The 144,179-nt window shown below is 39.9% G+C and overlaps 4 protein-coding genes and 1 long non-coding RNA gene across 30 annotated transcripts in view; 2 read left to right on the forward strand and 3 right to left on the reverse strand.

Annotated features, from left to right (window-relative positions):
- Positions 1-6,420: 6,420 nt before the first annotated feature.
- CFL2 (cofilin 2) lies at positions 6,421-12,080 on the reverse strand. Its single transcript, XM_021542674.3, has 4 exons — positions 11,967-12,080; positions 10,229-10,536; positions 10,056-10,132; positions 6,421-9,964 (listed from the first exon to the last, which is right to left on the reverse strand). Exons 1-4 carry the CDS (start codon positions 11,967-11,969, stop codon positions 9,852-9,854), a joined length of 501 nt encoding a protein of 166 aa, XP_021398349.1. The 5' UTR covers positions 11,970-12,080; the 3' UTR covers positions 6,421-9,851.
- Positions 12,081-23,639: 11,559 nt separating this feature from the next.
- On the reverse strand, positions 23,640-87,032 carry BAZ1A (bromodomain adjacent to zinc finger domain 1A). 7 transcript variants are annotated; one of them, XM_085580479.1, is made up of 28 exons: positions 86,908-87,032; positions 85,525-85,674; positions 78,340-78,618; positions 67,370-67,513; positions 60,839-60,940; positions 58,890-58,977; positions 57,240-57,374; positions 56,631-56,733; positions 54,499-54,665; positions 53,624-53,719; positions 51,109-51,247; positions 50,522-50,668; positions 48,045-48,140; positions 47,692-47,916; positions 46,878-47,043; positions 46,492-46,605; positions 45,731-45,855; positions 43,532-44,140; positions 40,800-40,963; positions 40,485-40,639; positions 37,826-37,974; positions 33,107-33,187; positions 30,478-30,725; positions 30,155-30,378; positions 28,472-28,941; positions 27,333-27,475; positions 25,180-25,267; positions 23,640-24,648 (listed from the first exon to the last, which is right to left on the reverse strand). In XM_085580479.1, exons 2-28 carry the CDS (start codon positions 85,635-85,637, stop codon positions 24,458-24,460), a joined length of 4,761 nt encoding a protein of 1,586 aa, XP_085436605.1. In that variant the 5' UTR covers positions 85,638-85,674; positions 86,908-87,032; the 3' UTR covers positions 23,640-24,457. The 7 variants fall into 7 exon arrangements, with proteins under 7 accessions (XP_085436605.1, XP_021398352.3, XP_085436601.1 ...); XM_021542677.4 differs by lacking the exon at positions 33,107-33,187 and having other exon boundaries at positions 86,908-87,031; XM_085580475.1 differs by lacking the exons at positions 33,107-33,187; positions 86,908-87,032 and adding an exon at positions 86,352-86,445.
- Positions 87,033-95,172: 8,140 nt separating this feature from the next.
- Positions 95,173-138,977, forward strand: LOC146767356 (uncharacterized). Of its 6 annotated transcripts, XR_014955681.1 has the most exons (6): positions 95,173-96,274; positions 98,406-103,294; positions 104,587-104,690; positions 114,795-114,927; positions 129,317-129,427; positions 129,753-138,977. It is a non-coding gene; the product is annotated as an uncharacterized LOC146767356 (long non-coding RNA). The 6 variants fall into 6 exon arrangements; XR_014955682.1 differs by lacking the exon at positions 114,795-114,927 and having other exon boundaries at positions 95,572-96,274; XR_014955683.1 differs by lacking the exons at positions 129,317-129,427; positions 129,753-138,977 and adding an exon at positions 116,012-116,148 and having other exon boundaries at positions 95,572-96,274.
- Positions 104,766-139,330, reverse strand: LOC110477190 (uncharacterized). 5 transcript variants are annotated; one of them, XM_085580482.1, is made up of 9 exons: positions 139,220-139,330; positions 128,597-128,718; positions 127,378-127,516; positions 126,428-126,549; positions 124,610-124,720; positions 121,255-121,361; positions 119,803-119,893; positions 118,527-118,662; positions 104,766-106,113 (listed from the first exon to the last, which is right to left on the reverse strand). In XM_085580482.1, the coding sequence occupies exons 1-8, from the start codon at positions 139,314-139,316 to the stop codon at positions 118,546-118,548; spliced, it is 906 nt and encodes a 301-aa protein (XP_085436608.1). In that variant the 5' UTR covers positions 139,317-139,330; the 3' UTR covers positions 104,766-106,113; positions 118,527-118,545. The 5 variants fall into 5 exon arrangements, with proteins under 5 accessions (XP_085436608.1, XP_085436607.1, XP_085436606.1 ...); XM_085580481.1 differs by having other exon boundaries at positions 104,766-117,953; XM_085580480.1 differs by having other exon boundaries at positions 104,766-117,971; positions 118,523-118,662.
- Positions 139,331-139,674: 344 nt separating this feature from the next.
- SRP54 (signal recognition particle 54) overlaps positions 139,675-144,179 on the forward strand; it is a 14,935-nt gene continuing 10,430 nt past the window's right edge. For 4 of the 11 annotated variants that reach the window (XM_021542685.3, XM_085580490.1, XM_085580487.1 and 1 more), the window contains exons 1-2: positions 139,675-139,803; positions 143,152-143,260. In XM_021542685.3, the coding sequence (XP_021398360.1) occupies positions 143,183-143,260 (78 nt within the window). In that variant the 5' untranslated portion in view covers positions 139,675-139,803; positions 143,152-143,182. Of the gene's footprint in view, positions 140,224-142,117; positions 142,218-143,151; positions 143,261-144,179 lie in introns of all 11 variants that reach the window. The other 7 variants (XM_085580484.1, XM_085580489.1, XM_085580488.1 and 4 more) reach the window with 5 other exon arrangements.

Raw genomic sequence — 144,179 nt, forward strand, 5'->3', positions numbered from 1 at the left:
AAGATCTCCCCTGAGCCTCCTTTTCCCCAGGGTGAGCAACCTCAGCTCCCTCAGCAGCTCCTCACCAGACCTGTGCTCCAGAGCCTCCAGCAGCTCCATGGCCCTTCCCTGGACGCGCTCCAGCCCCTCAATGGACACGGAGTTGAGCTCCCCCACGGACACCCTGCACACCAGATGCTGACCAAGGCAATTCCCAGAAACATCTGAAACATTTCAGGCAGCGTGCCTCCCTAAACGAGCAAGAACTTTTCCAAAGCAAGTGAGAAGTGTAGATTTACAAATTCACTGCCCGATGGGCAGGTAAAAGCACCAGAAATGAGAGGGGGCATTCAGCCCATTCTGCAGGAATCCCCCTCTTATCCCACGCGTGTCATTAGTGTGCCTTCATCAGGCTGTCAAATAGCACCCTCAGATGGCTCTACTTCATATATCTCTTCATCAGATTTTTTTTTTTAATTTTCTTTTCAAAATCAGGAAAAGGACATACATCCTTAATGCAATGCTGTCAATTTCTAGTACTTCTGACTGCAGAGAAAAGCCCAAGGAGATGAATGAATAAGCCTAATACGAGGTTCCAAACAAGGAAGCAGATGAAAATACTTAAAAGGTATTGTATTAACATAATTTCTGATTATACAAAAGGTTACTTCAAGATTTATTTAATCCTTTTTAACATGAAATACTGTAATATGACCTCTAATTCTTGTAGCAGTTTTCTATGCATTTTATAATACTGAGATTTTCTTGATTTTACTAGGAACCAGTGCATTTGGCAATGAACCAGGGAGCTGTGCAATTAACTTCGAGCTTCTGTGCTGATACACAGTTTATTTCACACTAATTCTACAGCTTCAGTTTTCAATATATCATAAAGTCATGCATCTGTAGCATTTCCTCACACTGTAAGTACTTAACCACTTTCATGGAAGCTAACTGCTGAAATCAGATGCTTTAATGATTGCAAAAAAAAGGAGAGTTCATGATTCTGGCACTGAGGACAGCATAAAATAACCCAATATGGCAATTTCCCATCTAAATGCTGGAGTCTGGATTTCTGAGTTAAACCTTGTGGACGGAATGGAACTGTTCAAACATCTCAAGAGATTATTTCAAACTGTTTGACACTTTGGTAATATTCGATAGTCAGGTTTACTATTTGAATAATTTATTTCTTCATAAGAATTCACATTTTTATTAAAAGAAAATAGTAAATAGAACAAAAGAGGTTTGGTTTGTGGGGATTTTTTTCTTGTTTGCTCTCTGTTTATGATGAAGACTAAAGGACACTTCTAATATGAAGGAATAGGACCAGAGGAAAATCAGAATAGCAGGGAGCTAAAAGGTAATGAAAGGAAGTGAAACTGAGGTAAGTGAAGTAAATAAGAGGATTAGAGGAAGCAGGTGAGCAATATCTCAGGGATAAAGCTTTGGATGAAGGGGGAAATGCTTTGGAGGAAATAGGACACAGAAAATCACAGGGAGGGACAGGCTTGGGTTTGTCATTTTCATCTTCAGAAACACAAACACAGCAGGACACTTACACCTGTTCAAAGGGAACTAAATGTTACTGTCTATGAAAATGACAAATTCTAATCTGAGAATATTTTTTATTCCCTTTGCATACACCATGACTTGTAACTTCACTACCATAAACTGAATTTGAAGTCAGTGATAACAGATACTATGTCACCATAACAGCCTTTCTGTGCGTTCTTTCATACCTGTTTAACAGATGGAAAATCAAGCCTTATAACATTATAGGAATTCCCAAAAACAATTAAGGGAAGTGGTTGCTTCTGTAGCCTTCCCTTTAATTTTCAGACCCATAAAAGATGTATTTCTTCAGAAATACATTTCCACTAGTTTGAAATAATCTTTTAAAAGACACAACAGATGCTTGTGAAAACATCAAAATATTGATCACAGGTAGAAATATTCTATATTTATCTGGAGAGCTCCAAGTTTATAATAATAGAAAATTATCTTGGACTAATACCACAAAGTAGCTAGAATATTTATGTCTCGCTGATGCAATGTTGATGAGATGGTGCATGATTATTTCAGGATTAAGCACTACAGTAATAATCTCATTCCCACTGAGTTCTCCTAAATACTCTCAGCAAACCCATTTGTCCCTCTTCCTTGACTGAATCCCATCTCTGTAGAAAGAAATAGCTCCATAAAACTGGGTCAAGCACACAGTTTACTATTTCCTACAGAAACAGTATATGTCATATACCTAATACCTTCTTCCTTTGATAACAATTTTATCCAGTCCATATTAGGCTGAAACATGATGTAGTGTGGGGAAAGTGAGAATATCAAAACCAAAAAACTAACAAAAAGAAAAGAACAGATCCTAATGGGTAACTTCAGGAATAAAAAGTAAAGTGCTAGCAGAGGAAAATATAAGCTTTAAAAAGTTATCAATTTTTTTCTCTCAAAATATGCCCTTTTGTAATTAAAAGGTTTTTTTCTCACAGCTCAAAAAACATGTGCATGCTCACATTAATACTGTAAAATGTGACTTAGAAAAATCCTATATTCTTGTCCATTAACCACTGGATGTGATCCAAACACTATTTTAAGAAGAAACTGAGAGGATCTGTATTTGCACACAATGTAAGATGCTGATGTGAAGAGAAATAACTCTTCTCCCATTTCCATAGTTTGCTGTTACAGCAGAAAAACTGGTCATTAACACCTCTGCTAAAAAAAAAAAATAAATTAAAAAACCAACCAAACAAAAAACCCCAAAAATGTAAAATCTTAAAATCTTACCCTCACTGTCTTCCATATAAGATAGCTGTTAAATTAACAATATATTCTGAATTACTATTAGTGTTGAATATATATTTATGTGTCATTATTACTTTGTGCACAAAATAACAGCAGATAAACACAGAGACAGCCACATGCTTCTTGAATCTGTTGTACACAAAGCAATTACTAGAAGTATCTCAACTTTGTATTTTCTCTTACCACAATTCTTTTCTGGAGTTTTCCAAGACCGTGCACAATTCATTTGACAAGATCACATTTTGTACCTGCAGGTACAAATAGCTGCAAACAGGTACAAATAGCTGAATACAATTATGGTGCCACATGTAATTGCAGTGCTGTGTTTTGGCCTTATGCTGCACAGTGGAATGAGACACATTCTTTTCTCCCTTCTGGTAATCAGGAAAAATGAAATTCATTGCTGAGATCCTTGACTGTGTTATCCTAAGTTGTAATTGCAGTCTGTCCATTCTATTCAGAAATAGAAAGTGAAATACTTTAAATATTGACACCACAGTGACCTCAACATCTTCCAGGAGAGGAAATGCATCCAGCTATGCAAGAAAGCAAAGCAAACTGCTCTGATATGAATGCTCCAACACTTCTTCCATCTTATCACAAAGATCTACGCCAGGTGCTCAGTCAGGAACTCCCTGGAAGACCACCTAACTTTAAGAAAGTTGTCATTGTTCTTGCAAAACTGAGCTCAATAAAATAAATAAATAAAATTGATTTATATTATTCCTAATTTTGATGATGACTACTTTTAAATGTTCCTCAAGCTGTGTTGTGAGATTACTTTGGCAGTGCTGAACACTAGGCAGTTAAAATTGTAATGGAGTTGAAGCGAGTGAATTAAAATAATGAGATCAAAACAACTGCCAGAATTATCAAAAGGTTATATATCTAAATATAGCTTGTCCTGAAGATACTTCTAACCAGTGCATCTGTCGAACTAAATCGATAAAACTGGCTAGAATCAAAGCCAGGTGTTTTGTCAGGACAGGTAAAAAGAAAAAATTAAAAAGCTGTTATCACACCCAGCTTGCAAAGTCTTTATCTGAGCAAAATTAAAACATTATTTCCTGTTTCCACAAATTTTCTGTGTTGGGCTATTCCACACAAACCTGAATGAGCTGACCTTTCATCAGAATAACCCAACAGTCAGAGATGGCACGCAGGGCCAAACATGTTCAGTGGCCACGCAGGCTAATACCATGCATTTGTTTCCTATGGGTGTTCTACAAGATGCCTTTCTACTTTAGTCACACAGAATAAATATTGTTTAGGAATTCTGGTTACTTGGAAGGAGAGTTCTGGGAACTGAATTCGAAGTGTGGATGCAGAGAAATAATGCAGCACTACAAAAGGAAATTGTCAAGCAGACAAATAAAAACCATCAGGTGACAGATTCTGCATCAGTATATTCAGTAAAGAGCTAAAATTACGCCACTGCTGCTTAAAAGAATTTATGCAGGCAATGAATCCTGTGGACTGGGAAGTGTTTAATCTTTAAGTCATGCTTAAATAACAGGGCTAAGATTCAAAAATATGACCATGAATTATATTTGTCACTTGCAGTCACCTAATGAAGAACTACACCTGTTCATCGTCAGTATCCATGTAATAGCATAATTATTGTATTTGGTATAATCAAAACCCACACGTTTTTAAAGGATTGTTCAAATGCAGCTTAGGTACATCTCTCCATGTGACATGGCTAACCAAGAGCACTGTTGTAGCAGGGCTTCACTTTTGTAGGAGTAAACCACATTTCACTGATAAAGAGCTGTGTTCACATTTCATTGCATGAAAGCATTGAGACAGTTGAGACTGTGGAATCAGTATGTTCAGGGAGAGCAAAAGATAACATGAACCCAGTCATTACAGCTGCAACCTCCTACTGAAATTAAAAGGAAACAAATCCTCTGCTGTAACACTTTCTCCCCCACCAGATATACAGGTCTCTGAAATTCAAACTGCTACCTCTAAACCTCATCTGCTTCTCTGTGCCTTGTTTGCTGCAAGCACATTCCATTTTCTGTGGAAACAGCCAAAATGGAAGAAAAGCTTAGCTCTCACATCAGCTTTAATAGAAGGTCACAGATGAAAGCAGTGCTGCCACTACAAGGAAGCAGACACAAATAAGCCTCTCTAAATGGTTCTCAAAATCACATCTCTTTTTTCAAGCCAATGTACACCCTGCAGCTGTGCTCACCAGAGATTAACTGATGCTTTTAACTTTCTGCATAATAGAAAAGGTTTCGAGGAGCACAATATTACAGCGGTTAGTTTTTGTAAACCAAACTCCAACAATCACAAACAAGAGAGGGGAAAAATAGATACTGAAAGGTACAAGTGGAGATTGTCTGTAAACCTTTACAGAAGATACTGGGCAGATGGTAGGGATTTGCAGTGACACAGCTGTTTTTAAAAATAAAGAGGCGGAAGAGGAGAGGCATGATTACACATACGTTTCTAAGCCTGTATGCACAAGAGTAAAAATTAGGCAAGCAGTGGGAATTTGAAGTTTGTATATTATTTTATAGTCCAAATTGACATTCAGAAATTTCTAAAAATAATCACAGCACCTTCAAGTTTCTTTTCCAATCATTAGTTTTCTAAATAACTATGAAGCAAAGCTGACAACAGAGTTATTAAAAAAACAATTACAGAATCTTAAGCATATCAAAATTACTTTCAGTACCTCCAATTAGCACATTTTTTTCTCTAAGCTTTAAAAGACAATTCTATGAAATCACTAAACGAACATAAATTATGTCACCTGTTTGAGCTTCCTATGAATAGATTTAATTTTTACTGCTGTATTTATTTTTCAGAGGTTACTAGTAGAATGCACAAGAGTAAGATGTATGGGGATTATTGCAGATTCAACAGCATGGGAGGTCAGGCAGAAAAATATCCAAATTCAATAGGGTCAAGCACTGGATATTAATTTCAACAAAATAGAAAAATTTTAAACTACACAATAATTTTTATTTAAAACCTTCAGAGACCTTTCATTCTTTTTTTAATGCACATTCATATGTATGTTCCCCGGAGTCATAGAGAATGCTTATGTTAGAGGAACAGCAAAGGGTTTTTTAGTGCACATTGTTAAAGTCTGCCTTCTCCAGAGAATCCAGTGAAGCTGTTTCTTCACAGCTTTGTTTACAAAATTAACTCTTCCAGATCCAAGAAATCTTGTATTAACAAGAGAGATGCCACTGATACCAAAACAATATTTTGATCTTTCTTCATGAAGCCAGTTTTTTCACACTACACCAGTTAACTTCCTTCCCTGTATTAGAAATGACTCGCCAGTGTAAACATACTTTTTTACATTTGCTATATAAAAGCCATCTATTTTTCTGAACACACTGAGCTGGTGTCCAACAAAAGAAAAAGGTTATCTAGAACCAACCCACTAAAAATGTCTTTATATCCATCTCCAGAGCCACCGGTGCTGGCTTTTGCTACAGTTGGATATTGACCTGAATGGGCAGCGGATAAAACCTGTTACAAAAAATCCAGGTATTCCACAACTTCTTTCACAGTACCTGGGCTACTCCCAGTCCAAAGACAACAAAGTGATTAGCATAGGTGCTGTCTAGCACACAAACAAACTCAACAACTGAAGACATTTAAATTAATTTTATTTATACCAGGTTTTCAAAATCAGAAATATTTCAAAGAAGTTCAATAGACAGGTGCTACATTGATGATCTTTGATCCACCATTAGTGCCGTGTTTTCACTCTACAATCATTAACTCACCACCAGAAACTAAAAGGGACTTACAGAAGTTTATAAAAAATAGGCAGACATGAAAATTTGGTTTATACTGGAATTGGCATAAAAGAGTAAAGCTTATCAAATTGTGGCAGTTGCTGTATTCCACCACATTGTTCTGAGGGAATGGTAGAGAAGGAAAAGTCTTCCACTTAGCAAAACACTTTGGGTTTAACGGAGCATACTCAAACTCCACTTCATGATCTGACTAGGAGTGCTTTTTACACTCAAGTCCATATAAATTTAAGCTTTGCATTTCTAAAATCGCCACAAGCATAAACCTCACACACTCTCATCTTGGATTGATTTCCCTTTTCAGAGAAATCAAACCAATCTATCTATACCTCTTCCAGGATTTACCAAATCAAACAAAACTGCTGGTTTGAAATTTTTTGGAAGAAAAATGCCATTTCTGCACAAGCTACTCTCATGAAAAATTTATTTAACATTTCTTTATCAATAAAATAACTGAAGCCAAGATATCCAAAAGTCACATCTACACAGATACACAGAAGATACTCGAGAGGATTCTCCTCCACTCCTCGATCACAATGAGGCCCTCATCATTTTGCATAATGACAGAAAACAACAGCTGACAAACCATTTTGGAACAGATGCCAGCTGTCTCTCATTTGTTTTATAATTCAAACAGTAACAGTTCTGTAGCACTTTATTGGTTTTTGTTTTTTTGTTTTTGTTTTTTTTAAAAGCAAGCCATCTGAACTGGACCTCACATCAGTCAGTCATTCATTCATTTCAAGAACAAACTGAAGGCAGGCTGACCCTTTTGGATCCAAAATTTTAATTTGGTAGGAATCTTACATAAAGACAGTTTGTGCTTCAATTTCATAGCTAGTTGGACTGAGTGAATATATACCTAAGCAAGTTTAAAAAAAAAAAAAAAGGAACTTACAATATTCAACTAAGAAGCCACAGACATTTTTCCGGACTGCAGCAGAGACAAACAATAAATTTAAACACAATACTCCTTAAAAAAAGTTTACTGTCTAAAATGAAAATTCAAATGGTTTATTAAAATTTAATATTCTCCATTTGGCTTTTTCTAAAGAAACAATTTATTCCTTGTGAAAAATCAGTTAAAAGATAATTTCATTTTACTGTACTGAACTCAAGTTAAACATAAAGCACAAATATCTTTACATTAAACTGGGCTTTGCATACAACATGTATGATCAGAAATAGACTATTTTGAGGAATAAAAAGTTGTGGGCTTTTTTTCATCTAGACAACATGCATACCATCAGTTACTTCGCAATCTTAAAAGGTACCTGAAAGGAGAGTTTTGTAGAACAAAACCAAGACTCATTAATACACTTAGTAAGTCAGTGGTCATCATGCCTTTTTACTTAAATTCTAGTAAAGTTTAGTCTACATAGAACAGCAAACACAATGAAGTGTGCAGGTCATAGGGATAGCCAGAAGCCTGAAATAAAGTCTTAAAGTTCTACAGGACAAGAGAGCCTAAACACAGTACCATTAGGTTGCTTAAACTATTGGGGGGGGAAAAAAAAAGAGAGAAAGTATTTGGATTAGTATCTGCTTCCTTGTTGAAAATGGACTGAACATGAAGAGCCTGCATTTAAAAGCTCCACAGTTCTACTCTACCACTTTTTAAAATAAGGTAATGATAAAAGAGCATTCCTTCTAGCAGCATGTACAGTTCAGCTGCCAGTGGCTGCCTAACAGCGCTCCTTTATGCATACCAGGAGAATCATGTCCAGTTTTGCCATTTGTGGATAACGATGACAAGATACAAAAGCATGTGTTTGCCATAAATAGCTCTGGCTAACGGAGGATTGCTCACACAGAGCAGATCAAATTCTCTATAAGGAGAGCATAATTTGGCTCCCAGCCAAAACACGTCCCCTATGCAAGCCTCAGTAGTGGCAAACACTTTCCAGTTCTATTTACATAGAAGCTAACAAGGAGAACAGTTCATTTAGGCTAATTCTTGTACTGAGTCGGTCTAACTATAACACTCAAGAAACAAAAATTATTTCCCCGCTTCATACTCTGCATATAACTGTCATTACACATCATCTTGCCTGAAAAAATAGCAAGCTGTAAAAACTCGTGCAAGGTTTTACTCTGGCATGTAGAACTTTAAGAACATTCAGGTACAAAACACACTGCATGGTTAATTACTTCGTATTTTTAACTTTCTGACACAAGTGTTTCATGGGACTAATGGTATCCAGTAGTGGTAGCTTCTTTACTTTACGGTAAACTAGGAGCAGGTCCTTTATTGAACGGCCAGAACAGAGCCACAAAGTATTGTAAAGCAGTGCCTAAATCAGTATTAAAAACTTGCATTATTCAAGATGAGATTAACGATTGTTTACCTTTACAATACTTTCCACAGAAGTTATTTGAAATATGCTTAAACACTTAAAAACTGTATTTTCCAATGAAAACAAGGCAACGTTCTGTAATAAGCCACAAGTTTTATTGCAACGTGGCCAGTTTTTGATCTCAAAGAACAATGTTCCATTTAAGGCTCTTTTTAATACAGAAATTGCCACCATGACTGATGTTTTACAAAACTTTAGTGTTTCAAGACTCATATGGTAAACAGATAACTTCTACTCCTGTTCAGTAGTGTACATTCAATGGAAAACGAAAGGCATCGTAACAGCTACTTCATTTATAAAGATATGCATGTAACAGGAATGAAACTGAGGTACTACAATAATTTGATGACACAGTTACAGCAACTTAATTGGCATTCCTTGGGGGGGGGGGCGGGTCAAACATATTACAAAAAAGTGCTTTAAATGCATAGTGTTGTGTGCTGCCATGTCACAAAAATAGGCTTGTCAAGGCAGGTGAGGTGTATGAATGCACAAGAGCCTCATGGAACTGCAATCAAGTGCAACTGTAAGTAATACTGTAGAGAGTCTACCATCCGACCAGTGGACAATACTTTCAAGGCATTCAATTAGCTTACCCTTTGCTGTCTGCTAGACTATTTACATTAACTATCACATTCATTGAACATATTGCAAGGAATGCCTGCAACATCAGTTTTGGCCAAGAGGATGACGTGAAAGCATTCCTTGAATCCTACATAAAGCTACCAGGATTAAACAGTCTAATGACAATCACTGGTAGACTGCTTAACAATGACATCTCCTTCAGGGCAGTGGGGAAGGGACTTATTTTTGTAGGAGGGGAGGGGAGGGGAGACTAATACTATTCCAATTGAACGAGCTGCAGAAATGGAAGCTCCTTAGATCCAGATGGCACTTGTCTGTCTTTTTATAAGGGTTTTCCTTCAAGTGAAACTACCACGTTGCCTCCCAATTTCTCTCCAAGTGTTGAACGGTCCTTAATATCATCCAAACCATTTACTTGCCACTCATGTTTAATACCTGCAAGACAGATGGACAGCAATGTACTTGTGAGAACCTCAACATCTAAACGGCACAGTGGTTAACGAGAAAAACATTTTTAGGTCCATACCTGTAAATTTCTTTTTAATGGCATCTTTAGAGCTTGCGTAGATCATCTTGCTTTTTAAAGGTGCACTTTCAGGAGCCCTTTAAAGGAAAAAGCCAACAACAAAACAGTTACTAAGTCATCCAGTGGTAGCTCCAGAATATTCAAACTTAACAGCAAGCTTTGCTTTCACACACCAGAATATAAATACCAGATCTTCTTTCTTAGATTCCTTTGTCTCGTATGTGGCATCATACAAAGCGTATCGGCAATCATTCAAAGGTAGCAACTTCACAAAGGCTGTATAGGGGTCCTCCACAGTATCACCAATGTCACCAACTAATATCTGCTTTGCCTCCTCTACAATTATTTGTTTTTTGTCATCACTTAAGCAGAAGAGAACAGCTTTCTTTCTTTTCTTAATCTCTTCTGGGGTTGAAGATTTCCTTACTTTCATGTCATTAAAAACCTTTATGACTTCATCATTCACTGTTACTCCAGAAGCCTGTAAAATGAGATCAAAGGAATAATTTAAACAGCAAAAATTAACACTCACTAGAAAAATATGATAGCCCACAGTGCTAGATAAAGAAGTCTGCCTGCCCCCGTAAGAATAAAAATACTATACTCAACCTGAACACACTATGAATATAGTAATATTTGTAGGACTGGAGCAGAGGATATAAAGGAGGCGTGAATTCAGTAGTTCCTCGTTGTAGTTCCTTCAGTAGTTCCCAGAACTCAGCATTTTCAGCTGCAGTTCTGGATAGCAGTTTCATACAACTAGTCACACAACTGTACCACTCAAGCAGTTTTACTTTACCTTATCATGCTTTTGGCTTATTTGGGGGGAGGGGAAGAGGGAGCGATGAGGGGGTAGGAACGGAACATAGGAGAGCAGTTTGTAATTTTCGGTTGGGATAGGAGGGGGTGGGGTTTTGGTGGGTAGATTTTTGTTGGCTTTTTTTTTCAGTAGAGCAAACACTACAGAAGCAGCTCACATCCAGCACTGTCATGACTCTCATTTTGTTGAGTGAGGTAAGGCTGTAGAAGCAGCAGAAATGTTTTCTGCATTGTGTCAGCTTCAACACCGCGCCTTAAGAACTCCCGAATTTTACTTCATATTGCTGCGGGAGTATTGTTTGACTGCTCTTGGTTCATATAAAAATACCGATTACAACTGCACAGCTCCCCATATAACTCGCAAGTCACGCAAAATAAGAGCCTAAACCAGCAAGGAAACAAAACACCGGCAGGGCAAACGGGGAGCTCCAGGCAAAATGAAAATAATTTAGCAAACCCCGCTGCGAGTGAGCAAGCGGGCTCAGCCCATCTGCAGCGCCCTCGCTGCCGCTCCGCAGCCGCATCTGCCGAGGCAGGCGCTGCCCGCGCAGGCTGCCCGGGAGGGAAGGCAGGTGCGCGGCTCCCCCCGCCTTTGTCCCCGGGGCGCGCCGGCCCCTCCGCCGCTTTGTTCGCGGGGACGGAGGGAGCCCCGCCGCGCCGCGCCCTCCGTCCCTGCGCCGCCGCCCCCGCCCGGCCCCGGCGCTCCCGCACGGCCGCTCCCGGGCCCGGCAGCGGCGGCTCCGGGAGGAGTGCGGCGGCCTCTGGCGCGCCCACCGCCCCTCGCCGCCCCGCCGGTGCTCGCGCGGCCGGGCGGTGCCGCAGGGAGCGCTGCGCCGCCCGGCCCCGGCCCCGGCCCCGGCCCCGGCCCCGGCCCCGGCCCCGGCCCCGGCCCCGGCCCCGGCCCCGCCGCCCGCAGCTGCCCCGCGGCCGCTCCCGCGTCCCCTTCCCCCCGCACCCGGCTAAAATTAGACTAAAATGGCCGCCGGAGGCCGCGGGGCCGCGCCGGGCCGGGCCTGCTCCGCTCGGCCTCGCTCGGCTCCGCCGAGCCGCGCCAGCCGCCCGCGCCGCCCGTCCGCGCCGCGCCGCCCTTACCATGGCGCCGGGTCCCGGGGCGGCGGCGGCTGCCTGCGGTGCGGGGCTGCTGCACGCAGAGAGCGCTGCGCTGCGCTAGGGGCGAGGCGGGCGGGGACTCGGCCGGGCGGGGATGAGCCGCAGCGGCCGGGGAGGGCCGGTCACATGGGCCGCGCCGCCACCACGTGCCGCCGCCGGCCGCGCTGCGCCGGCCCCCGCGGTGCGGCCCGCCGGCGGCGCGGCTCCGCGCCCGCCCGGCACAGGCAGCGGCGGGGCCGCACCGCGGGTGCCTGGCCCGGGCCCCGCAGCCGCGGGCGGCCCCTTCAGCGGGCCCCGGCGGCGGCCGGCCGGCTGCTGAGGGGGCGATGCGGCCGCTCCGCTGGGCTCGGAGCACCGGCGTCAGGCGGGGCACGATGGCGGCGCGGCGGCTCCGAGCCGGCCGCCGCTGTCCGCCCTGCCCCGCTCCGCCCGCGCTGCCGCCCGGCGAGGCGCTTTCCTTTCTGCCGCTCCAAGGCTGTCATTCGCGGTGCGCGGCCCGGCGCTGTCACGGTGCCGCTGCCGTGTGCCACGCCGCTTGTCCCCGCTCCAAGGGATCTGTGCTGCGGCCCGGGCTGTGCAGGGAAAGGCCCTGGGCACAAAGCGGCCTGGCACAAGGACTGCTCTTTCCGCGGGCTTGGCAGAGCTGCTCAGACAGTGGGGCGGGACACAGCACGTAGGGCGGAAGGTGCATTAAAAGACGAGAAAATGACTTGCAGGAAAACAAGGAAGGACAGCTCTCCCGACAGTGTTTTGCTGTTGCATACTGAGCTGTACAGGGCTTCAAGCACAGGACAACAAACACAGAGCATTCTATCTCTAGCCCATTCAAGTGGACAAGAGGATTCTCAGTCCTATGTGACTGCACCCTGAACTGGTGTGTCTGAAAACCAAGAAATCCTAAACATTGAGGACCTCAAGGAGCTCTGTCTATGAGTCTCCAGCCTGCGTTGTGACCGGCCAGCTCTTTCTCCCCCAGACACTTGAACTGCAACCAGTATGGTGGTAGAAACCAACAAGCCAGTGTTTGTCAGCATGTGTATATGTGTATTAGATTTCCCTATGTGTTTTAGATACATGTATATTCATACTGCATTGTATGAGGGATGCGTTGACATTTCTCCCCTCCGGCTCCGTTCTCCATTACTATACATTACCGTGTTGCTAGCTGAGACACTATGTTTCCAGTATCCTTTTTGAGTTACACCCGTCCCTCTGGGTATATCCTGCCCTCTGGATGCAGAATTCAAGGCTGATTTGCATCATCAATATTCAAAATTTGATCCATCAGCCTTTAAATTGCTAATCCAGAGCTATATTTACCTCTCAGCTCCTTACAGCCACATATTCAGGACTTCCTGCTGCCACTGAGCTTTGTTCAACTCAAGTCTTTTTTTTTTCCAGATGATGGCCACTCACTTTTACTGCTTGTGCAAGTGCCAGCAATGTGGGACTCAGGAAGGAGTACCATAATTGTATATTTGGCAAGCAGATGTAGCTGTGCCCATGTGCAGTACATCCTCTGGTGCTGCTGGCCACAGTTGCTGCCATGGGCTCAGCAAACTTCTTCTAACATGTGCACGAGACCAGGAATCTCCTGTGTGTGAGTGCCCTAATCTCATGCCCTTGCAGAGCACCTTCAGCCACCCACGTGGAGTCTCTGCACTGCATATCCCAGGCTCCTAAAATGAAAGATGTGGAATTACCAGCTCCAGAGCTGCATGGCTGGATAGGTGCTCCAGTAATGACAATGGCAAAACTGTGCATGATTCACCCTCTGTTTTTAACACCATGGAAACTGAATAATGAATCAGAAGTGCTTGCTACTCTCTTCATCTCACAAGGTGCATACTTGAGGGACCCAGGCACTAAGGGCTGCTGCTGCTGCACATCACTGACTGATACTTGGCAGTCATCAGAGTACAGAAGCAGCACAGGCTGAAGGAGGAGTATTTTATGACTTTACAGAAGTCTCTGACACAGAAATGAGTTTACTAGAATTTGAGAGCATTTCTTAGAGGTGAAAACAGGTCACAGAAAAACAGAAAGGGGCTTCTCATTTTCAAGGAAATTAATTTTGTACTCCTGGTAACTGCAGCGATCAGAGAAGGAATTTGTGACAGAGCACAGTGGTGAACTTTGGAGGCCACAGAAATGGCCACTACCCAGACAAAAGCAGTAATGACCAAGCAAATCTTATTGCTGAGGCACACTCAGACAAAGCTGGTTCCTCACTTTGGCATCTCACTGTGCTCGGGAAGCATCGGGTTTCACTACCCCTGTGCCACAAGACCTGCATCCCACCAGGCACCACCGAAATAGCCCAATGATTCAGAGAGCCCAGCAGCAGCAGCACTAAAAGCTTTGTGAATGATACCCTCTGTGGAGCACATGCCTCTGAGGAAGCCCTCCAAGGCTCCCTTCACCCTCTGTGGATGGAAGCAATGACTCACTGTGAAGCAGGAGGCACTCTTTGTTTGGATTCAGCTCCTGGGCGCTCATTACTGAGAAATTATTATAATCGACTAAGCTGCCTTATGCATTGAAGCTCTTTGGTATCACAGTCCTTCCTCGCTGTGTATCCTATTTGCTTTTCTGTCATCCTCGCTGAGCACAGTGTTACCGCTTCAGCCTCATTTCCCATGGAAGCAAAGCCTCTGCTTGGCCTCCTCAGGCATCCCCTCTCTCACTTAGGCTAGTCCTTGTCTCAGCGACTTTTTAACTTGTTAGCTTGAGTTAAATCTGATGGAAGAATAGAGGTCACAAAAGTAATTAAGATCCTTAATCAAGTAATTAAATTTTATAAAATAATCCATTTGAAATAGGAGAAAGTGGGGCTATTTGTCTACCAGTCCAATTCAGGAACCTGTTGGTTTCTGCTAGGGGATATTGGAATTGGAGCTCTTATGGTAGAGCCAGATTACCTTCAAGAGGAAAGAGAGAGAAAAGAGAGAAAGAAAAGGCAGAGAAACTTGCATAGATGCACACTGAAATAGCAGAGAGTCTTAATACCATTCAGTTAAAAAAATCAACCTGTCAAGGGAGAGAAATCCATAAGAAATTGCATCTGATGAGATCTCTTGCTCAGAATACTTCTTTTTCCCCTTTGCTGTCCTGCAAAATACCAAGTTTCCCTCTAACAATTCTGTATTTTCAGTGGGAGCACAAAGAAAGCTGGACAAAGTCTCACTTCTGGTAATGTAAGAGAGTATTAAAGAAAAGCTGTGAAGTGCTAACATTGAGGTTTGCTCTCTCCTTACATTGCAGATACATTCCTCAAAAAAACAAACAAACAAACAAACAAACAAAAACCACACCACCAAAAGCAACCAACCAACCAAACAAACAAACAAAAAAAACCCACAAGCAAAAAGCCAACAATAAATATATTTGACTCTAAAGATGTGGATCCTAGCACAATTTTGCTGCAAGTTAGGAAGACTTGCTGCCTCCGTGTGAGCCGATTCCAGGAGCCTGAAGCGAGGGGCAGCGTGCTAGTGTGAGGCACGGATCCCCAGCCAGCCCCGTAAATACGGGCGGCTCCAGACTCCAGTCTCCCTTTTCCACGGGGCACTTCAGCTGGTTTAAGGCGCCTCGTCCAGCGGCGCGGTGCCGCAGTCCCTGCGCGGCTCCGAGCTCTCGGCGCACTGGGGCAGGGCAGGAGCCGGCGGCGCCCGCTGGCTCTGCCCGCGGCGGGGCCGGGCGAGCCCGGCCCCTTCCTTGCGTCACCTTCGCCGGGAGCCGCGGCCGCCCGTGCCAGGACATTCCTGCGTGAGTCACGGCCCGGCTGCTGCCGCCACCGCGGCCCCGGCCTGCCAGCTGCTGCCGCAGGGCTGGGAGCGCTGCCTGCCTTCCGCCGCCTTGCCCAGGCACCGCCGGGGCTCCGGGAGCCTTCCCCTCCGCCCCGCTGGCTGCGGCGAGGGATGCGCTGGAGGCGGCGTGCGCGGTCCCGGGCGGCGGTGCCGGCCTGAGCGCTGTGGTGATGCACTTGGGTTAAGCAGCTTCTTCCCCGGCCAGGTGGGGAAGGTCCTTTTCAGCCCGTACAGGGACACGGCTGAGGAAAAGCTCCTTCCCCCCCCCGCCCACCGCTTGCAAAGCTCGTCAGCCATCCGCGTTCCCTGGACGAGCTGACCTGGTGGCCGTATGCCAGAAGAGCAGGCAGAAGGAGGCAGCAGGGAGCGGCACCAGCATTAAGCCCAGCAGGGATGCTCGAGGAGCAGCAGGCACGTGTTTTTCGGGGCAGGGTGTAATTCCCCCTCTCCCGCCGTGCTGGTAACTCACACGTGTCACTGAATCACAACGCCGGGCAGCCGAGGGCCTGTCACTGGACAGCAAAAGAGAGATTTAATTAAAATGTTATGTCTTGTAATGACATCATGTTAGGGATGGTATTTAAACAGAGCAAAAAAAGGAAATAAATTTTTTTCCTGTGAGAGAAACATGAAAAATAATGGCAGAACAAAACAAAAAAATTCCCCTACAGTTAAAAATACAGGGAAACTTCCCTCGGTCTTATTAATAAAAACAGATAAAAATTACCTTTACATAATTAGCACATATTCGACTCTTACAAGGTTTTACACATTTGTAGCACTAGAAGAAATAGCTACAGTTTATTCTGATAGCCTTTGTAATTCCCATATGCCCTACAAAATGTCTCCAATTACTGCAATGTCCTTTTGCTATGCGCACACATAAACAGCACTCAGCAATTTTTACACTTTCCCCATGTCTTACAAAATTAGTGATAGTCCATATGCTGGCAGTCTTCAAGTTTCTATCCTCAAGCTTAGAAAGTCAAATTCTGCTGCCTCTTATGCTAGGATTTTAGTAGACTTACCACAACATGGAAGCAGAAGTTTCTGTTTCTTTTTAAAATCAGAACAGAGATAAAAGTGTGGTTTCTTTCCTTATTCTGTGTTGTGGCTCAACAGTTGGTTCTTTGCTCACAATATTATATTAATTATATTCTATTATTACATATTATATTATATTTAGTAGCTAAATATAATGGATCTTACAAAAAGGAGTAAGGACAACAGTAGGGTTACAGAAGTGCACATCTACAATTCTCTTAGCAGCGAGTTCATCTTGTTTATGTTTCTGAAAACCTGTTGAGCTACAGAGCAGCGACTCCTCTCAGCAGACAAGCATGACAGCCAGAAAGGGTCATTTCTTTAACAGCCTCAGCCTGGTTTGCAGGACAACTGCCAAAAGTTAGGGTACAGCCAGCCATCTCAGCAGATGGCACAGTTTAAACTGGTGCACCTCCAGGAAAAGGTGGCGATGGTTTCCAAAAGCTCTTTTCCTTTAGGATATGTGTGTGCAGACCTTTGAGCTGCAGGGGCTGGCTGACACATAATGTGTATAATGATTCAACTTTGTTATGTTCTTTTCTACAGAAAAGTCCCCCCAAGATAGCCAGGGTTCCTGGTGGGACAAGGAATCCTTATTTTTCTGTGCATGGACCACTGCAAACCAGTACTGTACACAGCTTGTACAGATATTTCAGGCATTAATCCCAAGTTTTCCAGGCTTAGCCTTTTCTTGCTGGGGTTATGTCATCACGTTGGAATAAGGTCCTTGGAAAATGGACTGTCTCTAATCATGATCAGCACTTCTATGGTAGTGCAGGTCTGACTTAAGGAGATATCCTTTAAATGCAGAAAAGAATCACCAGTAAAGGATCAAATACTCTCCAGGAGACAGACAAAGCCATGACTAAAGTGCAAAGATGGCAGAGATTAATTCATATGGCTTGTTTAGATTGGAAGTTGTAGAAGTCTGACAAAAAGGAGGACAGACACTTTCGGTTCTGGAGTTTTAATACTCTTAAAATTGCTCCAGACAGATTGCAGACTTTGTTTGCAGCATTGCATCTGAACGAAAGGAAATTCTGTTTGATGAAGGTTGACCCCAAGGATTGGTTCTAAGAAACCTCTTAAAAGCAGCAACTGTGGAAACTAAAGATGCACCGTCTAAACTTATTCAAGCATTTCAAAGCCCCCTCACAAGATGTGGTGCTTTAGAAAGTTGATAGTGCCTTTTAAAACAATTAAGTTGTTCTTTTTCAGATAGCAATCTAAAAATAAAACTTTAGCTAACCCTAACATGCTAAATACATGAGTTGAGATCACTTTCTGTTGATTGAGGATGGGCTTTAGGATGACTGAGGCCCAGGAATATTTATAACTATTGCTGGATAGTGAGGCCTGTCGGTCAGTGCAGAAGTGTCCTCTGGTGACAGCAGTGCTCATGAGCTGTGCCAGGACTGCAGAGCCCAGCATGTGACTGGTGGTGGGATCTGCACAGGAATGCTCATGAAAAGCAACTATGAAGCCCCATGCTAACAAGAGTCAAATGCAGAACTACCATCCAAACCCCAAACATTTTAGCATCCTGGCTCCCATTTCTGCCACTTTGAACACAGAATTCACAGCAGCTGAGCCACAGCATTGCCTATCTCTTCAAAGACCTTTCCTCTCCGAGCTAATTTTATCTACAGGGTGCTCAAAGGAGAAAAATTGGAAAGCACGTAGATTATAACACACATTCTTATAGGACTGTTAACCTAGGAACTATCAATACAATAAATCCGAAATATATTGGTAAAACAAGGCTAGCAAATTGACAAAGCTGAAGTTGAACTGTGTGCAATCCTAGCAGAGCAAGGTAATCCTTGTAGAGGATTCCTTCTAACCTCGTTACAGGGAAATCGTGGGACAAGCATGCCATTTTCAGTCCCTCCACATGGCATGGTTAAACCAGGTAGCACAAGCATCAGAATAACTCCAGACCACAATGCTGTGACGCACTGCTGGTGCAGCAGCTCTATGTTAGTCATATAAAGACCCTTTATTTTATGGTTCTTTGAAATCAATCTAAGGAAGAGACTAACAACAGCAGAGAAGACAGAAGTGAAAGCTGATCTTCCATGGCCATTGGCCAGCCTTTTGGAGAGTATGCTGTCATGTAACATCCTTGTAGGAAACTTGGCCCAACCAAACATTTCTCTCATCAAAAGCGAGTGACCTGAACAGCTGGATAAACATTGTGAGCAAGCAGGGAGGTGCTGGCAGAATGCTGGGGCTTGCTGCCTTCTCCCCCCTCTGGCAAAGGCTGCAGGACATCGTGTGGGCTGAGCACCTCCAGCCTGGCTGGCCGCTGTGTACCCAGAGCCACTCGCAGGGCAGCTGCTGACACAGCCCTGTCTTTGAAGACCCTGAAAACACTTTTTTTCCCTTCTTTCACCTCTAAAAAAAACCTTAAAGATTAATTTTAAATACATTCTTTTAGGTGCAACTCAATCTCAGCAGTTTTCCAGGAAAGAAGCACTACAAATCCAGGCAACTGATGTATTATGGTGACAGTGCACTTTTTGGAAAACACATGCAGTCTGTGGCTTTCTGCCCCAAGAACATTTCAGGTGTACCTTGTATTGATGTGCATTTTAATGCACTCCAAAATGCCTTCCATTACCTGAAGGAAGCCTACAAGAAAACTGGACAGAGTCTTTTTACAAGGGCATGGAGTGACAGGACAAGGGAGAATGGTTTCCCACTACCAGAGAGCAGGTTTAGATTACGTAAGAGGAAGAAATTCTTCACTGTGAGGTTAGCTAGGTACTGGAACACGTTGTCCAGAAAAGTTGTGGCAGTGTTCCTGGCAGTGTTCAAGGCCATGTTGGATGGATCTCTGAGCATCCTGGTCTAACAGAAGGTGTCCCTGCCCATGGCAGCAGGATTGGAACAAGATGATTTTTTCAAGTCCCTTCTAACCCAAGTCATTCTCTAAGTTCTAGGATTCATGAATGATAACTATTGGTTTAATAGTCAGTGACTTAGAGCAGTTAAAAATCCCAAACTTTGCCTAAGTATATACACATACATCTACAAATACACAAACATATTTTAGGGATGGCGCTATGTCAGCATCCGGATTGGGAAACAAGGTAATCAGTTGACTTACCTGTCTTTATAATTATGATTTGCAGCACAAGTTATTTTACCTTTTGCATCAGTCTTCATCCAGACATCAACTTCAAACCTGAGTGCCCTAAAATGGGAAGCTTTCTTATTGGTGGCAATTGAAGATTCTCTGAGGAGTTTTTACACAGGCCTAATACATATACACAACTGAGCACTTCAAAGGCAAGGTTTTAATAGCACTGCCTAAGGAAGCACCGAATTAAGGGAAGTGGGTAGCTGATGAAGGGCAGGAGGAAGAATACATCACTTGGTAGCAGGCTGAGAAATCTCAGAACATCCCCTTGCAGCAAGGGGATAAAAGGACTTTGTAAAGCACCAGGAGCAGCTCTGCAGAACTAGACTACGTCACTATTGTGAAGATCAAGGTACTTTAGCAGTGCAAGAGAAAGATCTCACAGAGTTACAGCCAAATGCTGTACAAAAAACTTCTTGCAGTCATCTGGACACTGGCAACTTCTTTAGAGTGAGAAGGCTCTTGGAGGGCAGAAATAATCCTTAGAAATAGCCCTTGCTAGCCTCAAGAAGCGTTACCTAGAACCACTGTGATCAGTTACAACAGAGATCACCAACAGGCAACATGACCAGTGGTAGATATTATTTATTGAATACAAACAGATGAAACTTGGAAGAGTCAAGATTGCTGCAGGGTAAGGGTTAACTCAGTGGTTACATCAATGATTCATAAACCACAAGTGTAATCTCCTAAATCCTAAAGTACCAGATTACCAGTGCAGCACAAACATGGTGCTGGGTAGGACTCCAGCATGGGCAGCTGTCCCCAGAGACCTGTGCCCTGCACATGTCCATGGACAGCTCTTCACTTCTGCACTGTGACAGATGCAAGGACAGCTGGCTGTGGGGCAGCTGGTGACTGCAGTGAGTGGGGCTGTTCAGGGTCTGCCTCCCTATAACTATATATTCGCAGTAGTTTTCAGCTGCTATGTACTGGTTTCTAATGTCCATATTTGCTAAGATTATGCAAGATCATATTTTTTTATTGTTAATACTAATGATTAAGTGCTCAGTGCTAAGTGCTTAAAACCTCATCCCTCCAGAAAAGAGCCATCCACTAGTGGGTGCTGGGGCACTGGCCCCAGCTCAAACCCCTCACAAAGAATAGTGCTAGCTCACATCTGTCATGTGGGCTGCCAGACCAAAGCAACACAAGCTTTCTAGCATTGTTACAGGCTTCTAGAAATCAGACTTCCTTCCAGCAGGAAGGAATCTGACACTGGATATGCCAGTCAAGGTGATCACCTGCCTCCTAATACAGGTGAAGGCACTTGGTACAACAAGTTCTAACTACACTGGTGTTGACACCTAAACATGAACAGCCAGTATCAGCTTGACTACAACCACCACAGAAGGCTTCAGCCAGCATTTGAAGTAGTCTTCTCCTTGTGACCTCATGCTGCTTGGGTAGGAAGGGCTGCTTCTAGTACCAGCAGTCACTGTAGGGATTGGTCTTCTGCATCTTTGTGGCCTGTGGAGGCCAGGAGGTGAGCAAATTGTCTTTGAGGAAATATGGGTGCTTCCTGGACAAGAGAATCCTTTGGGCTGGGAACCCAAAGGGACTGGTCCCATGGCTATTGAAGTTACGTACAAAAAAACATGAGAAGAAATTGCCTAGGGCAGCTCTGACATGAATGAAAGCGGCAGAATTTGCACATCAGGAAAAGCAGCTAGTGTTGCAGTATCTGGATACATGCCAGGGCTAAGATCTATGGGAGCAACCAAGAAGGCAAGACTTTCACTGTTGCATCTTGTTAAAAAGCTTAGAGGACAGATGCTACACTTGAAGCTCAATGAAGCCTACTGCCTGTTCTCTGTAAGAGCCTGGTACAACCTCATTAGTCTGAATCCAAAATGAAGCTGTTCACTGTATCTATTTTCACACCTTCGTGAAAAACCTTTGCTTGGAGCCCCTGACAGATACTGTACAGATCTTACTATGATGGTAACATCAGGTGGGATGGCTGATCATGGTAACACACTTTCAGGGGAAAAAGATGGATGAGGAGCATTAATATTTCAACCCCTAGGACAAGGATGGAGATAGAATTAACTCCTTTTCCCAAAGGCTGTAAGAAAGATATCCTAACATAGCTCAGAAAAAGCATCAGTGAAGTTTGAAAAAGCTTCAAAGAAAGTACCAGATCAGGCAGTCTGCTCTAAGGAACTTGGTTCATGCTCCATGAGCACCACTAAAGCCAAGGACAATCATATCTGAACTGCACATAGAGCAGACAGGAGTATTTTAAGCAGTTGTCCAAAGCAGAATAGTAGCTCCTGCATTTCACCTTCACTGTATGTAAGTGAGGCCTCAGGCTTAAAAACTTGAAGGGAAATCTGTAACTTTACTGAGCACAAGCATACAAACACAACTGTCATAAGCAGAGATTTGGGTTGGACTGTTCTCATTCGCTCTATCCAAACCCAGAATTAAAGCTGCGTTGTTGAGGGGATGCTATTGAAGGAAATAATCCTGGAAAAAGAGTGATAGGAATGGACAGCTGGGAGTAGGTTTGGGACAGAAATTATTTAAATTACATCTGCCACAGATAGACTTATTCAGCTCACTGTGCCCCCTCCTCAAAATGCATTCACATTCAAGTCAATGGGGATTATTCACATGAACAAGCACAACTGTTTGTGCAACCTACTGGTCAGGACTTCCACAGCCTCTCGGGACTGGACAGATGCAGGGGTATCAAGTACAACTTATACCCTGCAACCAAGTCTTCTGCTGCTCATATTCCTTGCAGAATTTAGCATTCTTTAGTGGGAGCATTTCTTTTCTGGGAACAGAAAACATCTCATAAATCTAGACAGACGTCAGCTCTGAACTGACAGCTTTCTGTGGAAAGCTTCCACAGAAACTTTTAAGTATTAGCAAACATTTCTGAACAACATGCCTCCCGCTTTTTGCTCTTATGATTTAAAAAAAATGATTTAAAGAAAACCCCAGCCTACAACTGCAACACTTTGAACTGATCAGTCTCCTCTCCACTGCCATCCATTCCTTAAACTCAAGAGAATGCCCATTCTCACCACCTCTAAGGCAAGGTAAGCACTACAGCAGCCAAGGAATGTCCACAATTACATATCAAGTAATTGTTAGGAGCATATTCAGGTTTTAACCCTTTAAATTAGCTGTTAAACATAAACACAGCATAAACACGGGGAAAAGATGCTGCAGCAGCAAGCCTCATGTTTCAGTTTTTCCTACCACTCCCTTCTATCCCCAAACTTGCACTCCATACTTTTTTCTCGGAGTATGGCATATCTACAAGAAGGCAGGATTGATTTAAACCTATTAACTCAAACTGAGCTTAATAAATTTAAATTAATAAATATTGAAAATAAAACTATCAAGCATACTAAGGATACTTTAAAGAAGCTGCTGGTCAACTGAACAAATCTGTGAGGCTTTACACATTAGGGATCCAAATTAAAGATCCATACAACTCACACTACTCACGTTACGCCGCACATACTGATGGACACTCGCATCCCTCAGAGACCAGGTATCACAGTGCTGCAGCTGCGCCGGGTGCTGGCTGGGGTACTCATACTGGAACCACATTCTGCTGTGTTGCCTCCAGCAAATTGTCCTCATAAGTTAACGGGAAGGTGGTGTAACAACTCAAGAGGAAGTCCAAGCTCAAGGTACTTTGAAAAAATGTGTCATTTTATTTGTACACTTCCGAAGTTGAATGTAGAAATTTAAGAGTACAGTCCTGCAAATTTACTCATCGCTAGAAGAACTGCCAGGGACACAAAAGGTATTTATTGATTGATTATCAAGTCAGAGGGGAATAAACAAACAAACAAACAAAACCCCACCCTCAAAAATTTAAAAAGTTATGGGACTTTTTTTTTTGCCCCAAGTACAAATTTTATAAATACAAAACAAATTCACAAATTACTTTGAATGCTAAATAAATATCTACTTAATAAACTCAGACCGAATACCTCCAGCCAGCACTGGTACAGTACTTGAAAAGATATGCAGTTGTACTCATTAGTGTTGAGAAGATATGCTCAAACAAGTTTTAACAACACACACAGTTTCTTCAACTGTGCTACAGCAGAAGATTTTCTCTGAGTTGATAAAGCCCTCAATACCACAGCTTCTACAAAATCTAGAGAATGAAACAACATTATTTTGTGCAGGAAAAAACAAAGTACTTCTGGAAGTTATCAGGACACATGAATGTATTAAAAATGTACAAAACCTCTGTAAACCAGTACTGTATCCAGTACATCTATCAAAATTATTAGACACTGAATAAAACTGTAGCAAAGGTAATCTTTCCTACATTCTCCTGAGTGCTTAATATTATATTGAGAATATAGTGCAGGCCACACTTCAAGGTGGTTAAACAGTTGTTATTGCTTTAAATAGACATGACGACTGCGTAATTTAACAATCCATTTTAATTAATGTAATAAATTCCCTCAAAAAAATCCTTTGGAAGGCAGAGGTTAGATTCGTGACTTCTTCGCCGCAGGAGCGGTGTGGTCCACATTACCAGATGTGATTGGAAGTCCAAGCTTTTGAGCCTGAATGTGGAAGAAAGCTTGAAGTCTAGTTCCAGCTTTTGCTTCACTTGTGTTACGAGGGTTGTATTCAAAGCAGTTCGAAAACATCAGCTCAATATCTTCAATGAATTCAGCTAGGGAATAAAATAAATTAATTTAGCAGGTTTCAAGTCAGACAGCAGTCTGACAAACCAGTATGACACCAATAAATTAGTACAGTGATCCTATGCAGAGCTGCAACACAAAAATGTCTTTATGGGTATCGAGTTTCTATCACTGTGTATTGGTGCTGTTCCGTGTCAACATTCTTCAGTTTCTCTGATTATCAATACAGAAAATACAAATCAGAGACAAGAACAACAGTACCTTTTCTAATTATTCCATCAGTGTCACTCATTGATATTAAAGGCTTGAGAATTGCCAGAAGTTTTGTAGCTGCCGATTTCTTATCTATTCATCATGAATGTTAGTAGCAAAAGGAACTATGTTCAACAGATTTTATTTTAAAAATTTTACTAACAGCTCCTTTAAAAAACCCCAAACACACCACAAAACCCCAAAGCAAACACAATTTCAATTTTCTAATTATCCAACACAGTTCTATTTTGGGACAAGCATTAAAAGTGAGATGGTACAATATAACCCTTTCAATAAATAATACTTACATGCTAACTTATATTCACATTTATTCACTTTTTCACGGATTATATTTAAGGCAATAGGTTTTTTGATTATATCATAGTAGTCTGGTACCTAAAAAAGCCAAAAATCCAAACAAAAAGATTAATGGACAAAAAAATGGAAGCTTAAATTCTGTCTATGTAAAACATTAAAGCAAATAATGTATCAGCAAAAAGCATTTATGTTCGGCTTTTAAAGAAACAAAGGAGTCCTACACAACTACCTTCATTCCCTGAACTGAACACTAGTTTTCAGGCAGTGCTTTTTTTTTCCCCCCATCATTCAAGCAGCAGATTACAACAAACATTAGCCAGCAATTTAATAAATAAATCTACTCCTAAATGCCCTGTGAACAACTGTAAGAAAATTGCATGAGCAGATAAGCATTATGGTGTCCCAGCTATTCCCATCTGTCAATTACAAAAACTATTTTCAATATTTTTAAATTTTTATTTTCCTGTAATATATTACAATGTTAAAAGCTCTTTAATCATGAGTAATAACCATTTTGACTTCACCATTATTCATTCCGAATTCAGAGATTCCATTTACTTGTGTTGAAGAGCAGCAAGCAGGAGACTGTACACAAGTACCAGAGATAAACCACCACTCCAGAACAACATCCATGGGATCAAGGGTCAAGGGAGGAAAGGACTGCCTAACCTGTAAATGTACTCATCATTTGGATCCAGTTTTGAATCCCAGTAAGCACCAAGTCTAGGGTGACTGTCTCACAAAGAGGGGTGGGAGAAGCAAAAGAAGAGGTATCTGATCCAAACATGACTTCCCCTCCTCCAAGGATAGATACCCACATGCACTATCATGTCTGTTTTAAAACCAAGTTTTTGGTTATGGCCTGTAATTTTACTCTAGATCAAGTGCAACCTGGAAATGAACCTAAAGGAAGAATTAGGAGAGAAACAATTAAATTGACATATTTTTCATTCCTTTCCCATTAGGAGTGCTTGTTTATATAATTACTAAAAAGAAAAGTCTTTTTCCAGCTTGCTGTGCACTGCTCATTCAATGTATTCTTTACATTGTCTTAAAAGCAGTTGAAAGTTTAAACCAAAATATCTATCATGATGAAGGAAAGCTGGGTCAGGTATGGATTTCTCCTTCCATCTACATAGAAACTATCCCTTAGTGATTGATTCAGGCAAACCAGAATGCACTGAATTCTAGCAGTTTAATCTCAGCATCAAAATGAAGTTGAATTCTCCATCCTTCCTTGCATTCACCAGATTCTTGCCCATCCCCACATAATTTTAATACTCTAGTAGGCAGTCACCAATCTCCATTTCATTCAAAATTCCTCTCCTCCTCTACACTTACTTTGTTCATTCACATGTGTACATCATTCTCTTTGTCCAGACAGATTAATCCTTCCAACTATTTGTGACTCTGAACTCAGTGTTTCAGGTCTTCATTAAACACTTATCATTGCTAATTTTAGCAGAGCTCTGAAACAGCAAACTCTAGATCCTCACGAATGCTCATGCAGAGTTGCCCCAGAGGACTTGGAAAGAACAGGCACTTTGGCAGGGTCAGATAGCTCCAGAAGTGCCTTACAATGGACAAGCCAGTGCAGCCTGCAGAAAGCAGCTTTGGGAAGTTCTGTTGTAGTAAAAACCGCTGGAGCAGCACTTACTTTGGGTACCCACATTATCATCCCGTATTTTGAAATTTAAACAACAGGGAAATGAATGAAGCTACAGAATAATCTTCTTACTGCATTATAGTTAAGATCAGCGTGAAGTTGTTTCTATCTTATTACTTATTGCTGGTTTCTTCTCAGGTCTTTGCATAAATTAAATATTAATTCAACTAATTAATTAATAACCACACGTTTACCTTTAGCAGTCGGGTGCTCTACTTATTTGGTTGGGTTTTTTCAAACCAAAGCATTTCACATTTTAAAAGGCACAGTGAAAAGTGTATTTAAAATTTTGCAAATACTACATCAATTGTAAAAGTTATTTCTGGCACCAAATATGTGAGCTGAAATGGAAGAGTCCTCCTGAATCCCACTGCTTGGCTCTATCCCGCTGTTTGTACCATGCTGTAAATTCCCAAGGTTTACCAGCAGCAAGCAGAACTCAGCCATTAGTGTTCCCTCTACAGCTCTGTCAGTTACCTGGATTTTGGAAACCAGTTTCATGAAAGGCCAGCTGTCATCATGCCGCACCAGTTCCACTATGAGCTGTTCAAAAGCTGAGAGTTCATGGACTCCGCCCTGACGTCCTGAACTTCTCCTGTTCAATACTGGAGGAGATGATTCTGGAAAAAAAGACAACCCAACACCCCACCAGATAAAAATTAAAGCCTGGCAAGTAAAAAAAAAATTAAACACCATTATTTTGGGGTACTAAAACTTTTGGCCTGAAGTATTAACTATACTCCAGTCTTGTAATTTACTACTCAAGTGTCTCTCTTGTCATACAAAATGCTAAGTACCAGGCCTTAGCTGGGTGCCTCCTCCATTGTATTAATTTTGGACATGATTTTTTTCACTGATTTCAATCTTAAAACAATTTGTTAAACACTTGAAAAAAAGCCCTGTTAGAGAAAAAACAGAATAAGCTGCCTGCGCCTAACTTTTACTTTCACAAAACCTCTATTCAGACTGGTTTTATCTGCTTTCAAGAGTAGTCAGCAGGGTGGTTAAAGGAAAAGCTCAGAAATTCTGAATAGTGACAGACAGAAATGGTGAAGAATACAAGGCTGCTACACTGGAGTGCAAGCTCTTTTACACTCTTCAGTATCACACTGGGTCCTTTTTGTTTTTAAAAGGTATTGTATCTTTCCAAGTATTTTCTTACCATCAAAGTATTACCTTAACAAGCAAGGACACTGTTAGCCCTATATACCAGGCAGACAACATTTTTCTTCTGGTAGCAGTTTCTTGTTCTGTGTGTATATTCCCAATTTTGCTACCTTTCCTCTATCTGTGTTCTTCACTGTTTAATTCTTTAATAAAATAAAATCATAAAAGCTACAAGTAAACATTTACATGGGTTAAGGCACTTCCAAATTTTCTATCCACATATTATAGAGCATATTGTGTGCAAATATGAAATTTCAAATATAGATACAATAAATCTCAGATGGCTGAAAATTTTAAGGTTCACTTCTGTCACTATGAAAGAAAAACTGTCTCACTGGAAGGGGCAAAACTGCCTTCAACCACTACTTATAGTCTCCGTGCTCTAATACACAAATATTTTAGCAAGGAGCAGAATGTCGATTTCACTGTGATAAACGTATTTCTCTAACCTGTAGATTGTCGTTTTCTGCCTCTTCTCTTGGGTTCAGCAACAGGAAGAGAAAGCTTTGAAGCAGAAACTGGAAATTTCCTAAGTTGTTCACCAGGGTCTGCAGTATCAACAATTCTAAACCCAAGGGAGTTGGAAGGATTGTTCCCCAGTGTTTTATCAGCGCTCTTTCTTCCTCTTCGTCTTCTTCGAGGACCAAGTAACTCTACAAAAACATCTGCTTGTAATGAACTTTGGCTCTGACGAGTGGTCCGGCTATTAAGTCTTAAAGTGGGCTTTGTCACTGCTGAAGAGGCTGATTTCATGTTTCTTAAACCCCTTCTGGTAATTTTTGATGAAGATTCAATTTGCTGGCTCCGAGAAGCATATCTTGCCTGACGTTGGCTGTTCTGACTTGAGAACGGATTGTTGAGCTTGGCTGCTCTCATTTTCAATGGAAACTTGACCTGAGATCTTCCTTGCTTAGATGGGCTACAAAGTGAACAGTTATGTTTATTTATTCCAAAATTCCATTCGTCTCTTTTCCCTCAGTTTTCTAATTCAGCATTTAAAAACCCCAGCCATTCAAGACTGAACTGGTAAGCAGCTGCCTTGCAACCCAATGCAGTCAGTCACCCATAATTACTGTTATCTTAAATACTCCTCTGGGGTCTCTCAATTAAATATTATGTGGAGTACATACCTTAAATAAATGCTCAGAATTCTGATCACCTTTGCAGTTTATGCAATAGAAATACATTCACTGGATTTCTGAACATTATTATCAGCTACATAAATAAAATGCAGTTGTACAATGCTACTTATAAGAATTATGCTCTGGTATTTATAACTAATACTCAAGACTCCCCCTTCCTATACAGGGGAGAGACAAGATCCCAGAGATAAATTTGTTTCCTGAGGACAAGCACATTCTCTCCAACTACCAAATCTCAACTTTCAGAGCTGCAAATAACCCTGCTTTAGTCAATTCAAAAGACTGTACAAAAAAGAGAAGAAAAATACTCTGAGACCAGAAAAGTTTCCTTCAATTTTTATGTTGCTGGCATGCATATCAAATCACATTCTTATTGAGCTTATCACTTTGTATTATTTAGTTGATTGTGTAGTGTGTTTTGATTGGTTGTTTTTCAAGGAGGTTTTCCTGGATTGTTTGTTTGGGTTTTGCTTTGGTGGTGTTATGGTTTTGGGGGGCTTTTTCAGTGGGTACGAGTGGTTTGGTTTGTTTGTTGGCCTTTTTTAAACAGCTACTGCATTAGTCCTCAAGCCTTCCCAATGTCACGTGGCCTCTGATGGATTGCTTTCTCTAATGTTCTAATACTGCATGCATCCAGTCCTCCAAAATTCAAAAGTGGACAAAAATAACTCCCAGTTTTCTCCAGAAAACTTTTACTCTTCGGAACTCTCTTCATTTCACATTCAAAAAGTAGTTGTACAGCACTGCACCTCTGATGGCCTTCTCTCACCCATACATTCAAAGCTGGAATTTTTATCCTGAAAAGTGCGCCCAAGTCCAGTAGCCCTAGCTTTTGTTAGTATTAAATCTTTTGGTAAGAGCCAAATTCACAACACGCTGCCATTTTTCTAAAAATAAACGTCTTTTTCAAACTAGAGTTTCAAGATACATGCTTATGTGAACAATTACTCCAAATAATGATCAAGGTGATATTTTAAGAAGTCTATTTACCTTATCTCTTCCTCCTCTTGAGATTCATCCTCCTCATCTTGCTCTTCTTCATAATGCTCCTCTTCACTTTGTCCCAATTCATCATAGTTTGCCTCTTCTTCCCCTTCTAGTTGTTCAGCAGTCTCTTCATCACTTTCCACAGAAGGTCTCTGTCTGGAGGAGAGGCGTCTAGAGCGCTGTTTTGGTCGGCACTCTGGGCAAAACCAATCTCCTTCAGGAATGGCCTAGAAACAGAAGGGGACATTAAGAGAGAAAGCGTTAGCAATGTGCAAGTACGTTATAGGTCCTGTATGCAAAGGAAGCAGTCCTTTCTCCTGAGGTACCTTCAGCTTGGGCCTGATGCAGTACGTGTGGTATCCTCGGTCGCAGCCATCGCACAGCACCATGCTTTCTGCATCGCCTTTCTTCCGACACACTTTGCAGCGCGCATTGAGGATGGACTTGGACCAGATGACACTTCGATCCAATGTCGACAGGTGAAGGAAGACTTGGGACAAACTGGTAGAAGAAAGAAGTGACTCTCTCCAGCGATCCAGAACTGTTTTATAGGACCGTCCACCATCACTGGCATCTTCCATTGAAGAAGGGGATTTAAAAAAATAAGAAAAATGACAATCCCCCACAGAATTATCAAACTTTTTTCAAATATCCAGGTTAATCTCGAATAAGAGGTAATACTCTGTCAAACAGACAGCAAGTAGCAAACTGGGATAATAGTTCAACCTCCGTCTTATCTCTTCAGTACTGGAGTATTTTCTCCATACTTTCCAAGATGCTGGAGCTTTAAGATTTTACTCTTTAATTACTACTCAGCTTAGAACTTGCATATACATAGGTCATTAATAAGACAGTAAACTCAGATATCAACCTGGAAACCTAATTTGAATCAATTTATAAAATATAAAACATTACTTAAGATCATGAAAAAATGATCACATGTCTAATTTACCTTCCTTTCTATTTCCATCTGGAAGTCCCAAAATGTTTTCACCCCCACTTGCTCCAGTACAGTCTACCAGAGAGCCTTTCAGCCCTCTGCCCATGCCTCACTGCCTTCATTCCTGCCCTGCACTCTGCCTTCACAAGCACCTGCATCTCTGTGTGGCTGACCAGCTTGGGTGACTGACCTGGATGAAATACAACTGTTTCTTTAACACCTTTTAAGCAATATGGCACATAGAAGGGACCTGTGGTGCACATCAAGTGTCAGACTAAGTAACACCTGAGTTCCTAATTAAGTTTAAAATAAACAGGGGAGGGAACAGGGGTGAGAAATTAGATGGTATTTTCAAACAGTTTTGGTTTGCAATCCAGGCCACAGAAGCAGCCACACAAACACCGAATAGTGAGGGGGCAGTACTGAATGGGAATGGGCAGCTGGGAACTAGAGAAGCAAACAGGGTGTTTGAGAACTTGAGAGAAAGTAGAAGGTATATATGACACCCTGCACTACTGCTGCTGAGCAGAAAGCTGATTCCTCTATTGAAGCCAAAAGTTATTTTTTGCATTTTAAAGTAAGAGAGTTTGACGACAGGAAGAGACAATACAACAGTGCTTTTGGTTATGGAGATGTCTGCAGACTGCCCTTCTAAAAGTGACGGTCCAGCTACTACTGCGTGATCTTAGTTGATTAATGATGCACTCCAGTATATAATACCACCCTGCCTGCTGGACTGCTGACAGTGGGCACATTAATGGCCTGTGATGCACCTGTCTGTCAAATGATTTATTCTCAGGAATAAGAAGAGAAAATACCTAATAACACATAAAATGCAGGAACAAAAATGAGACTAATTGCTCTCCTGGCAAGACCATTCTGCCTTCTCACCAACTGGCTGCCAGGATTTGTCTAATCTTGCATACATTTGCATTAGCAGCAAGCAGCACAAGAGAAGTGATGGGAGAAGGCAGAGGATAAACAGGCAACACAGCTTCATAAATAAAATACAGCCCCTCCTAAACTGCAAACCTGTATTTCCTAACATTTCCTATTACTTAGACCTTAGGCTTCCTGTGTTTAGTCTTCTGAAGACAGTAGAAAAGGTCCTTTTCAAAGCACTGAAATGTATCTCCATGTATTTTTTTTTAATTCAGTAGGAAAATTAAAATCACTTACATCTTATTTTTACTGTAACTCTAGTAAGCATTTCTTTGGCTAACAATGACAGCTTGAGCATTATTGCTTTTATTTGGAGGTAATTTTCACCCTGGATTGGCTCACGAATATAGTTCATCACACAACACAACAAATATATTGGAACTGTGAATTTGCAGAGCAAGTAGAAATGAAAATTACTGACCACAACCTGCTTCAGCATGTCCTTCTGCTGAAACAAACAAGCCAAACAACACTCACTGTTTCAGATCCCAATTTGTAAAATAAGAAAAACAGTTTTTTCTTCCATCCATCATCTTTCTCATTTATATTGTTAACTCAGAGGGAGAAATGGCCTCTTTCTTTGTATCTGAGCAGCTCTACACTGCGCAGTGGGATACCCTTCTGTCAGCAAAGTCCTCCAATCCTTGCTACAATGCAAATTAAGTCATTTGACAGATCTATGCATTCATCTATCAATAGCTAATTGAGTTCAGGAAAGGGTTTTCCATTTTAGTTTTTCTAGAAAGGATATGCAGTTGCACAATGCTGTAAAGTTTCAGAAAAAAATGGGGACATTAAAAGAAAAGGGGGAAAAAACTCCAGGATTATGTGAACAGACAGATTTTGATCCCAAAGTGAAAAAAAAATACAATTCTTTAATTCTGGTTGCAGAAACCTTTTTCTTAGTTTTAAATATTTGAGCTGTATTTGTTTGATGTTTAAACCTCGGGCTTCAATACCTTCAATGTAAGGAACTGGCTACAAAATTTATTAAGTAAAAAACAATAAAAAAAGAAAACCTGATATTCAATGCTTTCTAATTCTTAGCAATACAAGTAACATTTAAAATTTACTATCTCTCTGACTAGTCTTGTCTTTCACTCTCTTCCTCCTTTTATACCCCCAGTGGTGCCTTTCATCATCTTCTGCATTACCTAACATTAAATTCATAGAGTTATTTCAAATACCTTTTTGAAGCACGGCAGATTATTTTTAATTAATTTTTATATTCCATAAATGTGCAGTTTGAAAACATGACTTCAATAGTGGTTTTCTCAATATGTGCAGACAGTGAAGGTAGACAGCGAAGGGTAAGGGAGTACTGTGCATTGATGAATTGCACATCCCAGTGCTTACTTTGAGTCCCACTACAAATGGAATGCTTGAACTAAATGCTCTGAATCCTACCCTGCCTTACCTTTCTGTCCATCTCTGGTGCAAATGGCTACAGGAGCAGATACTAACCACAGATTTCTCTCTTAGCAAAGAATTTGTTTGGTCTGTGATACCACAAACCTCCTCACAGCTCAAAAAATGTAGCCAGGTTATGGGCACAATTCTCAAGGGCCAAGAGAAGTAGTTCATCTGTCCACTTTAAACAATGTATTTTGGGTATTTTTGTGCAGGTGTGTTCTCAAGTATTAAAATGATTAAATTAACCTCTCAGGAAGGAAGAGTCATGGTCAACCTCCTCTGCTCCAATTACAAGGCACCTTCTTTGACTGTCTTCTCTGAAGAGTAAAAAAAAAATTCTTTATCATAAAAAAGCCCATTTCCACCATTGCTGCCTCTGCTCATTAAATTCTGCAGGGAAGTAATGAAAGCATAAGAAAAAAGTATGTGTATATACCTATCATATCCCAGGATACTGTTAGAAGATGTCTGATGTTATTATGAGGACAATTATAAATAGGAAAGGAAACAGCTTTGGGAGTACAGGAAACAAAGATAAAATCTAAAAAGAAAGGAATTGAATAAAGACAAGCAAAAAGGAACAACAAAAAAAGTTGGTTTGGTTTTTTTGGGGTTTTTTTTGTCATACAAGAAATGCATGGCACAAGTTACAAAGCAGGTAAATGGTTCCCTCAATCAGTCTCAAAGGTGCTCCCATGAATTAGAATCCAACCTTTTGCATGGAAATCTGAAGGATGCTTAAATGACTGAAGTCCTGAACTAGTGCAAAAGGCAGACTTTTTTTTGTGGATGCCTCACTGAACTCCAGGGCAACCAAATCACTTCATTTTATACCTGAATTTTCACATCTCTGTAAAAGGAATGATGAGACCTATTACTGCACTGCAAAGTATTTTGAAATGTAAGGAAGAGTAAATTTATATCAAAAGCGAAGCAAAATTCATATAAAAACTGCGTGTATTTCTTCCTTTTCAAACAGTATTTTCTGAGAAGCAGCACTTCAGAACTTCCTTCTAACAACTACTGAAAAAAGAAAAAGGCTTTTTTACATCTTAACTATGAAATTTTTCCAGGAAAACAATGTATGCAACTGTATTCCCTCCTTTCCATGAGTCTCCTGTAACATTACCTTGGGCTGCACTGAAGGAAGAACAACCAAATTTTCCTAGTAATCTTTAATGAAAATATTTCAAAAAGACAATTCATAATTAAGAAATGCATACAACTTAAATCATGTTACATTTGATCACCAGACAACAGAAGATTAGTGGGCATCAAGCAGTTTTGTGAGGCTGGAAGGGGCCATTTCTGGGGTTTCCAGATCTCCTTTTACATCGCTATCTTCTCTGTCAGTCTTTTCTTGCTCTTCCACTTGAACATTTGGTATGCACCTCAATTCTAAACCTATCAGAATCACCAGCAAGGCTCTTGGCAGCCTGATAGAGCCTCAAACAAAAACAGAGCCGAGAGGAGCAGCTGGTCCTTTTATTGCTGTGCTGGGTCCCATTGTCTGCTCTGAACCCTGGAGGCCATCAGCATAAACCTGCCAGTGACTGCAGGGAATTTCAGTGTGCTGGCTTTAGGACTAGAAGCCATAAATGTAAACTAAAAATTGTTAAGTATGGCTCCATTCCCTAACAGGAACAGACAAAAGGGAGGGATAGAGGGCAAAGAAACTTGGCAGTGAAAGCAAGAACTGAAATACTGACAAAGGCAGCATTTCCAGTGTGGTTTAAAGCAAAAATGCAGGGGCACTCTTTTTACTGCAAGTGCTCCCCTGTACTGCTACCAAAATGGAACTCCCAGCACTTGCTTGACTTCCAATATTTTTACTTCAATGGTAACTCAATCAGCCAAAAAAGTTGGGATTATCAGATTTACCATGAGAAACAGATACTCCCTTACATAACTGGAACAACTATTACAAAAATTCCCTCTTATTAGAAAAAAACCCAAGTGAGTGCAGAGACACAGTAATCTATATAAGAACAGTTAAACAAAACCAAGAACTCCTCAAACTAAACCCCAGTGGTTACAAACTTAGAGTTAATTTTTATCATCAGAAAGCTGTTGGTCACACTCCAGAGGAGCCAGGAAAAAAAAATGCATCACAGCTTTGAGCACACAGCAGTCCTGAGAAACAAGAGTCCACTTTTCATTAAAGGTTTAGTGGTACTACAAACACCTCCTTGTCAAGTTAAGTTGAGAACTTTTCTATGTCTGTTGTACTATATTCTTGCCTTCATTCACATTCACTTCCTGCTAAAAGCGGCCCATTACGCAACTGAAAACATGAGACATTTGGCACCAAAAAGCAAGACGGAACCTGACACTGTCACTTAATGATTAGGGCAGCAATCCAGACCAGAGGACACCTGGGATCCTTCCTGCTCCTCAGTGATGTAGGTTATTCTATACATTACTGTAATCTTAGAGCAGTAGCATTTTTCACAGCAGAAGAGATGCATGGGCACATTACAGTAAACAAACATCAGAGATTTAAGACATGCAAAACACACATATTTGCTTTCCTTATATAGTCCCTTTATACTCGGTATAAAACACCTAAGAGAACAGGATTCCCAAGTTAAAGAAAAAGCCAACGCACCATCATTCCAAAGGTAAGGTAAAAACATGAACCAACATAAGATTATGGCAGAGCTGAAACTGCCAAAAAGAAGACAGAAGACTGCTAAAAAACTTTCTCTCCAATACTTCTGGGGCATTTTTCTTCTTTCAGTCTTTTTCCTCTAACTCAGGATGTACAATCAATGGCCACAGCCTGTCAATAACTATGTTTTTCCCCTTAGGGGAATAGTAAACTTACAACTGTTAGCAAGTGGCTGCCAGCAAAATACTCTCAGACCTCGTATGGAAATGGAGGCATATAATGCACAATGTATTTACAACTTGTACATGAAAAGTAGGACAAATGCTAGAAGCACTGTCAATTAACTGTTGCACAGGTTGCAATCTAGTCATATAGCAGGAAATAAGCTGTATCATGCCTGGCTTGGAAAGTGCAGACATATCTGAGTTGACCAAACACTCAGCCAAGTAAAACTTTTAAACAGCTGCAGTTTCAACTATTCCTGTGCTCTCTCCTTTCATCTCAATCATTTGCTGCACTTCCCTCTTCTAGAGGTCATCACACCAATATCAAAAGCTTGTGGAAGGGAACCCATGCCCACGTGTCAGTCTCTGGCACAAATCTAGCTCCAAGCCATCTTCAGTGGCAACTGATACCCAGAGAGCAGACTCCATGCACGAGCAGCCAAGACGCAGAAACAACTTCAGGTCAACTGCACCAACAGGGCATTAGCATCTTGTGTTAACACACCAAAACCTGCATTTTTGTCTTCAACTACTACAGCAGAGTCTGCAAGAGCAGAAGGATTTTATATACAGTGACTATCAGAGGAGAGTATCAGTCTACCAGGGTGTGTAGTAGCTGCTGCTCTGCAGGACCCTGGAATGCACTGTGCTGGCAAACCAGAGGCGAGAGGTAAAGCAGCCCAGCAAGCACAAGAGCACAGCTCTTCCCCAGTGTGCCACCAAGACAGGAAGTCTGACCAAGACAGCCACCTTGGGGAAGCAGAAACTACCTTTACACATTTCTCTAAGATCAGAGTCCATTTCTGAACTGCAAAAGGATCCTAAGGAATCCAGACCTGAGGGATCATGGGAAAACAAACTGACTTTATGCACTTTGGATCCTCTCTCTCACCTATGGAGCCTCATCAGAGGAAGCCAAGAAATACGTGTCAAAGTCAAACTATAATCCTGCTTTGATTTAAATTGTTCTTGCAACCCTTTATTTCCAAGTTTTACAGCACAAACACAAAACCTGAGAATCTTAATGTAAGTATTTCCTATACTTTACTGTAAGTGTTCTGTTATTGCTGAGCGGGGTGATCCGGGCAAACTAGGCTTATATTGCTTTCACTGAAACAGTATAAAAAGCAAACATCTTTGCAGCCTAGAACTGCATGATATACTGACCTCAACAGTAATTCTGAATTATAGTGTTCCCCCAGAAAGCTTGATAATTTCTGCCTACGGGTACAATTTGTCTCCCAATGCATCAGAGTAACTGTAGCATTACATAAACAAGGTCACTGAAAAAAATCTGTGTTAAAAAAGCATGCATTTAAGAATTTGCTTGTTAGTTAATACATTTTATATCTATATATATAGATATATAGATATGTGAGTGTGTTAACTTTTCATTCTTTTCCCCAAGATGTCCTTCCAAAGCATCCAGTCTTACAAAACAAGTTTGTGGTCAGGGGTCTTACTGCATCATTGGGGTGGATGTGTTTGGTTTGTTATACAATCTTACATAAGACTAGAGACATAGTTTCAATTCTGAGACTTACCAAGAGGTGCTTTGAGAAACCTGCGCTCAATTCCTTGTTCTATCTGAAGCAGTGCAGATGCCAAGTAGTGGACCACATTACTGACTGGCTGAGGAGTACTTGTGCTTGTTGATGCAGCACTTGGAGCTTCGGTTTTTAACCCAACGAGTCTAGAAGAGAAATGTTTTGAACTATCTTTGAAGTCTCGGAACTTAACACCAGAGATACTTGCAAATGTAATCTACAGAAGCTTCTTATTTTAACTTCATGTACACGCATAGACTACTGACATGAATGGATACTAGACAGTGTGACGAGCTATCCTAGAGCTTACGTTTGCTCAGCTAGCCTAGTTGATCTAGACAAGTCATCTTTAGGTAACAGTTACATAAATTGCAAGAAATGCGGATGACAAATTTCAAAACAATTACAATTTCCATAAAATCTGATGTGACATCCATCAGCTACTTTATGAAAGATTTCTGTGAAGAACAGAGTCCCAATAACTCTTCCGTGAAAACACTTCCAGTGGTGAAGTGTAGCCTTTTAGAACACATCCACCTGCAGTTCAACTACATCTTCAAAAATACTTTTGAGAAGAAAATAAAAACCAAAGTAATTTTTAAATGTAAATCAAGAATCGTTAACTTGTACGTCCTCATCCTTGAAGGATCTTTATAAAATACTTTCATGTAAGGGTGGTTAAAAAAACCTCCCAAACAATAAAAAAAACCTCCTAAAAAACCCTTAAACCAACCAAACAAACCCCACAAACAAACAAGCAGACCACCAAAGAGGTAGTTTTCCAACAAAACAGGACCAAAAGACTAAGTAATCATTTCAAAATGTAGCCAATCTTTCTGAACCACAAACAAAGTAATGTGTAGGAGAGCAGCTCACACCACTTAAAATGAAATTCCATTTCTACTTGGAGTTTATAAAAAATTAACTAATTAAAACTGTCTGGATTCTGACTTATTCTTGTAAATAAGCAATGCTTTTGGTTGTCCCTGTTCTTTTTTTCACACTTAAGAGCTGTTCATTATATTTTGCAGTCACACACATTTTGAGAGCCTGAAAGCAAACAGAAAGAAAGCTGCGTAGTTATTTACATTTCACTAGTCAAACTCCAAGGTCTTAATGAGATGTCACTTGCTCTGAGGTGGATAAAAAGCCCCACATCAAAAGCAATCTGTCACATGATTTCAGAATCCCATAGTCTGATTTAATATGCAAGACTTTATTAGAGTAGACTTTATTCAGAAACTCTGATGGAGTCAGTATCAAATGGAAAAAAAATTAAGCTAAAAAGTTCTGCAGTTGAATTGAGAGTTGACAATGGAACAAGTATCTAATATTTAAGTGGAAACAGAAAAAGCTTTTTAGTTAAAACAGTGGAATACTTATATATTGTGGTTTTCAGGAACCAAATGTCCGTACATTCTGTGATTAATATAAAGGAGGACCTCATCAATATTGCATGAAACTAGGAAACTCTGATTCAAAGCACAGTCTTATAAGAAAATTCTAATTCACAGTGATGAATAAGAACTGAAATAAAATGGGATGAAAACCTGAAGAACTTCAAATTTGTAGCATCCAACACAGCACTCATTAGTCCACTCCGAAATACAGCTTTTATAGAAATCTAACAGCAGAAATGTCACAAAATACATAAAGTAAACAACATGTTAGTACAATGACTGTCTCCAATTAATCTTTTTTCCTGAAGTACTTCAATATTCACACCCTATCAAGAGATACAATTTTATATGCATTAACTATATTAAGGTAGACCTTTATCTCTGACAAGTATGAAACTTGTGAGAATTAAGAATTTGGAAATCTTCACTCTTTCTGTGATTTCTGAAGTTTGATTTACAACAGGAACTGCTATCAGAGAGCCACATCTGTCTCAAATGTTTAAAAACCAAACACCACAAAACACTTTACAGCCACAACATGGCTGTAACATTTGAGGTCTCCTTCCTTTCACTATGCCGCAGTTTGCTCCACAGAAGTATTATCAATCCTAAAGTTGTAAGATCACATCCATTTTGCTGCTATGCTTTAAGTTAATCCAGACCATAGCCTGTTGCCCCAGTGGTTCTTACTGTGACTCACAAGGTAGAGTGAGCTGGCCAGCTCAACCAGAGATTAGTTACTATGACCATTTTTCCTTTTCAACACCCCTACTCTTTTCAGAAATTGAAGTGGCTTTGATTTTGTTGTTTTGTTTGGTGGTTTTTGGTTTTGTCTCTTGTTCGAGGTTTTTTGTTTGTGTGAGGTTTTTTGGTTTCAGGTTTTCTTTGGGGGAGGGTTCTTCTGGAAAACACATCATCAGTTGCCAGTGTAATTTTTCCCCGCATTTAAAATTTCTTCAAAATTAATCCACATGTTCCTTCTTTAATAATTAATGTTTACTTTGAGCAGTGTAATATCTGAACACTGAAAGATGTAAAAATTGGTGCCTTAATCTTATATGGTAATAGAATAGCATCATTTACACACTATAAACCAAAGTAAAACCCTGCATTTTACGATTTACAGTCTTAAAAATCACCACGTGGAGGAATTTGAGGGTAAAAATAATTTGAAGGTCAAAAAGTCCCCAGACAAACAAAGTCAGAGCACTGCTATAAAACTCAGAGAGAACCATTATTTAAACTATAGCTCTTACCTGTCTTTCACAATAAACTTATCGTGATCATCAGTTTCCATTTCTTCAGATTCCTCATTCACAGTTTTAATAATGCCATTTTCTTTGTTTTCATCATTCAGAAACTCATATCTCCCATGTTCCAGGGCTGCTCTCCAAGCCTGTCTGTCTGTAACCTGAAGCAAACATACAAATTTGAGGTTTCTAAAGAATCAAAGAACACAAGCTTTTAGTACCCATTACTATCTACATTTAATTTAATTATGCTTTTAGTAAAACCATTGCATGCAAGAGTTCTCATTTAAGTTACAGACTTGATGGCACCACTACAAATACCTTAATAGCCCCCAGCGTTCCTTGGTAGATCCTGTCCTCAATGTCCAAAAGAAAGTCCCTAAGTCTCAGTTCAAGCTGCTTCTCTGCAGATAGGTGAGATCCATCATGGACATTCTGCATCCTTCCCCGTCCTATAGGAGGTCTGACATCACTTTGAGGTTTTTCTGCAAGAACAGCAAGTAATTTGGTCTTAGTAGATCTTGTTCCTTTAAAGCAGTAGTTGGCAGAGGGAACAATAGTACAAGATAGAACAAGCTGAATATATAGGTTCAAAATTCCCTTCTCGTAGCTAAGTGCCAACACCAACATCTGTGACAACTAAGGAATCTGATTCAACCAAGCAGGGTAATGATGACCAAAAGATGGCCAATAGATGATTGGCATCCACTCAGAACAACTCATGAGAGAAATCCTTGCTAATTTAAAAGTAGTTCTTTTGTCTTCAAATTCTTTTGAAAGTCGTACATAAGTAACACCAGCCTTGCTCTAAGTGCAAAGAGGAAAAAAGAGAGAATAAAGTCACATTTCTATTATTTGATTGCTCTTACAAGAGAACACTTCAACTGTCTTTCCTGCATGTATCTTTATCATAGAAACACTTATAATAAGCATGTGCAACTGAAAATCATAAAACCTAACAGACCAAGACAAGATAAAATCTCTTTTAAAAACCTAACCTTAAAACAAAATGATAAGATACAGGCACAGACAAGATTGACTGTGTCCTCTAATTAAAGGCAAGGAAAAAAGGAGCAAGACAACACAATAATTTATGAAAACAAGGCAAGAGCTGATGATGATGGGCTTTCAAGTGAAACCCTACTCCCAAGAGAACTCAAAGTTCATGCAAAAACTCAAAAGCCACAGGAAAGAGCTGAAAGTCTGCCCAAATCCTAAGTTAGTGCTTGCAAGTCTGCATCGGTGGTGAACATTTTTTTTCACAGGACTGACCTTAAAATCTTTGAGTGCAGTGATAAGAAGGTACATGCAACAATTTAAGAGGTATTTAATAAATAATATAAATAAAGCTGTTGCTGAGAAAGCACAGGATGAATTTCTAAGGTGCTCTTAATTGCTGAAACAATTCCCTGTAACTGAAGGCAATCATGCAAATACTCTCAAAATGTAGACTAGCAACTCTAATGCCTGGATGTGGGAAAGGTCCTTTTTGGTTTAAAAGCAAGGAAGAAATGCTTCACTTGCTTCACAATGCTTCACCTGAGCAGAACTAGAAAAGCAGCAACTACTTTTCAAATAATTGCCAAGGAGAATTTAGTGGATACTGGAATAAAATCAAGTAATAGCACATACCAATTTTATTTCAACTGGAAAAGGCAGAAATGCAGCCTATAGTGCAGGAGAATCCCTCTTGTCCTACAAGTCATTTGAGTGAAGGCAATAGGGCAGCATCTGGAATCCACAGCAGAAAAGCTCCCAACACATTACATGTGGCTATTTATTCCTGCTTATCACACAGTGGTGTGGCACTATTGGCATTAGACCACGTCTGAATTTTCTTGATCTCTATTCAAGTGAAATTCAAAGTTGCCTCTCTTTTTTTTAAATGAAAGTCAATGCTATTCTAACATTAAATTAGAAGAAAAATCTGTGACTGTGGATATCAAGTTGCTTCAGAGCAGAAAGCAACACAAAATACAGATAAAGCTCAGCAATTAAGGAAATTAGGAACCATACGTACAAATTCAAACATATCAGAAGATGATGGAGATTTTTGCACCAAAAAACCCCAATATTAAAAAAAGGCCTCAAAATAAAGCTTTATTACTATGCAAAAACTGTCTTGTGCTAGTTTCTACCAAAAGAACTGTTAGATCAGTTATAAATTTAGCAGTATCTGATGTGCCCACAGCATGTCCTAGCATACCCACTCCAGGAAAACAGAATTTGTGTCTGCTGTGAATAATGGTCCCTTGCCCCAGTACTGGTAACCCTAAATCCTCAAGGTAATTTGTCATAATTAAAAACAAAATGCAGTTTCTTAAACATTACCCTATGGAGTCTCACTTTGGTAACATTGTCTGCCTATCAACATGCTATAATCAAGCCAGCTGTAAGCCTGCATGTGCAGAATTTTATCAGTGATTGGAGCCAATGCCTTGCTAATAAATGGCAAAATACTTGGCTAGGAGAAAAAGGAAATAGCCCTAAATCCTAGGTCTAGGATGGTGTTCAGTACACTCCTATGTTTAAAAATCCATAAAAACATCTGCTATCCTGCTGCTTCCTTCTGCACTGACTGCCAAAGGAAGAAAAGTGAAAAAAATCCCAGAAAATAATAATATCCCAAAATGCCACTGCACTGGTGTTAATCCATGTAACAACGAATACATGGCTTTTGAAAAGCTACATGGCTTTTGAGCACATATTAACTTTTATTCCCTAGTTAATCTTTTTCCAAAGCTAAAATTACTTCCTGAAGTTGGCTGCTTGAAAGCCAGTCCTGGTTTACTAAGCAGTAAGATCACAGAAAAATTACTGCTTTTTTTTTAGCATGAAACACCAGAAAATACCACAAAGGTCTGTTAAGCAGAAAGAAAAAAAAGATGCAAGGCAGGAAAAAAATCAAATATGTTTTCCATCAAGTGAAAAAAACCTCAAGAATAATTCTTAGATCTTAGAAATTACAGTTAAATTAGATCTAGAGGCTTCTATAATATTATATAGAAGTTTTATCTGTAGAAGCAAATTAAGACCAAGGACCTTTCATTTACCTGGAATATGGAATTTCTCCACAGGAAAACTCCTTAGTTGTTCATATATTCTACTTTTCTCTTGTAAAAGAGTTTCTTTTAAGGCACTCTCCCTATGTCCTCGGGAATTGAGAGCCTCTAGCAGTTGGTCCAGTTGTTCCCGAGAACTGTAAAAGCACCAACGGTTTGGTTTGTATACTGGCCTTGGCACCTCTACGACAACACTGGTATGTGAATCTTGGTCAATATTGGAGGTAGATTCAGAGGATTTCAAAGACTCTCCAGTTTTACTGAATACCTGAGGTTCATTTGTGCAAGACTGTCCACTATTCTGAAAGGAAGACGTTCGAGGCAACAACATGTCTTCTGTGAGACCAGAATAGTCTTCCTCTACAAACAATCCAGGAACAGAAGGGAAAATCCAGTAGCGTCGGTACAGGCGGTCACGACCTAATGGGGTGATATTTGTGCAGGCTGTTGCATTCTGAATCTTTTCTAAGAGATCCTTCTCCTTCTTTTGTTGCTCCTGTTTTAAAGCTTCTTCATCTTCAGCAGTAAGAGGTTCGCTCTTTTCACAAGTGGTCTCTTCTTGTCTTGTAAATTCTTTAAATCCATTTTGCCCTCTCCTTCCTAAAGTTAAAAGAAGTATGATAGCAATTAATTTACAATTTTTTTTTTTCAACCAAAAACTCAAGTAAAGGGCAGATTTTAGTTCTGCCCTTTCTGGTTATCCAAACTTACAGTGTCAAAGACCATCAGCTCAGTCAAGAGAGAATACTCATTTTATTAAAAAAACCTCAAGTGATTAGCCCCCATTCCCTTGAAAAACGGGTAACCACTTTAAATACATCTTCACTTTACAGAAACTAGACTAAGTCTCATTGACTGACAGTGTCATCTTCAATATCATATAAGAAGAACCAAAATTTTAAGAATGCAAAAATGTATAACAGAAATATAAGGATAAAGTAAAATTCTAGCAATTTCACTACTGATTACAAACTATGATCCAGACTTTATTATATGCAAAATTACAATCTTAAACTGCCTAAGGTCTCAAGAAAGACCAGAATCCCTACATAGCAGCTTTTATGGCAAACTCAGGTATCTTGCATTTAAAAATCAAAGTGATTAAGTATTTACTATTATTTCCCCCCTTCATTTGTACCAGCTGAAAACATTTCAGTTCACGTCTTTAGTTTACTAAAGTATTATGTCCTGGTAGTCATCTAGATCGGTACTATGTCTCATAATTGATGCATGCAACCTGAAAGGTGCAGTCAACACTCAAATTCTACACATCTCCAGTGTGACATTCAGTTCCCTGGTTGTATGAATGAAGTAGTAACACTTATTTGTCATCCAGTTGCAATGTATCAAACATGAGTATTTGAGAAACCTGAAATTCTGTTTAAGAGCTCATTGCTTTTTCATGGCAAAGCTGTAACAAAGGTAAATCTGTATTACTGAATGACTCAGAATTTCCATCCCAGGTACTGTTAGAAACTGTACAAGTTTGCAACTTAAGTCCAGAATCATCCAGGATTTTCACTGGCACAGACACAAGCATGAAGCTATCCCAGCAGAAAGACACGGATGAGGTAGCAACCCAAAGCCATCAACCATTCTTCCTCCTGTGGTGACATCTATGTTTAGTTAGCAACAGGAGGCAGCACCATTTACTGCAGCGCAGTTCCTACTAGCACACTGCTGAGGAAATTAAATCTAGGCTTAAGACTGGTTTTATTGCTGTGTAGGAGGCATGCTGCTTCATTAACAAAGGAAAACTACACCCAAATGCTTGATCTAATGTTTTCTTTTGAAATACTAGTTGATTTTGCACTTTACTAAAAATAAAAAAATTAAAAATATCAAACCCACACCATCTCCTATGAGATGAAAATCCTACAACCATCTCTATGAGGGCAAGTACTTGTAATGGCAACACCATAACGTTTTTTAGACAAAAGAGGAATCCACGCAGCATGTATGGAAGACAACAAGAAACAGAAGTGTGAAAGAACATACAGCTGACCATAAGAACTACACCAGGCAGGCTCAATTTACTTAACAGCCCATTATGATCATGTTTGAGTGTAGGTTTGTTTGCTTAAAAGAAAATTACAGCAAAGATTGATGCTTTTACTATAAAATACAAGAGCTTGCCAGGTGCATGCAAGCAGGTGCACAAATACACAAACAAATTCAATATAGCATTACCTCTCCGTCGTTTTTTGTTTGGTCCCAGTTCTTCTTCATCCTCTGTGACTGTGTCCATGTCTTGCTCTTTACGTTCTATCTCTTTGCTCTCTGTACTAGTATCAAGGTCCTCCCGTTCCTCCTCCCTGACACAGCAAAACAAACAGTGACTAACCAACCATGCAATATAAGCTGAATGATAAAAAATACACAATAAAATATGGCATCTTTGACACAAAGAGTACTGTTATCTCCCAACTACTTAACCAGTAAAATACCTATAATGCTCTGAAAAAAAAAACCTGTAAATCACAAACTGTATTAAAACCCAAAAGAAACCCACTGCACTGTAAATGTGAAGTTTTATATTAAGGACTAAAACTTGCTCTTTGGTACCAACACTTGTATTTCATCTGATTATTATTATAATCAGATCATTTTTGAAGACATCTTTGTGTAGTTCTATTGCTGTAAATTTTTTTTCATCTATAAGGAAAGTCTCCTTCCCAAAATGCATATACCATTCTGTAAAATGCTTGTTACACATTTTTGCCTCATCTAGCAAATATAATTAATACCCTACAGAAAACCAGGCTGTTTTTACAACATAGCTTTTTTACCAATTTACACCAGTATGAAGAAAAATAAAATCAACATTAAGGACAATATACTTAAAATACAACTTTGTATATGATCTAGTCAATGAAACTACACATGTGAGGTCTAGCCAGGAAGCTGAAAAGTGTTCTATTTATACATCACAGTAATACTATGTATCATACCCAATAGGTATTTCTACAGCAGGAATTCTTTGCTCCTCTTCCTTCAGCTTTTCTTGTTTCTCTTTCATTTTTAACTCTTGTTCTTTTAACCTTTCTTCTCTTTTCTTACGTATCCTAATAGTAAGAAGGATATAGAAAACCAGTTGCAATTAATATACTATCTGGTCTGTCCACATCTTTTTTCTTTTATACTAAAATATCATTCAAAAACAGCAGCAACATAGGAAAATACAACATTTAGCACAACTAAATTTCACTCCTGCCTACTGTCCCAGAAAACCAGCACAGAACAGAAACATTACTACTGTTTCTCATATGCCTTCTGCAACCAAGAGATTAATCTCATCTGTAGCACCAAAATTTAGTTTTCCACATCCTAGTTCTACCTTGCTGCTGCCGCCTCTCGTTCTTTACGATGCTGTTCTGCCTTTAATTCCCGGAACTCCTGTTTTGCTTGTCGTAGCACATCAACAGAATCCTCAATGAAATCTCGAGTGGAGACGAGAGTCAGAAGTTTCCCACAGAGAGCATGAAGGATCTTCATCTTTTCTCCTAATAAAATTCAGACGAATGTTTGTATTTCACTACGTAATTGATAATAAGCCTAACTCTTACAGACTCCAAACTGGATTTGTTCTCACTTAAGAACAAGTGAACAAACATTTGTAGTGCACTAGGTGCACTCACAGAGACATTTCCTGAAAGCATATCTGCTTTGCTCAGAGACACAAGGCTGTATGTTTATTAACTATTACCATCAAAATAAATAGTAAAACACAAAGTGGAGATAAAGGAACAGTTGATAGAAATTCTTCTCAATTTCCAAATAATGAACAAAAGACCCAAATACAAACAGGGGGAAAAAAAGCAGGGGCTGAATCAAATATACCAGTGATTCTTCCAGAGAGATTTCCTTACTCAAGTAATACTAATATTTTTTTAAATGAGATGAAAGAAAAGCTACTCAGAAGTAATGAGACTGACTAGGCTCTGCAATCTCTGATGTGGTGGGGGATAGGCTTGTGGGGACTGAAGCATAAGGGGATGAGTGTCGGTCTACATATGACCCCCAGAGATCCTTTTCAAACTCAATTATTTTATGCTACAGTAAATTTTGACTATTACTGGTCTAAAGGATTTGCAAAATTGACCACTTATTGAGCAATCTAATAACCTCTAACATGTATTGTCTTTTATTACCTGGCAACAAATCATATACTGAGGTACTTGAAAGCTTCTTCAAGAGACCAGGATTACTTAATCTCAGCTCCATGCAAGCATCATCAGTAGTATCAAACCCTCCTCGTTTCTGGTAACGGTATTTTGCATTGGCTGATGTTATATCAGCACCTGATGCTAGAATGTGCAGTCTGAGAATCTCAGAAAGAGTGCAGCTATCAAGATCCAAGTTTTTCAAATTGCAGCCTACAGTTGAGAAGAATGAACAGTTATTTTATACAGATATTTAAATGTACATAAATATAAAAATAGTTCTTTAAAATACAGAGCAAAATAATAACAAGAACAAAACAAGAAGTGAAACCCACACATACCCTGATGTAACTGGGGCCATGCAGCTGCCAAAGTTGCAACTGCAGACAGTGCAGATTTTGTGGGGTCTGCATCTTCATCCAAAGCCTCTGTTAAATCTTTAAGGAAATAAACACTTTATTCTAGTGCAAATTAAAACTTGTACTGTGGAGGGAAGTAAAGGAAGCTGTGTTTTGAGAGTTGCAGACAAAGCAAAAAGAGGGATGATATTTACAGATGCATCAATGTGTTCAAAGCTCAATTCTACATCCCAACAAAAATTTACATATCTTGAAATGCAACTAAAAAAACTCCAACTAAAAGCTAAGGACATGCACCACATGCTATATATAGGGAGCCCACCATATAAGCTGTTAAAGCAACCGCAACACGCAGAACATGCACAATGGCAACATAAAAGGCAGCAAGAACAAATCCAGGAACACACTTGAAAGCATAGACAAGTAGCAATGCAGGAACACCTCTATTTCCTTTCCTCAAACAAACTGGTTTTTCTTATCATAATTTTGCATTTAGGAAGCATAACTCAAACCAATAATGTATTTTGATACTGGCTATCACCATTCACTTTATACTTTCTATCTGTAACTCAGATACAGCCTGTTCTGCACAAACACAATTACTAAGACATTACAAGTAAATCTTATTTCACCAAATCAAGTACCTGCACTTAATGACCATCATGCATAAGCAAACTGACCAAGAAAGCAGGGAAGTGAAAGAGAGAAACAGCAAATTCCTGTTTCTTAAACAAAGGTTTCCTCAGCACTTACAGATATTTCTCCAGAGGGTTGGCATAATATTTTCAGCAGTGTATGCTGTTTCAACAATTTCACTTTATTCAAATCCAAATTATTAAGCAGTTAAAGTCATCAAGTCAAAATAAAACCACAAATACAAACTATACAAACAATACATAAAATGCAAATCCACAACAGTCCTCTAGGATGATTAATGTTGTTTGAAAACTGTCACCCTGACACAGCTAAATGAATCTCTGCACCTCCTCTCTCACATTTAACTGTATAACACACTTTGAGAAAGTATTGTACACCCCAAAACCACACATTGCAACAGTAGTGCTCCCTGTTGCAGAAACTCTGCCTGTACAGAATTTAACTGAGCAAACATGCTGACTACTGCTAGTTTGGTTAGCCAGAATTACAAAGCCAAGACTATGTAATTCTTTTACAGGAAAGAAGATGTCTAAACAAGAGTGACAAGAAATGAAAGTTCTGAGGCAAGTAAAACATTAAATGAAGTGCCTTACCCACAACTCTGCCGAGAGAAACAAAACGGCAGACTTTTGCAATTGTCAGCCCCATTATATCAAATTAAAATATGAAAGTTACATTATGCTTTTTCTGATCAGCTATATGAATAATATAGAATCTAATCAACTATTCTATGATTACCTGATAATCCTTGTTTGTATTGCCAAGGCAATACTCTCAGTAATTAACAAATACAGTTGAAATAGTTAAATTCAGCAGTAATTAAAATACAGTCTAAATTTATTAACACTGTCTCAAATCTCTATTCAATTAACAAGAGCAGACGCTGATATTGAAGAGAGTGCCCATGCTTTATATTAAGTTAATTTATAGAATGGACATTAATCTTAAGCATGAAAATAAACAATCTTCAAGGGAGGAATTAAAGGAACTTTTGTTTAACTCACACATCTGGCTTGCAGGGGCACCACAGAATTCACTTGACCTCAAACAGGGAGTGCTCTTATGTACCTGCCTCTAATGAAATATAGGCTAGTAGGATGGGTCAAAGCTTTTCCTTTAGTCAGCAAATTTGGCAGTCCATAAACACAGGACCACAAATTTGTAACAAAGCCTGCACTTCCTTCTGATCAGTGGTTAGTATACACTGAATGCCTCTGAAAAATGGGGACAACATCAGCTTTAGAGCAAAGTCAGAGTGATTGTGAGAGTTTTTAGTGAAAGAACACATGGTAATATCAAGGAACTGTGGATGCATAACTACAGGTCTTGACGGACAATGAATATTCAATTCTCCATTACAGCTGTGCTGGGGAGTTTTAATTTTTAATCTAGTTAGGTACAGATTTTTTTACTGATATAGACATCTTTGAGAAGACTTAGGAAAATGATTTGTTTCCTGACCCTCAGGAGAAACATGTAACAGTGCTGGAGGAACAGGAGGAAGGTAAAGATGCTTCCTGCACCTCCAAAACACAAGCAATGCTGTTAAAAGTTTATTATGCTTTGCTGGATACAATCCTAGTAACAATGAGCTTCCTTTTTCTCTATTCCCCCCCAGACCCTGTGGTCTATGCCCAGTTTAAGGCTTTAATTTCAGATAAAAGAGAAAAAACAAGCCCATTTACATACAATATCCATGCATAATAAGACAAGGTTAAACAAGGGAGTGCCGTAAATCATGCAGCTTTAAAGTTAATTCCAGTGCATTTTCAGCTTTTCAGCAGTAAAATTAAAGATCTGACCTTTGGTCTCAGCATCAGCTATTTGATCTTTGGCCACTTCCTCTTCCTCTTCGGCCATTGCCTGAAAGATGGCAGTCAGGAAGAAAAACAGCAATTCACATAGTGGGCCTTCAGTGTCATTTCCTACAAGAGCTTCCTCTAAAACCTCTGTGAATAAAGTTTAAGAAGCGTCACTTTTGCCGCAAAGTTGGAAAAAAAATTATGTACTGAAGAATGAAAACTTTTTTTCCTTCAGGTATGATAATTAAATTACGTTTCCATAATTTACTGCATATATTCCTAGAGTGATGGTGCCAGAAAGAGTGCTGACCAATCATTATTTTCTTAATACATAACTGCAAGAAAAAAGTACAAGTAGATATTTTGATAAGCAGAATAACAACTTGTAAACCAAAACTAATTTTGAATTTACAAATCCCTTGGAGTTGACTGTGAACCGAAAACTGGATTGATATGCATGTGTTAGCACTGACAGATTAAAGCCACATAGGAAGTTCTGTAGCAGTGGTACTTGTGTGCACTTCAGATGTTTTGGTATAAGGGAAACCACCAAGGTGGGGCATCTTGCCACATAAACCACAACTTGCCTAAAGTCACTCCTTCAGGAAATTCATCTTGAAGATCAAAAAGTTCCCCAAAAGCATGTAAAAACTCCAAAACCATCAGAGCATCACCAAAGATTTCAGGAGGAAGTCTCGTCTTCACTGGCATTGGAATGGGAAGTTCCTGCAAACCAAATGGGACAACTTAATACAGTATTTGGTTTGTGCAAAGTACACAAATCATTAAAACCAAAGAGACTATTATTCTAAGGAACGTATTCATTGGGTTTCTCTGCATTTTACTCAAACGAGTGCCACAGGACACATGACCAGCTATCATGGGAACACTGGTGAAAGTACTAACTTTGGAAACCAAAGAGCATGCAACTTGAATGTAAAATTTTTGAGAAAGAAGTTTACTCATGTCCATGAAGTTTGTATCTTTATTAAATGAAGTTAATCGCACTACAAGTTAAAAACATTGGCTGTCAAGTTTTTTCCTTTATACCTGTATTATTTCACAAGAGTTTTGAATTTCAGTTTCCTGAACTGTCCAGACAAACAAAAATAAACATACTCTTAAAAGTTACTTATGATTGCCTGCAAAGACAAGCAAACCAAAATGCTAACACATTCACATAAAACACACTCTTCTAATACTAGGATATGCAAGATCATGTCTAACAACTGTGTGTTCTGGTACTGGGGTTTTTGCATTTGTAAGGCACTTATGGTAGCTGAAGACATTCAAGGGAGATGATGTAACCATATAATGAGATCATTTAACAGAGGCACCACCACCAAATCACAGATTACAGTGCCTAACACCAACTTTGATTTTGAAACTCTCTTCACATAATCCTTCAATATTTGTTTTCATTTACTGTTTCTTAGCACACATAGTTGAGTAATTTTCAGAATTATGTCTCTTCCACAGATGTGGTAGTTTACAAATATTAAAAAGAAGAAAGCCAAATATTTTGCTTCAAAAGAACACCGTAAGATATTTCGTAAGTTTCCAGAGACAGGAATTTTAAATAAAGATGAGTTTAGGTGAGGACTGCCTTTGTATAGTCTGTCAATTCACAGAATCACAGGTTATTTTAAGTTGTAAGGGAACAACAAGGCCCTTCAATTCCAACTCCTGGCCCTGCACAGAATCATCCACATGAACCATCCTGTCCCTGAGAGCATTGTCCAAATGGTTCTTGAACTCCATAAGACTTGGTACTTCGACCACTTCCCTTGGAAGCCTGTTCCAGCGCCCAACCAGCCTCTGGGTAAAGTTTCTTCTAATATCCAACCTAACCCTCCCCTGGCACAGCTTCAGGCCATTCTCTTGGATACTGTCACCACAGACAAGACATCACTGCCTGACCTGTGATGAGGTGTCCCCTCAGTCTCCTCCAGGCTGAACAGACCAAGTGATCTCAGCCACTCCTCATACAGCTTCTCCTCCAGACCCTTCACCTTCCTTTTTTCCCTCCTTTGAACACTAATAGCTTCATACCTTTCTTGTATTGCAGTGCCCAAAAACTCACACAGTACTCCAGGTGAGGCTGCACCAGGCACAAAGTGGGGTGAGTAGAGCAGCAGAGTCTCAGTGTAGTGATGACACCGCTCTTCCACTCCTCCTTTTTTCTTTCCAGTAGAAATACAACAGCACTGTTTTCACAGTTTGCTCTCCTTTCAGCAATGGCCTTCCCTTTCTTCAAATTTTTTCCCCTTTCTACATAGCTAGGAGTTTTTAATCCCATTTCAATTGCCATACAGCTCTCCTTGCAAGTATGTTCAGCTCTCATATTCCTCCCAATCAGTGCTTTCACTTGAATTCATTAACACTCTCCTTTATTTCCACTTGCCCTCCTTGCACTTGTTATGATTCCCTGGGTACCTCAAATTGTCATCCTTGTGCTTCTGACTATTTGCCCCCTTTCACTATCCCCTGCTAAAATGAATCCCAATAAAGCATATACAAAAGTATAACACTAGAAAATCTTCTGTTACGTACAGCCACACTATAGTCTTGTGTAAAACCTAAGTTCTTTGAGAAGCAAATTGTTGTTACTTTCTACAGGTTTCCAGTATTGTAATGAAAGATACTCACTAAACATGATATATACAGTATATTGCTACAGTTTAAATCAATACAATGCCACAGGAAGTAACAAGCCAGTGTCTTTCCTAACTTTCACAGCCAAAAATCTAGTTTTTTCATTACTCAAATCTTTTACATAATTCATGTTCTTATAACTGACCTCATTTTGTATACTTCACAGAAAAATCAGGTATACTCAATACCCTTCACTCAGTAATGCCAGCACATTGAACATACTCCATAGTAGACTGAGCACAGCCTGTAAAGCTTTTCTGGAGGTTGAAAATGCAGATGCAGATGATCCCATTAGTATTGGCACTGGGAAATAAATACTATACACTGCAAGTGACTCACAGCCTCTAGCATTCCAATCAGATCTAGATTTGCCTCTGCATTAGGGACTCTAATCCATCTGGGGACCCTGCAAACTACAGTCTTCAGCTCTTCTAAATTCAATCATACCTTAAGGTCATCACACTCCATATCTTCTCTAGGCTTACTCCACTGTTTCAGGTATTCCACATATTTTCTTTTTTCCTCACGCAGCTTCTCTCTTTCCTGAAAAAAAGTCAAAATTGTATATAATTATTGTTACATACATGTTACTGCAATTTCTAAAACTGCACTTATTATTCAATCACACTGAAAAGTAAAACATCATATTTATAGAATGGAGTAATCTATTCATTTTTATTTTATATAAAATGATACTGGCAAAAATATTTTAATTAAGTGGTATGTTGTTGGATTAGTTGTTGCTTTTGTTGGGGGGTGTTGTGGGTTTTGTTTTCTTTTTAATGGAAGTGGCTAAAGAAAACATACCAAAAATTAAACAGCATTTATGAAAGTTGTCCCAAAAAAGACCATCAAAATATGATAGTGAATGTTGCTGTGGCAAAATATAGTGGAATATATAACATCTTCATTCAAGTTGACAAAATTTGTTTAGCAATTTACATCCAAGGAGAATCCACACAGAAACCCACAACCATTAGATATGCTGTCAATCTGATGCAGAACAAATTCTTCAAAGAGAAGACAACCATCAAATCAAACAGTTTTATGCATTGTTGGCAAAAAAAAACCCAAACCCACATTATTACTTCAAAAGTAAATTCAAATTCATAATGAACTTTTGGTAAACTACAGTTATATATAATGTTAACCAAAAATAGAACCCATCATCAAATCTTGTAACTGCCTGTTCTTCTAAAGTGCATCTCTAGAAACTAAAAATGATTAATGGAAAATAACTTTAAACAGAGACTAAGAAACAACAAAACTGGAAAGCCATTACACTCTTCCTAAATGAAACACATATACTTCAAAAGCATTACTTTTTCTTTTTCTATTTTGAGTCTCTCTTTCTCTTCTTTCTTCTTCATCCTTTCTTCTTCTACAATTTTCTTTAATTCTTCTTTCTTCTTTTCCTTATCTTCTTTCTCCTTTTTCCTAGCTTCTATAGCATTTGCCTTCTCTTGTTTTAATTTAGCTTTTTCAAAAGCTATAAAGGAAAATGACAAACCTAAGTTATTTTTGCTTTTGTAAAATGTTAGTTTTAACTGATAAATAGACTGGATTTTTATAATTACCATATGAAAAAGATATGGTTATGAAGACTGAACTGTTTCCACACCAACCAGAAATTCAAACACTTGGAAGTTCTTTACAGAATCAAAGTTTCAAGCCTATGTATTAGACATGTTTTACGAGGTTGTCAACAGGTAATAAAGTTAAATATATCTGGTTTTATGAGTATACAGAAGGTTATTACTTGTTTATGGGTTTCTATCAATTGACATATGAAGATGAGAACTGATTCCAACATATAATTACACCAACATATTTAGTAATGACTGCCTAATAAAAGCATGTCACAAACAGGTGTGGCACACAACCATGAAGTATCTGTGATAGTAAAAACCTTTAAATAAGTGATCTTTAAATATTTAGTTCTTACTGAATTACATTTTAAACCAATGTAGTGTTTCAGTGTGTTTTGCTCAAATTTTACTTTAGTTACACAGTTTAAGTTGAACTTTAAATGATGATAAATGCTACTGCCTAAAGAGATGCAGATTTCTTTGCAGTCATGTGTAGAACAGGATACAAATTTCCACTTTCTGTGGACAGACAGTGCCTATCGGCTCACACACATGCTAACAAATAAAAGGAGGTCTTACTGTTTTAACTGAATAAACAGGAAAGCTAGAAATCATATGTGAATTAAATGAAAAAAGATCCTTACTCTTACCAAGTGGATAGTACTAACAAGAAAAACTTGTACTATATTTTCCTATAACATTTTGAAAATGGGCTAGGTCTCTCCTACAGATAGCTACTGCACATACCAGCAATGTATGCATTTGGCTAACAAATGCAGTGAAGCTGATCCCTGGGGTCTTCAACACACTGAGAAGGTTACTTTTTCAAGGTACTTGGTGTTTTGTTACCCTTTCACATTGTGAAAATGTGTCTTAACTACGCTTTTAGAAGCTGCAGTTTACACAAGTGCAGTGTACACAAGAGAGGAAGCAGATTTAATGCTGATCAGCTGTTACCTCTCTCTTGTGCTGTCATTCCCAGCACATGAACAAAGAGATGCTTGTGCAAGAATGTGCACACTCAAGTTTAATAGAACCCATGAAATTCTAGTGTCCCCATCTTCTATAAAGGAAAGGCCAAAGCTGTGTCAGACAATTTTGCTGTTATTTAAGCAGATGTTGGACTAGGTAATTTCTTAATATCCTTGCCATCTTAAAAAATTCTGTCAAGAAGATGAAAGGCTACAACCAGAAGTTCACTAAAATACTTCCACTGATGAAAGCCTTTCCTCAGAAAAGACAATCCTTACAATTCAGAAGAATGTCTCCTCAAGAAGACATACCAATTTATCTAGTTAAACCCAAATAAAAGGCAAATGGCTCCTTACTTCATTTGAAATTAAATTTTAATTGATCAGGAACACGTCAAAATAAAGCCAAAATAATTCAATCAATCCAAACCAAAAATCTCTGAATCTTTTACACTAAAGAAATTCAGAATATTTTTCAGTTATTTTAATTTTTGAGATTGTAGTATGAGGAAAATGCATAAATGGAAACACTAACAGATTTGTGTTACACATTTGTGCTTTGATACACTTTCAGCTGGTAAAATTAATACACGACTTCACCATCCAAGCTTCTACAAAAAATAATTTAGCTCTTTATTTAATCTGAGAGATAAATCAACAGAGTTGGACCACAAGCTTCCGACATTTCCCCAATTTAGACAACTAACATGGACAAAAAAAAAATAAAACCAAGAAACAAGCATGCTAACTACTGAAAGGAGCACTTGGTGCAGCAGTACACTCTTAATACATGTTCCCTTTGAAAGGTACAACTCCAAAAATACTCTAATTATGGCCTACTCTCAAATCTGCAAAAACTAGTTTTACTGGTCATATGAGTAAACTTGAACTTACCTATGGCCTGCACATCATCTTTTTGCTTCTGGAACCTTGCCCTTTCCCTTGATACTTTACTTTTATTTCCTGGTGTGTTTTGTTTAGATTTAATATTGTCCTCCTGATAGAGAATTTTGAGGTGGAGAGGAAAAAAAAGAGCATAATAACTACAGTGAAATGACCAGCAAAAGATATTCCCAATTTTAAAGCTGTTCTCTAGAACACAATGAAGTAATATAGTGACTAAGAGTCTCAGTGTTTAAACACAGGCAAGTGACAATTTTGTCTGAGAGTCCATATTAAAGCTTTTTAGTAAATTATTTATTAATCCCAGAATGGACAAGTACTCTGTCATCATAACACACTGAGAAACTATTTTCTTGATGGGATCCCAGAAATAATAACAAAAAAAAGAAGGTAACATATCAATTATTATCCCTTTTACCAGCTTAACTATAAAGCAATTACTTTAAGACCAATTATGGAATATATCCCAATTGCCCTCAAAATAAAAAAACCCACAATGTCAACTCTGTATTTCAGATTATCTGAAAACTCAGACAAACAGAAGAACTTCATAAACTATGCTGATTGTCTTCATCTGGGATTAAAAATGTTATTACTTACAAGACTTACTGATGCCCTCTTTGGAGGTCGCCCTCGCCGTCTGCTTGCAGGACTGAAGATAAATGTGGGTGGTTCATCAGGAAAGAAACAGGAGAAGTTTTGTTCTGCTAGATTATATTTTTCAATTGATGTTGCCTTAGTAAGAAAGATGAAAATAGATATTCATGGTGAAAGTTATAAACATAAGCTAAATAATCTAAATATAAGCAAATTAATCAACCATTAATTCACAAAAGAAGACAATAAGAGTAACCATATCCACAACTGCTTAATTGAGGATAAGAAATAAAGCTCTGAAATAGTCTAAGTGAAGAATTAATCTACCAATGATAATTATGTATGCAGCACACATCCAAAACTAGAATTTGGCTTCATTTGGTAAGATGGTGTTTCTTTACAGCAAACACAGTTTGTAAGTGTCTTCCTAGCATAATAAAAATAAATTTTGTGTGTGTGTGTGTGAAGAATAAATTTTGACCGCCAAAAGCAGAAACTTATTGAAGAGTTACATAATTCTCTATTACACAGACACTTATTTCTGGAGGAAGACTTTTCCAAATTTATCAAAGTTTCTTTTTGAGTCTACCTTCTCAACCTGATGACTTCAGGAAATCTGCCCTTATCGGATAATACAGATAAGGATAACAAAGGAGACATTCCAAATATGACATGTTCACATAACTCAAATGCAAGGCAATCAGCAAGAGGACAAGAAGACACTCTACAGAAAGCCCAAATAAAGACAAGATGACAAATATACATATACAGAATGTAACAATTTTCCTGAGGCTCCAGAAAATATCACTAATAGATCACTAGTCCTTAATGTGGTACAATGAGCTGGGTCAAAATAACCACTAACAAGCCCAAGGAATGAGGTGATATTTCAATTTCTTTAGAACAGACTCTTAGAGGTAGACATTTATTTAGAAATTCATTGCCTTTGTTATTTTCCGCAACTTTTAGAGGCAAGACAGTCACTGACTCTCATCTCTCTGAGTCTTCCTGTGCAGAATGAGCAGTTACACAGCTGTATCAGAAAATAACAGACATAATACTTTCTAAAAACAAGAAGATAACAAGGGTTTCAGGGTCAAGGCTGTAATATACAGTGAAGGAGTCCAGGATCTCTTGTGGTACAGTAAGCAAGGCAAGCAAAAATGCTGCCTTGAAGGAAAAGCTGCTCAAATTCTCAGTCATCTGGTGCCCACTAAAATGTGAACTTTAGTCTGAATTGTTCTAAGTATCACCATATATCTAAGATTACAAACACATGCACAGTCAAAATCCAAGGCCTTATCAAAAACCCATTCCAGTCACCTAAACTCTCGTACAAGTCTCACTGAACATCTAGAGACTGAATTCTACCTATTATAAAACATTTTCCAGCTAAAATAATTAGAACAGAAAAATATTGGTTTACTGCGCCAACACAGAAACAATTTACTTTTATGTGACTTAAAAATACCACCTGCATAACTTGAAGAATGAAAATAATTCATGTGCTAGACTAATCAAAAGTATATTATACTTGCAAAAAGCTAAATTTGATGTAGTATTTAAAAGGAGCTCTGAGCAGCTAGTAGAGAAGAGCAAAAATATACTAAATAGCATCAATATTAGATCCATAAATTATTTCTTCTTGCTTACCTTAGCTTTAATTACTCCATCATGTGGTTCACAGTGCTGTTTCAGAAAAAGCTTAAGTCTATCACGAGAAAAGAGATGTTTCCTCCGGCTGTATTAGGAAAGAAAGGTAGTATTATCAACTAACATCTTAATTAGTATTTAAGTACAGCCAAAAGTATTTGCAGGAATACATGTGATAGACCATATGACTGATCTTCTTATTTTTTTAATTATAAATAACACCCTTACTATTGTAATTAACAACCATTCTTTGAAAGCCCAATTGAATTTAAAAACACAAGTAGTACATAAACAGTTGCTTTATGCATCTGCAATTTTTATTTTGAAGATTCTGTTATGTCCTCTTTTATAAGCATCCTTTTGATCCATGGTAGATCCTCCAAATACTTCGTAAAATTCTGAAATAAAACTCAAGTCTAATTGCTTCAGAAGAGAGGGAAGACAAACCAACAGGGACAGCAGGAAAGCAGCATTCACATCTCTCAAGCAGAGAGGCAAGCCAACAAGTGACAAGGTGAATTCATACACTTCTCAGTCAAGCTATGCAACTTCTTTCTACAGGACAGTGTGAACTCTGCTGGCTCCTGGCATTCCAGGGAACCTGCATTACTTCATGGGAAGGAAAGGGCTTCACTACACAGGAGTAGTTAATGGAAAAAGAAATCCTGACTTGTGCTGGAACTAAATGACTTGTCATCACACAAATTGAAGTTTGTTTACAGCATCCAGTTTATTTTGATGCACAGTCTACTCTAAACATGTATTTTAACTAAATTTGTTTCTTAAATAAAATATTTATCTCAAAACTTCTACACCTTTCTATTTTAAATCAATCTGATTGCCAGTGCCTGCTCCAACATTTCAAACCAGCAATGCTACCAGAGTGCTCACAACACCAACAGCTCATTATTGTTATTAGAGTTCTCACACTCTTTTCCTCCTACTCCAATTACAACAGTAGCCAAGGTACCAGAAGTCACAGTGTTGCAAAATATGGAATACATTCAAATTTTCTTAATAAAGGATGTTTTTTGATGTTTGCTCTTTGGATACTTTCAGGCCTAATCAACACAAAGGGAAATTTAACACATGAAACAGAGGGCTTGGTTGTTAGCTACTATAAGTGATATGCAGGTACTAGAAAAATAATTTGTTGGCAGAATTGTCTTGTTAAGGTTTAGGGCTGGACATGCTTCAGTGGTCTCAGACCTGGGGAGAGGTTAATAAAGCTTGGGAATAAGAATAACCACTGATGACAGTGGACACAAAGAATGCAGAGTTTAGGGGTCACAAAGACATCGAGCAGAATTCCCAAGGTAAGGAAACCCAACCAAGCAACTGTACCAAACCAACTCCACCTGGGTAAAAGGTAATTCTGCAGGGGGAAATCTGTGGCCACAGACTCAGGACCATTGACACAAGAAACTCAATGACTCAAAAGAGAAATATTGAGCATGTAGACTAATTACCAAAAGAATAATTAACCACTAGAAAATAGAGAATAAATATAGTAATTAGCAAGAGAACTTACGTAACTTGTAGCCAGTGAACACTCATTCTTTTGCTTGCTAAAACGTTCTTGATTTATGGAATACCACTGATCACCTAGGCTTGTGCATCCCTGAAATAAATAACCTCTGTCTCTCTTGAATGTGTAATTATTGGCTTGTTGCACTGGGTAGCTAATCAGATTTCTGCAGACAACAACAGAAGGTCTCATCTGTGTGCCAATGAAAGCAAAGACTTGAAAGCAAAGACTTGCAAGGAGTTGGTACCTGTGTTAATGCTAGCAAAGCTTGGAATCCTTGATACAGAAGGTCTGTATTACAGTATTTTGTTCCTGTGCTTTAATTAGTAGCTCTAACATTGTTTTAAAATGTTATATCAAAAAATATTACACAATTCACAGTTACTAAGTATAATTTTAACTTCCACATACTAATTTTTACCTTAGTTGAGATGCTTTAACAATAACAGCTTCATATAGGTGTTTTTTAATAGGTTGGACTTTGTATTTGAACAAAGAAGGATCAATTATGGCTTTCTTCTCCCTAGGAAAAAAAATTAAAAATTAAAAGTTTACATTCACGTATCATCAGCCTCATATTTTACACATTTGATATATTTATATGCCTATACAATGGATCTTGAAAATACCCAGCTTGTAACTTCCATCAGCACCAAAGAGGGCCTATTAATTTATGCCAACTTTTCTGCTACTATTTTAAAATCTGCATTAAAACCAGTTCCTGCAACGAACAGGAAGAGCAACAAGGAATGTTTTCTTAGCAAGGAAATGTAAGATAAGAAGGGAAGGAAGAAAAAGAGAGTAATGATTCAAGTAATGATACATCCCTGCACTTCAGAAGATTGTCTCCTTAATACTCTCAGTACTCATGATGGCAACAGAAAGACAGGAAAAAGGAGAAAAGGATGATGAGAAAGGAGTCCAAAAGATAGAAATAAAATTAATAAAAACAGTAGCCCTTGATCTACCAATTGCATTGCAGAACAAATAAAAACTACCTAAAATATTCCCGAACTAGTACTCTGGGGAAAAAAACCCACAAAGCAAACACTTTACCAACAGCATAAAATAGCAGAAAGCAACAGAAATCATATGGCAACATATCTACACTTCAAAATAAATGCTTATCATGTTACACACTTTATTAGCCAAGGTAGACTTCCCTTTTACAGGTATTCTTACAGAGACCTAGATGCTTTCCCCCATCATGAAAATTATTTCTTCAGTTTTAACATAACATTAACTGTTTTGGTACACCACTTCCTAGATGGATAACACCCAGGTCTCGTGTGCTACCAAAATTCACTCCTTTACAAGAAAGAGGGGTTTTGCCATGGACAATATACTTTAAGAAGTGTATTTATGAAGAATTTATTTAAAGAAGTATTTATGAACAGACTTCATGAACAGAGCTAAACTAATAAGACTTTATTTAAATAATGTTGTATTTTGGCATTAAACAACAGAACTTCTCCTGAGGTGACAATTAGTAATCAAGACCTGTACTACTTTATCAGGAAGAATTCAGTCATCATCTTATCAAGAAGGAAAGTTGAAGCAGCTATGTAGATGAACTAAGAGACTTAAAAATTATGCATTTCATCATTGTCAGTCCTTCCAGCATTTACAGAATGCTTCCAGGTGGAGTTTGATGAAATAAACCAGTAATCATTTGCTGTTCTTTAGCCTTGTGAAAAACATGCACAAGATGCTGAGAACTGTACTATGCAATGCTGCTGAAAATAAAATTTGCTACAATTCTTGTTTTTCCCCACTAGTTCTCTGAAAGAGAAATACAAGAAATGTTAACATTCCAATGTCTAAGAAATACATAAATTCATACAAATTAAATGAAAAAGTACATATTCACCATTAGTGTCATTTCAGATGAGAAGAATTTGCAAAGTTCTCAAGAAAAAAAGTTTATAATGACTAAATTATTAGCATAGTTAATAATAAATGGACAAAAAAAAAAATACTTGGAAACAGCAACACATCCACTAGACCTACAGATAAGTGCTGTGACATGCATGCAGAGTCTTGCATTATACTACATGCACATCACAGTTGAAGTCTAAAGTTGAGTCACTCAGACCAAACATAGTTTAAGAAATATAATAGAATAAAGCCCACCCAGCTATTCACATTAGCAAAACAGAGATGAACTGTAATCCAGTACATCCACTGGCAAGATTTTAACATCTCTACATAAGTTTTTTTTTAAAGGGCCTTGATATACTAGTCATATCATAACTTGGTCTTCCACGATCATCTTCAGTCTCAAGACAGGAAAACTAAAGTAATGAAGGCTGTCCTCAGGAATTTTTGTATAGTGTGAAAGACAAATTTGCAGCACCTCACCACACACCACTGCCTTTCCAGGTCTTTGGTCAGAGTACCAATATTAAACCAAAAGTTATAAGCTTATTTATACATTTTTTAATAAATTCTAAACTTCAATAATGTTTGCAATCAAATTCAGGACCCAAAGAATAATCAAATTTTCAACTCTTTATCATTAATCTTTTCTTCTTAGTTTGTGTAGATGTCTTTCTCAAATTCAGTGGATCATACATAATAACCCAAATGTCATTTCAAAACACAGTACATTTTTTCTGCTCAGTTTCTGAGTTTCCAGTGATTATCCCAAGAAGTAAATATATTCCTGATATCCTCCTTCAAATTTACAGCAAAAATTTTGCTTAGTATGAAATAGGAAAAAAAAGGTCATTCAATACACAAAGAAAGCTTTAAAAATACATAAATTATCTAGAAGCTTTAGCATTAAAACATTATCCTTGGTTATATTTTATTTTGTAAAGCATTATATAAAATACATTCGAGTTAGCAAGGTGTAGATCCATTTCACAGCAGAGATCCCTTACAAAAAATCTTCACAACACAGCTCTGACACACAACCAAATCCAGAGGAAAAAATATAGAGTATTTTGTAATTTAGTAGGTAAAAACTGCAACTGACTCACCCATATTACACTAGTTTCTACTGCGCTCCAGCGAATGTGGTTAGTACTTGTGCCAGAATCTTGCATTTTAATAACGTTATACTGAACCACTGAGAGGTAATAATCTCATCAAGCCTTCTATTACTTTGGCATGGTGACCACATGACCTGAACATAAATTTCTTCTTACACTACAGGTATGCCACATTCTGACAGCACAGTACTAAGGGAGCAGTACCAAGTAACCTCTGAGACCTTAGAACCATAGAATTGTTAATGTCGGAAAAGGCCTCTAAGACTGAGTCCAGCTACCAACCTGGCACCACCTTGCTCATCACTAAATCACATATTCAAGTGCCACATCCACACGGCCTTCTGAACACTTCCAGGAATGGCGATTTCATGACATCCCTGGGCAGCCTATTCCAATGCCTGATGTTTCAGTGGAGAAATTTTTCCTATTATCCTTCCTTAATATAAACCTTCCCTGGCACAATTTGAGGCCACTTCCTCTCATCCTGTCACTTGCTACCTGAGAGAAGAGATCAACATCCACCTCACTACACACTCGTTTCAGGTGGTTGTAGGGAGTGCTAAGGTCCCTCCTGGGCCTCCTTTTCTCCAGGCTCAACAAACCCTGCTCCTTCAATCTTATCCTCCTGAATTACCTTGCCCAGGACACCTATCTACACCATCTGGTCTGAGTCCTGCCACAGCTACCTGTATCTTACTGTATTTAACAGAAATGGAAGAATTGCACCGAAAAATACTGAGAGTTCGAGAATCTGGAATGCCATCCTGAAGTGCTAAAATGACTGCTTGTCCCACTTTTTCAGAAAAAGGCAGTGGCTTTTCTTCTTCTCTTTGACTAAACTTGGGAAAGAAAAAAAAGTCCCTTGAAGAATGCTAACTAACCCAATCATTTATGGTCTCATCATGCTCCAGTGCAAGCCTTACGCAGAGGTAACCTGTCAGTAAACTGATCCCCATAGCAAGGCTGCCTCTGCACATCTTTGAAGGTTGCCACTTACAAGGAACTCTCTACTGAGCAATAAAAACAACATTAACTTTGGAATTGCAAATATTTTCTGCAACTTAAATAAAATTTCCACAACAAAACAGAGCAACCTGAAGACTATTAAGAACAACATTCTAGGGACAAGACAACAGCACTTTACAAAAAAATTCTGACTTTTAAGTTTCCAGTGAAGATTTTAAGGTGCCTTCGATCCTTGGTCTTTCCTTATAATACAAATCATCATCATTATTCTTGGATACAAGTGATGGAAGAATGAGAGAGGAAGAAAGGAAAGATAAGAATTTAAGATGAAGAAAGATTTACTATACTGAAGATATAATACAGCTTTAATGACAAGCTATGCCCACATTTTGACATACCCAGTTCATAATATTTTCTCCAAATAGAGTTTAAAAACTCACTTGAAGATTGTAAAAGGCCTAGATGGTAAGGTTCCACTGACATTATTTCCAAAAACTGTTACCTCTTATATTCCAAAATTTGCAGAAACAATTAGCCCTTCCTCAAAATTAATCTTAAATTCAAACTAAACAAGCACCCAAATTTACTGCCGTAAACCAGCCAGGAAACCAATAATATTTTTTTCTGCTATTTCTGATGATATACTACTCATAGCCCCAGCAAAAGAAATGACATGAATAATTAACTTGCAGCTGTATGCACTGGGCAGCAAAAGCCCCTCAAACCTCCAGGCTGTTGCCAAGTGCTAAAGCCAATGCAAGAGTTCAACCTTACCTTTAAAAGTCTAGCAGTTCAAGGTATGAATACTGCCATTCCATGTGACCACTATCCTATGGTACCAGAGACTCCCAGGGCATAGCAGAAATGTTTTAAGAACTCAGAAGATTGCTACCTTTTGCAATGTAACCCAGGCCTTAGAAAGCAGCCTGTTTTTCTGAGGGAAACTAAGAGCATCCCCCCTGTACCACCCCAACTTTTACTGAAGAACAACAATAAAGGTCAACAGGAACATTTGTACAGACTATACAGCTATTTCTGCCCCACACAGACAGTAGGAGTAGGGTCACAAAAAGGCTGGGATCTCTAATGACATCTATTTTCAGTTAAGATTCTCTACCCTTACATATTCTTTAGGAAAAATATTTGCAGATGGCCCATCAATCTGTGCTGTGCTCCCCTCCCCCTCCCTCACAAACACCCTGAGCATCTGCTCTACCATTGTTTAACAGCACTGCAGCTCTGCACAAAGGCTGGGTCTCAAAACCTAGAGATTTTTGTGCAGGCTGAGGCAGAACTGTCCTGCACATATCAACTTGACATTGGTCCCAAGGTGACTAACATCCACACTCTCCACATGTAAGTCTCTCCATAAACAGCTACTCTCTGAAATATTAGGACTGCAAAACAATGTCATTCAGTTCAGTGGGATTTCATTGTTATGAGCAATGCTATAAAGAATCTCATATGCCAGCATACAAAAATTTCCAACAATGCTTTACTACAGATAGTTTTTACATATATCACAAATAATACTTTTCAAGTCTGCATATACTCAGAATATATCTAGAAAATGACTGATACTACACTCTCACATTTGTTATAAACAGACTCACTTAAAACTTACAGTAAGCATTTTAAAGACACAAGAGGTTTGCAATTTAACTTGCAGCATAAATGTTAGATATGTCACAGAACACAGCTTCAAAAGCCTGTATATTCTCACAAGAACTCCTCTTCCAAGAGAAAGAAATTATTTTCTCTCCCTTCTCTGCAATGTCAAAATAACTAATCATCTGGGGAGAACCACAGACTGACTGGGAGTGCAAGACTTAGTCTTACCACCAGTTCTGCATGCATGGAAGTGACAGCACTATAATGGATCAATCGTACAGTCAGCTCCGTGCCCGCTTGCCTGATTCCAAGAATCACCTCTTTTCAAATGCCACATGCCTTTTGGAATACTGAAAATGCATTTATTTTTTTCAAATACATAGGACATCTTTACAAATAACTTAGACACTGCCTTCAAGAGACAGCAAAGAAATTTAAAAATTATTTATCCCATGTTATTTTCTTAACCAAGTGAGGGGCTCCACCCTAGTTATTCTAGGCATGTCAGGACATGACTTCATCATAAAGCAATCAGTTAGATTAACTTCTGCATCCATGTGACATCTTCAAGTCAGTAACAGCTCATGCAATGCCTGTATGTTGCTAGATCCTAGATTAGGGCCCACTTCAAACACTCCTCTTTCATCATCATGCCTATGAAGCACAGAAGTCTTTCTTCTCATTATACTGCTAGGATAGGCTAAATTACCACTCCGTAAAGGGACATTCCAACACAATAAACAGCACAGTTACAGCCAAGAAGCTCTCCTAGTCAATGTTATTAGGCTACTCCAGCCCATAGAAAGTTCCTCAAGACAAGACACACGGTTTCACTGCACCTAACATCCTAACCAAATCCATCAAATACAATGATATATTTATATGGGCGCATGCACAATGAAGAAAGCTTGGTATGTTTTTGGTTTTTTGGACACAAACACAAGAAGTCTCTGGGAAGACTCTTCAGAGAGTTCCAGTAAAAGCATGCCCTCCTGTCATCTCAACTCTGAGCCCCATGATGGAAGTGAAGTGACAGCAACTGCAGAAATGCAGAACATGCTGCACTTTCTGCTACAGCAGCACTGATTTCCCAGCATAGAGAACTACCAAGAGGTAGTTCTTCCACTATCGCTCAGCAAAAACACTGTCATTGCAAACAGATAACCAATGATTATCCTGTAGGTATTCCACTTCTCATAATGCAGTTTTCTGGTGCATTAGCATAACCAGCACCTCTGAAGGTTCAGCTTGTCACCTTCAGCTGTCTGAACATTCACCATCCATACAGATCAAGTAATTTGTTTCAGTCAGAATCTGACACATCTGGCTTTAATCTCATTTCCACCCAGTGAAAACGACACAGTAAAAGCATCGTGTACCCATTTTGTGCAGAGCTATTGTGCGTTTCTGAGTCGTCACTGTCGCTGATGACAATGGTGTCCCCATCAGCACTGCTGGTGTGGCCATTTGCCATTCCATTGTGATGGGCTGGAGCTATGACTTCCAAAACCTTACACTGCAACCTGCAATAAAACAGACATTTTATTAATGTCAAAAGTCTTCCACTAGTACAAGAAGCCTAAAATTGTAGCGGATGTTATTTTAAGAATACATACATAATTGAACATTGTAGTGTCTACATAAGTAACTAAGACCCTTCAACTGAAATACTTGGTAAGATATTCATTCACATTCCTAATAAATAGACAAATTCATCTGCTCACACAGCAATCAGCTTCACTTCTCAGGAAAACAAATCAAGTTACTTGTGGTTGTGAGGGTTTTTTTCAGTTTTCATTTAGGTAAACTAAAATGTTAACTTAATGTGTTACTTTAATTTTCATAGCAGTCTAAGAAAAGCAGAAGATTTTGAGATCCTGAAGTATTTTTATTGTAATAGATCATCTTCTACTACTGTTGATGACCTAAATAAACAAGGCTGAAATGATCATTATGCATCTAATCTTAATAATGGCCCATTTATCTGCTGACACATATTAAGGCTCCATCTGGCATGCACACAATTGACAAAAACAAGCCTATTCGTTTGCCATCCTGAATGCCAGTTATAAAAGGGAGAATTAACTACATACCAAAAAGTACAATTAATCAACACTTCATGCTGGGTAACTGTACTATAACTGGTTTTTAACCACTAACTTTCACCCCTTTCTAGAATTCCATGGTTCCTGTTATTTAGCTTAACATCCAAAAGCCTTGTCTGATTCATCAAAATTAACTGCTGTTATCAATGGATGTTGTCACATTCTACCACTAAAAGCTCAAAAAATGGAGGAAAAGAACACAATGATTTTCTTCTCAGGGCACCAAGCTGTCCTACTTGGAATATGTAAAATGAAGAATACATGAAGTCCTGGGCTTGAACTAGTAGTGTCCCATTTAGGCTAAAAACAAACAAACCTCATTAAATCCATGACAAATTCTAGATGTTCTTCTATCTGAACGAAACATTGGCAAAATGGAAGCAATGTCAGAATATTTCTCGAACACATCTTTCTGAAAGCAGACAGTACTACCCAAAACTTGCACACACAGAAAAGACTGGGGACAGAGAAAGGGAAAGAAAATAGGGCAGTAGCCAGAGAAAGCGCCAAAGAATTAAAATAATTTAATAACATTAAAATACCCTAGGTAGTATTCTTGTGACATTATCAAGGACCACTAATGTAGTAAGACCATGTAGCTGCTCTGTCCAACAGGAAGAGAGGTCCAAGATGCTCCATCACATTATTAAAAAAACATGAAAATAATTTCATTTTAAAAAACCAACAAAACTATTAACATCCTTATGTACCCCTAAAGACAGCAATATGACCAATGCTTACAGTATCCATGGCGACAGGAGAGCTGCTTGCATGCAGAGGCAGCCCCAGCCCACTTGGCTGGGCCACAAGCACACTGCTATTCCAATGCAGCCTATCTTGGTTCCAAAGCTGACTGGTCTGGAGCTGGAAGACACGTCTTCCCAGACAGTGAGACCAAGCTTATTAACTGTAAAAAGTCTAAATAGTCTCTGTATAAAGAACTGAGAGAGTCCAAGTATAGTGGAAGTAAAACCTGGTGACTTTTCACAAAATCAGTCTAAGTCCAACAAGGTTTAGTAAGGCCTGGTCCAGCACCAGACTCCGAGTCCTCTAAGTAAAGTCTATTATTAGTAACTTGGTTTTCCAATATTTGCAACATCACAGTTACCTCTTCATACTAAATAATACAGAACTAACTGCATGACAGAATGTGTATTATTACGCGTGTTTTTTTAAAAATATAACTAAGATCATCTTCTAAAAAATACTTCTTAGTAGAATTAGTTTTGTTTCATATTATAAAATATATTTCCTAATGAGTCCAACTCAAACGAAGTCACACATTTAATTTCTCACGGAAAACCAGCAGAAGCTCCCGGCTCGCTCACCGCTAGAGGGGGCGGCACACGCCGCAGCCACCGCGCCGCCCGGGGCGCCCGGGGACAAAGGCTCCAGCGCACACACGCCCCAGGCCGTCCTCCTGCACAAAAACACTTCAACACTCGAGTCACCGAGGAGCTTTCCGACACTGATTTTACCTGCTCATCCATCGAGCAGCCCCGTAATTTACAGGGCATCACATCTCCTTATCTAAGCATGGAAATTACACATTCTATATGCTTGACTCAATAAGCAGCAAAATCCCCAATACAGCTGCATTCCACTCCCACCCCCTTCCCCTTTATTTTTCAGCAGGAAGAATGACTAACAGATTAAGCTATCTCAGAAAGGAAGTGATACTCCATCTTCTGTGCCGTTCAAATCATTACCAGAAACCTTTGGGGAAGGAATCAAGTGAAACACACATTACCTGGTGCAATAAAAGCACAATCCTGTGCAATTTAATCCTTACTGATGGACAGGAGATTAAAAACAGTGATGCAACCATTCTTTCTGGCATTAAAGAAATAATCTATTAATTATTTTTTTATCCTGTAGTCAAGTCATGGCTAATAGTACCAATTCCCTGGACTAAGTGGCAAAAACACTTTCTAGTGCAAGTGGTCTGCTCTTCTTGATAACCTCATAATTCCCTGAGTTCACTCACTACAACTCTTATAAGGCACATAAAACAACATAGCTGAAAGCTGAAACATGACATTTAAATGAAGCATACTACTTGAATTACTTCCTAAAAAAAGATATTTCAAGATCTTTACACAGTTTATGTCAAACCATGCTCACTATTCCCAATAAATTAAGATTTGGGGGCAACTCAATCTAAAAAGACAGCAGCATCAACGTATGTAAGTATGTACCCTAAATATCCCCATCAATCAGGAAGCACTTTCTTCAAATTACAATAAAGATTACAGCCACACTGAGTGAATCCCAAAGGCTTTCAAAATATAGAGAATAGAACCATTAGGAACTTGCACACTCAGCCAGACTGTCAGCTATGTCACCTTCCTAGAGGAACACACCCCTGAATTCCTTAGAGATCGTTCTCTGGTGTTTCCCCTTTTGATTTATAATACCTTAAGAGTCTTTTGCTCATCTCCATAAGACTGCATGTTCCATCATAGCTCACACATTTCCAAGTCAGTATAATATGGATGCTCTTCAGCTGGGCTACTGATTTCACCCCCAACACTGGCGAGCTGCACCCAGGCTCATCTCTGCCAAGCCTGGTCTTACCCCCTTCCTCCTTCAAAGCCAATTTTAAGCCTTCTCAATCAGCCCTGCCAACTCACGGACTTTTAGACAGGCAAACCCCATTTGTCTCCAGCAGGCCTGGTACCATAGAAATCCCATCCCATTATTGCAAAAGCCAAAACACCACTGATGGCCCTTAAGCCACACGTTGATCAGGTGAGTTCTCCTGTTGCTTTCACCATTTTCCTCCCTGCAACCAAAGGGTTTGAGGAAAACACCACCTGTGTTCCTGCTCCTTCAATCTGTTGCCCTAGTGCTCTGAAGTTCTTTTTGACTGCCAAAAGACTTCTGTCATCCACCTTGTCATTGTCAACCTGCACAACAACTAGAAGTGGGTAATAATCAGAGGGCTCAATTAGTCCTGAGAGTCTCCAAATAACATCTCTTACCCAGGTCCCAAGGCTGCAGCAGACTTGCCTGTGGAATGGGTCCAGCTGGTATATGGGGCCCTCAGTTTCCCTGCAAAGGAAGTCACCTACAATCACCTTTCTTTCTTTCTTTCCACCCAAAGTTGTGATCCATCTGGCTGACTTGTTCTGGGCAAGCACCAAGAGAGAACTTCATCCCCACTATTATCTGCCTGACCCTGATACTGCAGAGCTTCATACATATGGGTGCAAGTGCCCTTCATACAAGGGCACTTGGGAAGAAAAGGGAGGCCGGGGGGAATTGTCCTATCTCCCTGGGCAGGGACCTGTTTCTATTCACCCTCACCTTTTAGGTCACTCGCTTCTACCTGCTGAGAGGGTCAGGGTTTGTCTGACTTTTGCTAAGCCTCCATCCATTGCATTTCTCTCAGGGACTGAAGGATGTGACTCCAGCAGTCTGTTTTCTCTCACACTCCCTAATACTCCTCTGCCTTTTCCATTGCTCTTTAGAATGAAACAAACCAGAACAAATTCTTTCATTCATCTCAGCAACTCAGAGACATGTACAGAAGTTATTATGAGTTGCAAAACAGGCCAGGTATCTCCATCTACTGCTACTGGAGAAGTAGAAGAACACAATTTAAACAAGACAAGAGGATCTGCACTCCACTATGTAACAGGCCAAAAACGTTACAGGATACCAACTGAAAAACCTGGACCCTGAAATTACTGGCACTTTTGCTTCCCAGAAAAGTTCTTCCCAAATGCCAAGCAGGCCTTTACATCCAACCAAGGCTGGCATTAGAGAGGCTCTGAGAGGAGAGACCGCTTCTCACAGCTCCTCAATTGAGCATTCTGCACACTAACTTTTGATCTGGCTGGCATTAATTACTCTGCCAAAAATAATAGTCTTGTATTCAGCTATGTCCCCATTTCAAGTTAAGAAAAACCAAGATACCCTGAAGGCTCAGATGTGTTGTAAATATGTTTCTTTATGCTTTATGATAAGCAGACAAAAACTAACCCTTGGATGGCACATGGCTGCTTCAAATGAGACAGTGCGGGAACATTGCTACACTTTGAAGTCAACTTTTAAAATAAAACTCACAATGATCAGTGAGTCAGAACCAAATTCACTTTTTAAGACACACAAATGAAAGTGAAGCTTTTCAAATGCCAAAATTAAAAAAGCACTTTTTCAAACAGTATGTAAAGTTAGTTGAATACAGAAACCCCCAGAAGAGTAATACAAGAAGCTGTAGTATCAAGTGCTAAAAAGTACCAAAAAGCTATGGCATCATTCTGTTTTGTCAGTTTTAGTAAGCTTTTAAGAAGGAAATGTCAAGTACGAGCAGTCACTCATATCCTCATCCTAAGAGTTCTCATACGCTTGAGAGTAATTAAGGTAAAAGAGAAGATCTGAAGGAGTAAGTGGCATCTTTTACTAAGCTAACTGATACTGTTTAATGCACACACAAAACAAAAGCACACAACAAGGAGACAGGTTTTATGCACATAACAGCTTCCTAAAGCACAGAAAGAGCTGCTGCTTTTGTATTTTAGCATCTTCATTTGTCTGTCAAGTTACAGTTAAGATTGTATATTTCAAAGAAACTAGTAAGAAACATGGTTTTGCTAAGGACAAGAGCAAGTAAAGACTAGCTGTATCAGCTGTCTCCTGGAGAATTAGGACACTACTACACTGGTATATGTATCATTTGACTGCCCAGCCTTTGGTTCATAACATTGTACTGATTAAAAACAAGTAAGTAATAAAATAAACTAAAACCTTTACCTTTGAAGTTATAGTTATAAAATAGAGAGTGTGAGAATGACATCTAACAGAGACTGGCAGTGCCAATTGTTCTAACAACTATTTAACAACCTGTAAGAAAGGAGCTGCAGGTTCTTTTCCATATATCATCATCTTCCAGTAGTCAATACAAATATATTTATTAGTCAACAAATTTACATTTGAATCCCAAAGGATTTAAAGACAATTGAAAGTAAATTCCTTAAATATGATTTTTCCAGGCCAGAAGTTGATTGATCCTTAAACAGTTAATGCTGAAAAAATGCATACTGTATTTGTTTTATGAATACGTGAGCTGTTCTCCAGTACTATCAGAGATGCTGCTTCACAGACACCACACTAGTTTTAATACTTTCTGGAATTCAAATTCACCTTTCAAAATAAAGTAGTAAACTTCCTTTGTATACAGGAACTTACATTTAAGCATTACCACTAAAAAGCCACAATTGGCAATTATAATTTAAATTCTCTGTATCTCGTTAGTCTAAACATGCAAGACACTTTGTCACTTATTACCTAGTGGTCTTATTACATAATAACTCATCCTAGCCTCAGAAGACCACTACAAATACATAGACAGATATAAGCAACTCGCCAGCTTGAATAAAAAAGTTGGAAAATTAGCTATAACTTTATCTCTTGTAAGGAATATCTCATATCATCCTAACTCCTTATCAGCTATAGTCCTGACCAGCAACATGCTTCCTGTGCCCCAGTTAAGACTTCCAGAGATGAAAACAGTATGCAAATCATTTAATTGGCCTAATGCAATGGTTAATCCACTCCTAAATGAACACTCCTAAAGCACTGGGACACCAGTCCAACAACTGATGAGTTAAAAGCAGTTTGATCTCTGATCATCTGTTTCCTGCAGTCTGACAACTGTCAACATCAGATCGTTCGAAGCAGAGAAAGGATCTTAATCTATTCAAATGTATGATCAGATGCAGCAATCTTCCTAACAGAGCACCATCTACTACTTTTGTAACTAGGCTTATTTTTAAAAGCATTCTGGTGTTGCTTGCTCAGAGACTTTAGGCAAGTATTCTTTTGCAGTGGTGTCATCTAGTGGTCGAATTCAATGAAATAAAAGCTACTCCTTTCTGTATGATTTTCTTCCTTCTTACACACTGACCTTTAAGCAATCTATTTCAGTCTGTAAGTAGCTGACTTTTTAATTTAATTAACGGATGGACAAGAATTGGTTGGGCCCCAACCTCCACATGGGTAAGGGAAGACATCACCACATAAGCTATTTTTAAAAGTGCAGGTAGAGTTGCCAGATCTCTTCACTGCACAAGTCAGACCAAAAGCTTATCGTTTAATTAACTAATTATCAAACTGCTCACCTATATACCCTGATAAAGAAGAACATTACTTCTTGTGACAGCACCCAGACTCAAAATACTGATGATAAATCACAACAGGTTGTTTACATGGCCTTTAAATGTAGTTTTTCCTCCAACAAAGTAAAATAGTTTTAAATCCAAAGAGTATGCTGCTGACTTCAAGCAGAAAAGAACAAGTCTTACTGCTGAGCAAGTTAAGCTGTTGAAGGGTTTTTTTTAAGTATGTCTAAGGCATTAGCTGAGGTTATTATTTTCAGGTAGGTCTTTCATACTACATAGTTTCAGCTTTCAGGTAACTATCTTCAGCTGTCAAAATATGTCAAAATCAATTTCACAACTTTCAATTACCAATAATAAAACACAGTACTAAGACAGCAACAAATAGACAGGTTACTGCAAGAGACACTATTCCTTGTGGAAAATCAAAAGACCAATAGGTACATGATGGGTCTTGAACTTCCAGTTCTGAATGTCAAATATAGGGAGCAATTCCATTAATGTGATAAACATATTTCCTCCCCTTCAATAAAGTGTGAGCTAAAACATTAGCTGTTTATTTTACATGCTAATTGATCATGGCTAACATGGAATATTGCTCTAATCCTCCCCCCAGCAAAATCTCAAATAATTTCCATGCCTTTTTCAATAAACTACTTTCCATAAACTGCAATGTGACATTCTAATGGACAATATTTACAATATCAACTGGTTTCAATTCTTTAGCAACTCAAACTTAATTTTAGATTAAATTTTCTCATTTTATTCTGTAATGTTTCTGACCAATATTTCAAATAGTAACTTTGTCTTTTGTGAAGGCAGTACTAGTGAAGTGTTGTTACACAATTCCTACATTTCTTTAACTGGAACTCTGAGCATCTTGTCTCTGAAAGCATAGCACAACTGCCACTTCGGAGAAAAGTCAGCCCCAGTTTGGCCAGAAAAGTCAGACACATACAAACCAAGAAACATGGCTATTTTTAATCAATACATCACTTTAGAGGGTTAAAGAGAAAGCAGAATGATCTCCTTGTTGCTTCTAACAGATTACCAAAATGCACCCATAATTTTTAGAGTCCACTTGAACAAGGCACATTATAGGATTGGGGGGGGCTTTCTCTGCAATTTGTTTCTGGTTGACAACAGTTGTTGGAGACACCAGACACACCAAAACAAGAGGAGGACGGTATATCCCTAACTCTCCTGAGTTCCCCTTACCAGACCTCTATAACAAGGCAGAATTAGCCAAATTCAAAACTGAGCAGCATAGCAGATGGCCAGAAACCAGAAGAGACATAAGACCAGAAAAAGTAACCAACCGAGCATTAGACACTGCAAAAACCAGAACACACAGGTTTCATACAACCAAAAAAGCCAACATATTCCTATACTCTGAACAAAGCACTTGTCTTCTCTTTGCAAATCAGCTGCCATCTCTTGCAGTATTATAGACAACTTTATATGCTCAAGGATAAAAACATTTGTATTAAGCCAAAATGCTAAGCCTTCTAGTGTTTGGGTTCCCAAACATTTATTTTGTTCAAAATCTACAAACCTGCAAACTATCTTACAAGAATAATACACATGCAAAGTCAGGAGTTATTAAATAAAATATCAATATTTAAATTGTTTGAGAAGCCTTGGTTACATATGCATTATGTAGTAGGCTTGGCATTAAATGATACAGAGTTCAGAAAACCAAAAAATCCTACTGACATTACACGTGCAAAAAACTTCAAAAGCAGTGGAAGAATTTACAACACCACAAAACAACTGGGTTTTCATGATCTGCCAAATTCTGTTGCTGTCACAGAACACAATTACAATATAGATGGACTGTGATAATTTTTTCTAGGAAAGATCATAAAAATGTAGCTGCAAATGACAAATGCACGCAAACAGCTCTGCTGAAAAGCCGTATTATGTACAAGTAATGTGAGTTGGTACACTTAATCCCCAGTGCAGTACTTCAAAATACAGGTCAAAGTCAACTGTTAATTGGCAGACAAATAGCTGCGCCTCACCTCCTCCCACTCTGTATTCTTTAATTATGTACCCCTAAGCATAGAAGTCCCTCTGCATTACCATGCTATTTGCAGCGTTTCCTGGATTTGGTATTAAAGTCGGAACTAGCTCCCTGCTAAACCTTTGTCTAGAGTATCAGTGGCATATTATCAGCTAAGGCAAGTTTTTTATTGTACATTTTACACCAATTTATACTTATGTAATTTAAAACATACAATCTCTAGCAGACTAATTTCTAATGGAAATAAATTTTATTTGAAACTTTAAATCTTTTGAACGGTATCCAGCCCATACCAGAGGCTTAAGCAACTCAGCTTATATCCTATACACGTACTGATCAGTGAAAGTAAAACATATACATCTAACAATTTTGTGTTTATCTCAACACAAGTTCAAGTAACACAGAAGGTTGAATTAAAGGCTGGTAAAAAAACTGCAGCACTCTCTTAAGGAGATGTCACAACTTTACCTTTGGAAACATCTTTGGAAAGCTACAATACAACAATGCAAATATTTCAGAAAAGTAATAGAAATAGTCATTTTTGAGGGAGAAAACTTCTAGAAGAACAGTAATTTTTTGCTATTATTTTGGAAACTGTTTTCTACCTCTGAAGATACTAAGGCATTTCACTGAGCAAAAAAGAACACCTGAACAATACTGACAATTCATAAAATTCATGTTTCTAAATGAACAAATGAAACCAATGAACACCTTATTCTCTAAGCAAATTAACTGCAATACCAGTGGTAACCTGAGTCTAGTCATTTGACAAGTACAAAGATGAGAAAGAAACTTTTCCATACAGAAGGCAGTAACCCTACTGAAGTTGTTCTCATCCTGGCTTTGCAGACTGGGGTTTACTGATTGAAAAGAACAGAGCAGTGAAGCTCTGAAGCTTTCACTGCTTCACTTCAGAGCAGTGAAGCAGTGAAGGAAAGCTCTTCTATTAAGTACTGACCTTATGTACATAACCATATCAGCTTCCTTACAATTTATCTCAGTGCATCGAGATTTTTCTTCCTGGTGCAGTACAAAATATCTGGATCAGCTACTACAATAACTCACACAGAATAACTCTACTCCAGTGACCATTTTAAACCAGCCCACTCCTATCACCCAGCAAACACCAAACTATGCACTGAGCATCAGGCTACCCACAGGAGTCCCCACTACTCTGAAGTGTAAGCTGTTACCCACTTCCTGAAAAAAGGAAAATAAAATGACCCTACAAAAACAAAAACCGCAGCAGCAACAGCTGAACCCACAAAGGCTTTAGCACCCATTCTGCAGGTATGTCCAAGCTGAGCATGTTTTTTCACACCTTAAACCTCAATTAAGTGAAACTGTAAACTCATTTAGATAAAATATGGACCTTTTCTAGACCTCTCTTAGAAGTTACTTTAAAGAAAGACTCAAGCTTATTTACACTATAGAGCATGTGTGTACCAATGATATCAGAAAGAACACATCTGAAGCTTTGAATTCTTCCAAGGTTTTAATGAGACTAAGACAACAATAAAAACATTTGCAGTAAATACACCAGTATTACAATAAGTATAACACTGAGAGGGAAGAAACCCCTATCAACCTAGATTTTAGATAATCAACTATTATAAACTTTATACAGTTAATTCCCAACTTCACTGATAATGCAATCACAATTTTTGCACTACCTAAGAAGTAAAAATCCAACATTTATCAATTATTTAAACCTTTCAGCAGTTTGGCTATTAATTCTGAATGAGTCATCAAAACTTATGTGTGTTGTTTTAATTCATAGCTTCCCCTGATTTCTCATTGAATCTTATTCTAGAATCAACCCACCTTTCTTACATGAAAAACCAACATTCTTTTGTACATCCACCACACAGACCAAAAAACATGCAGTGTCAAGACCTGAGAGAACTGTCATAGTTCCACAGCTGCTTCAAAGCTAAGTGAAGGTATCAAGCACAGCAACACAATCCTGCTTAATTAAAGCAGGGAAGTACAATAATAGTACCACCAGCTTAAGCATCACACCTCACTTGGATGTATTTGTTTGATGGAATTTATTACCCTTTGTGCTGAGTTCAAAAATTTTTAAATACACTTACCTTGCACCATTATTTCTAAGTACTTCCACTGTTTCATCAACAAAATACCGATCCTTGACATAAGCAAAGATTTCATCACAGATCTCATGAAGTCGGGTGCGATGGGTAAGGGTGGCCAAGTAGAGAACTGGAATGATGAGTGCCTCTGGAAAACTTTGAAGATTATGCCTGGCTTTCTTCTCTGATTCCAGAGCTTCCTGATATGTGAGTCCTGGTTTGCCTGTGACAGCACAACTCCACACAAGGCTGTTGCACAGAATGGTGCGTTCAAAAAAATCACTGGAATGGAAGAAAGGTTGGAGGGGGAAGAAAAAAGAAAACAGTTGAGTTCTGACTAACATTTTAAACTTGCTCACAGTTAATACAGCAGCAAATTGCAAATATCTTTTACAAGTATGAAATGCAAAAGCAGCTCTGCTTCTCTAGTGTTGGTAGAGATATCAAGGGATATTTGCCATTTTTCAGCCATGGCATGGTAAATTGCTGTTGTACAACCACAGTATCCTCTCATTACAGACTACAGTAAGAGAACCAAGACCTAGAAATGCTGCAAACAAATATTCATGTATAAGAAGCCTTTTGCATAATAATAATCACACTGAGTTTAATAGGTGTCATACTCTACTCACATTTCCCCCATTTCCACAAATATTTGCACGACGAGCGCCTAGAACTGCACAAACATGAAATAACTGTAAGATCACAAACATGTTGCAACTTGAATAAGTTCCAGATTTTGAGTGCCTTAACTCACAAACTAAAAGATGGGAGAGGTAAAAAATTAATGTCAAGTAGCTCTCTAAATAGTTTTTATTCCTTCACTGTTTGCATAGCTCTTACAGAAAAGCACTGAAATATTTTTTCCTACAGATTTTTTTCCTCCCTTGTTCCGTTAGTAAATATTGATTCTCTTCCTTCCACACATTTCCAATTAAGGCTAAAACTGCATTGCTGTTACTGCTTGCTTACTAGCCATTATATTGGAATCAAGATTGAAGAGCTTTCATTAGTCAAAATCTGTCCATTTTTGACAGGTGTCAGAAGAACAGCAGTTTATTAAAACATTTCCTAAATGAAGTAGATGGCATATCTATTCACAAAGCCATGTTAAAACATATAATATACTATGGATCAGTGATCAGACAGCAAAGCAATCTTTCAATATGCCCCAGTTCAGACAATGCTTTTACTTGCCTTAACAAATATTAATGGACTAGTATTGGTAACTACTGAATACACACGACAAACCAAGGTTTATCAGTCCAACATAGCTATTTCAAAACACACAATATTTGGTCAACTGTACGCATGAGCTACCTATACTGAAGTTTCATTTAATTCCTTTTACAAAAAAACCCAAAACAACCATTTTTAAAAGGATAGACCTGTTCAAATAATTTCTAGTAATGAGGTTAAGAGAATTAGACAGTTCACAATGAGTTTTTTCTTGCAGTCTCCCTGCAAACCCAAGCTGGCAAACATTCACTGGTGACACTGATGCAGATGATAGTGTTCACTGCAGATGGGCAGATGAACCATAACATTTTGTAAATGAAAATGGAAATTTTCAGATTGAGGACAATGAAGGGTCTTGGCTCAGATAATCCTTTCTGTATGAGCACAGGATTCCTCTGAGTCAGATATGCTTTAGGAAGAACCATCAGCTGCAAGAAGGGGAAAAGGATAGAAGAGGAAGGGATAGATAAATTATCTGAATACTATTTAATAGCTAGAGAATTTCAGATTTTTATATCATCTGCTATCCTGCTACCTACTTAATATATTTTGACAGTACATGGATAATGTGGGCCTGCATACTCTAAAGACAGAAAGGAGAAGAACAAAGGAGAGAAAATTAAATAAACTATTCTTCAAGATATGAAGAACAGATGGCTGTCAGTCATTCTTTGTGAATCTTTATTGTGCATTATACTTATTTAAACATATTAAAGAACAGGTTAGACAACAATCTGTTTTGTGAGTTTGGGTTTTTTTGTGAGGTGATAGAATAGATAAAATGTGATCTCTTCAGGTCTTGTCTTGCCCTACATTTCAATATTTCTGTATTAGAATAAGTAATTTTTATGGATGGGTATTCAATGGAAAAAGTAGCACTTACTTAAGTCTTCATTCAGCTGCATTTCTACATATATTTTTTTGTCTCAGTTACCCAAGAGGCTCTTGGTAACTATCTTTAGACAGGAAATAGAAAAACACTCTAAAGAGTTACTAAAAAAATGTACCAGAATATATTTTTTCTTTTTAATTATTAAAGTAAAGTTAAATAAAAAGCCAAGGAGGTATCAGAGGGCAAGAGAGAGACAGAAGTTCACACTGACAGTGTTCCTTTAAGAGCTGCTGTTATTCTTTGTGAAGGGACACTGGGCAGTCATGCTATTTAAAGCAGCAGCATTGAACTTAGAGGAGGAAAAAAAATTTAAAAACAGCTAAAAAAATAATTTAAAAATTCCAATCAACAAACTTCTTTCTAAAAATTCCTAATCGTGATTATTACAAGTACAAAATGCTAAGATTAACTGAAACATATTTGAAGAAAATATGTCCCATTTGCATATGAGCATATTTTTGTGTATCTAGTTTCATTCTCCCTCATTTCCTCTTTTGTTTTGTGCGGATTTTTCCCCTGTGAATTTACAGGGAAGAAAAAAGAGTGTGAAAAAAAGCTACATTCCATTTTGAAAGCATTATTTAGCTATCTTTACCTTTATTGCATCAAAACCATCTGTGGCTTAGTCTGTTAGCAGTTTCACTGCAATATTTTAAGGATCTCACTTTAACTTGGTTTGAGAGAAAACAAAATCCCACCGTATACTACTAAATATACTCTTTCTGTCCCTGTCTCTCCAGGGCACATTAGCTATCACAAAATGCTTGACAAAGAAGACACAACAGCTACCAAATCAAGGGAATGGCAGCAGCAGCAGTGCTACCCTTTCCCTTTACTTGAAGGGTAATTAATAATGCCCTTGATCATATTCTACATTCAACTTAACTTCACAACAGTAAGAGCATCTGCTGCTACATCACATCTCAAGCATTACCTACGTCTTTATCTAGGGAATTATGGTTTCTGGGGCTTCCTTGCTGTTTCAAGATCTCTGTGACTCTTGGCAACATGGAGAAAGAAGTTCATACAATACACATCCACAAAGGTCACTTGCATGGGTGCATCTGCATTCGGGAAGTCAAATGCAACTGTAGCACCCTGGTGATGCCCACATCAGTTCAACTACTCGAGGAGCATGGACTAAAAACTAATTTGTCTTTGTAGTTGTAATTAACACCAACTTCTCAGCTGGATGCCTCTTTTCATTTAATTAGTTAGTTTTTTATGCAAGGTAAGGCAAACTGTAAAATTATCAGCAAATCATTGAGTAGTAGTTTAATGCCTCTACTCAGTAGGTATTTGATAGGAGGCAGGTCATTAAAAGAAGCAAGAAATAAATTACTTGCAATCTCTATGCTGACTGCATTTGCAATGGATATAAAAATGAGCCTAGAAATTATGGCTGTCTTTTTCTTGAACTAACCAAATATTCCTCTTGATTTTAAGACCAACTATATTTTTAGTGTGCTTCAAGAGCATTTATTGCAAATATTTACTTCCATTCATTTTCTTAGCACATGTTAAAAACAAATAATTAAGTGTACCACAGGAGGGTAATCAGAGAAGATGAACTCTGCCATTCTGGATCAGAGTTTTCTTGTACTCTTGGTCTCCAGAAGTAGTCAAGAATTTGCATTACAAACAATGCACAAAACAAACAAAAAACCCATGATAAATACATTTAATCCTTAGTATTTGTGGGTAAATTATGCATTACGGAATACATTTAAAGTGATGAGTTTCTCTCCAAGAGAACAGGAAAATTCACCTAATTTAACTAAGGACACTTAAAAAGACTTTTGAAAGATCTCTATTTGACTGTAACCAAGAACTCTACAGGCCAACCCATAAAGAAGTTTCACTAAGTTTTGAAGATGAAGAGAAACAGCTCTTCCTCTCCCCCTCTCATGTTCTAGAATGAGAAACATTCCTACCACTGCATCGACACTACTTATCAGTGTCTTTTTCAAACGTCTTCATACACAAGACATCCCACACTTTAATAGTAGCCTTCTCTGCACATCTATATCAGCTATGAACTTTCACAGACAAGGCGTCAAAGACTGGTGGTAATATCCCACTGGTTCAATATGTTTTTCATGCATTCCATATATGCCGTGCACATCCGTACTTGATCTTCTTACTTTAACCCCACAGACTCTCCTTGCTGGTCTGTCCCTCTAACCAGGAATATAACCAAGCATGAAAAACATCAGCTCTCCCAGTTTCTGTTCCTAAGGATAAATATAACTGGACATGCTCCCCCCTTCTGAAAGTGTTACAAAATTATGTGATTGTATTTCAAATTAAAGAGGAAATACATTCTCAACAGGAAAGTCACTTTACAAAATACTAGTCTTGCCAAATTTTTATATTAGTATAACCATTTCTTGTATAGGAAAGAGTAATACTAATGTATAACTTCTAATCAACTCTACTACAGCTGACACATACATGAAAGCAGCTTTTCACCACTAAGTTTGTGCTCTGCCAAAAAACCCACCGAACAACCCAACAAAAAACAAACACAAAACCAGTTTGAGTCTGAACTGTTTGTACTAGTTTAAAAGCATTTGTATAGTTGATGTAGGGGGTGATTTCAGATTATCATATATATCTGTACAGCCTTCTTGATCTAGTCAGACTGTAATTTTTAAATTCTCCCCTCAAATAGTAGATTCAAAGCTCAACTTAGACAATGGCTTTCTTTCATGAAATAGCTAATAAAAATTTTAAGAAGTGGGCCTTCCCTATCCCTATTATTCTAATTGCCCTTGCTTAAGCAAAGAAATAGGTAATGTTGTTTTCAGAAAACTATCAATCAGCAACCAGCAGAGACAAGGATCATCATCTGTCTAAAAGATGACCAACCTTATCTTCTCCAGCAGATTATGTCCAACTAACAGTAACCTAAACTTACTACCCATCTGTGCCAGAACACTTTGCTAGGTAAAGAAAGTACATTTTCCAATCCAATGCACCAATTTTACCCAAACTAACAAAAAGGGCCAGAAAACAAAAACAACAAAAACAAACCCATTACCAAAAAACACACACCCCCCCCCATACGCAAAAAACAAGCATAGCAGAATTTTCTGTAGAGTCATCCCAAATACCACATTCTAAGGCCTGACCTCTCAGCTAACCACCTACTGACATTTCTAGGGATTGCCTGTGTGAACACATCTAAATTTACTCCTTAATTCATGGACTTTGGTTAAGTAAGGAATTTGATCTTTCGTACTTATTGACAACACCTCTGCAGTATAAGTAAGCCTGTCAGAATACTTCAAATAGTCACCAAACATTTTGAGAACAGACAAACATTTTAAAAGGATTATATTCAAACTGACATTTTAGTAAAACTACATGTACCTGAAACATGTTTCCCTGTGTCAACAAATTTTCCCAGTGTCAAATATATTAGAGTCATCTAATGATAATTGTAACCAAATAATTGTAACCAAAAAAGCAGCTTATCGGAATAAGCAATTCATTATCAATAAGCAAAGCAATATCAGAAGCTGGGGAAGGAGGACAATTCCTACAGAAACAGGAGGCTGTCACCTCTCCCTTGTTAGGTTCTTATATGCCCTATAAGGAAAATACTCCTTCCAGAACTCCCAACAACATAATCAACACCCCTAGAGTATAGAGTTCAAGGAACAGCAAGGCATTACCCTTCAAAGTTACTTAATCCAGCTTCTTTAAAATTTTATTAAGTGAAGTGTATTTGAAAAACAAAAACAAGTCGAAACATGAAAAATATTTAGGTGTGCTTTTATTTCGTATGCCGAAAATAAAACACATTTTAGTTTTAGCCTCCTTAGTCTGCACATCTTTAAAAAATTATAGTTTGGGTGTGGGGGCCTTTTGTAGGTGGGAATGTTGGTGAATCAGACCGGTGGTGAAAACCCGTAATTTATCGGCTTTTGAAAAATGTCTTGCTAAATACTTTCTGTCCATTGTTCTGACAAACGGTGAAGTGAGTGGCTGCAAGTTCGGGACTACGCTTGCCATTCGCCTTCACGCGTTAACGGGGATTTCACCTATCCTGTTCAGCTTTGTACACGCGGAAAAAATAAAAATAAAAAGGATGAGAAGAGCGATAAAAGCCTCACTAGGAAAAAAAGCTCCTAAGGGGACAGGTGCGCTCGCTGGGCTTCAGGCGGGGTTCAACCCCCGGCTGTGCGGCCCGGCACGGGAGGGCCGGCGGCGGGACCCCTGCCCCGCCGGACAGGTGCAGCGACCCCGCGCCCGCGCCGCGCTCCCCGCCGGCCATTTCCAACCGGATCAGCCGGCAGCTCCCCGCGGAGGCGGGGCGAGCGCGGCCCCGGGCGGCGCGGCGAGGGCCGCCAGCAAGGGGTTAACCGCGGGAGCCGGCCGGGGAGCCCAGCCCGGGGGAGCCCAGCGGGCCCGGCAGCCTGTGCCCCCCGCCCGGCCGTCACCACAACAATAGGGCACCGGCACACGCCGGGCGGGCGGCCCCCACCGCGCCGGCTGAACGCGGGCCCGGCGCGGCCCCTTCCGCGGAGCGGCCTAGCGCCGTGCGCCGCCGACACGCGGCTGCCGGCGGGGGCGGACGGGAGGGAGAGCCCGAGCCCGGCAGACGCTCCTTGCCGCCCGCCGCCTCCCATACGCGCAACTTTCACTTCCCCGGCGGGGGCAGGGGCGACACCGCGGAAAGAGCCGGAGAAGGAGAGGGGAAGGAGCCGGCTGTCTTCCTTCCCCGCGGGTGAAGGGGGCTGAGGGGTACCCCCGCCGAGGAGGGGCAGGGGGAATCCCTGCCCCGGGCGAGAGATCCGCCCTCTCTTCCCCCATCCCCCTCGCGAGGGCACAGGCTAGGCGCCGGCCGCGGTCCCCCACTCACACCCCCCGGCAAGGCTCCCCGCGGCGATCCGGGGAATCCCCTTTCCTCCCTCCCTGCCCGCCCAGGTGTCAGAGGCGCTGGGGGCTCCGGCCGCTCCCTGCCCGCCGCCGCCGGAGCGCGGGGGGGTTGGCGGGGGAGTGCAGGACGGACATAGGGACGCGCAGACCGACACGGGGCTCTTTCTTACTCGTAGTTCCTGAAGATCTCGTTAGTGACCCTGCAGTAGAAAACACGCTCGTCCGGTCGGAGGTCGGCGGGGGGCTTCACCCTCACGAAGGGCTTTCGGTGCAGTAGCGGCATCGCCCCGCTCCCGGCTCTCTTCCTGCCCCAGGATCAGCTTCAAGGGGTACGGAGGAAAATAAAAAACACGGAGAGATTAAGCGCGGCAGAGGCACCCACTAGCCCGGGGAGGAGGGAGCGGGCCCGGCTTGTCCCTCCTCCCGGGGGAGCTAAGGCAGGAGCGAAGGAGAGCGGCGGTGGCGGCTCGGCGGAGCCTTTTGTGTGCCCGACACGCCGTTGCCTGCCTGGGACTGCGCGCGGACCAACGGCGGCACCTTCCTCCGCCTCCGCCCGCCTCACAATGGGGCCATGACGCCGAGCGGCGGGCGGAGGCGGCAACCCCCGCGCCAGCCGCGCAACGTGCTCGGCTCGGGGATACCCCGGCCGCGCTTTGTCTCCTGCGGCGCCCCTGCCTCCGGGTCACCCCCTTTCCCCCGCCTCTGACCCGCACACGCCCGGCCGGACACCAACTTCCACTCCCCCGCCGCCTCCGCCTCCTCCTCCTCCCGCAAAGCAAACACCCAGGAGGGGCAGCGCTGACCACTTATCTCCGTCCCTCCCTTTCTGCCGGGTCGCTGCCTAACTGGGGTCCTCGCCCTTCCCGCCCAGCGCCTCGCCCCGGCCCGGCAGCTGCCGGGCTCCGCCGCCGCGGGACGACGCGGCCGCGGCGCGGGGGACAGCCCGGCCTCCGGCCTGTCCAGCGGGGGCTGCGGGGCTCCCGTCCGTCCTGCCCACCTGGTGCGGCCGCAGGCTCTGCTCACTGCTCGCTCGGTGCGGAGCGCGGTCCCCCTCGCCGCGTTTCTTCCCTTTCCTCAGCCCCCCCCCCCCCGCCGGCTCCTGGGAAGTTTTTGATCTACTTCTTCAAGCCCTCAATCAGGAAGAGCTGCGGGGAGGAGCCTTCCCCTGCTCTCCCCTACATCTTTATTGGCCGCTCGGTGCCTTCCAGCGTGTGTCACACAGGAAGACAGCGAGCTACATTATTAATTAATGGATGAGAGGACGCATCCTCCATTTTTGAATTATCAGCCGGAGACCTCCGGTGCGGGGGGTGCGCCCAGCCCGGCTGCCGGGAGCGGAAGGCGGCTCTCCGCGCGGCGCTGCGGCCGGCCCGGGCTGCGGGCGCCTTAAGCGCGGCGACCCTGGCGGGGCGGCCGAGCCCGCGGCGTGCGGGGCTGCCCGCCCGCGCCTCCGCCGGCGGCGCCAGCAGCCGCTGCCGAGCCGCTGCGAGACCGCCGGTCCCGGCGACACCCGCCGCTCGGCCCCGGAGCCACCCCCTCTCTGCCCTTCGTACCTGCCCTGCGAGCAGGGGCCCCGGCGCGTCTCCTGCGGGGCTGGTTCCCGGCGGATTTCGGCGTTTGACAGCGCAGGGCCGGGCGCGTTGCTCTCTCAGTTACAGCCCCCGAGCCACGGTGCTGTCGACGCGGGCGGGGGCGTTCGGGTGTATTTTGAAGAAAGTGCGATTGTATATAATTAAGATGAGCATGAGGGTTGTACGTGGGCCCCCTAACATTGCTTTTCAGTTCACCGAAAATGTCATTAAATGGTTTCGTTAATAGATTCATTTTCATTACCATTTTTTAAACGCTAATGCATTTACAGTGTCATTGGTAATTAAAACTGGAGTATTAAATTAATTGTGTTCCTAAGAGTGCTTAGCCAGGTTGGAAGACAAAAACCACAGAAAGTCCATATCCATTGTAATTCATCAGAACTAAGTGCAGTGTTTATATAAAAAATCTACAGAGTAACTGTAGAAAGTCCTTAGAACTATTGAGGTGATTAATATCTGAAGGCTGATACCTAAATAATTCAACAACTGAAAATGCCGTTCCTGCAAATAAAGATCCGGTGCTGTTTCCTGCACCTGTGCATGATGGTTTGCTTTCCTCTGCAAGTAAAGCCAGCAATCGCCACTGCTGTAGCATGTGTGACTAAAACAATGTATACATACAATCCATTGATTATTTTAAAAATAGCAGGTTTTAATCAAAAGCACGGAGAAATGTTTATGATCACTTCAAATTAAGTTTACAAAGCCTGTACTGCAAATCATGTTAACTCCTGAGTCCTACCAGTTTATTTTCATTTACCAGCTGACTACCCTTTCAGTTTTTATTTTCTTTCTAGCAAAGGGCACAAATGCTACTTGAATTAATGCAGTTTTATCTAAAATCTGGTAATTTTAATCTATTTTGCCTCAAAACTGTATAGTATGCCATGCTTGTGACATTTAGTGTTGCCAGCTCTTGGGGTTGCAGCAATTTTGCAACACTTAGCTTTGTTTTAAGCTCTTCAGCAGATGCAATTAAATTGGGACTTCAGGTCACCTTAAAAATAATAAATCTCAAGTTTGAGAGAAATGCTGGAATATGCAGCCCCAAAAGGCTTACGAATTAGAAGGGAAAGAAAGCTTTGAGTTACAAATTTTGGTAAATCTTATTATTTTTAAGCCACTCTTATGATGTCTGGGAACCTGGCTGTTTTTTTCATGCTTGTATTGTCAGCACAACATTATTTTAGCACTGGTTGGTATCCATGAAAAATGCATGAGCTGATAGAACTGTGACATCAAAAGCAAATTCCCTTTTCCTCTTCGCTCTCTCTTGCCCTCTTTCTCTTTTCTTCTCACCTTTTCCTCCTCCTCGTGTTCTTCCCCCCTCATTAATCCCTCGGTGATTTTCCAGTGAACAGATCCTCACTGAGTAATAGGGTTGCACTGTGTTTTCATGTTCTTAGGACAGACAGGAGCAGTTCATTTAGTTTTCACCTTTGTTCTTTAAAATCTACAAATCCAGGCTCTGGTTCTTCTTCCGGTAAGGTCAGCAGGACTAGAACAAATTTTTATGACGGTCAGCTAAATGTCTAAGTGGGCATTGAGAAATCAACATAAAATAATTCTGAAACATCAGGAAAAGTATACTTTCCTTCCACAGGAATTTTTTTAAACACAATGTTTAGGCTTTACAATATTTTGGGGCTTTTTTACAAATTACTGAAAGTAGTTTTATTTCAAGATGCAGGAATGGGATGGTTGGTAACATTCAGTGACGTTGTTGATGTGGATTTTACCACAAAGAGCAAAAATGAAGCTGCTTTCCTTGTAGAAGATGACTTATACACTAATAGATATATCATAATTCCCTAGTCAGGGAGATTGCAGTTCTCACTCACAGAACTTTAAAAATAGTTGTATTTGGAACACAAAATCTTATAAAACACTTGGTCTCTATGCTTTACAAGGGTAACACAATTTCCTAGGGACAGAGTCAGCCCAGACTTGGGGCAGTCTCCCCCACCCCTGCCCAACTGCTCCTTCAAAGGTCCCCACAATTTGAATTTTTTGAAATTTTCTTTTCACTGGATCCTTCCAGTATTACAGATTAATTTCCTAATCCTATTTCTTCCCCTCTTTAAACTACCAGGAGCTGCTTTACACAAAGACACTCCAAAATTTTTATTCAACTATGTCCATTACAAAATAATTCCATATGTGACTGTTGTTATTCTGGAAAAAGTAGAGCACATGCAATATTTTACTAAAGGATTGTCAGTTTAAAAATCATACCTGAATTAATGTTGGAATAACTAATACTTGTCCAAATCATATACTTGGAACAGTGCAAAAGTAGAATTTTTACTCAGTTTTACCTGTATTATCATGCAACTGGGAGAGTATTTTCTGCAGCGTGTTTAGCCACTCACTCTCTTGCTTTTTTTTATTATTTTTATTTTTTTTTTCCAAAGTTGCTACTTTGTTCTCTCAACATTTTGCTGAAATTAGAGAAAAAACATAATTGGATTTCTTCATTAAGAACATCCTTGGACCTTGAATGGTATGCTAGGTTCTCAACTCTAATTTTTGTAAAAAAACATATGGTTGAAAAGATAAATGTGAAAATGTGTAAATGATAGATTGCTTGTAAGTTCTTCTGTCAAATGACATGATAGCAATGACACCTACCTTTTTCCCAGTTTACTGGATCATATATAAAGACAGAACATATATATAATATATATGCAAGGATTGACTCATTTTAATGCACTGAGTAGATTTGGGGTGACTAGTATCATCCCTTTCCATTCCAAATGCTGTTTTGAAAATCCTTAATTTCTGTAATGTAAACATTAACCATAGATCACTTTTTTAAAGCCTAGGGCACTCAGCAAAATATTTATCCAGTTATGGATTTTATAACTTATTGATACCATTTTTTTTCACCTTTTGCCCTTTCTCTGTCACCTTGCTAAGTCAATTCACTCTTTTGATCATATATCTTTATTTAGACTTTTAACTATGTGAGCAAAGACAATGTGCTAGTTTTATCAATCTACTCCAGCTGTGGGTAACAGTAACATTTGGTCTATTGTCTTTTACTGGTTGTAAAGCACTATGTTCAGTGTTTAATAACATACTCACTTATAAATAACATTCTACAGTCAAAAAAAGAAACCACAGAAGAAGTACACATGATTTTTCACAACACATTTAATCTTTCATTCTGGTGCAGTTATATTTCAACATACATTTAAAGTAGTTCTGTAATCACAAGAACAGGAAGCAAGTTCCTTTTTCTGCAGCTGCTGGATGCATTCATTATTTTGTTGCTTTCGTGAGTCACAAATAAAGGTAAAGAATCCCTGTTGCCAGTGAATTTTTGGTAGTTTCTTAATAACCTTAAGCATTCCACAGCTGCAAAAGCAGGCATAATTGTTGGGTCTTTTGCTATTAAAGAGGACATTAAGTCATGGCCAGGGTCTGCTGTGGCTCTTGTTGAACTTAAGGAACACCCAGTACAGCAGAGCCCATCCCTCAACAAAGCCCTCAGGGAGCTCTCGGGATATTTCTTATATCACTGGATTCATTCTGTGGAAAGGCATTCCACATTCTTAATTTTTTTTCACAGTTTAATAGGATTTAGACATATGGTTCTCACTGCTTTTAACAGATATTGCATGTTTAATATCTGTGCAACTCTAGAAATTAAGAGATATGTTCCTTTAAAGCTTAATCATATCCTATTTTTTTTTCTCTCAAAAAATGCTATTAAAGGTATTTAAGCTGATAACTTTATACTAGTGGGGTGGAACTCTGACCTTATCTACTTTACAGCAATGACCATGTATGATTGGCCTCTAACCTGGTTACAAAATGATAAAATGATGTTGTGAAACCACTATTCATTTCCTAATAGTGTCTCTGAAACCAGCTTAAACTCTGAGAGGATTGCCACCATGTTTTCTCTCTTACAGTCGTAGTGCACAGGATACAGAGTATTGACACTACTGTAATTTTCTTATACTAAAATATGCAGAATTTCTATTGCTAACTCATATTTAGAATGAATGATGGCTGATTAAGGATTTTGAATGAATGAATGAATGAATGATGGGCAGATTTGCTAAATTTTACTACATATGCACGTTGTCACTACTGGAGCAATATATGACATTTTACAATAGACTTAAATATTCTGAATCAGCGTGCTTGAAATCTGGATGTGTATGATTAAGATATTCTTTGAACAGTCAAATTTTTAAGATTGGAAACTCTCAAGCTGAATAATACTAACCTACCATTTACTAAGTTTGCATTCATCTTATTTGAATTGCTTACATTGAACACCTCTCTGTCTAGTTGATGAGTGGAACAAATAATTTCAAGGATGTTGCTTTATGATTTTATAATGTGACGGTACAGTCCCAACTTGTTTGTTTGTTTTAGGTTTTTGTGGGTTTTTTTGTCACCAATACTGAGATTGGACAACTCACTTGCACATTGAAATGATCCCATGCAGTCCAATTTCTGTTGAGGAGTATATGAAGAGAAGTTGGCCCAGTAGCTGATCTGGGTTATTCAGTCAGAGTTTACAGTGATGATTCAATCTGAAGCATATATATCTGCTCAGTCAAATACAGACCATGCTGAATTTTCTTTGAGTCATTCATTTGAGAAATGTGATGACTCACACCTGTGACCAGGATTCGGACTTACACCTTTGGCCTCCACCTTATTTTCTTCTGTCCTGCTACTCATCTCTAACAGAAGACCTTAAAAGTTAAGGCAAAGAGGTTAACTATCCAGGCACTCTTCTGATGGTAGATCCCAGATAAGAGCAGAACTGGAAGGAGAGTAGCTGGCTGAAAAAGACTCTGGATGTCTCCCCACTTGACAAGACATGGGTGAGTCATGGTGTGCACAGGTGGAACAGCCCCACCATGATGCTTCTGCTCATGCTCAGACCACTTCAGACAAGGTAGACAAGGGCTGGAGTTAGCTGGTAGCTTGCTCTGCGTACAAAGCAAGCTTCAGTTTTGATTTTGAGCTTTCACAGGATGCTCCAAGCCTGCTGAGTCCTACATCTGGAGGGGAGCCAACCATACTACATCACAGCCACAGAATATAGTCCTTGGGGAATGCTGTACTCCAGGGAAATCTTCTGAAAGGAGAGCTCCTCAGGCTCAAGCCCAAATGATCATTCTCCCTTCTGCCACAGATCCAGGGACAGACATGATTTAGGTAGACACCACCGCCCATGCTGGCGGCTCACACCCAGGGGAAAGTGAGATACTGACAGAATTTCTACATTTCTTAAAAGTCAGGCACTCATAAATATGTCTGTTTTATATAAAGCATGCATGTAGAGCAGAACTAAAGGAAAAAAACTTTAAAGGTTGTAAATCCAGTGCATACTATAGTCTTGCTCTCTTTGGAGGACTTAGGACAGCTGGAAAGTTGGATTGTTACCACAGAGTTGCTACGCATTCATAGCAAGGAGGAAAATGTAAACATTGATAAATGAAATTGCTCATTTCAGAATTGCTCATTTCTTATCAATTAAGAAGCAACAATTATTTCAATTGTAATTTCCAGTCATCCAAGAAGTTCTTAGACAAAAAGCAAAGGTAAGGGCAATCCTAAGACTACCTTCACACATAGAACTTATAGACTATGGTGTGGACACAGATATAAAGTTGCAAAAATGCTTATATCCACATAGTTTATTGTTCTATAGGAACACTTTCTAGTGATTCAATGTATCATCATATATCTGTAAATGTACCCATATTTAAGGTTGAATTGGCATAAATATCTCAGCCTAAAATACATTTTAAAAGTTTGCATCTTTGTTACAATTACAGGATGTTGTAAAACATTGCATGTAAATCCAGATTTACAGAGACAGGAATACTTAAACCAGCATACCAACCATTGTGTTGCCCCCAGAAATCAGAAAGTTAATTATAACTGCAAGCTTCCTTTAATGCAAAAAGAAACAGTCATCTACAGTTCTGCCTAGTCCTTAGTGGATGCAATGGATAAGACCCCCCCCTTAAAAACAACTTTCAGTTGCACTCCCTATCACTGACTCATTTGAGGCACAGCGAAATAAATGCAGCTGACAATGAGAAAAAAAGGAGAAAATGTGCAGGGCATTTCTTTTACACCTTATACTGGCCACTATCCCCACTAAATTAGTACCAAGAGGAAAGGTTTAAAAGGTCAGATCAAGTTTAAAAATGCCCATGCCTTCCCTGCCCTGAATTGACTTGATTTTTATTTTCTAATGTTTGTGAGTGGATGTGTTATGCCTCTGTGACAAAAGTGAAGTTCAGTGAGAGAATTTCCTGCTTCATAGATAGGTTTTTAACCATGCAAGACATATGGATGACCTCAATTCTCTATTTCTTGCCTGTTGTGCAACTGAGAGTTTAGCAGCAAAAGGAGGTACAACCTCAGCATTATCTAATACTTGTGCATATTGCATGTGCACATGCTTGGAAAAAATGTTTAGCAGCTGACAGAAGTTTAAATAAAACACTTCCTCCCCCCTGCCCCCAATAATAATTCTTTCACACCATCTAAAACAATCTCCTTGGCAGGAGGACAGTTTGTCAAAAAATCAGGAGGGGGAAAGGGAAAGGTATGCCAGGAAACACAGCTCCTGTCTGTGCCGATGGTGGAATTCTCAATGAGTTCTACAACAGGCTGTGAGTACAACCCATCTCTGAGTCCAACACATATGGATTCTTCTTAATGTTCGTGTAAAACCTGGTTACAAAAAATGGTGACTTTCCAAACAGCTTTGCAGAACCAAATAGAAACAGCACTCTTCATCTGGTGGAGCTCAGTCCGACTGTGTGAATGAGGAAATGCTACCAGAGGAGTTTTTTTGCTGCCATTAATTTGTTTCTGTTAGGCTGATGTTGCCACCCTGGTGGGCACAACTTTGCAGGCCGGCCTGTCAGTGGGATTTGGATGGATTTTAGCACTAATGATGGGATCTGAAAAAAAAAACACTTTCAGGAACTACACATTTTGTGCCTAAACCGCGAGCAGTTCAGGGGTCTCTAGTGGGCCATGGCAGCCATAGGGGGAAGACCCTCACAGCTGCCCATTAGGGCTGGCCTCGTCGCAGGTGGAGCGTCCGCCCGCTCACCTCTGGATGAGGAGGATCATTAAAGCTTAACCAGAGCGGGCTGAGGAGCAGGGACAGCCCTCACAGCTCAGCTGACCACCCTGCAGGGCTGTGCAGGGGCTGGAGGCCACCATTGCCCAGCCTGCTGCCTGAGGAGGCAGGCTCGGCGCTGCGGCTGCCGCGGGGAGTCCATCCATCGGCCTCCTCCGCACGTCCGTCCAGCATGTCCCCAAACAGCGTGTTGGGAGCCCGGGCAGCACTGGGGCTGTGCCTGGCCCTGCACGGCTGGCGTGCACCACCAGCACTCCATGGAGCACCTCACCACCTGCTCCAGGGAGGCCCACCACCCTCCCCACCGTTATGGCCTTTGCCAAAATTGGGTAGGAAGCGTCTCTTTGCTCCAAGCCAGGTAAAGGCTTTGAAGCCTGTGGGTGATGGGTGCCGGGTTTGGCCACCCCTTTAGCCGGCAGTGAAAGAAACAGCACTGGGGTCAGCACTGCAAGCTGTGCTGCTCCTCCTGCACCAGCCACATCGCGTCCAGCGCTAGCATCGGTGCGTGGTATATATAAAACCTCACGGAAATTAAGAGGTCCTTCTGCTGAGAGTCATAAAATGTAATCAGTTCCAGTGGGGGTCAAACAACAAAATGCTCCTGGGAATAATTTGGACTTTGTTTCTTCAGTTAGACCAGAATGAATCTACTAGTGATTCATATTTCAATGGTGTATAGACCTTGTGCATGTGACCATCCTTTGTTCTAAAATTAAGTCTTGTCTCTTCTCTCTCTTTGTTTTGTAAACTGTCAGTTCATAAGGATTTAGGGAAAGATAAAAGCTCCTGTAAATTGTTATGGTTTCACAGTGTTAGGGAATGCAGAACAGAACTTTCTTGATTTTTTTTTAACACATTCTACTCCTAAATCCTACTCTCAGATGTATCATAAGCTTTGCATGCAGACCAGACCATGAACTAGTTTAACTAGAGTTATTTTGGCATCAGTTTAGTGGCTGAGCTGTGACCTGTCAGGTGGACACATTGAGAAACAAGGTGCAAACACTACATTAGCACATTAACACAGAGTTTTAAAGGTATTTAGTTAAGTAGGAGTAAAAAGGGGTCTAGATGAGCCAGTGAAAACTTTTTGCATAGACTAGTTTTTCTTTTTGTCTGGATTTGGCTTGTGTAGGAACTTTGCTTAATTCTGTATCAGATGACTGGTATAAGTATATGCTTGTCCCACCAAAGGGAGATTTGCCTTGAAGTATCTGAAATATGTGTCCTAGTATGTTTCCCTCCTGTGGTAGTAGTAAAGATAAAAATCCATCTCTGTCAGCTGACTTATACACTGTTTCCTAGCTGACTTACATACTGCTTCCTTTACACTTAGGTATAATTTATTAATTCCTTTGATGATCAATAACTATGTATTTCAAGAGATAATTATTTTCCCCAGATGAGTATGTTTTAAAGCCTTTGCAAAATGTCTGCAAAGGGAAAACTTGTTAGTGTGCTTGAACTTCCAAGGAAATTGAATGAAGAGTCCACAGTAAGATGAAAAAGTATTCAGAAGGATGGAATTTTATCCACATAAGTTCACTCATACTAAAATTACCCTTGTGTTTATTATGAAACCTGGTTATTATTTTTCCTAATAAAAATAATACGGATAAGTAAGATCTGCAATTTTTGTGAAGGAATATGGGCAGAATCTTTAAAGATTCAGTGGTGCTTAGTATGTCAAAACACTGGAACAATTTTAAGATCAGAACCCAAAGGCCAACAAGCAAGGATGCAGCACCCAGGAAGATGATTAAGGTAAAATAAAAGGTGGTTATATGGGTTCCGTTGTAGTTGCTATTTAAATAATCCTATCTGAACTTCCCCACTGTGCAAAAAAATAATCAAGTCTTGCAGGTTTATGCTTATGCAACTTGAAAACAAAATCTATCAGTTGAGCCAGATCCTTGGCACTATTCCAAGTAGTTCAAAACAGGTCTACTGCCAGCTTAACTGCCCCAGCCATAAGTATTTTCACTTCTCCAGAAACAGCTCTGCCAGGCATAGACCTGCTGGGACAGTGTACACTTCCCTGCTTCTGAACTCTGACTCCCAGAACATAGGCATGGGAAGCATGGACTTGCTCTGCAGTGCATCTCTGCTTCCAGAATGCTCCCCCTGGGCTAGGAACAGCTGATTAATTCTTTAAACAACAAAACAACCTCCAAGATAATGAAACAAAAGGTTTGTCATAGCTTTCTTTTTTTGTTTGGTTGTTTTTTTTTTTAATTTTTTGTCTTTAGAGATAGGATAGAATAAGCATTGAGAAACTATTTCATGTCAGCTGATAGGGTTTGCTTTTCCTTGGTCTTTAGTGAATCATCCAAGGTATCATTTTAGAATTCCTCTTACTTGTTTTATACAATCATGCTCTCAAGTTTCTGTCTGATGAGGAAGTAATGACAATTTGTGGAGTAATAAAAAGGAGTCAACATTTTAGAATGTTGAACATTTTTAATAATCAATATCAAGAAGTTTTAATCTGTTGACAGTCATCTACTTGATTTATACATCTGGCTGCCCTACTGTCTCTTCTTTCAGGCTAACTGGAGTCTGCTCTGAGCTATGTGTCTTTGTACAGTGGTTACTCTGGAAACATGGAGGTAGCAGCATGCCAAAGCAAAGGGTTGAACCATTGCTGAAGGCCTGAGCAAGAAGTAGTCCAGGCAGTACATGTGATTTTCCCAGGTTGATGTGAATGAATTAAGAGTGAAGACACTGCCTCTATGAGCAAAAAACCCCACCAGCCCCAGAACAAAAACTCCAACCCTCTGTCTAGGAGTTGCCTAGAGCAAGGGGATGGAAATTTTGGTTTTGTGTTCTTGCTGCCTAGAGTGATGTAAAACCTTTGCCCTTTTATAACCAGTAACAAATCCTGGAGCTGACTGGGTATTACACTGTGTGAGAACAAAGAAAAAAGAAAAGAGAGAAAAAGTCATTTGGGGCACTGAATGGACCAGAGGACCAAGCACAGGGTTTGAGAAGAAGACATTTATTACTCTCTGTTTATTTTAAAAACTTGAAATTAAGGGATAGAGTTCATACTGCCCCATTATCCTCCTGGTAGACAAATTAATTCAAACATTCTAATAATAACTTCTTATGCCAAGAAGAAAATGTTATTTTTCCTTTTATGACAATCAGATGTTTAGTGGGAGGAATGCTCAATGTGCATCTAAGAGATAGGTGATGCCAGTTATGAGAAAAAGAGGACTTCACACCCTCAAACTAAACCTGTTTGGTTGCCAGCAGAGTAAGCAGCCTGAACAGTGCAGGGATAGGATTATAATAATTTAAAATGTAGTAGGTAACACATAAAACCTCTTATCTAGAGACACCATAAACATGTATGGCTCACTTAGCAAAATTAAATTATGGCTAATGTTCTCCAGACTCAGGCTTGTCTCTTTCTAGGTTTGACTGAGAAAGGAGCAGATCAAGGACACCTAAGAAAGATGCTGATTTCAGCCTGTTTAAAGCTAGTGATCACATTCTGTCCTCTTTTTCTGCAGGTGCAAGAAACCCTGGGTCAAAGAAAGATTTTCATCCATATCCTGTTTTGGAAGGTTAGGTAGTGACAGGGATGAACACATGGCAACCAAAAAATTAAAAGGCAACACAGGTTCCTGCTTGATTTGTGAGCCTTGTTTCAGAAAAAGATAAGAAAAATGTTACACACTAGATAATTCAGAAGACTCCCTATTCTGATACTTTGCAAAGAAAATGGTATATAGATCTTAACTGTACAAGGTGAACTTCACCTTGCCTTTCATCACTCAATTTCAAAAATAATAGATTGATAACATTTCTGTTAATGTCACCCTTTTCAGCTTGGTTTTTGTTTTTGTTTTGTTTTGTTTTATCTCTGAACTTGTTACAGTTGCTAGAACTTATAGTTCCAGAATAGTTTAGATCATGAGGAAAAATCAATTGTTAATGTCACTTTAACTGCATCCCTATCAATCAGAAACACAGTTTTGTATTGAACTGTCATATCTAGCTTCACAGCGGTAGTGTACATCAAAAGTTAGCTTGCTCTGATGTTGTAAAAAGTTTTTGTGGGAGAAAGAATTCACAATTCCTTGGGATATTTATAGTATTTAAGAATGCTTTTAAGTCACTTGTAATGGCAGATGCCATTGGGTACTCTGTCATAAATGGTTTCCTTATTCATAACAAGTAATGCATATTGTAGTACATTTCAAACCAGGCCCACATTAAACTTCATAGAAAAATAAAGACCATGTCTGTATTACTGTATGAATTCCATTTGGATCTTGTTAATGCCATGTTGTGTTTTTTGTTTTGAATACAGCTCCTAAGAGGGGTTTTTAGCCACCAATTTGATTGTATGGACTTCATGATGGATTTCACTGGATTACTTCTAAAGGTCCAACACAGGTACCAATGGCACAAGCTGCATGCTGTTACCATCAGGTAGATAATGGGCTTGGTACAACAGAACCAACCTTTGAATGGCTTGGGCAGCAGGCCTGCAGAGTAAGAGCCCTGCTCTTCCCAGTGCTGGCTCCCTTCTCCCTTCCACAGGTACCTCCTCCCTGTCTCTACTACACAGCCTCTCCCCAGGAGTGTCTTTACTTCTCCAGGGCATGTAGCTGTGGATACTGCCCCTGCAAACATTGAGAGGGCTACAGTGCATCCTGGCTTGGATTAGAAAAGAAAGAGGGACTTGAAGGACCACTAGGAACTCAGAAGGGCTGGGATACCAGTTCTGGAATCTAAACAAGCTCCAGTCACTGGTCCAGAAGGATCCCAGTCATGGAGTTAACAGTTGTCTATGTGCTGGAAAGTTAAGTTAGAAATTACTAACCTGTAAGTGATAGGATCAACTCGCAACACCACAACTCTTCCTAGAACAGGAGCAGGACACATTCTAAAAGAAATTGCCAAGTTTGGTGAGATTTGACATTTCATTCCAGCTGCTCTAGATTGGAAAGCCCAGCTCCTTTGGAAATGACAGTGGCTTCTCACACAGTATGTGTGAGGCTCCTACCACTACCACAAGGATTTTCACCTTCATTCACACAACACATTTTTGTCCTGTATACACCAGTCCCACTTGCTGTCCCCGGCCTTACCTTTGCTTCCAGCCCTGATCCCTTCCAGCTTCTGCTCCTCAACATCCAGTCACAATCATCCCTTTAAATACATATGCTCAGTGGGCAGCTTTTCTTCTAGAATGTCTCTGGTCATTCATTATTCTGAGTTACACTGTAATTGGCAAGTAACAAATGATTTCACAGCTGTTGAAAAACTTCCAAGAAAATAAATTTGGAACTTCAGGGGCATGTAGATTGAACTATTTACAGTCATTGTTAAATAGGTTAAAAAATAGGTCAGTCTTCTTTCTACTCCTTCCTCAGCCATTTAACATCATATGTGAGGATTTTAATTTTGTAAGTTACACAGATCCCTTAATCAGCAGTTCTCCCCCATCTCATAAAAATCAAAGAGTCTGGACTGGGAGCTTCTCACATGTTGAGGCCTCTAGTCCAAACTCCATCTTAACCACTGATAGTATGATCCATGATCCACACTGGGAAGATATGACTTCTGAGTTTGTTTTTTTGGTTTTTTTTTGTTTTTTTTTTTTTTTTTTTGTTTGTTTTTTTAAATTTTAATACATTTATGTAGAACTAAGCAGATAAGATTCTGTGTGGTTGCCTCAACATGCCACTTGAGTCAGTCAGGCTTCATCAAGCACTGAATTGACACCCATCTTAGTTTACAGCTCCACTTATAGCTGCTGAGTCCTCCCTACCACAGTCATTCCACAGCCTCATAACTCAACAACCTGTCCTTTTTCCTGTCAACACAGCTTCTCTCTCAAAAATGCTGTTGACCAAACAAATACCTTGAAAGAGGATGAGACTGCTGTTGCATATTTAGCTTTTTTTAAAAGTCAGTTATCTGCTAAGGTGATGAGAATTTGATGAATTCTGTGTTATAAATACACCAATGTTTTCAGGACATGTATAGCTTGCTTGCAGACAAAGTCAGCACTCAGGAGACTTCAGCATATAGATAGAAATAAACAGGTGATTTTTAGTTCTGTCCTAGTGAATTATGTACCAGATACAAAGACTGGAGGTTTAATTTTGAACAGTCAGTTGTTTGAATTCTACACCATTTTAAATGCTTTAGATGAAGCTGGGGCTGGAAAAGGCAGATTCTGGTGGCAAAGGGGAACCTTTATATTGCTGCTAGTCTACATTTTTCACTTATTGCCTTTGATTATTCTTGAATTGTTTATTAGGTATGGTTTATTCAGGTGTTTCTTAAGGGCAATAAGTGTTTTGTTTCAGCAAAGTGTAAAGGTTACCAAAAGAGTGACTACTAGAAAGAAACAATTAAGTTCAGGAATGTAGATTTAATTTACAGGAAACTATTTTTGAGATATAACATCACTCAGAGAACAGACTTGGATTGGTATAAGCTAGATATTAATGGCTTTTTCATGTTGGGCATGGTATAGATCTGAATGTGATTAAGTTAGCAGGAATTCTGCCACTCTTTGGTGACAATAACCTTGAGTCCTGAACTGAAACATAGGAACATCTTAGCAAGAGAGTAGCTACTCTGAATAATTGAAGTAAAGTATTAGAAAATCTCAGGATAAATGGGAAGAGCAGACCTAAGGATGAGTAGTTAAAAAGAACTACAGTTTTCAAGATCTAATTATTATGCAAAAACTGAGAAGCTTAAAAAACTCCTTAATGTTGCAGTTACATTTTCAGTCTTCTGGCCACTTTATTTCTAGGTGATGGCATGATTAACATAACTATGGAGGCAGCTCAAATTTTTTTTAATACTGCTTTACTGTTAGCAATCCTATCAGTCCTAGCAGAGTCTCTAAACCTAGTTTTCAGCCTATTAGTACAGGAATAATTTGTTTCTCAACTGTTACTTTGAAACATATTGATTTTTCAGCCTACACATGCTTTTACTTGTTTGTGATCTTATCTTACTCAAATTTCAGAACCACACAATTGACTGCTAAGATAAAGAATGCGAAATTATTCACCCAGTTTGGCTTCAGACAAACAAATGGAACTCAACACAAACAAAGAGAGCTGTATCTAAGCATTATTTGCCTGAGTTCTTAATATTTCAATACTTTGTGGAAAAAGCAAGTTGGGTAACAAGCTGTTTTGACTTCACTTCCAGTACACTTTCTGGTTTCTCTAGTCTTCAAAGCCAAGAATCCGGTCTAAAGATGCCACAAAGCTTCAGCATGCTTAAGGCAAGACAATGCTGTGTTCTTCTTCAATCTTTGTTGCTACACTTTGGAATAAAAGTTTTGCCACAGTGTATAAAATAAAAGCAGTCTAAGATGTTACCTAAATCCCCTACACTTATTTCATATGTGTTTTATGCTTAGAGGAAAGAACCTTGAGGTGTAACTGGTTACATATGCGTTTTCTGCTGAAACAAGTTCTGAATTTGAAGCATGTCATTGGAAGCACCTGCTTTGACAAATTTTCAGCAATCAGAGCTGAAGTCTGATTGAAGTCTCCCCAGAACGGGGCACCACACCCACCAGGTCGCTGGTCTTCAACCTGCTGGCAAATGGCCAGTGCATAGAGCATCCATCTCAGTATCAGCTTCCTCAGAGAACAATTGTGATTTTTCTAGGAAACACTCAGCCTTTGCAAGCATCCATATTAGCATGAGGCTGTTGCTCCACTGTTCTGTAGGAAATGGAACCAGCTTTGTAGAAAGCAGCCTCTTGCCTGCCCCGGGTTATTGAACCGGCGGCTTGAAAGCCAAGCTCCCGCAGCCCCAGGAATGTCCTGACAGTCTGCAAGCCTGAACTGTGGCCCTGTGAACTTTCTAGCTGCACTTTCTAGCGAAGTAAAGTATTTGTGATTCATTGCCTTCATTTTGTAGCAGCTTCTTTGTCTACATCAGTACCAGGGAGGACAGGACCTGACTTTTTGAACAACTTTTGTTTGTCCCCAGCAGGCCTTGATACTCCTTGCACATGTTACAGACAGGGCCACTCTTTCAATGCCAACTGGGAAGTGTTTGTCATTTTCTGTTTTCTTTTAACTTCCTCTGCACAGATCTGGAGAGTGCCTGCCTATGAATACCTGCTTATAGGGTACATGGGAAGCTACTGTCTTCTACAGGGATCGTGTTTTCAAGTCATATTTTACAGAGGGATAATAAAGGACCTGAATTGAATTTTTCTGCATCAGCATCTCAGTCATTCATTCATTTGACCAGGTGGAAAAGCCTCATCACAAAATAAAGGCTGCAGTCTAAAGTGATAGTTTCAGAGAAAGCAGGATCCCAAAGCTAAAGGGCTCACAGTGTAATGGAGATAAGCAATCTTTTCCAAACAAAATAAGTGGTGTAGTGATATCCACCAAATACGATATGCAAATTTTCAAGTCTTACTATAAAAAACTTTTGCAGTAAATTCTGAATGTGTTTCAGACTGGTCTATGAATCAAAAAATATGTATTAAAACAGAGACTAGAATGTGTGACTGAATTCCAATTCAGTCTTTGCAAGTGAATTCCAGGCATCACAGAATGATTTTCAAGATGTTATTCAAAGCAATGGAATATGTATTTAAAGGCAAGCTTAATCTTGACTGCATTTTGAATGAAAACATTTGGAAATTCATGCTAATGCATTTTTTTATTACACTCTCATTTTTGACAGTATTCAAAAAAGCAATTGGAAATTAAAGGCTGCAATCCTGGAAATATCACCATTAACTTTAATAAAACTACCAGCATGCTGTTAGGGGCTGCTAAATACCAAGAATTAATAAGTGTACATTTTCTTAAAAGTCTTTGCTGAACCAGTACAATACTACGTCAGCATTAACAATGAAATAATTTCAATTTTTCAAGATGTTGTTGAAATTACCATGAATTTCTGAATATACACATCAATCAAAGCAACCAGCCAAAAAACCGAAGATTTTGGGAAAGGCCAGACCTTTATTTGATAATATACTGAATGGAAATGCTTAGAACTCCTGAAATGGATGTAAAAGATTTGCTGTGAACAGCGCGCTGTGCTTTTGAGAAGTACAAGAGACAAAGAGTATTCCAAAAAAATCACCATGTGTTTCACAGCCCCTAGACAACACCGAAAAAAGACTTTAGAAATGTTTGTCCAGAGAGAGCACATAGAGAGTTTCTATCAGCTGCAGTAAACCTTGCAGTAAGTCTCACTGTACTATTTTAAAGACTATTTAAGAAATTTAATCTATAATAGTAATTTACAGTACTGTCATTCCTCAGTAAGAATTACTAATTTCTTGGTGCTGTTAATATACATTTGTTAACTGGAGAATGGTGATCAGAGAGGATGTCAGAAATATTTTTTTTATCTTGTGCTTTGCTTAGCCATCTTTCCTCTTTTAGGTGAAAGAGTTGCGGTAGCATTTCAGTCTTTGTCCTCATTACTCCATGAGATTATTATTTTGTGTGTGATTATCTTTCAGTTCAGTTTGTACCTCACTCATGACACAAGGGTGGTAGGAGCATTCTGCCAGAAGGCAAAGGGGAAAAAAGCTATAGAAGGACTATCTAAGTGAAAATGTTTGCAAGTCAAAGGGAGGGCACATTTAACTTCACAAAAGAAAATTCTGGTTTCTGTTGTAATGTTGGTTACACAATCACATAAGGTTTTATTTTTAAAAGCAAGTAAAAAAATTATAGTGCATCAGCTCTTTGACTGGTGTAAATCAAGATGGTTTTATTGACTTTGATGGAGCTATGTCGATTTATACCAGATGAGGATTTGGCCTACTGTATGGAGATATTTTTATTTCTCTTCTCACTCTATCAGTTAAAGAAAGGGTAATAATCAGCAAGCTGGAAGCAATTATGAGTGTGTGAGGAGGGGGTAGTTTCATAATAGCTAACTTGATATTATTTCCTGTAAAATGCATCAGGAGACTAAAGCCTGGAGCCTGCTGACCAGTTTGTTTTGTAAAGAAATATTTGTTCAAATCTGTTTATAATAATTTGTCAAATTATGGGCAGATTCAGCTGAAGCACTTGCCTTCCACTGACACCAGAGGCAGCAGTTCTGGAGCTGATCCGGGCACCAAGTGGCACCCATGAGGGAAGACCCAGGCAAAATTTGGCTTTCACTTGCATCTGCGTAAATCTGGAATAATTCTACAAAAATCAGTGGAAATATTTTCTATTTACAAGTGTGCCTAAAAGCAAAATTTGGCACCGTCTCCAACTAAGCATTTATAAGCTGTTTCTGGCAACAAATAAGGATGGGGGAGGGGAAGATTATTCATTGCAGATGCTTTGTAAGATTACCAGAGGCTTTCGGGTGACAATAAAGTCTACTAACATAGTCACTTTTGGAAAATGCTTTTGAAAATGTGATTTGAGGGAGTTTCCTGTTATCCTTTAATTCTTACATCATTTCATGGTGGTAAAAAATACTAACCAAAACCTCAAGTGAAATTACTTAAATTGTTCTCCTTACAGTGGTGAGGCAGATGAGTCCCGGCCTGCAATACCAAGTGGACTAAAGCAATCCATGGCAAGCAAAGATTTCTAAGAAACCATCTTGGATGAACGCATTTCATAAGGTGCAGTTTAAGTATTGTTAAGCAGCCACACATTGACAAGGGAGCTGAAGACAAAATAATCACAACTAAAAAAAATGGAAAGATTTATGAATTTATTTTAAAGTTACAATGCAGATTATTCTAAAGTCCCAACATTATCACTATAAACACTAACGTATACCAACCAGTGTTTGCAATATAGCTCATTCATCTGATCTCTTTGCTTTCAGGAATGATTTAATTTTTTGCAGTGCTTTTATAATGTTTTAACATAAGAATATAAATAAAGTGACTTCCTGCCCTGCTAGGGTGAACATAGTTATACTAGGCTAACGGTGCTTTTAGCACTACAGCTTTTACCCATATATCTAGCTCTTTCTGAACTGATCTACAGGTAAATAAATCCCAAAACCAGCATGCAGGTGAACCCTTAAGCAATAGCAGACAATTCATAAAAGAGTGGAAAATACACAGTTCAGAAATTATTATGCATAAATGCAGCTCTTGCCCCAGCTAGGCAGAGCACCAAGGAGCCCTTCATCCCTGCACTGGCCCTCTCCAGCCCTCCCAGCTGTGTCTCCTTGGGAAAGGTCAGGTAGCCCATTCATCAGACCCTGGACTTTGATTTAAAGTATGTATATGTCTACCATTTCCTGGATCCTTTTGAAGCAAGGAAGAAGCAGAAAATTTCCAGGGGAAGTTTGCTTATTTTGGGATTATGTTTTTAATACCTTACATGCAACCGCCTTAAAACCTAAAGAAGGCTTTTCAGCTAGGGCAGGTGATGGCATTGTGACACTGAATTTAAGTCAACCTTCCTGTAGTGAATATGTAACTTTATGTATAAAGTGCTGCCTGGTTTATTCTGTGTTGCTGCAATGCATCGTTCACTAATTTTCTTACTCAGCTATGCATGGAAATTCATGGGGTGTTTTTTCCCAGTAAGTTTCAAGTGTATATGCTGTTCTACACTGCAAAAGACAACTGCAAGACCATTATAAGATTTTCTAGTAAGAACACAGAATAGAAAAATAAATGAAATAATGAACCAGCAACTACATTGATTGACTGAATTTCTATTATTATGTCTGTGTACATAGGGGCATGTGTTATATGTATAAATGAATTATTCTATTTTTTATAAATGCACGCACTCAAATTTTTTACTATTTAATATATTGCACAAAATATAACTGCTTACAGACAGTATTCCTAAAATCAATACCACAAAATCAATTCACACTAAGAATAATTCAAAAGGATGAGAAAACTTTATTTTCCTGCTTAGGTTTCAGATCTTTACAGGAAGGAAAAAAAAAAGATTAAAAGATCTCTTTCAAACGTGGTGTGTGCTGTAAAGATGATGTTCCAGCTAATTTTGATGTGGACAGAGGTTACAGATGAAGTCAGAAATAGAGAGAAGATTAAATTCTAAACCATGGCCCTGTTTTCATAGCAACGTATTAAGGAAACATATAGAATGACATACCTAAACCAAAGCATTTCGAAATAAGGTGTCTGTCAGATTTTTCCATGAGGTATAGGCAGTTTATGATGTACTGTGATGGTCAGATTTCTGCATTTTAGTATTGCTCAGTTTTCATGGTAAGAGTGGTCCAAAACCTGAAGATGAATTTTGGAGATAAACTGAACAGTAGCCAGGAAAAAGGTTAATATCACAGTAGTAACAGGTTTATATGTGTCAGCTAACTTCAGAAAAGACTAGAAGAGGTGATCATTAAATCAAGTGAAGCTTGAATGTATGAATAAATTTAAGTTTGGTGTTAAACTACATAGAGTGTCAGGTACTACATCAATATCTAATCCTCTACATACTACTGGAGTTGGTGCTTAGTACAGCAGAACTTCAGGCTGTAAGTTCTCATAGGGAATATCTGTGGCATGTACTGCATCCCTGTTTTGTCCTGATCAGGGACCAAGACAATCCTGTCACTAGGCAGAACTGAAGTCTGCTGAGAGATCTCTAAAAGCCACCTCTTGGGGTCCTGAAGGAGCCACTGCTAATCATTTGAGGCTTTGCTCACCTGCTGTTACCCAGGTGCAGAAGAGAAGAGACCCAAGCACCAGCTGAACCCCCTAGCCAGGAAGGACTTGGGTAAAAACTGACAAAAATACCAGATTTCCCTCCCAAGTGCTCCAGCCTGATCTGAGAAGAAATATTAATCATATCTTTACTGTCTAAAATAGAGAACTAGAGTCCAGCTATTCTGAGGTACGTATTTAAGGTTCTGGAGGCCTCACAAAGTTTTTTTGGGACTGTTCTTCCATTGGTTAATTGGGTTTGGCTGATATTTTTTTTTTTTTTTTTTTTACTACACATGTAATTAACTGGTTTGCCATTTAGAAATAAATCTTTGCAAGCAAGAGACATACACCTCTTTACATTCATCATGTTCCCTTAGGTAGTATGACGAATGGAACAAATACGGCTGGAAGGGATCTCTGAAGATCATCTATTCAAACACAGGTTGAAATAGCAAAGATCAAATTGCTGGAATATTTTCACTCACCTGTTTCTAGTGTGCAGCCTGAATCTGACTCTACTGCAGGGTTTTACAAAAAGAATTACTGTAGGACTTAAGAGTTCCTCGGGAAGAAATGCAAAGAGAAGTAACAGAATGACTTCTAAAATGTTGTTGCTCAGCTTGACCTCCAATTGAGTATCAGTTTAGAAGAAGTTTTAATTTAAAAATTTAATTTGATTAGTCTGGTTAGTTCTGAAATTTAAGAAGCTAGTGTCAAGGCCCATAGAACCTAAGACCAAGTACAGTCTAATTACCAGGCTGGAATTTTTACATTACTACAGACAAGAGTATTGGGGGAAAACTGTCATGATTCAGAATTCAGAAAACACATCCTCCCTATTTTCTGGCCATCCCATTCAGCCTCTCAGAAGGAGTATTCTGAGCGGAGTAAGTGAAGGCAGATAACCACATCCCCAATCTGCTGTCATCCTCAGACTACAGAATTTACAATTATGGGCCTTCTGCTTACCAAAGACAAGTGATGAAATCATAGAGGGTTTAAGTAACCTTTCTTGTCAACAGGTGCCTTCACTACAATTACTCATATTTGCCAACAGGCAAAATTTCAATTAGCTTTTTAGCAAATTTCTGCCATGTCTCCACTTAGAAAACTCCAGATGAATCAGCTAAAATGTGTACAATTTAAAACATCTTACACTCTACACAGATCCTATCATTCAAGAGCAGAGTCTGCAAAACTCTAACATATTTCCCCTTCTCGAGGCATCATAGTCACAAAGTATTAATCTCTTTTGCCAGGTAGCAGAGCAGGATTCGAGCATTTGTGAGGGATATTCTCATTTACAGCTTGGTGTTTTTGTACAAGCCCACCATTATTATTGGTTTCAGACAAAACCCTGGGCTGTGAACAGGAAGGGATGAGGTGTGTTACCCACCTTGCTCCACTCTGCAGGAAGAGTAGCAAGCTGCTTATGCTAATGCACTGAACTACCTGGCTAGATTTGGCAGAGGTGCCTTATCCAAGTTTTTAGTTCATTGTGAGCAGATCCTACTAAGTAGCATCAAACTAAAGCCGCTTGATTTGTACTGGAAACCTCCATCTTGGGACTGAATGCATTTTAAAGGCCCTGACAGATGGGCTCTGCTGGACTGAAGAGCAGCAATCTGTGTCACTTTACCTCCCCCACAGCTGCTGTGCCTGTCCCAGCGCCGTCTGTCCCAGCAGCAGGGGAAACGAGCAGATGCTGGGAAGGGCAATTTCTCCATGGGGTCTGGCTGGTGGCCTGTGCAGGGTGAGGCAGCAAGCCCCTGCTTTGGCCACTGCTAGGGCAAGGACTCTGGCAGTGAGGTGGGGGAGATGGGAGGCAGATAATGTGTAACCATCACTGCTAAACCTGACAAGGTTCCACCAGGATGTCTCACACTTAGCTGATTTGCCAAACCTGCTGCAGCTGCCTCGTGTGGCACCTTCTTCACATGCATAATAATTTGACCACAGTCAAAGTTTTTGCTTAAAGCAAAGAATAAGAGAGTGCTGGTACAGTGCAGGAGGAAAGCAGAATGTGTTTTAAAGCCTTTTCACAGCTTTGATCTGAAATATTTTGGTTCAGTTAAACCCATTTTGCTCTGCCAGCAGCAATCCTCACAGGAACACAAACAAAGGCCCTGTCTCCTCCCTCTTGCACCACTCACACCCTGTGTCTGGGCTTACCTGCCAAATTTCGTGCATCTCTGTGTCTGGCACCTATGCAAATTAAGCAATCTGTATCTAATGTATACATTGTCATAAATATGGCTTCTGAAAAAAAACACTGGTAGGGGTGGTTAAATTATTAGGCTCAGCCTTGGCTTTGTAGGGAGAGTTTCTTCAAAGACCAGGGTCTGAATGCAGTGGAGATGGGAAAGAGCCTTCTTGATAGCCAGTCTGGAAAGCTTTTCTCTGGAAAACACAGGTAACAGGTGCACTCAATGGTTCTTATGGGTCTCTTCCAGCTCAGGATCTTCTCTGGCCAATGAGCATAGCAGTGGAAGACCAGAATTTTACAGAAGGCTGTTCCCCATGGAAGGAGGAGTGTTGACTCCTATCCCATGCTACACAATCATTAGTGCTGCCAGTCCTTTGCTGGTTCCTTGCTTCCTCTTCCCCCTAACCCACCTCTTCCTCTTCATTGGATGCCCAGTGCCTTAAAACTGTCCTGGGAACAGGGAGCACATAGAGGAAAAATGAATGGCCGTCCATCAGCTCTGCATGGACCCCAGCTCCCAGGGGCAGATACGCAGACTCCTTGCCTGGAGCAATCTTCCCCTAATTCTTTCAGAATAAGCCCTCCTGCTCCTGATTTCTCCTACTTTTCCATCTTGCCTTGCCCCTTCCCCACCTCACAGGAAGACTGGTTGGGAACCAATATCCAGGTGAACCAGTTTGGGCAGAAAGAGATCCCAGTCTATTGACCTCTGTACTCCACCTTCCCTCACCAAGGGGTGAGGTAATTGGATAGCTCATATACATTTCTGAGAACAGTGTAGGAAGAGTAAAGGAAACATGACTGGGAGAGGTGGGATGGTTCTGCCAGGCAAGGGAGAAAAAACAGTCCAGGTCATGCCAGAAGCAAAGTGGGAATCTATGGGGAGAAGTCCTCACTGACTTAGCAAACTCAATGGCTGCAGGAACAGACAGATGGCTGCTCAGGGCTGGGAGTGATGGAAAGGGCTCAGCTGTGGTGCACTGCTAAACAGGGCTCAGCACTAGGCTCAGGTCATTGTTGGGTCTGGAGGCTTTACCTCCTCTCTAGGGCACTGAGCAGTGTATGACTGCTTTTCCCACCCAACAGCCACCAGGCTGTTCTGGTGATGCTGAGAAGTTTGCACCTTGTTTCTCCTGTGCTGTGATCACAGCATTCCCGTGCACTGGAAATACTTGTTTTGGAGCATAGGTATCTCTGATAGTTAATTTAGGCTGTGAGCAGGGACGTCATCCACACACACAGGATGTTTGTCTGCTCTCCTCTCTGCCAAGGTCCTTCATTATGATTAAGACTGACATGGGGAGGGGACAGAATTAAGTTTCTGACCAGGTTTGTCTTCTCCAGTCCCTCCATGTCCTTTGCAGCCACTTGCAGGAAGGATGAAGGAATAATCTCAAGTCTGGATACCATATCACTGTAGCTACAAGACAGTAAAATAAAATAGTTCCTTATTACTGAAAGGCCATTAGCTCTGGGTTGAACGCTCTGCTTCAGTCTCATTAAAATACCTCCTTCTAGCTACTAAATACTCATCCCTATTATCTGTGAGAGCTAAACCATATGCACAGTTATGATTAAATGTGGGTGCTGCAACTAACTTCAGTTAGTTCAGAGCATGACTATCAACTCAAAGCAATAAGTGGTAAGAACATCCTTCTGTTATGAGAGTTTAGGGTGGCATCAACTGTTGTGCATACAAAGTTTGGGTGAAACAATTGACCAGGAAAGAAAACCCCACAGAACAAAACCAAACACAAAAACAAGAGACAAAACCAGGAAGAGAAAATTAATGCAGTGTTGGATGTTATATCATACATGTAAAAGAGGATCAGTTTGAAAGGGATTGGGAAATTTCACAGAAACCATCTTGTTATCTATGTAAGTAAAACCAGACCTAATTATCAGGCTGTGCTCAGTCATGCTGTTCCTGTTAGCACAACCCTCTCAGAAAGTGAACAAAAATAAAGTAATTTTAGGCTTCCTCCTACCTGCAGAAAAATCTGAGGATGGAAAGGAAGAAAAGAGTAAGTAGCCTTAGGAGGTACTTTTGGCCTTCTAAACATTAGCTGGTAGTAGAGGCCGCTGGGCTGCTAACCAGCTCATGTTTGGCTATTCTGCAAGTTAAAGTATTATTTAACCAGAACAAAGTAATACAAATAATGCAGAAATTCAAAGATACCTTAAATCCATTTTTGTACTTTCTCTCTCAGCCCATATCTTTAGCTGTAGCTCAGGGTCTGAGAGTCTGTGCATAAATTGGTTTAAAGATCCATCTTCAGAAATCTCAATGCTCAGAGTTGAAAGTGGAGAGCCAATATTCAAATGATGAGAAATGGAGGAAATTCAATGAAGTCTTGCACACACAGTTACACCAGCAGGCAGCCAAATCAGCCCCACCCCTCTTTAATTTTATGTAATTCCCATGGACCATCTAATGGGTCATGGTGGCTCTTAAATCGTGTCAGCTTTGTACTGCAGAGATAATTCAATTCACTCTGTTACCTGATGGGAAGGGATGAGAGGCTTGCAGCAACCCCTTTTGCTGGTGCCAGCCTTCTGGGACCTAAGCTAGCAAGTCTCCCATTTCCAAGCATGCCCAAGGCACTGGTGGCAGCAGTGCAGCAAACCTCTCTGGAGAGATACACCAGAATGTGAGTCGAGGCATGGACCAGAATACAGGCTGAAAACCTCTGGGCATGAGCTGAGGCTCCTCTCCAAAGCTGTCACTCCTCAGGAAGCATTAAGCAAGAGCCAGGGGACTCAGAGTTAGCAAACAACGCTCTAAAAGAAGCAGAACATAGCAAAGCTGGCAGCAGCCACAGACAGGCCAAGAGGCTGTATCACACCAGTGCACAGGAAGAGCAGGGACCATGCAGCAGCAGCATGAAGTGGCCCGAAAGCTGGATCTGGGAGAAGAAGATGCTCTATTCAGAGTCTGCATGAAAAAAAAAAGCTATAGCTGAAAGGTAACTTCCCAGCTATATTCCCCAGCTGAGCGTGTGCAAGTATAGTGGCAGAGGTAGCACTAGAAGCTGGTATTAACACCATCACAGCTAAATGTCAGAAGTAGCCTAGAGAGGGAACTTCACTCTGCAAAATGCATAGCTGTGAAATCCATCGACAAAACTCATGTCTGCTTCTATTAGTACCACAACAGCAGTTTGACCTAAATAGTAATTTCTGTTTGGCATTGAAAGACAAACAGGAATAAGGTTCAAAATATGAGTCATTAAAAATAAAAAAAGGCCAACAACATGTACTGTAGTCCACAATCAGCCCCTTCCCAAAAGGGGGCCAAAAGCTGTACATATTTTGGATTCTTCCATAGCAAATCTTACTGCCACTCAGAATTTTTGGCTGACACCTTGATGACACTGAAGTAGAGAGTCAGTCTATGACACAGAGATTTTAAATAGACAGTGGTGGTCCTTACTAATTTCAGTAAATGGATTAAGAAACACAGACTCACAGTATTGCAACACCGCATGTTGTGCTCACATATACAGCAGTTTTGACTGTAAAATCCTTGAATGCTTGGCAACCCCCTACTGCCTGGCTCTGGTTTGGATTTTTTGCTGATGACCTTTTGGGTTATTGCCCTGGCAAGAATGGAGAGCTGACAATGACCTACCAGTCACTGGCTCAGTCTTTCTAACATACACAAGTGGGAAAGAATCAGCAGAAATGCTGAGATGCTCCTGTGTAGACTTCTGAGAGTGACACTCCTAGTGCATACATGTAGCATAGTAGTTCAAGATTACTTGAGCTTACCAGCTCAAAATGAAATTACCTGAGCTTACTAGTTCCTAACTGAAATGTACTATTCAGAATGCTCTCAAAATCATAAAGCTGATGTACTTGTTTACTTACATCCTCAGCATGTACACCTTACACAGGACTGAAAGAAAACATAAAGGCATCTGTGATCTCTAGTAGAGAATACTGCTCCTCAGCATCCAGCCCTAGTTAGTCAGCAAGTGCTTCCGCAACATCATGTTTAGTCTCATTTTAAGATGCTAAGCCTGATGTTTTGTTAACTTTCAGTTTAGCTTACTATTAAAATTAGTTATTTTTCTTTGTTAGTTTCTTTGTTCAAGTGGTTGGAAGCAGGCAGCTCCACCCAAATTCTTCATTACACCAGTGCCCTTAAAATGTTTATCTGTGTGTCAGCTTGGTGCTTGTGTCTCGAATTGTTTTGCCAGGAAGCAATCAGTGATGTCCTGTTCCCCTCCCTAACCCCCACCCCCCGCCAGTAAAATGTGTACTACTTATTTTCTTAATGTCATTTTTAAAATGGATATTATTTATTTTAACAGCTATGTATTTTCATGCTCCCAATTTTAAGTCCTTAAAAATACTGATCACAAAGAGTGCACTCAGCAATCCTACAGCAGACCATGTGTGTGCAATTACCTCATTTACACAATCACAATGACCACACAAAATTCAATGCCCCATCTGGAAGATAGGAAATACTATTTCCTTTCTTCTACCTTTGCCTGCGTACATAGCTGACTCTTGAGGATAAGCAGAGTCTCATTATGTTGGTGGATACACATACACACATAGACAATACATATGCTCACACAACACTGCAGATAATCGGGGCCTGATTTCTGTTGAAGCTCCTAGCAACTCTAGTAAACTATTTTACTTCAAATTTTAGCATAAAATCTCCTGCCAACTTTGCCCATCCTTGCTATTTCCAGCTCAGGCTGACAGTTTTGGCTGGCTGCCTTCTCTGCTTGGGTAAACCCTGGGAAACACAGCTGAGCAAAGACGCAGAACCCTCCCTCTCCCCACCTGCCCCAAAGGTGTTTGGTGGGGCTTGAGCCAGTAAGTAAGTAAGCAATCATGGCCATTTTCTGGCCATTTTCACAGAGAGAGAGGCAGATCAGGAGAACGTGGACCTCTGATGCACCCTGTGATGAAGAATGAAAATTGTTTTCTTCTCCTGTCCCACCAAGTGGAAGGAGGAGTTTCTAGAGAAGCAAAAAAAATCCCTGAGACAGGGTCTCCAGGTAAAATAGTACCACAACTATGGGAAGAGCTGGGACATCACACAGGTCATGCAGCAAAAGGAAAAAAAAAAAACGGGGGAAGCAAATGCTTAGTACAAAAGACTTACAATTAATAGTGAGCTTCTGGGCTTGGGGTTTTAATATCTCTTTGTTGGATGGGGAATGACTCCAGCATGTGTTCACAAACTCCTACATTACAAGCTACAAGCGACACTGGAGGTGATCAGTTCTAAGCCTTCCAGCATACTGCTACCTTGTTCCTGTTGGAAAAGACTCACCCCTAGGGTGACACAAACATGTCAATTTAAGAGATACAAGCTGCACAGAGTTTCTGCAAAGGAATTTTAAAAACATGTGCACTTAAGCACAATGTTCCATCTCTCTTCCTTCCCCAAAACACTGTGCCACATCAATCTGCTCTCACATAATAAATGAGTGTAAGTATAGACATTTTCAGGAGCATTTAACATGCATTTGTTGGAAAAGCAGCACTGCCTTCTTCTCCCACTTATTTCTACAAATACAACTCCCTCTACTGAGAACGGCTTGTGACAGCCCAAGGCCATATGAGAGGCCACTTGTTAAAATGCTGACAAAGAGTACTGGCATTGTGCGTGTCAGCTCCTGCTTTACCAAGGGTGGGCAGGGGGCAGCCAGAGCCCGAGTCTGTTGTGAGACCTCAGAGATGAGATGGAGCAGGGTCTGCTCTTTTCACTGGAGTCCCCACCAGGAATTCCTGGAGAGTACAAAGCAGCCCCTTAAAAATCTTTCACTCATTATTCCAGCCTGCAGCAAACCCTAGAAGTTGCTCAGCTGAAGTTACAGGTCACATTTTCGATTATTGTCTTCCAGTAACAGAGAAAACGTGCATGCTGCAGCCACACTCAGATATATCTCCTGCTGCACCATGGGCTGGTCCTGGAAAAGACAGCTGAGAAGAGACAAGAGACAGGAGAAACCTAGGAAAGAGAGGTGGATACAGATGGTGAGGAATGAATGAGGTGGATTTGGGGTTTTTCAAGCTTACTGCACTGTAAAGTTTTCCTAAGCATGGGCCATTAGTCCCTTCCAGTATTGCCTTCTGTGAAAAAGGCACACGGAAAACTACACACCTTTGAGAACTAGACTGCTCTCACTAGGCATTTGGTGATTTTTTAAAAACAGTCTCCAGATATTTGCTATGTTTCCTGTCTGCAAAGTGAATCTATCTTTCTTATAGCTTGACATTTTTTGTGCTACTACAGTGGATCCAGAGTATTTTTTTTTTAACTCTTCTTTTACTACTACAGAGTACTTCTTTTACTACTAGTTCTTGATGGGTTCAAATTTCAGATGGCTCTTTCTGCAGAAACCAGGGTAATGCACGGGAAGTTCTGCTACTAGGGGATAGCAGAGCTGCTTTCCATGTGTGACAGGAACTCCTGGCAATTATAAGCGCTGCAGATATGCATCTCCCTCATTAATTTTTTCTAATTCAGGCCTACAAAACTGAAATTTTGTGATTTACAAGGTGTTCATGACCACAGTGAACTGCTGCCGTAGCTGGGGTTGGGACCTCTGTCAGGCCACAGAGCTGTGTTTCACAGGCAGTGGCAGCACACAGCAGCTGTGCAGCCCCAGAGCTGTGCAGGGCAGCGAGCAGCTCGGGCTGGCAGCTTGTGGCAGCCACCGTGACATCTCCAGCAGCTGTCACAGGGCTGTCCTGCACGCAGGCCCAACAATCTGGGTGCCAGATACTCCCCTCTCCCTTCCTCTCAACATCAGGGGCCAGCTAACAGCAAGGGCACTGTAAAAACAAAGAGCACTAGGAAACAATTATTTATGCATTTTCAGCATTGTACTGTGGTTAATCTGTGCTTCCTTTTTAATACTGTCAGGTGAAGGAAAGAGCCTGAAAGTATCTCAGAGAGGTACTGGTATTATCTTTGCCTTTCAGGTGTTTTAAATCAGGTCACTTTACAAAGAAAAGCTCCATTGTTTAACATTTTTTATATGACAATCTCAAAGCAATTGATATTTGATCAATTCACAACCTTGCTCTGATTTTGTTGTTCTCGTTTTCACTGTAGACACTAAGGAAGAGAAAAGTTTAATCACTGGCCAAATACCATGCAATTCAGCAGTAGCAGAACTAAGAACAAGGACTCAACATGCTGAATATACTCCAGCAGCTTCCTCAAGCTGAACAAGCAAAACCTTAGTTGAGGCAATATACACACTCTTGGGAGGATTTCAGCTGACATCTGAGGTATTCTGAGCCTGCACAGGGAGGACTGATTAACCCCTTTTCATACAAGGTTTTGCAAAATACATCACAATTTACCTTTGCTACCCTTGTGTGTGGGAATGTATAATGGGACTGAAAAGGGCCAGCTGGAAAAGAGACAATTACTACCTTCTTGATACATGAGTTGTTTCTAGCTCTTCAGCAGGTAATTTAGGCAGCTCGTAACATGCTAAGGAATAGCCCTGTGATCTCTGGTCCTATGAAGTCCAGTTAGGAAGAGGCTTCTAAAAGGACAGAGGAGTTATATCTCTTGAGTTTGATAAAACCAAACAATTACCACCACCTCTTCTCAGTGAACGTGTCAATGTAAGCGCTTTAACCAAGGACCCATCAAGGGCAGGAGGAAAACAGACATTTCAGCAGCTTGAGCTCACCTCTTGAGTTTCTCCTGATGTCTAAAAAAGACAGGGGGAGCTTCCCTTTTGCACCCTCTGCTGCATATGAGCTCCAGATGCGTGCATGCTATTTTCAGTCAGAGGATACAGATGTCATTAAATATGCTGGTGATCTGCTCCAGTCTATTGATTTTTTTTTAATCTGAGATCAACACCCAAGAAAACTATTTGAAGACTCAGCATGAAGAGGGGAAACAACTGCAATGAAAGTTGTAGTTCCCATATTACCAAAACAAGGTGCAGGGCACAGATCATACCCAATACCATGGGCCCCAAGTCCTGACAATTGATTTGGGAGATCTTTCAGGACTCTGGAAAAAAGTAAAAAAGCATTCCAACATGGTGTTTTCTTCTCACATGGTAGTAGGGTTATGAAGCAGCTTTTTATGACCCATTCAGTTTTTGTTTTATAGCAGCCTATTTATATACTCCAATTCAGTCACAGCTTCCACTGTACTGATTACTACAGTGCTCATTTCCTCATTCTGAACTGTGCATGCATTTCTTTTCTCCATTTTATTCTCTCCTTATTAGATCTGTTAGCCTTGCATTGCCCCTCCACCCTGCTGCTTAGCCTCTCCTAGGTTTCTTTTCTAAGGGCACTTGTCTCACTGACAATTAAATAACCAATAAAACAAATATTTTAAGAAAAGCTTTCCCTCTTTTTACATTTTTAAATGCATGAAAAATAGATTCAACACAGTATTTGAGCAGCGGTTCAGTATCACTCAAGACATCCTCTTCCACTCTGAACAGGACATGAAAGCAAGATTTTTTAAAACTCACTATCCTTTCTACAGTCCCATTTATTTACTGAGTTGGTGAGTGCCTAAAGGCCACTGATACCTTTTGCTTACAGCACGTATTATTGAAGTCACTGACTTGTACAAAACATGAAGATTGAAATCCAGTTTAATGTTTTTCCATTTACACTAGACATAACTTGTGCAGCAAACTTTTTAACAATGCTTCCAAATTCACAACACACTAAGCCCAAAACTCCTGAAGTTAATATTTTTGCACTTGGGATTGTTAATGTTTGCTAAAACCTAAAACATTCTTCAGCTGACTAAAAGCTTTACATCCTTAGAACGTAAAAGCTAAATATAAATATGGTGGGTGTATGTGGATCTTTTCTCTCTGAGGAGGCTCTGTTACGAATTTTCACTGTTTTACGCCACCACCAAGCCTCTGCTAAGCCACGACACCTGTTCAGAATTTTCAGCTTCTTAACCCCTTATTACTCTTCCTACCATCCACAGAAGAAGTGCAGGAAAAGTTCCATAATCCTGGATTTGCTGTATTAATTCTCCATGGCTCCTCGGTGTCCTTCAGTATTTTATATTAATACCCACCTTAAGGACAACTAACTAAATGGATGAACTTGCCTCCCTCATAACATATGCCAGTAGGTAATCTGTTTATCAAGCAGACTCTGGAAAGAAAACCTAAAAATTCCATAGGCAGAACACCAAAGATAATACTGTTAATAAATATTATTGCTGATAAGAATAAATGGTTTATACCAAAATGAAACAGCACTACAACTTTTATGTAACATTACACTAAATGCATTCTTATAATTCACATCAAAAAGGATTCACTGTTCTTAGGTTTGATATATTTAGCAAACATTGGGAGTGCACAATGCCAAAAGTTCTTTTAGCATTACTATGTAGACGCTTTTTTTAAGATTTCTACAAAAAATAAACCATGAGGATATCTCCTAGTAAAAAGTCAAAATATCCCATTGAGACAAAATAACTCAGTAAGAAAATCTGTTTCCAAATACTCTTTTTCATTAAAAACCATATATATGACTCAAATTAACCACATTATGAATTTTGACCTGATTTATTCATATAAATCAATCCAAGTTCAAAATATATATCATAAGGATACTGGTAAATTTTTCCAGGTACTAGAGAATCTTGTATAAATGTATCTGTTCGAGTGCTTCTCTGTCAATATCCTTTTCCATATAAACATCATAGTTCAGCTGCACCTCTTCAACCCATTGACTGAGCTGTACATCTGCCTGAAACAATGAAAGCAGATCCTTAAGTCAACACCATGTTATGAAACAGCAGGAGTTTCAAGGTTAAGGAGTTTCAACATTAAGAAGGCAAGACATAATATGAGAGATTAGTCATTCCAGATTATATGACAATGATTAATTAATTTCTGGAAAAGCCATTTTAACTCAAATAGGAGATAATAAAGATAACTTTAAAAATTATCTCAGTCAGTAGTCTAGATATTTTGTTAGCATATTACCAACACCTTTCTTTATGCATTTGTGTACGCCTCAAACATCCTAATTCAAAGGGTGATGTTCTGACAGATGTGCTGAGGGAGCAGGTAACAGTATCATGGAAGAATCACAGGTATTTTCTTGTTTTACACCCAGGGAGTATTGTATTAAGGCTAAAACGGGCTTCTCAGCTGCTCTGTGATTACAGCCTGCTCCAAGAAAAGTTCAAATGACCCCACTGCTCGTCTTGGGGCTGAGGATCTACTTCATCCATCAGCATACAGGCAACAAGTGATTCAATTTCTCTAAAACTAACTACTGTTGTGAGAAAATCACTTTATACATAACCTTGTAATGTCTGATCAGTGTTTTGTTTCCTAACTAAAGCTAGGCCACATAATTTGACCAGGTATCACACATATGATCTGCTGATGACCGATAGCAGAAGGGACAGAGTGGAGCATGGCCCATCGGGAGCAGCACAGAGCATTCAACATCTTTGAAAGATGCACTGCCTTCACAGAGACATGGAAGATGTTTGCTTCCAACTGCAATTTAAAGCCATGCAATGATTCAAGATGCACGATGGTAGTCACTTGGCTAGATGGGAGACCACATCTCTCACTAATCTGTACTTCCAAAAGCTCATACTGCCCTATTAATACACGTTAATGCAATGATTCATGCAGCCTACGGATACAGGCTGGGATTTTCCTTTTCACACGAGGACAATCGAAGTACAGGAAGAAGTGCTGGTGGTCAACCTCAAAACACAATCCTGAGTCTTCCACCTTTTAATCTTTGCACAAAATTAAATATCCTTCCTTACAGCAATACTGGCAAGCAGCTGACTTCAACTACAGAAATGTCACTTTGACAGAATATAACCAAGTGTGTCAGCTAAAACAGGCTGAGGGAACTTACCTGGAGCTTTGAAAGTGATTCCTCAAGACTTGGAACTGTCACTAATAAGGACCCTCTTTTCCTTACATTACAAGCAATAAATTCCCAAGCTCTGAAACATATTTAAAGATAGGTGACCAGTTTTTTTGAGAAAAAAAAAGACATATTTGATATACAATTAATCTAACACTTGCACTTTATTGGCCAGAGGTAGACTAAGCCTAAAGGCTTGCAATACATGCCTATCAGTCATTATTAATATCTAAGCAAATGTATTTGCAGGAATAAAACCAAGCTTTGTATTAAAAACACAGGGAATACATGATCTTACAATGTCAGATTTTGTAACTTTGTATTTCTCATACATACATGCATATAATTTGGTATTGTCAAGACTTTCACTTTGAACAAGCATTAAACATTGACATTTAGCCTCTTTGGTTTGAAGAAAATCTAGTCCTGAAGTGCAGTCCTTTATTAAGCTTCACAACAAACTGTGCTTTACATACATACTTTGTGTACAGTTGTGACAAAGTCCTTCTCTTAAGACATTAGTAATCAGAGTATTTAAACATAGCCCCCAGCATTCACTTTTTTTTTTATTTTGCAAGTAAAATAATTTCTCACAGCACAGTAATTCAGACTAAAAAGACTTTAATTTCCAGCGTTCTTCAAATGTCATTTGTCTTCATGCTACTAATGCAACACTAAACCACTATTCCCAAGTTATGTCACAATCAAGTGAATTCTCAGTCCTGTGCCTGGAAATATATTTCCTGGCATTTTGAAACACCTACTATCATTCTGTGCCTGTCTGGTTGGTATTATCACCTGGTAACCAGGGCAGCAGGGCAAGGCTTAGCTGAAGCTGGTACAGAATGACAGACTTGGCTGGGACCAAGTAGACACACAGATAGTCCTTTTTTCTGACTGCCCATTCTAAACTTAGGATGATAAGTTATTTACACTTGAAATGGATGCTGCTGGATTAGCAAAAGCTCATCTGTGAGTGCCTTGTACCTGAAAGAGAACCTTAGCCACATGTTTGTTTGCTACCACATCCTTATGAATATCTGTTAGAAATATCATTCATAACCATGCTTTGTAGTCTGTATATATTAAAACTCTAACATCAATGAGTCAGTGACTCTTACTTCTGAAGATTAAATTCTATGCTGATACAGTAATTTCAGATTCTTTAGCAGCAAGATACAATTTTAACATATCAGTGCAAGGATTCAAGCCAAGGTTTGGGTAAACAAAGCAACAGTGTTTAGTGGGTTTAACAACAAACAACTGCCAGAACACCTTAGCAGTTAAGTCTAACAATTAGAAGTAGGCAGTATGAAACAAATTCCTTATATAAATTATGCATGTGCCTTCAAAAAGCACAACCTTAAGGTTTTCCATTATTCACAAGGTTACACATATATTGCCAAAGAAATAGGGAACTTGTTTGGACACAGAGCTTACCTGGCCTGTTCCTGTCTGTCAAGAAAATATTCAAAGACATTATTCATTATAACAACATCAGCCTTCTGCAGAAGTGAGGGCTGAGTACAGATGTCTGCATGAACCACCTGAAGGAGAAAAATTTCCCAAGGCATAAATTAAGAGACAAATACAGCCTTTGAGAAGTCATGAAGCCTGTCAGCCTAATACAGCAGCTGCTACCACCCTTTTGAACCAGTCACAAAAACAGTCATTCCACTGGCTTCACAGTAGATAAAACTGACATACACAACCATAATAACCTTTCAAAAATTAAAAAAAAACAGATTTAACTCTTCTAATTAAAATACTCCATCCATTATGCTCAGTAAAATAAAGTACATCTGAATTTTGATTTAGAACTGTATGCCATAAAAGATGAGATAATGTATGTGATGGCTGTTGCATTTCCCTATATTTTATCACAAATGTCCAGTGATTTCAAGAAAGAAGTTAAGCTAGTTGAAGCTATTTTGAGGATAATAAAAGGCATCTCACAGGGTCAGTGGGTTACTGAAGGATTATAGCTAGAAAAGACACTACAAACCCAGCTTTGACAGCTGAATTCCCACAATGCATATTGAGACTGGGAATGTTGGAAAGGCAGGATGCTCAGTAGCACTGGAGGATACTACTAAACAACTGCCTCTCCAGTCAGCACAAGAGGAGCTATTTTGATTTTATCTACCTTCACCTACAAAAAGGATATTAGCACTTCATGTCATTTTTCAAAACAAGTGAGACAGGAGAATATGGATGCTCATTAACACTCTGATGTGTTTGATTTCTTCTTAAAGACAGAAAAATCTTGTCATTCTGACTCAGTGATCCCTGTGGGTCCTTTTCAACTCAGGATATTCTATTATTATGCATCCCAAATCTGATGAGAAATGTAAATTGGAATATCTTTTGAAGGGATAAATAGTCAATATGGATTCACTAAAGGTGAATCATGTTTGACCAACCTGATTGACTTCTGTGATGAACCAACTACCTGCATGGATGAGGGGAGATCAGGGGATTTTGTCAACTTGACTTCAGCAAGGCTCTCAGCTCTGTTTCTCACAACATCCTCACAGACAAACTCAGGGTGTGAGGGCTGGATGAGTGAGGACTGAGAATTGACTCAATGGCAGATCCCAGAGGGTCATAAACAGTGGCACAGGGTCAAGCTGGAGGCCTGTCACTATTGGTGTCCTCACGGCTCAATTCTGAGTCCAGTATTGTTTAATTTATCCACAAATGACTTGGATGAAGGGGAGATGCCTCCTCAGCAAGTTCACTGAAGACAAGAAGCTGGAAGGAGTGGCTATGGAGGGATGGGCAGAGAGGAACCTTCTAAAATTCAGCAAAGGCAAATGCAGGGTCCTACCCCTGGGAAAGAATATTCCCATGCATAGGATAGGATACTAATGGCAGTCCTAATAATTTAAACCACAATTCAGAAAGATGCTTAAACTACTGGAAGCTTTGAACATAAGTTGATGTTTTCTTGACTTGAATGATACTTAAGACTTGACCTAAAATTACTCTGCATTTACAGAGTAGGTGACCATACTGACCAAAGTGACCTAAGCACCTCATTCTCCTCAAACATATCCTCATTCCTCTTGGGGGACTTGGGACCACATAAGCATGTATGGCTGCAAAATGAGACAGACCCAGATACTGCTCTAGTCAAAATCCCAATATTGCTGGGCTTGGTTTCAGCTGAACTAGTTCTCTGATCTGTTTGGCTGTGTGCCAGTAGAACAGAGGAGGCAGCAACTGATTTTAAAACTGCCCTATCATCCAATGGAATAAACACCAAGCCTTTCATGACTACAGACAATTTCTGAATTGAGGTCTCAAGTTTCCTAAGATCTGTTGAACTGTTTACTTTCCTCCCAGTAGCTAAATGTTTCCTCAAATGGCAAAAGACGCTGAGCAACCTTCTACGTACTTTAACAAACCAAGTGTTGATCAGAGAAACACAAGGTTCACTCAGAGATTTAGCCACTAAAGATACCATTTCACTTTGCTATCCTTTAGGAACATATTCTGATAAAAAATCAGAACTATCTTGAAAAAAAAAATCTCTATTTAAGAAGAGTCACTAAAACGTTTTTCAAACTTTATGACCAGCATCTGGATTCTCATAATTTTTCAACCTGATATGTACCTCTATGAGAGAAGTCATCTGGGAGTGAAATAAAAATAAAAGATTTAAATGTTCAAAGCAGTGTGATAACAGAAATCACATGACTAAATTAGCATTTAATGAGACTCAAATAGCTAAGTCCTCTGGCACTGCTTTGAAAACCTATTATCTTATCTTTATGCTCCAAAATGAATACTTCAGCAGAATTACAAGGTGTGAAGAAAATACATAAAAGCTCATAATAAAAAATATACAGTGCTGAAAAGCATGCTTATAGATCTCCAGCTCCACTGAATTAACTTGAGAGAGTTCCTAACTGCTCTTTCACTTTTATCACAATAAAGTGTTATAAACACAAAACATATGCAAAACCCAAAGATTATGGATCTGCAACTGAATTGAGCAACCCAATGATACTGCTTACACTGTGTTAAATATGTTTATTCTTTCTTTCTAGGTTAAAATTGGGTTACCTTAATACCCAAGAAATTACCATACTTAGCAGTTAGTGTGACTCTATTCAGGGGCACGTGCATACAACACAGGGTTAAAGCCAGTATTATACTCAGCATATTCTACATACCAACTCTTGCTGGTAACAAAATAATGGGTCTGGTCCTGAAAGGATTTTTTTTCCTCTTTAAAATATTAGTAGCTATTCCCATAATGAAACTAGGGAAATGATTCCCATACTGATAGCACTTTGTTTGATATCCATTTTGTTTGTGGAAGGTACACATACACTGACATTCTATGAAAGGAAATATGGCTAATTCTAAGTCTTTTAGGTATTCTTAGATGCAAATTTGCGAATCCTACAAACATTTTTCTGCTAACAAAAGTGAATCTCGGACATTTACTTTTGTCTTTGTGACAGAAATTCTTTATACACTCAGTTTCATAGGAGTGGCAATGATGTAATTGATTTCACTGGGTGAACCAGCTAAGATTTATCTGTTTTGTGTGAGCCAGTGGGTAAGTCTAGTTAGGAAAAAGGCTAAGTGATTAATATTTTGATAATTTCCCTCTTTCTCTGTGCTATAAGGTCTTTTTTTCCTAATGCAAAGCCTTTGTTTAGGATCAAAACAGGCAAATGTAGAAACTTCTCAGAATGCTGATTTACCAGCCACTCGCTTCAACCAGATACCTTGTACACAGTGGTTAAAAATACATAAACTAAAACACGTATTTAGTTACCTTTATTCTGTCAATGAACTCATACTTTGTAACCATCATTTCTTGCAACTGGCAAAAGTCTGCATTCATTTCTACTCCATAGAGCTGGGAAGCTGAGCTATAAAGATAACCCTACATTAGGAAAAGGAAATTTAGTAACCGTGATGCCTTTAAAAAAAATTCAAAACTTTCATTTAAAAAGAAGAGAATTAAACACGAGTTAAGATTAAAGAAACAATTTAAAATAGCGAGTTGAGAAATGTCTTTCAGTGGATGTGAAATATTTTTCATAGCTAAGCTCCTGATTTGGCAATTCCCTCTTAAGCCTCAAAAATTTTAGTAAGAGATCCAAAATGGCACATCAAAATAGCAAGAAAAGGAAAGCTCCAAGTTCACTTCAACTGCAAAACAGACGGAAAATAGTCTAAGAAAGAAAAAAAGTGTACAAAACAAGTTACAAAAATAGTGTGAAGGAAAAAGACTCTACATGTCATTTTTGTTTCTTGGGAGAATTGAAGAAGAAAATATCAAGAAAAAAATAACAAAAATATGAGACAACAGAGTCAAAATGAGTGAAAATGGAGGACAATATAACAATAATATAGTGGGATATTTTGAGATCAAGTCTTTGTCAGCTCCTCTAAGTTACTGTATTACTGACATTTTCAGATGTTTCATACAGGTACATATTGGAAAAAAAAGCTAAATTATGACTTAATATTACGCCCAAAAAACCAGTTCAGTTTTGGACTAAGATTTTGGGAAGCTGTTGGAAATGTTAGAGAAAAAAGTACAAATACTTGAGCGTACAGTGCCCTAATAAAGATATTGTTTTAAATGCCACTATCTCCATTGAGCACAATAATTACACTTTACCAACAATGGCAAAGACAAACAATGCTGAAGATATAGAATATCTGAGATGCACTAGTATTACAACTTCATTATTAAGGTTTTCTGAAACCATTCAACTCAGACAGTAGAAAAGCAACCTGTGAAGTCACCCCTCCTCCAAGGCAAGACCATGTTACAAAGCAGAACTCTTTTTTGTAAGAGTGCTTTGAGAGTGTCTTCTCCTATAATAATACAAGCATTTAAATACTTCAAAACAAATTCAGCCTAGCCAAACTGTTACCATTTAAGGACCCAGTGCTGCAAATATTTACAAATGGGAGTAACTTTCCTCATTTGAGTGATCCCAAAATTAGACTATTCAAATGAGTAAAATCACATGCTCAAGTGTTTGCAAGATTGAGCCCTAAACACACATTGACTTTTTTAAGAAAGTAGTAGTGTGTGTTTTGCATCGCTGTTGGCCATATGTTGTACCAGCCATGCCAAAAGCAATCAAAATTGCACTCAAGTTTCTCGATGAAGTATTTTCTGTGCATTTTAAAATGCAGAGCAGGACAATATGTTTTTGGAGACAAATTCATATCAAAGTCTTCCTTTGTATATTTTAACAGTTTATCAGCTTTATAAAGGAATTTAACATAACTAATCTATATATAGGCATGGTCAAGACATAAGAGGACAAACTTATTTATGAAAGAGACATCAGGAACAAGCAAAAGAGCAGCATGTGTGACAGCAATATGCTATTCTGTTGAATAACAGACTTTTCCTCTCCGTAAGCAAGATCATCTGTATTCCCTCTTGTGAGGAATAGAGGAAGAACTGAAAGTGCTAGTAAATAGCACTTTACACTATTCAGAGAGTCAGATTAGAGGTGCCTCTCAGAATGACCCATCCAATATTGAGTAATGAGAGTAGGCAGTCAGAAAAGAGGGAAGATGTTTGTCAAAGTAATAAAATATGAATTCCTATGCTGGAAGTTACCGCAAATAGCACTGCACCAAGCCTGGAGCCAACGTCAACCACTACCTTTCCTGTCAGGTCAGGCAGTACATGTTGATAAAGAAACTTCAGTTCCATGAGGGAAAAGGAATGCGAAATAAACTCTGGGAAATAAGAACAGAACAAAGGTGTTGGGTGGGCAGTACTAACTACTGTGTAATTAACCATTGAAATAATAACCTGAAAATTTATCTTCACTGAAAACTTGTGTGGTTTCTTGTCTGCATTAGTGCATTAGAGCAGGGTTTTCAGATCAGAGGTAAGCAACCTGTCCCAAGTCTGAGGATTCCTTGCCTTACATGGCGAATTTTGAAATCCTTCATGAAACTGAATTACCTTTTTGTACACAGTAACATATGTTAAAAAATGCAAAACAAAGCAACTTGTAACTGTTTAACTGAAAAAGGAAACATAGTAAATAAAATTTGTGCAAAACTTTTTATGGGCAGACATACTAATAGCTTTAATTTCAACTCCAAAGTTTCCATGAATGGAATGTTCTCCATATAAACCGTTCCTTCAATGGCTGTGCTCTACTGGCAACAGCACTGATCTGTACCACACCACACACAAGCTTTAAGACAGATGGTGCTTTCTACTGCTTTTCAGCATGTGAGAGGAAACCCAGGCTACTGCACGGACTCTACAGTATTGTCTTCCTCTTGCATCTTTCTCTCCAGTGATAGACGGCCTGCCTCTTACCTGCCCAGTTTTTGTGGGCAACAATTGTCACTCATACACTACGAATTAATTCAACTTACATGTGCTGGAGGCTCCTTCCATTGGTTATGGGAAATAATTCTGGCCTGTATTGTGCAGCAGTCTGGACAAACTCCCCCGTCAGCTGGATGTTGTCATGTCCAGCTGAGTCACTGCACAAACCAGTTTAGTTAAACTAAATTTGTTTCTCTTGTTCACGAAAGAACACTTACCTAAAGATGCAGTTTTGTATGAGCCACACTCTGTGCAGTAGCTCCTACTCATTTTCCCCTCCTCACACAATGAATCAACAACATCATCATCATAAAGGAATGCATCAACATGAATCATGGGCAGTGGATGCTGCTGTATCTGAGAAGACAAACAAAACCTTAGAAAGGCATAACCAAGTCTCTTAACTTCACTTACACTGTCAAACATTAACTGTTCCACCATCCTACCTTTCTCAAAATCCTCGAGATCCATGTTTTTCCCTATGCAACAATTACAAAAAAATTTAAACAACAGAAATCCTGCATGTAAACTGGGTCATCAAATTCCATTGAGATAACCAGTAAGTGGTAGTTGACAAACAAGAGCGAGCTGGTTTTGATACCTGAGTAGGGGGGCCCCATGTGAATTTTGTCTCTTTAGCGCTTGCTTGGCTATAGAGAACATACAGGGTAAAGAAAGCTTTTTCTCTTCTTTTAATGAGCAGAATGTAACTTAAATTTAGCAGAAAGGTCAATTCTGCTTCTCAGCCTCAACTGACTATTTTCATTATTGTGCCTTATGCCTCTATCTAGAAGCATCCCTGATTAACATGAGTGTCTCTTTCAATCAAAAGTATACCAGTTGGGATGATTGCCTTCTCATAATTGCAAGGGGCATAATCTTCATCCTCCTACTCATCTTTCCTCCCTTTTCCAGGCTTGCTGCATGTGGCCAACCCACGTTTCCCACTGAAGAGCCACACACCACTTTTCTGGGAAATGCATTAACTTTCCTTGTATATTGACAGGTCAAGTAGGAAAGGTGCACTCTCCTCCCACAGGACACACAGCCCACCTGTTTCTGAGCCATGAGAATCTGAAAAGAGCTGGATATCATCTCCGGGCTGCCCACGTTATGGCAACAGCAAAATACTGGTGCTGTGCTCCTGTTGTCTTTAAGGGGGCTGTTAGAGTCTACTAGGGAGCTAGCATTGAAGAATCACTGTGACAGGTGCCATACCACACAGAATGAAAGCTATCCCAAAAAACATATGATCAAAGTATTTAAAACTACAAAGCAACTTTCTTGTAGTCATGAAAATATAAAACAACAGACCTGAGAACCAAACTGAGATTTCCTATACTTCAATCCATGTTCATTCTCTATTATGAACTACTGCTAAAAATGCTATCAGAATAAATGATGTTGTTCTGAAGCAGACCATAACAATTAGCTTACTTTCTGAACAGCCTGATGTTCCGAAGTAAACATTGCCTCGATGGGTAAACGATTCCTCAAATCTTCAGCGATATTTCTGAGCACAACATCATTGTTACTCACCACAAGTTCATCAAAGTCATCTATAAATCAAGACAAACAAAAACCCAAGAACAATCATATGCAGATCATGTGGACTAACTGATGACCAGTACAATACAGTTGCAAGACATAAACACCACCAGATGGATAAGGTTTTTTATTCGTATGTATTTTTCAGGCTTTGTTAGCTTTTCCAGCCAATGACAGATTTGGATTGTAATAACTTTGCCACATAAAATAAATGCACTGCTTTTCTGAAATCTCAAATTATTTTCATATTTATAAATTTATAACTCACATATGATCATCTGGGCTGCCACCAAAGTGGTATTGTTTCAGTTTAAGATATAAAAAACATCAAAGATGTTTTTGAACTATTGGAGAAATTACAAAACACAATAGTTGCCTGAATGCAGGCTTTTCTTTTTTTTTTTAATACAAGTTTCTTTTTATATGTATGATCTTTCTAATAAACTTACCAAAAAAATCAGGGATAATGCACAGTTCAACAGTTCAACTCACAATAGATTTTATATTACCTAAACTATCAAAATATTTCAAATGAGAAGGAAAACAGGAGTGGATGTAAACCAATACATTTTTGCAAAGCCACAGTGTAAATCTTTGCTGTTTTTCCAGGATATTCCTGCATTACTTTAGCACATTTTTTTAAAAGACATCTAGAAAAAAGATTCAGAAGAAAACAATGTGAAGACACGAATCCTTTCTTCTTCCAAGGGTCAATCAACAGTAAGTGTCATCACTTCTTCAAACTGCTCTTTTAAAAATTACTGTTAATGCTCAGGACTCTACAACCACCCTTAGCCATCTAGTCCAGCGCTGGACTACCCCTAATTTTAGAAAGGAAAACCCTTAATTATTGACTTAGATGTCCTCTGCCACTACTTAGTATCTTCTTCCCCACTCACAATGGAAATAGAAAACTTTGTTCCTTTCCATTATATAGTAAATATTTACTTCCCTGAAGACATGTCACATGTCACATCATTCTCCTTTCCAAAAAAATCCAAGATTTGCCTATCCCGACCTTTTTTCCTTTTTTTTTTTTTCCTAGTGTGTGAGGATTCTCAACACTTCCCTTCGGATCTCCTGGACTCTCTCATACTTTCTGACCTGCAGTATTGAGAACCAGACACTCCAGCTAAAGGTTTACTTGCTCTTACCAGAGTTTTCATATCTTGCAGCCATCATCCTGCTTATATCCCACAATTTCATGTTAAGAGTATGATGTTTCTAACTGGCATTCAGCACAAGATCTCTGCATACCTATACTCTACTTTTTTCTTGTTATGTTTTCCTCAAAAGAAGGACAAGATGAAATTCCTTTTTGTCTGGACATCTCACTGCTTTGAGGATGCTGAACTGGTTCTAAACAAAGGCACATCTCAGATCAAAGCTACAAACCTGTAGAAGACAACCACCACCAACAAAAAGCAACCACTAATCTAATCCTGAAAAAATATACCAAACCAATCTATTGTGTCTCATCTAAGACCAGACACATATGTCCCCTCTTCTCCACCCCTTCTGGTTTGCTTCTTTTTTATTTAGACTGCCAACATGTTGGGTAGTGACTGTGCTTTTTATATGTATGTGCATCACTCACAAAAAGAAAATCTGACAGCTTTTATAGGTGTTTTTAAAAAAAGCAACATTTGCTAGCATTGCTGTTCCAGGTGGGAACATTAGTACAGAAAATCTTGATGGCAAACAGGTTCAAAATAAATCTACAGAACACACTACAAGTTTCTCTATGTAAATGTATTTAATCTTTCCTGTGGGTCTCTGGAAATGCTAGAAAGAGTGGGACATTTTAAGACTAGTATAGGAACCAGAAACCTTCAAACCTTTAAACTATTAAATGCTTCTGAAATGGTTTTTACTTAGGCACTGTAGTGAGAACAGTATGATTAAAGAAACCATCATTCATTGGTGCAAAAGGCTCTTTAGACTGCAAATGCAAATGGTTCTTTCAACACATCTGAAAATGGACCCAAACAGATAATCCTGAATCCCCTGTAGTAAGCAGCAGAAACTTTAAATTATCTGTATTCCCCTAAGATATATTTTGTTTATCATTTATTAAATGTACAGTAGTAATGCTCCAATGGTGGCTCCCTGGTGGGCCATTACCATTGGTGGTTGTTATACTTCAGGAAGGCAATTCACTGCTCCAAAGTGCTTACAGTTAAGTTCTCCAGAACTTAGCTCCTAAAGAGATGCACATTTTGGAGCAAGGAACACAGATAGAGGCAGCAGCTGCAACAGCAGCAACACCAACACAACAGGTGCAATGCAGCAGCTCCAGCTTGTCAGCATGTTAATTTGAAACCTCTAATGAGCACCCATCCTGTTAAACTCACAGCCCAGCCAGCAATTTGCAGATTTGTTATGAACATCCCAGAAGCACAGTGATTTTTCCAAGAAGCTCAGGGAAGATGTCTGTGGATGTGACACAGCACAGAAGTAAACCCAGATATCATGGGAAGGGAAGGTGGGCAAATCTAACTGTAGCTTAACCGAGACCATCAGCACCGCAACATGCCCTCAAGAGTGACAAGGCACCAGTTTGCTGAAGCCGATAACATCTCAGAGAGCAAGGGGAAAAACTGTGCTACAGACAGAAGAAGAGAGCAGAAAGCTGATATTAGCAGCTGAACAGATCAGTGCCTGTGGGCAATAAGCCTCTACATCTGGCACTTGCTTTAAAACAATACTATTACTATGCAAGAGAGCTCATCCAGCTGTTATAGTGCCTGTTAAGAGTATCGAATTCATATATAGCATTTAATGAAATGCAGGAAGTGTTCCTAGACCACCAGGCCAGCCACATCACACCACAAATACAGAACTTCAGCTCTCTTCCTCCCAGATCTAGTGTGTCAACAGGAACTGCTCCCTCATGGCCTGGGTGACCTTTCCTGGCCAACAGCTCCACAGAAGAGAAACACACACCTTCAGTGAGACGCAGGCAGCACATCCATCTTCCCCTAACCCAGACTATCCCTTCCCTGCCCTGAGTTCAGTCTGTGCAGTACCTGTCACAACACTGACCACCTTGCATAGGGCCCTCTGATCTCTCCTTGCAAAACAAAGTATGAAACAGATGAGTTCTTGTATGCTCTATACAAAACAAGTCCTAAGGACAACACATATGCAGCTCAGGTCAGCTGTTGAAACACTGACCCTGAAAAATAAATGACAAATGGAAATGCTCCTTTCTAACTATCAGTTAATACTCTAAAGCACAATAAGCAGGAACAAAAAAAGAGAAGGCGGTCTGAACAGACTTCATCCAAGATGGCAAAATGGCAGCTGGAGCAGAAGCTGTGCGTGCAGCACTCCACACCTGTGTGTACAGTCTGTGACTGAACTCTGACACAGAAAGTCGACTCCTTCCTGTCAAAGCAAGAAACGGCAACAGCTACCACAATAACTCATTTACTTTTGCAGTATGTAAATATTTGTAGATTGCCATCAAGTAGGAAACACCAGTGCCAAATATGAAAATAAGCATCTCTGCTGGTACAGTTTCATCAACTCCACTCTTATGTTTAACAAATTGTTCGCTCTTGAGAATCTCAGCATCGCCTTAAAAGGAATCTTCAAAGAAGAAACAAAAATAGAAAACTATTTTATATACAATTTTAGTGCCTGTTACATACATGAAATGTATACAACATGAAATGGAGAGTGTGCAAGCCAACCTGTGTTCATTGAACAGACAACTAACCAGGAAAGAAACATACAGTTCATGAAACACTGCAAGATGAATCACAATCATTTGTTTATGGAGGAAGTCTGAGTGCGTAGTGTTTGTATTTTACTTCAAAAACCGGTTCCACTGGATTTACTCAACACACATTCATAAAATTTAATTAACACGTTGCAAAAAGCCTCATTATCACCCTGGTGCTAGTCAGCCTTTCTACAGAAGCTAAGAAAACATCACAAAGCCTCACACCAGATAGAGAGCACCGCTACACCAACATCTGAACACCATGGCACTGCAAAATACAGGACTGAAGACAAAGCAATGTGCTATTTCCAAGTGACAACAGAAGATTACACGTCACTGAAGGAGAGGAAAAAAGAGGATTTGGCAAAGGCAACTATAGCAGCAAGCACCTTATGGTCTTTTAGATATATACTCTGACTCACTGAAGAGAAAAGCAAATATTGACAGCTGTGTTACTTAATATGAGGTTAATTTAGTAATTCAGCATGTTTTAATAATACGGGACAACCAAGTAAAGGAAGAAGCACTATAACCCTAAAACTTTAGCATTTGCCTTTTTGGCTAAACAATTGGAGAAGCAGTATGTGACATCAGTATGCCAAGTATCTCAAGAACTTTAACTAATATTTATTTCTGTCCCAAAGCACACATAGTTATTGGTAGAAAGTGGCTTTTTCCAACGGAAATATAACTAGAGTTTATTTTATTAGTTTAAGTCTTTTATATTGGTTAATTTAAAGAAGCTTTGACGTTACATTTTAAACTAGGTAAGTCTCATACCTGTTTTACAATCCCTAGTTTTCCCCACCATTATTACGTTTCAATGACTAACAACTTAGAAGTATTTGGTATTCCTGAGATCTCTCTCACACCAGTGTCACTTGTCACAATAAAGGAAATTAATCCCAATTCCCAAAGTTGATGATTCATCCAATTATAGGTAACTTCCTATTTTAGTTTATCAAACAGAATAGAGGAAAAGATTTTTGGTATGGTATCATTTTAACAAATCAATGTTAATGTGAAAATGCAATGCTATTTTTATCTCTTCTGAAAGGATATTTTACTTGAATAAATCACTTCTACAAATTTGGATATGAAGCCTTGTATTAAACTACTTTTTCACAAAAACACATACTATACTTGTCCCATTGCAGAAACACACACTTTCATCCTTTTTGAAGATACTCATTCCACTTTACTTCCATCTGCAGACTGAAAGGAAATATTTAAAGAAGCAGGGTTTTTTAAAATTCCTTTTCCTCTTCTTGTCTTGTGAAAATTATCATCTGATAACTTTACCTATTAGAGAACACGCTAATTCCTTGATAATAAAGTACATGATAGAAAATGCTGAACACACTTGGTCCACTCCTAAGAGTATGATGAGAAATTTCTTCTCTGTATTCAGAACACTGTACTAAAGCAGCACATCCTCCATAATCAGTTAGGTTGATTTTATCAGATACTCTTCCCTCGCTGCCTGTTAAAAGTCTGAATTTACAGCACTGACTGCCCTCAACTTTCAAGTCACAAGACTGAACTGAACACCAACCTCTTAAAAAGCTGATTTGCTCCCAGTACAAGTGAATACACACACACAAAATTTTGTACTTCATTATATGTTATCATTAAATTAGAAGATTTGCAATTATTATTATTCAATTACTATTTTGAGTGATACTCTTGAGTATTTTGAGTACTGTAGGAACAATCAGCAATTCAGACCAGTATATCACTTTGAAATCTTAGCTTCATATTTAAAAATTTCTCAAGAAATGCATAGATAGGAAAAGGTTTGTAGGAGTGTTTTATTGCACTGTTACATGAACTGAAAAAAACTTAGAAGTCAGTAACACAACAGTAATTTTAGCCCTGATGGAAAAATATTTCAATCTTAGACCTCATGACAGAACACAAAATGCATAAAGGGTCTTATCAACTTATCTGCGCTTCACTGACATTGACTGAGAGACAGGCTGTGTAACCTGCATTTAAACATTAAGTACGGCAAAAGCATTCAGTAGTTGCCAGTAGCTAGAGTGGTTTGGTGACTTCAATCTCAAATTCAAGATTCAGATTCCTGTATTTACTTCCCCTGATTCCTGTGTTGCTGCTCATGTAAACAGATAGCTTGGTCAATTCACTGGTTATCTCCTCCAGCATTCATTCTTACCAAATGCAACCTTTTCTGCTACTGAAAATTTTAGAAATCTGGGAGTGGAGGTTCACGTGGGAATATGCCCCAGCTATACATCAAATGCTGGGACCCAGCTGAGGGGGATCGTCAGGGGGGTTTCCCCAAGTGGTTTGAATTAGCTCTTGGGCTTCACCCAGGTTTTCTGAGCCGGAACTTCTGGAACATGGTTATTGCAAAAGGATATTAAAGCATTAATCATCCTATTATAAAAAAGTTAAGACACCAAAGGTTCCTGTTCTTTTTTCCAACTCTTACTATTTAATTTTCTTTAAGATCTAAGACAAACTCAAAAGAAAAGCTGGAATGCAAGTCACCGTGAAATGACGTACATTTCACTGCAGTGTGTGGGAAGAGCTGGCTGATTGTGAAACAGCCAAGCAGTGTTGCTAAGCAGCTGCTTTAAAACAGTAATGTCTTCTTCCATCACACATGAAGATTTGGAATTTCTACATTCTCAGTACAAAAAAACCCCACATTCATAAGAAAAGAAAAAAAAAAAAACAAATAGAAAAGAAAAAAAATGAATAGAATCTTTCATTTACTTATGTTCTCGTAATTACTAAGGAAGGTTAGTCAAAAATCATTGGAGTGAGAACATGTTCAATGCTCTTTCAGTTCAAAATATGTAATGGTTTAGTTTAGGTAAGATAACTGGCTTTACTATAACTAAATTTGTATCTTCCATGGAAGTTTGTCAGTAACATTTAATGCCTTCAGTGTGTGAGTCAGAAAACACAACTAAGTTACAGTAATAAATAATCTTTGCAACAACACTAACCCTAAAGATAACCACCTTATGCAGGACTTTAAGGATGCATGTACACTTTAATTCAGAGAGAGCCGCAAAGAAGGAAAAAGACTGACTCCAGCTAATGCTGGAATCATGCCCAGTTCTCCTCAGCTGGAGGTAAAAGTATAAGCTCAACACCTTGACAGAAACAGGAATGGGATACAGGAGGAGAAGGCAGGGAACTGACATCCCACAGAAAAAAAGTTTGTTGTGGGGATACCATTTTTGTTTCCATTTATCCTATCCTAGTTTTCATTCAGAATATTATCTCCCCGTTCCTACCACTTTTTTTTTTTTTTTGTTCATCAGAGGTTTGTTTCCTTCCTACATTTTGTATCGCCAAAGACCAGGCTTTTATTTCTGCGTGGCACAGAGATCTGGTAACTTTTTACATCTCCCATAAAACAATCCTCTTTATGCATACAGAGAATACCACATTCCCTAGCTGTATTCAGGGTACAGCAGCAGAAACCTCTACCAGCTCCTCCCTAACCTCTGTCCAAGCACTATTAACTATCACAGGACTATCTAGTTATTAAAATGGGCAGTATAATTGTTCAAATGCAACAATTCTGAGGGGGAAAAGAAAAAGGCCACACTAAAAATTACTGCCAGTATGCAGCTCAGAGAAACAATACTAAGAGAAGCATCAACAAGAGTGCTATGCTGGGGACATCACACAAAATATTTGCATCTCTGAGGAAAATGCAAAAAAGCTAAAGGAATGTGACTTGCAGGAAAAATGCCTCTGCTCACTTACTGTCCAGTGCTGCAAGAAAATAAAACCAGTAAGGTACAGATACCAATCTTGTACGCTAGTCCTGTACTCATCAGGATGAAAGCTAGAAATAAAGCAGGACATAGCCATTCAGATAAAGGAGATTCAAAAAACACAACAGATTAATGACCCAAAGAGGTAGTGAAACACATCTTGATTGCTTACCAATTTAAGCTTTTACACACAGGCATAAAGCTTTCCAATTTCCACTCTTTTACCACATATCTACATGTAAACATATATGTATGTTAGAGAGGGAGACTGCAGCACCTTGAGAGAGCACAAGAACTGGGTAAACACTGATATTTTTCCACTGGCAACTTCTATAAGCATTAGCATGAGGCCACATTCTACAGGCTCTAAATGTCTCCACAAATGCAGCCATCAGGGAAATAAGATTAGCTGAAGTCACACGTTCTAAATGACACACCTTGGAACCTATATGATTGCCTACAGTTTTGTACTGCATCAGCATTTCACAAAGTACAATCAGAAAATGTAAGCGAATGCCAAGGATGCAGATGACTAAACTTGATTTCTCAGAATATTAATTAATAGCATCCAGCCAGGATATGAATAATGAGCATTTTTTGGAAAGAGAAAATTAGCATAAAATATTGTCAGAGCACAAGCTGGTAAGCAAAGAACCCTAAATCAAGAAAGATTCTGAAGATGGCCTGACAAAGAGACTACAGAGATGAAATTATACTCATTACTTCAGCTGCTTGATCTGATTGCCCTGTCCACTCTGTTCTCCAATCTGCAGCATATGAGCTGAAAAGCCATTGAATGGCAACTGTAAAGCTAATTATGTTTAAAGATGATGCACACAGTGAAGCAGTAGCAATCATTATTGATGCAAACAGTATAAAAATAGGACACAGATTGCTCAGATGTACCACACACAAAGTAGTTCAAAATTTGGAACCTAATCTACTCTTTAGGTTGTATCTTAATTATGAAGAGCAAATATGAGGCAAGAATGTATGTATCCTTTCATTGAAAGACCTAGGCAAAAAGCTACATCATTAAAATTCAGAAAAAATATTTGAGAGATCATAATCTAATAAAGGCTAACCACAGCATATGATCTTTCACAGAAATCATCTATAGTAAGTTTTGGAAGTTGTAACATAAAAATAAATATTAAAATGTATTCACTGACAAAGGATTTTGGAGTCTACATAAACTATGCTAAAACATTGGCTAAAAATTCCTATGGCAGAAGTAAAACACGATCACAGAATTGAAACAGAGAAAATACTAAGTATTAGTTTCCTAACTGAAACAGTTCAGCATTTTCAAGTTTCACTAGTAAGCTCCCATGTGCTTTACTATATTTGTAAAGGCGTCAGGAAGCTGAGAAAGCCATATATGCACACCACATGAACTAATACAGTGCACAGGAGCTGTGATGATTTATGTTAAGTGAATAACCAATACAAATGATTGCACATGAAATTCAATGAGACTTTCTATATTAGAGCATATAGGATAGAAGAAAACCACTTCTAGCAAGATTATTTGCAGTAACTCAAGTACTGTTTAGGAAGTGTCCGGACAAGACCTCAAAAATGGAAGGCTGCAGTATTGCTTATAGCAGATTGCTCTAGCATTACTTCTATACACACATGCAGACACATGCATGTGTAGGTATGTACATACACACAGAGAAAACAAGAATCTTTAACTGCAATTAACACTAACTACTTCCACAAAAATTCAACCTTCAAGTTCTAGGGAAGGCCGTTCTCTGCTCTAGTCATGAAGGCTGACTCCCAGATGCTCTGCAACTTTATGTCTCCCCTAAGAAAGAACCCGTTTGGGTGGGAGGGCTGCCTGCCTGTCACAGACAGTAAGGGCTGTTCCCAGCTGGTTCTCTTCCATAAATCCAGCAGAGGGCCTGCTCCACCTGAGAAGGATCTGTCCTGTCTCTCCATTTGAGTGACTGTGGGAGCCACAAACCACAGGGCAGCAGTGCGTGAGTTTGCAGCTCCGAGTACCTCAAAGGATGGACAGCTTCTTGGTGACAGAGCTGGCCTTTGTGCCACGGTCCCTGTGAGCTGGCTTAGGAAGTTGTTTTCAGCCTGAAGTGGACATGCTGGAGCAAAGATCCAAACAAGAAGCATAACCCAAGCAAATCAGGGCATGACTTGGGGAAGTACTGTATGGTATGATGAATTTCTCCTAACACACGATTCATCAGGGTAGGTTTACCATCCCAGGAGACAATTATTAATAAACAGGACACACACATACTGGATGCTTGAGACTGGGTCACAAGATTGGTGGGGTCTTTCAGATTCCGATCTGCAATGGAAAAATGCACATGCTTCCAGAGACTAAGCAGCGTTTAGAATTTATTCAGCATGGCACTATGTGACTACAGCTTTAATGCACTGTCTATGTTGAGGTTTTCCGTGTCATCCTTTGTGTTCAGTTGCAAGTTTACAGCTTCTGCACTGACCCATATTTCCTTTCTTCATCTGCCACAAAATGCTTGACTCCAGCACGCTGATGAAATTACATCCAGGCATAAACAAGGGAGTAAACAGAAAGCTATGTTAACTTAAAGTGACATCAAGTACGGGAAGCAGCGTTTGTAAATTAGCTCAAATCGCTATTTCCAAACTTCTGGAAGGCGGCTGTGAACACGTGCGAAGCTGGACGAAACAAGCCGAACACCCAAAGCCGTCCCGGCGCGGCGGGAGCGGCCTGGCTCCGCAGGACCCGCGCCGCCGCGGGGTTGCAGGGTCGGCCCGCAGCCCGTCCTGCTCCACCGCCGGCCCCGGCGCGGCACCGCGGCACGGCGCGCCGGCCCCCGCCGGGCGAGCGCGGCCGGAGCCGGGCAGGGCGGGCGGCACCGGCCGCGCTCACAGCCGGGCGGCCGGGCCGTGCCGGTACCCTGAGAGCCGCGTGCCCGCGGAAGGGGGCGGCGAGCCGGCCCGGGCACGCTGCCCCTCGCCCAGGTCCGCTCCCCCCTCCCCGGCCCGCTCCGAGCCGGGGGCGCTTACGGGAGTTGCGCATCCAGTGCAGCAGGCGCGGCAGGTCGGCGGCGCGCGTGCCCCGCACGGCCGCCAGCACCGCGCGCCGCGCCGCCGCCAGCTCCATCGCGCCGCCGCCGCGGGGGGGCGCCACGCGCGCCGCCCCGCGCACGTGCGCGCCGCGGGAGAAGCCCCGCCCCCCGCGCGGCCACACGTGCGCATGCGGGAGAGCGACACCGACCGGAAGAGGCCCTTTACGCACGCGCGGCCCCGCCCACCGACGCCCTCTCTCGGCGCGGCTCGCGCTACCGCTTGGCGCCGCGCCCGGCCCGCCCCGCCCCCCGCGGACGGCGCGGCCGGGGGAAGGAGCTCCGCCCTCCCTGCCCCGCCTTAAGGCGGAGCGCAGCAATTCCCGCCCGTGCTGGACGGCGCGTTTACATGCCGCCACCTTAACGACGCAGCGGGCCCGCGCACGCCCCGGAAGCGGAAGCCAGCGGGGGCCGTGGGGCGGCAGCTGTGCTGACGTTTCCCTGGCCGGCGGCGGCCGCGGCTCCTCGCGCCTCCAGCGGAGTCTCGCCGGGCCGGGCTGGGCACGGCCCCGCGCCGCGCTCCCGGTGAGTGCTCGCGCTGCCGCCGCAGCCGCTCCGTGAGCGGGACCGCGACCCCTGACGGCTTTAGTGACGTGGAGGGCTCCTGGCCCGCTCCCGGCGGGGTAGGAGGAGGCGCCGGTGCTGCCGACCCCGGGGAGGGGCGGCGGACCGTCCTGGGCAGGCCGGGCCGCGCAGGGCGCTCCGTCCGCGGGAGCCGTTCTGCGCCTCCCGGACCCGCCCGCAGCACCGCGCGGGACTCGCCCAGCCGCTGTCCCCCGCCGGCCGCGGCAAAGGTAGCGGCCGGGTACGTAGCCTGGGCTCTGCCCTCATCGTTTTTCGCGTGAAAACGAGGGCATTGGGCCGTAAGCGAGGTAGCCGTTCCCTGCTGTTGCCTTGAGAGAGCCTTCCCGACGTCAGCCGGGTAATTTTAGAAGGTGGAAAGTCGTAAGTCGAGGTTGAGCGTAGTGAAACAGCCACTTCTCTGTTATAGTGTTAGACTTGCAGTTGGTCTTAATCCATGTATGTGTACATGTAGTACAAGTTTATTTTACAGTTTCTAAGTGTGTGTTTTGCTTGTTATCTTTTTAAACAGTTGCTATCTTTTAAAGCAGCTGTTTAAACTGCTGTTACCTGTTAAGCTTACATTTTTTTTTTCAAAACACTCTACGTTAGAGGATTGCTAGTTTTAGCTAGCAATTTGGTTGGAGTTCTCTGCTGGGGGTGTGAGCAGCCTGTCTCAGAATTGCTGCTTTGCTATGCCATAGTAAGGCACACGCTATTTCTGCTGCCGCTGTGTCCCTGGAATGCCGGTTTGTGGCTGAAGCGCAGAGCTCCCGGCGCTGCAGCAGCACCATGGCCTGGGAGCTCGGTGTGGGGTGCCCAGGCTGCTGCTGGGGCGGGGGACTCGGACTGCGCAGAGCCTGCTCCAGGCAGCCCACGGTGTCCTGGGGCCCAGCCGGGTTTAGCCCTGCCCAGCGTGTTTGGGGCTGCTGCGTTCAAGGTAAACTGCAGAGCTACTGCTGCCAGCACATGCACCTTCTGCAGTGCAGTTACTGCTAATGCCCTTCTGGCTATCTGCCAACCCAAGCTGGCTACCTGCTAAAGCATCTTATGCGTCTGTCAACTTGGATGGCCTGTGTCACAAATTCTGTTAATTTCTGTACTTGACAGCCCTTAGAAATTCTGATGACTTATGATTTCTTAATGTGCTAGTAAGAGCAGGATATATGAAAATGCTTAAACTCCTTTCCTTAGCAAAGGATTTTAATTATTCCTATTGTAGGGCTGTCAGAAGACAGCAATTCTGCAGAGGGAACGTTCATTTATTAGGACATAATTAACCTTCTGTATTTGGAGATCTGTAGAACTCTTGGAAACTAATTTTAAATGAGTATTCACATGACTTCTGTATGTCGGTCATCCTATCAAATTTCTTAGCTGCTATATCTAAGTGTTATAGTTAAGTTTTGTCATTGGTTGCTGTTTTAGCAGCTCAAAGTTCACTGAAGTGCAGCACTATTTTTAAAGGTCTGGGACTTTGTTTTTTCTTATACATTGTTATTATCACAGAAAATGACCTGGAAAATGTTTTGCTGAGACTGTTTGGTAGAGCCTATTAATGATAATGCTTATTTAGAATTATTCTGCAGTAATATGACTTGTATACCTTGTGAGGAAACCTTGGAGCTTTACCATTTCAGATAACATGTAGAAATCCCCTTACAGTAATGTAAGAAAATGGACATAAATGTCTATTAGTGTACTAGTTTGCAAATACTCTGCTGGCAGAGTTCCTTAGGAAACATAGACTAATTTTTAAGATTAATATTGAGATGGCATTGTAATGGATATCATTACTTGTACGTTCCACATATCTTAAATCTGAAATATGTAAATATGTTTGTGTCATTTGCCATATCCAACTCCTGTACCTACACGGGATTTATTTGTCCTACATCTTCTGAAGCTCCTGGAGACTTTGTTCTGCATTGTGACCTTAGTATCAGGGGAGGGTGGGTTAGACTGGAAGTTGTTTTCGGGGTTTTGTTGTTGGTTTAACCTACCAATTAGACAAAGCAATCTGGAGGTTGTCTTGCATGGGTGCCTTGTTATAGCTCTTTTGGAATATATATTTTATTGTTTATAAACATGAAACCATTTTAAACTGTGCTTTTTGGGGTTTGTGCAGCTGATAACTCTCCATGTGTGTATAGAGTGAGCTGGTTTGTTAGGCACATTGATGCCCTCTCTCTTAAAATCAGAATGTAGCTAGTGGTGCATTTTTCATTTCAGTAAATGGACTGGCCTTTCTTCTTTGTTTTCTTCTCATTTGAGGCAGGGGGAAGTCCCAAAAGTCTTTGAAACTCTCATCTATTTTGACTACAGAGACTCCCATTATTGAGAATTTGGCTTTCAGTTCTGAAAGGAGGAGCTCAAATGTGAGATTCCAGTTTGGGCTATCAGCAAGGAAGTTGTTTCAGCTGAGTACAGGAAAGCAACACTGAAAGTGGAAGATAAACAAGAAGTATTTGAAGTGCTCCATTTCAGCAGTAGCTGTGGTGTTGCAAAATTTTGCTCTTCAGACAAGTTTTGTTTTGCCCTTAATCAGAATTTTAGGTTGCTGATTCTAACATGTGTTCTCCTGAATATCTTGCCACCCCCTAATATAGGGGGTGGAATGGTTTTGCATGTTGACTAGAATGTGAACCCTTAAGAAATTAACTTTTTATGGTTTCCTAAGTGTAAGTTATGGTATGCTTTAGTCTTATATGTGAAGTTTGTGTTTCTAGTGAGCAAAAATGGTCTGTTTTTCCAGTACAGCCATTAGAAGCTATAATATGAATTTTGCTTATTAAAATGCAAATATGTTTGTAGGGTTACTGAAATGGGAAATTCAGCTTGATTAATGAAAGCTGGATAAAACACAACTGATAAATAATGTTGAATTTTGCTACCAAAATATTTTGCTTCTGGTCATACAGACTTTGCAGAGTTTCGAGGCTGTTCTGATAGATTTTATTCTGTCATGTAGCATATTGCTGATAAGAGGATAAAAAGCAGTTGGCATTCTTTCTGGAAGTCTGTCTGTACTGTTTTGTTTGGGTTCTTTTTCCATGGTGAATTCAATGCACATTTATTCTACACAGTGAAATCATTCCTAATTGAAGTGTGGTATCTCTCTTTTTAAGTAGGCTGTCAGGATTGCCTAAAATTAACTTCAGGCCAATTTTTCCTAAAATAACTTTAAAAAGTAAAACTTGTGCACTTTCTGGAATGCAAAGCAGGATTTTTGCCTAAAGGTTACTTGAATAATTAATTTGTGAATGTATAGCTTCAACTAGTTTAAAATTTTATTTTTTAATTTTTCTCCAGATCCTTCTGAGTCATCCTTGAAGCTGCCAAAATGGTTCTGGCAGATCTTGGAAGAAAAATAACTTCAGCCTTGCGCTCACTGAGCAATGCCACAATTATCAATGAAGAGGTATGTAGTGTACTAATGTGATGACACTAGCACTGGAAAAGTTCTGAGAAAAAGTTCTCAAAGGCTGATGAAAACCTTGAAGTGGGCTACATAGACTTTTTTTTCATTCAAGTAAAATTTCTAGTTAAGGTTTTAACCCCCTAACAGTATTGCTGGAACTTAAAACTAGATTTATACATGGGTCATCACCTCAGACATAGTGGGTCCCATGGTCAAAGGGTCCTTGAGCCTGGTGGCTGCACTTAGGGAGATGAGTGTTCTGTGGAGGCAGTGTGTGCCTAAGTTTGGGTGGAAGGTAGGTGCCTGCTCTGATTTGTGTGTGTGCACAGGCAAACTGTGCAGATGTGTACTAGGCTGCTAGAAGCTGAAGTGTGGAAGAACAAATGTAAGCCTTGCTGTCTGAAATGTGAGGAATGTGTTGTATTTGCTGCCTTTATATTCAAACCAGTGTGTGGTTCTGGAATTTTGTTTGGCTTAACGTGGCCTGTATTTTCTCTAAATAAGAGCTTGAAATTAGAAATGTGTTCTGTCATAGGAGCTCAATGCAAGGTGAAAAACTAACTAATGTGATGGTTTCAAAGTGTCTCTGAGTGCATAGATTGCTAGAAATTCTTTGCAGGTGGAAAGATGGGTGGCTTAAAGTAACTAAAAAAATAGGCTTATTGAGAGCTGTATGGTTAGAACTTATGCATAGAGAAAATGTTCTAATGTATCTTCTGCTGGGAGACAAAAAAATCCTTAATTGACTCAAATACAGCCCAGTTAATTTTTTTTTTCAGCAAAGGAAACTTTTATCCTGCAAGAGCTGGAGATGTGAAAATGAGGCCATTTATGCAGGTGTTACTTTCAGAAAAATCTTTCTGTTCAAGACTTTGAAAACTCAGAATAAACAGGATTTCTAGCTGTGGCACTTGCTTGC

This window comes from Lonchura striata, chromosome 5, assembly GCF_050655825.1.
Source record: "Lonchura striata isolate lonStrDom1 chromosome 5, ASM5065582v1, whole genome shotgun sequence".
Classification (NCBI taxonomy): Eukaryota; Metazoa; Chordata; class Aves; order Passeriformes; family Estrildidae; genus Lonchura; species Lonchura striata.

Coding starts and splice junctions, on each gene's coding strand:
- LOC110477190 (XM_085580482.1), bottom strand. CDS start 139,316: ATGGAGCTGGCGGCGGCGCGGCGCGCGGTGCTGGCGGCCGTGCGGGGC. Junction 126,550..127,377: donor ATACAAAACTGCATCTTTAG/GTAAGTGTTCTT, acceptor CTTATTTCCCAG/AGTTTATTTCGCATTCCTTT. Junction 119,894..121,254: donor GACAGACAGGAACAGGCCAG/GTAAGCTCTGTG, acceptor AATATGTTTCAG/AGCTTGGGAATTTATTGCTT.
- CFL2 (XM_021542674.3), bottom strand. Junction 10,133..10,228: donor GATCTGGTATTTATATTCTG/GTGTGTGAAAGC, acceptor TTTCCTTTAAAG/GGCTCCTGAAAGTGCACCTT. Junction 9,965..10,055: donor CATTAAAAAGAAATTTACAG/GTATGGACCTAA, acceptor TCTGTCTTGCAG/GTATTAAACATGAGTGGCAA.
- BAZ1A (XM_085580479.1), bottom strand. CDS start 85,637: ATGCCGCTACTGCACCGAAAGCCCTTCGTGAGGGTGAAGCCCCCCGCC. Junction 56,734..57,239: donor AGAGGGCATCAGTAAGTCTT/GTAAGTAATAAC, acceptor ATTCTCTATCAG/GAGGACAATATTAAATCTAA. Junction 50,669..51,108: donor TCCTGAAGGAGTGACTTTAG/GCAAGTTGTGGT, acceptor CTTTATTCACAG/AGGTTTTAGAGGAAGCTCTT.